Source organism: Homalodisca vitripennis, chromosome 3, assembly GCF_021130785.1.
Source record: "Homalodisca vitripennis isolate AUS2020 chromosome 3, UT_GWSS_2.1, whole genome shotgun sequence".
In the NCBI taxonomy this organism is placed as follows: Eukaryota; Metazoa; Arthropoda; class Insecta; order Hemiptera; family Cicadellidae; genus Homalodisca; species Homalodisca vitripennis.
In genome coordinates, this window is record NC_060209.1 from 183,602,127 (window position 1) to 183,746,305 (window position 144,179).

Consider the following 144,179-nt stretch of genomic DNA (forward strand, 5'->3'; position numbering starts at 1 on the left):
TTATGATTTCGTGTTAGCTTTGGAAATTTCTTGGGCACCCTGGACCTCAAATTTTGCTCATGAAGTCTCCTACGTATGGTTTGTGTTGAAACCAATGTGTGTTGCTTGTCTAAGTTCAGCTTGAAGGATTCTGGCTGTAATTGTTCGCCTTCTTCGAGCCTGGATTCCTAAAAATCGATCTTGGGCTGCTGTAGTTCGACGGCCACCCCCTCCACCATGCCTGTAAGAAACACTACCAGATGTATCACACTAACACTTATATTGAACCGATCTGCAACTGAACACATAGATTCACCAATGTTTAGCATCCCCATGGCTTGATTCAGAGATTCATAATCCAAACGACTCATTTTAAACAAATCTTTGGTCAATACTGGCTGATAGATGTTCATGAGCAAACAAAATGTTGGGCTGTACAGAAGAAAACTAATCATGCCAACTTCTAATGTTGTTATTATCTTAGATAAGAAGCAGCACCAACTGGTTTAGAGTGCAATTACCTGCATCCAGTGATAAGAAAGGGTCCAAAGGTAAACATTTTCCTAACTGTTCTTGTGTTTCCATTCACAAGGTGTTTTGCTACAAGAATTTAACTACCAAGTTAATAAAAGGTTTAATAGATACCAAATAAATAAAATATTTTGTCGAGTTTACTAGTGTTCCACTTCGAGTGTTGAGCAGTGTACATGGTAAATGTGAATAACGCCTTAATTTGCTCATTAAAAAGCAAATGAAAGTAAATATGGTGTTAGCAGCATCTCGTTAAATATATAACATATCTAAACTATACCTGTATATACAGTATAAATTAAATAGTAAATAAATAACAATAAAATAAATTTAATAAAAATAATAAATAACAGGAGATATAACTATTAACAAAATCTTAATTATTACAAAATTAAAGTACTAGTATCAGAGGTTAAGTAGTCATTTAAAGAATAAAATGTGTTATCAACAAGCCAATTACTTACAACATTTTTAAATCTACTAATAGACACATCCCATGCGTTTTCAGGAAGTTTATTAAAAAGTTTAATCCTCATATAGATAAAAGTACCTTTGGTTTTCTCCAATCGAACATTCATCTGTTTAAGCATACATTTTTTTCTAGTACAGTAAGAGTGTATTTCTTGTGTACTAATAAACTGTCTAATTTTTCTTTGATACTAAGTAAAATACAATAAATATACAGAGATGGAAGGGTCATAATTCTAAATATTTTAAAAATTAGCAAACAAGAAACTCCTCTCCTTGATGTAACACAACAATTAAAGAACTGCAACAAAAAATCCTTAACCTTACAGCAGGGGATGATTTGGATCACGATACATAGCTCTCACTAGCAGGTGAGGTAGGTAATGAAATGAAATATGCCTTTATTTTAAGAGGCGGAGTTAGGGCTATTTAGCCCTCTCTACCACTCAACCTCACATAATATACAGATATATGTACATTTAATGATCTTAACTAATAACAAATTTTAAATTAAAATAAATGCTTAAAAATTAACCAAAATATATACATACTACGTAATAATTAAAAATAAAATTTATCAGCTTAATATGTAGAAAAATTCAAACAAAGTTAAATTAAAACTTGTATTAACAGATTACTTTTGAAAGAATTTCTCGTTATTACTTCATTCATTCTCTCAAACACACAGCCTGACCACAAGCACACCACGAGCACCGCCACCCGTCACCCCTACAGACCAGCCAGCAACAAGTCCTTGACCTTTGCCCCAAAACGAGCTCGACCTTCTATAATACGTATATCATCAGGAAGAGAGTTCCAGAGGCGACATGCCTGAACAGTGAATGACTTACTGAAGAAGTTCGATCAATGAACAGGAATTGACAGTAAGGTGGATCCCCTTCTCATAGGTCGCTCACTTATGTCGGAAATAAATTTGAAATGTTCGGACAGGTAAACAGGTGACTTGTTTTTGATAACTGAATGTAGAGTTGAAAGAATGTGAAGTTGGCGAAGTTGTTGAAGTTTCAGAAGCGATAGCTGTTTGAAAAATGGAGTCACATGCTTATAAAGTCTGAGATTGAAAATAAATCTGATACAATAGTTTTGAGCACGTTGAAACCTGTCCGAAAGCTCAACAGTCATATCATTGATCACAGCGTTACAGTAGTTGAAGTGTGGCAGTATGAGAGTTTTAACTAGCATAACCTTGACACTGAACGGTAGATATAAAGCAAAACGCTTTAAACTGTGAATGCCAGCAAATATTCTATTACACGTTACCGTAACCTGGTCATTCCACTTAAGACTTGAGCTCATAGTAAGACCAAGATTTTTCAGTTTGTTTTGAAAATTTAGTACGTGGTTATTGAGTTTAAGTTTTGGTGCAACGTTGAAGTCCAAACGGTCGATCAATCTTGGGTTTCCCAATACCATTGCCTGCGTTTTGTCTTCATTTAATTTCAGCCCATGTTTATTTGCCCAACAAGCAATTGATTCAATGTCTTGATTGAGTAGAACCATAAACGTGTTCAGTTCATCAGGCGAACAGTGTACGTAAATTTGTAAATCATCGGCATAAAGATGAAACTTAGAGTGCCTTATAATAGATGTGACGTTATTAATGTAAAGTGAGAACAATAGGGGTCCAAGAACAGAGCCCTGTGGAACACCCCGTGTTACGGTTTTCCATTCCGATATTGTTTCCCCTTCTTTGACACATTGCTGTCGCCCAGTAAGATACGATTTGACCCAGTTAACACACCCATCGGAGAAACCATACTTCTTCAATTTGATGAGGAGAAGGGGGTAATAAACACAGTCGAAGGCTTTAGAAAAGTCAAAAAGCAGTAAAATGGTGATTAGTCTTTTGTCCATTGATAAATAATAAATCTAATATCAATTAAATAAATAAATCTGATATCATCAGTAATTTTAATAAGGGTTGTGGTGGTGCTGTGATTAGGCCTGAATCCAGACTGGCATTTAGATAAGATGTTATAGGTACTCATATAAGATGAAATTTGTTGATGTACCACTCTTTCAAGGCATTTGGAGAGACAAGGGAGAATACTGATTGGACGTTCGTTCAACGGACGAACTGGAGCATGCTTCCAGGTTAAGGAAAAGACAGAGGAATTTAAAGAATAATTTAAAATGACTACTAAAACAGGAAGGGTGATTGGCAATGTATCTTTTAGAAAGCGCAAAGGTATGTTGTCAGCCCCAACTGCGTTGCTGGTCATCCTCGTAAAAGCAGCAAGCACATCAGCCTCACTCACAGGTGTGAAAGAAAACTGGCGACCAGCAGCTTCCTGAGGAGCAGCCTCCAGCTCAGCAAAATAATCGCTAGCTGCAGATATATTAACAGGGATATTAATAAAGTAATCATTTATAATATTGAGGTCAAATGGAACAAGTGGACTGATATTGGATTTTCCCACACGTGGGTCGGGTCAGAAACAGCCATGATGTCAAGCCACGTGTCGGTTGTAGCAGTGTGATGAGTGGCTTGAAGTGGTAGCAGAGACATGTTACATGACTGAAACATTGTGGTCAAAAAAGTTTTTTCATACGTGGTAGGCCCTAACAAATCGGAGTTAAGATCGCCCATGACAATGACATGACTGTAACGAGCCATAAGATGAGTGTGTGTGTTCAAATTCGGCAAGATGGCCGGTATTGGGGGCCCTGTAACATGCACTGACTAAAACATGCGTCCCATTAACACTGACGTCCAAAAACATAAATTCAGGCCGTCCCTCTCTAGATGTATCAGATAAGAATAAGATGGAAGTAGGAAACTGAGACTTGACATAAACTGCGACTCCACCACCACATTTGTGTAGACGGTCGTTCCTGAAAATGTTGTAGCCAGCTAAATTAACACTCTTGTCGCTTGTTGTTGGTTTTAGCCAAGTCTCAGAGAGCAAGATAATGTTGGTATGTAATGGCTCAAAAATGGAACGAAATTCGTCAATATAACTAAACAGGGATTGTGCGTTAACGTGGGCTGCCTTGAGGAAGTTGTTGTAGGGAGCGAGAGATCGGCAGAGAAGCGCGGGCAGGGAGGGCGGAGAGGCGCGCTCGCTCGGGGCGGGGCTGTCAGAGCCGCGCGCGGCTGCGAGCAGAGGCGCGATACTGCAGGCAGCGAGCGGCCGGCGGTACACGCGACAGTGACATTGCGGTCAGAACATTCACACACACACACACGCATACCATAACAAAGAAAAAATAATACCTTATCATTGAATATAAACTTAAAATTAATTGGAATTATTACTACTCCAATAATAATCATAATACATTTAAACATGCATGCAAGCTTGCAGGCTCTCATTATAACAATAATTTAGTATTATAAATGTAAGTGGGGAAAAAGAAGAAAAAACATAAACAAAAATGTAGTTAATAAACATTAATAAATCTATATTCAGTACAGAAAAAAACAAATAAAATGGTAGTGAATTAAAAACGGGAAAAAATTGTTAGCTAAATTGAAGAACTGAAAATGGTAAAATAAATGCTGTACTTAATCAGTTAGAGGGTTGTAGGTCGGAGAGCCGGGTCGCCACTCCCTTGCTGCCGTCGCTGCCCAGCCACAGCACCCTGCCGTCCTGGGTCCAGGTGTTGCGGACCCCGTGCTGCGCCGTCACCCTCTTCAGCACCTCCAGTCGCCGCGCCGTCAGGTCCTCCCGCACCGTGATGCCCGTGCCCTTCAGCTTCTTCTTCATGTTGGAGATCGTCCGCCGGTCTCGGTAACTGATGAGCGGGCGATAATAGACCGATGCCTCTTCCTGCCGTCGGGCCCGGGCTTGGGCTGGCTGCCGACTCGGTGCGATCTGCAGATGACGGAGGCAGGCAGGTCCACACCGAGTTTGTCCCTGCAGAGCTCCACCACGATGCGGTCGGTGTTCTCCCCCGTCGTCTCTTCCACCCCGAAGATGCGGAGGTTCTGGCGTCGCTGGAACTGCTCCAGCTCATCACAGCGTCCCTGCAGCTGGCCGTCCATCTCCTCTAGCCGCTGGGTCAAGGTTCCCACCTGCTCCCGGAGCCTCGCCACCTCATCGCCGATGGACGCCAGCGCCGTCCGCACAGCCTCCTCGACGACACCCTTCAGCTCGTGGGTGATGCGGGTCACGAGCCGGCCGAAGATGTCGCCAGAAAAAAGGTGCTTCCCGACGAGGTCGGCGATGACAGTCGCGTCAACTCTGGCGGCCTTGTCGGTCCCGGTGGAAGGCATTGTTGGTGTTGTAGAGCGGCCGGGGTCGGACGTCACAGATAAGGAGCGCTCGGACCGTCGCTTATCAGCTCCACCAGATAATGGAACAGGGTCACCTTTAGACCCGGACCTGAGCTGCGGCGGCGATCGGTACATGAAATAATGCACTGATAAGCGAATTACTCACTACACACGTTATAAAACGTTTCAGCTTCCGAAGTTGAACATGTAAAAGAAGGAAATTGTCAAACTCTAACTACAAATACTACTTTAACAATAACGGAGGGAACCAGCCAAACCCTGACCAAAAAACTGATGCAAACAATAATAACAGAGGGAACCAGTCAAACCCTGACTAAAAAACTGACACCTGAAAAATACAAGTAAATATAACCGAAAGAGACAACAGCACTCTGCCTAACAGAGCTGATGAAAGAGATACTAGCAAATGCAAGCAAACATTCATTAAAAATCATCCACAGAACTCTTTCATAAGGTCACATGGGGAAAGTTATGAAGACTTCCTTTTACATCATATAAACTTCTACAAAGACCTCATAAACATGAAGACCAGCTGCTACAATATAGAACACAATACTTCACCTTCATTGGAAAATAACGAAGATAAAAACCAGGATAATGTTTTAGTCAAAGCCAAACAACCCAAAGAAAACACAAAAGTTACATAAATTACAAAACGGTAACATTTTGGAATCAGGACTACAAGAAAATACTTATGAACAAAAACACAAACAAGTTGGGTCAAAAATGAAATACACAACAAATACTGGGAAAAACATTAAACTATTACACCAAAACATAAATTGGCTTTCAAGTAAAATAGACAGATTATCCCATTTTCTAAATTATAATGATCCTGACATATTAATATTAACAGAACATGGCCTTACACAAGAAAACCTAAAATAAACACACATTGGAGGCTTTTCACTCATTGGTGGCTTCACTAGGAAAAGGCACTCCAAAGGAGGTGTGGCAGGATACATAAAGCAGGGCCTTGAAAAACACGTAAAGCTCCTAGGCACAAGTGAAGATAATACAGAACTAATTTGTGCAACTGCCACTTTTGAGATAAAATTCAGGAAGGACATTGTAAAAGTACTTGCTGTGTATAGACCACCAAGTGCAAACCTGGATCATGCCATTAACATACTAACACATGAGTTAGACAAAGTGCTCCAAACAAATGCTCCCATAGTAGTTATGGGAGATATAAATGTTGACAATTTACAACGAAACAACACAAATGACAACCTTAAGCTAGAGGAACTTCTCACTTCATTTGACATCAAAAGGTGCAGCTACCTCCAACAAGAATTACACATGAATCTTCAAAATCAATAGACTGGATATGCACTAATTTGGACTCCCAACTCATACAAACAGCAGTCATTAACGCAGGCCTCTCAGACCACACAGCACAGTCTGCCATAATTAACACCTTTAAAATCAACAAAAGTAACAATAAAGTGGAAAAGAGAATATTTAACAAAAGATCGATAGAACTGTTCAAACAGTCTTTAACTACACAAAGCTGGGATTCTGTTTTGCAGACTGAAGACATCAATCAAGCATACAACAACTTCCAGACCATTACACAATCCACACTAAATAACACTTGTCCCATTAAACTCTCAAAGTTAAAAAAACATACTCACACACAGACATGGAATTTGGAATGCGCTAAACTAAAAAACTTATATGTCCAGGCCCTAGAGAGGGAACAGTGTACTGGTCGAGCTGAAGATAAAGCAGAAACAGCAGCCAGGAAAAAAGAATACGACCAGAAACTCAAAATGCTGAGAAAAGAAAATACAACATCCTACATAGATAGAGCAGACAACAAATCCCGAGCATTCTGGCATGTAATAAACACAGAACAAAAAGCTAGCAATAGTGCAGATAAACAGATACACCTTTATACAAACGGAAAAGAAATTTGTCAGCCACTGGAAGTAGCAAACTGTTTCAACAACTTCTTCTCTACAATCGCACAAAGAACACTCCAAGATAGCCAATAATACAAACCACATCACACAGCAGGATTTGCCATCACCAACAATAAATCATTTTAAATTTCAACCTGTAAATCAGAAAGATATAGAAAAAATCATAGACTCCCTAAAACCAAAGACAACAGCTGGTATAGACGAGATTTCATAAAAATTAGCTAAGACTTGCAAAGCTGAACTATGTGTCCTCCTAGCAGATATCATTAATAAATCGTTCAAACAAGGAATTTTCCTCAACAATTTAAAAATAGCCAAAATCTATCCCAAATACAAGAATCGACCTCATACAGACACAGGCAGTTATCGGCCCATTTCCCTGATCTCTACTTTTACTAAAATTATAGAAATAGCAGTACTTTAAAGACTACTAAAGCACCTTGAAAACAACGATCTGCTAACACATCAGCAACATGGGTTTGTAAAGGGAAGATCCACAGCCAGTGCTCTAATGCAACTGATAGAATATATCATCCACCAGCTAGATGAGGGCCGCAATGTAACCAGCCTTTTTTTTACTTCAGTAAGGCCTTTGATTGCGTAAATCACGGCCATCTGCTTAAAAAATTAAAAAGCTTGGGCATTGAAGGAATTGCAGCTCTCTGGTTCGAGAGCTACCTGAATGACAGGAAGCAGCTAGTTGAAATACACTACTCCAAAAATAACATAGCTCAAAAAGCCCAGTCAAGTCTTGCTCAGGTCCAGATAGGAGTGCCGCAAGGATCGGTTCTGGGTCCAATACTGTTCCTCCTACTTACTAATGATCTTCCCAGCCAACTAGAGGAAACTTGCCATACAGTGATGTATGCAGATGATACAGTCATCACTTTAGCAAACAGAATATCAGAACAACTTGTAAGATATACAAATACAACATTAAACATGACAAAGCAATACTGCGCTTCTTATGACCTGGTCTTGAATGAGAAAACACTGTACAAATAAACTTTTCTTTAAAAAAAACAAATCACTTAACCTGCCATTAACAGACATAACAGCAAAAAGTCAAACAAAGCATCTAGGCATCATAATAGACTCACAATTAATTAACATGGAAACCCCACATTGACCAACTGTGTAAAAAGCTAAGTTCAGGCACCTATGTTATTCGTAGGATAAAGCAGGTGAGTGGCCAGAGCATGGCTAAGGTAGCTTACTTCGCTTTACTTGAATCACACTTGAGATATGGATTAGCTATTTGGGGAGCAGCTGGCAACACCTATAAGGAAAAGGTTTTAATACACCAAAAAAGAGCTCTAAGATGCTTGGCCGGACTTCACTTCCAGGAAAGTTGTCGAGAAACATTTAAACAACTCAAGATCCTCACTGTAGTAGCTCTTTTCATTCGAGAAGTAACAATCCATGCAGTGAACACCGAACAAATTAGACACCAAGACCTACATCAACACAGCACATGTAATGCATCAAATTTTAATCTACCATCCCACAAACTCAGCCTATACAGAAAAAAACCATCTTACATAGGAGCACTCTACTACAATCACCTACCAGAAGACTTAAAAAGAAAACCACCACACCGCTTTAAGAGAAGTCTGACTGAATGGCTATCTACAAAACCATTCTACAATGAAAAAGAACTTTTAGACTCACTTATTTAATGTAAACTTTTAAGTACAGTAACTTTGACGCCATGTACTGATCTCTATGATTATGTCAATAAAGAATATTGTCTATTGTCTCTATTGCCTACATTTTCAATAATTCTAAGTACTTTCTTTTCCTAAATGAAAGCAGTTTTAGCACTAGTACTGTTTCCCCAAAGTGTTATACCATACCTTAGCTGGAAAAGGAAAAAGCATAATATGCTGTGATTAACATTTCGTTACTGATACTATACTTTAGTTTCCTGAAAACTTTTTGAAGGTACTCAACCTAGATGTACAATATAAAACATAATTTCTTTCAATTTTTTTCCATTTAAAATCATTTTATTACACCCTTATTTCTTACGTACTTCTCTAAGTATTCAAGGTTATTATCATTGTGCTGGTCGAAAGTATTAATTATATGAGAAGGTGAATGTGTAAAAAAGTTATTAAAAGTCCTAGAATCAATATAAGTTTCATGATTTTTTCTTCAACTTGTTTCTGAATTAATTATTTCCCAAGCAGCTTTACATTTATTTTTTGAATTCATAATATATTTCTCATTGAATAATGTTTTCTCTTTTTAATTTCAGATCTATACAGATTTTTTGCTCTTGTGTTCACATTTTTACATTGTAGTTCATTTTTTGTAGTCACTGCTGCCTAATTTAATATCTTTAAAAGGACAGCACACATTAAAAGTGCTTGTCAAAACAAAGTTAAAATAAACAAATGCTGCATTTACGTGAGTAAAACGTTGTAGCTGTGACCAGTCTACATGAGTCAAATATTCTCTACAATTTTTAATAGCATATGGCGTTAACGTTCTAATGGTTTTGGTTGAAATACCTTTTTTTATACCTGAGTTTGGAGCAACAATTGTGTGAAAATTTGTACAAACTGCTGCGTGATCTGATATATGAGGTTAAATAATATTAGAAGTTATAGTACCTTTTTTTACATTAGTAACTATATTATCAAGGCATGCCTCATCTTTTTTTGTTTTCTAGATTTAAATAATACATGTTATGGAAACGCAGTAAATTGAAAAAAGAATCTACCTTGACATTACTTTTTTTATATTGATATTAAAATCACCTGATATGATAAACTTCACATTAGAATATTTTTTATTTATATAACCAATTAGTTCATCAAATAACTTATAAAATCATTATTGAGAGAATTTGGTGTTCGATAAATTGTTATAATGATAGCATTCAAACTACTAAAAATATACCTGTAACCTCAAAAATGAAATCTAGACATAAATGTTCTAAGTCAATAGTTTTATATATTATACCTTTTTTAACATATATACCGCAACCCTTTCTTCTAAGGGGAGGCTTTCGGCAATAAACACTACCTACACAAAAACCTGCTGGCACATATAACATATAACAAAGACTCTTTTGGACGAAGCCTGTGTTCATTTATAGTTACAAAATATATATATTTATTAAATATTAAATACAGTAGAGTCCCGTTAATCCGACCTAATTGGGACCGAGCCCTATTCGGATTATGTGATTGTTCGGATTAGCCAGAATTACAGAAAAATGCGGTTTTAAACTTGAGAATGGGTCTATTTTGTTATAGAATTATCAACATTGTTTATTAAAACATGTTTTCTGACTGTTGCATTGTATTTCTTGACAAATAAACGTGTTTGCGAATACTAAGCACATTTACGGTATTTAGTGTGAGGAGGAAGGAAGTGACGACGAGAACCTGGGTGATAAAGGAGAGTTGGTGCCACACGCAGACGGTGCAGAAGCGCTTAACCGTGCACTACGATACTTAGAGCAACAGGCTACTGCTAGACCTGCCGATATAATGTTTATGACGCGATGGCGAAACTACGCGTCATCCAATAGACTCTCTTCAATGCGACAGAAGACAATAACTGAATTTATGTCTTTTAACAATTAATATTGTACTCAATAATAATATCAGTACTGTACGTCCAATTTTTGTTTGATTTCACTTCTTAATACAGTAATTTAACTCATACTTAACCTATAAGTTTCAATTTTGTATTGTATTTAACTTCATTATTTATGTACTGTACCGTACACAATTTGTCTTAATAAAATACTGTATGTCTATTTAATTAAAGTTTTCTTTGTTTATGTACGAAATGATGCACCCATTTTCATTTTTTAAGTAATTAGTTCCTATAACTAATAAGAGGAGGAAAATGCTGTTTGTACGAGTTAAATCAGTAACTTTTCATTATCGTTATAAATAATTCCTCCTGGACCTGTTCGTATTAACCGACATTCGGATTACACGTGTTCGGATTAGCGGGACTCCACTGTATATATATATTTTTATCATATATATATATATATATATATATATATATATGTTTATCACTTAAATATTTAAGTGATAAACAATGAGACATGAGTCCTTAGATTCTTGTGAGCTACCTGTGGAATGTAGTTTTTGCCAATTGGTAAGCAGTTCCCTGACACATCATAAGTACCTGGAGGAGAAGGTTGCAAATCTCTTAGGCCCAGCCTGTGGTCAGGATCCTTCTTGGCAGTTATACTTTTGCTACTACTTCAGCTAACCACTTCTTTCTCCAAAAATTAAATTGGAGACCTTTACGAGTGTGTAAAGCTCTATCTGCTTCACTAGATTTCACGAGTGTGACAGAATACTTCCCACTAGGTTCTTCGAGGCGCTTATTTGTCTCTTCAACTTCTTTGTTGACACAGGACCAACTAGCCAGATCATAACAGTATGAAGGTCTACTAAAATAATGTATATTTGTAGCTCTGTCCAAGTTTTCAGATATTAAATTAAAAGCTTCATTTACTTAATTTTTTGCCACATCATTTGTGCCGCATACCATCACCAAGGAATCGTTTTTATTTAAATTTATATCTTCTATATTTTTATAATTTAAAATTTGTCTTGTACAGAATACAGAAAACTTTATGTATTTTATTAAGGTGCCAAGCTAAATCTCGTCCATAACTATCAGCACAAATGAGCACCTTATTCATGTGTGTCTCACTGTGGCTTTCATCAATACTGAGATCACTAACATTTGAAGTATCATCTTCATCAACCTCATATTGGTTCCTTAATTCAATGGGATTTTGGTATCCATTATACGTCTTAGGTATAGGGTTAGGTATCTTTTTTTACTTTTTACAACCATTGAAAAACTCTCCAGCTTTGTTTTTTCAGGGCTCCATAAACCTTTTTTCAATCCAGTGTTATTATGAAAAGGTGTGGAATTCAAAGGAGATAGACTATGATGTACGCCTGAATTTACTTTCTTGATTGTAGAGATATTCAAATTTTCTCTTTGGTTCAATTTATTACGTAATCTATTTATTTCTTCTTCCATCAGTATAATTGTTTCTTCTCTTTTATTACTAACGTTTCCAGTTGTATATTATGATTATAAAAAGTTAAAATTTCTTTTCTTGCTTGGTTAAGAAAATGTCAATGTCATCGTTAAGTGAATTTATAATTTTTTAATGTTGATTTATTAGTTCTCAAGTTACATCTTGATTAATACCCATAGTTTCTTTGTCATTCCCTAATTGGAAATTAACTGATGTACACAGATGATTTGTCACAGAGCCATTTTCTTGGTAACTGTGCTATGCTTTTATATTCCTCAAGAGTTAGAGAAGTATATTTTCTGTGGAACCTTTTAGAACATGTTCCTGTACAATAGCAAGACAGCCTTTGGTTATATTTTTAAAACATTTACATAAAAAAAAGTAAAGAAAATTTTTTTAAACATAAAAAACCTTGTAAGTACAATAAGCCGATTTTTAGTTTCTGGCTTAAAGGCCTTGACAAGGAAATAAAAAAGATTTTCTTGATCATTGACAATTGCACAATTGTTTGTTCCATTGCGCACCATTGGAATGTAATAAGTATTTCTATTTTACAGTACAGTTTTTTTTACAATATTTTTAAAGAAGTGACCTTGAATAAATTGCCAATAACAATCACTATATGGCTGACTCATTATGCCAGTCAGTCATTATAAGCTGAATTACTTCTGTGGCTAGGTGCAGACAGATCCACGAAGTCTTAACACTGAAGGGTTGATAAAACCTCCAAGAGTTCATTACTAACTTTATATTTTAACAGTCTCCAAAATGTGAGATCACCTTGTAGTACATATTCGTACTGTGAAAAAAAAATTAGAACACGGTTTGAACATATGAGCCCGAACTAGGATTCGAATAGAACCAGAGTCCCCTATACTACTGAAGCTGTATCATTTTAATTATTTCTGAGTTCGAAATTTCCTGTAAAATTATGAAAATACTATTTACCACTTCTTATGCACAGCTTTAATAAACAAAATGTTCAATGTCACAAGCGACACACCCATGTCCAAGAATTTCATTTCTCAGCCCATAAAAATATGGAAATAACCAGCAAAACATCAAATTAGGGATGGTGACATACAGAGAGGAAATATCAAGCCCACACACTCTGCAATAGTGTGAAAAATCATTAGGCATACCCTCTTCAAATACATTCATTAGAAAAACCCAAGCACATAATGGTTGAGTGAGCAACTCAACAATCTTACTGTAATGTGTTAAAGGTTAAATGTGCAGACAATTTAAAATGCTGCTGAGAAATACAGAAGGCTTTATATAATCAAGGTGCACAAGATTGCAAATGTTTCTGGACAAATTTGTTTAATTGTGTTTGTTTGAATTAGTAATACATTCTTAAACAAAATTAATAAATACTTTTTATGCTAAAGCCGTTAAAATACTTGAGGTTATTGCTGGTAGTACGCTCCCACATATGGCTTGCAACTTCCAGTCAAAGGACTCAAACACGTTTAAATTCAGACATGTTCAGAACTGTCATGTTTATGTTGTATCAGACCAGACTGCCGGTACATAGCGTACCATTCCACTAGTTTTCTTTTTTTGATGGGAAAATGAATTTGTAATAAAACACAATTGTAAAACTACAAAATTTAATGATTTAACATGATATAGCACATTTAATATGGAAACTGTTGTAGCTTACAGAAGGATGAACGGACAATATACACTATGTAAAACATGACTTTGTCACTATATCTACTGAACACTTCATAAGTGCATTTCTGCCTTATTTCTAAAACATAAAATATGTTTCATATTGTATTACATGTAAATAAAAAATATGTACAACCATAGCCTGAATAAAATTAAAATACTTTAAAAATAAATTCTGTTAACTACCTAGCATAATGGTTGTATTTTTTAAATTGTACATACACAAGGTAACAGAACAAATAGATATAATGTAGTTGGCAAACCACAAAAAACATCACTGGCACAGTCAGCTCTGTGAACAAAAATAATAAATAATTTGTTTATAGTAGCATTATGACAACATAAAATACCCGTAGTTATATAAAGGTTGAAATAATAACAGGATAGTTTCAGTTTGTTCAAAACTTGCACTTAACAACCATTGTGGGCGTTACTTGATACAGTGACTCTAATTTAAATACTGAAAATAATTTGTACATAAACATTTTTTGTGTTTAAAATTATTAGTAATAATGTTCCTCATATCTTTGAGAACCATTCTTAATGGTTGTGATTATCTATTGGAAACCGTAGTTGAGTCGAATACCAAAGTTAGTTAAATGGAATGTAGAAGTGAGCCAAATTTTTATAAATGGAAGTAACAAATTCATATTTAAACTGTTTTATTTTTATATTTTGATTTAGTTTAAAAACATGCTACTTTAAATATTGTTAAACCTCTGACTGCTACACCATTTTATAAGATATCAAACCCTTGGATGACATTAAAACAAAAAAAACTGAAAATTTGCAGTAATAAATATCATGTATAATTTTACTTGCAAAAATACCCTCATTTTATAAATATGAATCAAACTTTACTTCAACAGTTTTGTAATATCCAAGCAACAAATTCTATAATTATAAATAAAAAGTATTTTATACTTTGTTTTTGTAACATGCTTTGCTCAAATAGTGTGCAATCTAAGAGGTAACCAAATAATTCAAAATTTAATCTAATTTTTCAAGCGACAATACAGAAAACCTATACGGAACTTTTTTGTCTTGAGACAAAATAGGCGGAACTCTTTTAGTTAACAATACCACAATGTGACAGCATTCTACCACTCCTTAAAGTTGTGTATCGCTATATATGCAATTTAATATTCACATTAGATCACGACAGAACAGATTGATGGCAGAATTTGCATAATTGTGGCACAAAACTGCCGAATCCATATTGATTCACTTTAAAATTCCTGAGTAACATTTCTCTGTCTACATTGTGCCATACAATTTTACCTCATTTTGGTCTTCAGATGACAAAGTTTTAGAACCAATCTATTTACTGCTGAATTTTTATGAACGTGAACATCAGTTCCTGATATTTTAAGAGCCTATTCCAGCTCTAAAACAGTTAAAGGCCATGACCAATTTGAATAGATGCAACATGTACATGTTCAAAGGTCCCACTTTCAGAATGTGAAGAATTCTCTGCTGAAATTTGGCCATTTTTTATTTTGTTTGGAACATTTCTAGCAACATGAACTAAACATATTGCAGAGATAATACTGAAACCAACAACTATAGCAGTAATTTGAGAAATTTTGAGTATACTTTTTCCCCTAAGCAGTTAGACAAATTTACTTGTAAAAATCGGCGTTCTGAAATTACAAATCATGTGAAAAGTGCAGAACGAAAAGACTAATTTATTAGCATTAACCTGTTGGCGAGTGCGCATTTGACATGAAAAAAGTCCCAAATGAGGACCTTTGTCATATGACGTATGTTCCCATATGAGGACCATCGTCATATGACGTGTCTAGAGATTACATTAAAATCCATTAGTTTAAAACATTTAAACATCATCTGAATGATGAAATCACGGTATATCCAACTAAATGGTATGTCGCAAGTCCCGCCCCGTGACGTCAATGGTGTGTTGGAGCTGATCATCTGCTACACCCAAATCACAAGCTGGAAGGCTCAGCTGTTTGGCTTGACTGTATCAGCTGACACAAGGATGCGCAATACCGCCGTTTAGTTTTACATACCATGGTTAAAATTATCCGTAACATGCTACAATCTGGTGGTAAATCAAGGAACTAGTTGCGCCACCTGTGACAGATTTCGCGCCTTTTTTATTCTGCCGCTATTCTGCTCCTGACTGATGTGGTTATGTTACTGCTGTGCTACTTTTCTATTGTAATTACTGTTTCTGTTTGAAATTATAGTACAGTGTTATGTAGTGTGAGTGAACACGTTGCGATGGAATGGGAAAATCCCATCTGTGACAATAGCGATGCCATTCGCAGAGAATTGGATATAGAATCTGATGGCAGCTATAACATTGATAACGATGGACATGTATTGGATTCCGATGGAGATTTATTTTAATGTTGAGGACATTTTTGAGGAGAGTATGGATGAAGATTTTGCCAATTGCGAGGAAAACTGCATGGAAACTACTGATGAATCTTTCAACGTGAGTAGCCTAGTCAGTACACCTTTACCTGACCTACATGGACAAACAAATGAAAATGTACACCCAAGTAATGATTTACACACAGATGAGGTATGCTCTACTTGGAAATGGACACACAATGCCAATTTTGAACCTAGGATAGCTAATTTTGAAAGTTCAAGTTCAGGATTGATTGTTACTGATGAATTAGGAGCCAATGAGTGGAAGGAAATTGACACATTTTATAAAATATTTGACTATGATTTTGTTTCCCACATTTCAGCCGAGACAAACAAATACTATTTTGAAAGCACTAAAGGTGTCCTTACTGAGTTTTCCAAACTTCACAAATGGGTGGAAACAAATCCCGATGAAATTTATTGCTTTTTAGCAACCAGCCTTCTGATGTCACATTGCAAAAAAAATACAATAAAACAGTATTGGTCGAGTGATCCACTGATAGAAACTCCTATTTTTTCTAAGATTTTCTCTCAAGACAGATACCTACTTTTGAGGCGCTTGATCCACTTTGATGACAACATAAATTCTAATTCTGGGGATAAGCTATACAAAATTAGGACAGTAATAGAAACATTGAGGAGAAAATATAGATCACTAATTCAGCCATACCAGAATTTAGTTGTTGACGAGAGCCTCATGCTTTGGAAGGGAAGGCTATCTTTTCGCCAATATATTCCCAACAAAAGGAAACGATTTGGTGTCAAAACATTCGTCCTGTGTGACTGTGAAACCGGAGTAGTCTTAGACTTTATAGTTTATACCGGTAAGGGTACAAATATTGACGAAGACAGTTGTAACGATGGCATTTCATCGAAAGTCATCAAAAGTATTTTAAGGCCATATTTGAATAAGAACCACACAGTTTATATGGATAACTGGTATTCCAGTCCAGATCTGTTTTCATGGCTATATGAGAAAAATACAGGAGCATGTGGCACTTTGAATGCTAAACGCAAAAATGTGCCATGTCTCACGAAAAAGTTGAAAAAAGGAGATATTGAGCTGCGGCATAATGATAATATGCTTATAGTTCGATGGTGTGATAAACGTAATGTAACCATGATTACAACTGTAGACAAACATGAAATGGTAAGAGTAAATACAAGAACAGCCAGAAATCAAGTGAAGCCTTTATGTGTTGTTAATTACAACAGAAATATGGGAGCCGTGGACCGAGCCGGGTTTCGTTCAATGACACAACAAGAAAAACTATGAAATGGTATGTCAAGCTGTTCTTGCATTTATTAGACATATCAGTTTTGAATGCCTATCTCATCTACAGAGAAAAAATGAAACAAACAAAACCCTAGTGTAAAGATTCACATCATGGACTACCGCATGAATCTAATTCGACAGTTGTTAGAAGCCCACATAGCGCCGAACAACGACGCAGCTGTTACTGTCTCGCGGCCCGTGGGCGGAGCCAACGACCCGCTCCGACTCTCCGGTCGCCATCTCCCCCGCCCACTACCTGAGAGTTCGAGCCGCAGGAGGAAACTTCAAAGACCCTGCTACATATGTATGCACACAACCAAGGCCCCGTCACGGCGAAAGGACACGTCTTATGAATGTTCTTCATGTGAAGTATCGCTTTGCATTTTTCCTTGTTTTCAAAATTTTCATACGCAAAAATATTTCTAAGAACATATAGTATGCTCAAAAATATAATGTAACATTATAAACAGTGTTTTTACAAGTAATTAAATAGTTTTTTGTACAAAATTCAATTTTTTTACCCTTACTCCTTTGAGGTTAGTTAAGGTAAAACGGCTCACTCCTTTAATAACCATTACACGGGAACGTCATATGACGTGCGCACTCGCCAACAGGTTAATATCACAATTTAAGTGTAGAGGCAGCTACAGTTACCGCTTATTCCAATAATCAAATACATACGTGGTGTGAAAATTACAAAAAAACCTCACTAAACCTGTTTTTATTTTGTGCAATTCAAACAAAATGCTAAGAATATATCTCTTTGTACTTAGTTCTAAAAGGATCTATGCCCTGCTTCTGGAGTGACAGGGGGGTGAGGTTAAGGATAACGGCTGCTTCTTGTTGAGATCCTATTTCACATCCACCATGAGGATGATAGTAAGCACTATATAAATCATGTCATCTTGGAAGAAGGGGATGCTAGTTCTGTTCCAGACTCTCCGTTCCCAAATTTAAACGAAACCTTGATGTAAATTCTTTGGTCAAAACATCCTCTCTCTGCCTATGATGCTAGCTAGTGTAACACTGAACACACACGAGCTTTTATTGAGAAGTAGAACAGTGACAGAATTTAGTGGGAATAATTGGAAGGCTTCAAAATCCCAGCACTTATTTTATTCATATAAAATATGTAGCTGAAGATTAATTTTTTTGACAAACCTTTACATAAATTATATATTTTAAAATTTTAGAAACAAAAGAGTCATTAACCAAACTATTAACATCTGTATGAGGAGTGGTCTACTCATTTTTTGATAGAGCAAAGGGCTTATACTCAGCTAAAGATAGATTAAAAAAAGAAATTTAAGAAAAAGTTAAATCGGATCCTAGACTCAATGGAAACACTCAATCAGTAATAAACAAGTGCAAACTAACCAAAAGAATCATTTCTGAGTCAGTAGAATAGAGATAAATTTGCATTTTTGACAATCCCATATGAGCCGGGATTATCTGAGAAAATTAGAGAAATAAGTAGAAAGTTCAAAATTAGAACCGCGTTTAAAGCACAAAATACTCTTAGATAAAATTTTGTTAACACAAAACCAAAAAATGGCACACAGGATTCCAAAAACTGAATTTACATTATAAAATGTAGAACCAATATGGAATACATAAGCGAGACAAAAAGACAATTAAACGTAAGGATAAAATAACACAAAGAAAATACAAGAAAGGGGCAAACAAAAGTCAAAAACTGCACATCATTGTTGGTCCAAAGACCATTGTATGAATTGGGATGAAGCCAACATAATTCATCGGTTTCCTCATTTCTTTAAAAGGATATTAATCGCGACTTCAAACATCAAATTGGTAGAACAACCATCAGACAAAATTAGGCTGCTTTTCCTGAAATTGTTAGTTAATTTTTTTCTGAAAAATTAACTAACAAAGAAACTAAAGTATCAAACAGATTAAAGATTTGTAATAAACCAATAATAAAAAAGGCCCACTCCCATTTCCTTCCATTTTTGCTGCCATCTTGTTTCTGCTATGATGATTGCCATTTACTACCATCCTCTGGTCAGTTTTCTATATGGTTGGTTGATGAATGCAGATCTATTGTGACCTTTATTGTGTAGTTCAGTTTTAATGATTAGTGCTTTGGTTTTATTAAGTGCATATTTTAGAGTTGTATGTATGGAGCTGACATACAATATGGTTGTTTCCTGACTTATGCATGACACAATGCTTCGGTATGATTTGTTTATTTTAGCCTAAATTGCAGTTAAGTGTTAGGTTAATTATCCACATGAGGAAGAGATCAGATTGCAGATCTCGAAATGTAGTGTTACTGATTATTTTGTATCACTGGGCAATGGCCGGAAAAATCGATGTTATTTATATTATTCTTGGAGAAATACTGCAAAATTAGCTAGTATTTGGCAATTAACAACAGAAGAATTAAATGCAGTAGAGGCATTAAGATGGTTTTTAGTATGGTTAGCTTATTTTTGAAAGGTCAAATTAATATTAAATTGATCATGTGTACCATTGCTTAGTTAACGTTGAATGATCGTTTATTCAAGTGTTAAACTGAGTCTTGACACAGTAATCTTTTAAATTTTGATCTATGACTTTTCTTACAATGTTCAATTAGGCTCTTAGACAGTGTATAAGTAATACGTAACATAAGGAAACAAGTTTCACATAGGCTACACACAGTTGTTCAATTACCCTGCTCTATCGATCTAACAATAATGATATCGACAAAGTCTAAAACATTTATTTTTCTGCGATATTCAGATTATCTACCATAGCACAGTAAAAATCGTAGAGCAGTGAACTCTGGAGCAAGAATGTAATGCAGGGAGATTGTTTGAACCAAGTGTTTTCTACACCCAAAACTCAACCACTCACATGTAAAACAAAATATGACACTTTTGGTTTTATCTCCACTATATGAATTCAAGAATTGAAACAAATCCGTTTAAACCATATTCACAGGTAAGAAAAGTATTGCAAAAAATTCATCATCAGTAACTAACTGTAAAATACCATTATACAAACCACACATTTTCTAAAATTTGATCAAACATTAACTCATTATTTATTAATAGTAATTAAATTTTATAATATTATCATACATTATAAATAAATATCTATTCAGATTTTAAATTTATATTTTCAAATATATATGATAAAACATGTTGCATTCCCTAAGCTGAACAAATCCAGAAGACACACAAATAAGGTAGAACTAGAAGGGTAACACTGGATAAATACACGTTAGCTGATCAAAACACACTTAAAATCATCATATTATGATCAAACAATAGATTAAAGGCGGGTATACTACTAAACAAATCATTTTCTTAGCATACCAAGATTTCTTTCCAAACAAAAATGTAAATACTTTTCTCATAAAATACATAAATAATCATAAATATTACTATAATAGATGTAGAAGTCAAAGAACTTAGTTTCTGCATAATAGTGTTCATGGGTATATAATGACAGTATTGGCAATGAAAAATAACACTAATTGTAATATCTGTTACATAGGGTGGCACAAAAAGGATGGTGGGATTGAAAGTGTATAGAAGTAACATTACAAGTATACTATAATCATACGCTTTCCTTTGGTACATGAAAAGATTAGTGACTATAAATGGCTTACTGTGAGTCAGTAGAATAGCTATTAATTACTCAGAGGAATGTTGAACAATGTTTTATTCTTAAGGAGCAGTTTTTTTTTAGATACACTTTATCTATTCATTCATTTAAGAGCTGGTTGTATGGCCATCTTGATTTCAGTACCATATTTTCAATGTTAAACTTCAAACACTTTACCGAAAAAAATTACGCTTTACGAAAAAGAAATTGAAAAATTGTACAAGCACAACAACAATAAAAATATTAAATTTGTGAAAATGAAGACTAAGAAAACTGTTAGTGTGTTGAAGTGAAAAAGAAGAATGCCTTCTTTATAGAAGTAATTTTCCATACATGGAATTTCCTTTAATATTTTCATAAAGGTTAGGACGTGCACACCTGCACCGTGCCCAACACGTGAATTGAGTGTCATATGGTGAAAGAATTGCAACACAGCATTCAACCCGCAAGTCCATACATGTCCGCACCGACACCGTGCCATCAAAGCCGTGCCGTGTCCACACCATCACCGTAGTTTTAAGTTTAAATTTTGACAGGCACTGTGTGGTCTAAGAGAAACTTATTGAAGAAGTGAGTAAAACTTTCTTACTTTGTAAAATCATAAAATATGTTGTATACTTAGTAATTTTAAAACAACTCAATTAGAATAATGTAAAATATAACTTTTTTATTTAAAAATAACAAGAATTTATTTATTTTGCGCATACTCTATTCATTTTGGATGTATTAAATTACTTAACACAATGTTTTTTGGGTATTTTGTAGAGATTAGATTTTAAATATTTATACAACATTTTATACTTATCTTATTCTTCTCACTACAATAAATTTCAAATTGAATATATTTTATTTCCCGTATTAAGGTTTGAAAATAAGAAAGTATATATTTTACAAAGATTTAGTATGTTTTACCAGTTATTATAAAAGGACTTACAACATGAATAAGTCACTAGTTTTTAACTTGCTGAACATTATTTTTAAGTATATGTCTCTTTAAAATCCAAAAGAAATATCCTCAGTCTAAACCATGAGATTGTTGCACTGCGGACTGCATATGGACATGTGTGGCCTCACGGTAAACGAGCTGAGCCTGCACCAACACTCGGTTAACTCACATCTCAGGTGCGGTGCGGGTATGTGTGTCCCGACCTTAAAACTTAATAAATTACACATCTTATAAATGTAAATAATATAATTTATAATTATTATAATTAATATTAATATTAATTATATATTAATTATATAATTAATATTAATTAATTTTATTTATTTAAAAAGCATACATTCTTTATGCACCACCCTGTATTATATAAAAAATGGCCCAATTTCAATAAATTATTATGTTTACTACTCCTATTAAACTAAGTATGAATGTATTAAAAATAAATCACTGACTGACATGTGATTTGAACAAGTTGTATTGACATGTATGTAGAAGATAAGAGTTTTCCTCCATGCCAAGGCGCTTTGATGTAATACATCTACATACAATAAAATATGACGACTTTATTGTAAACAAATTTATGATAGTATGAAAAACTAATCATATGACAGAACAAACACAGACAATGCAGCCTCCCTAAAGGTTAGAATGAAAGCACCATAAACATCATATTATAGAGAATAACGTGATAGTTGAGGACCACACAACAAAACAGGGAAAATTTATACCACAGATTTCTAATTAATTTGGATAAGATAAAAAAATTATAAATCATTTAGATTGAAAAAATCCCATTTATTTTATCAGGAAGATTAATAGGGTTTCATACAATTGCCATCGTCATATGTAACAAAAATAGAACACTGCGATTGAAATTTACCCACTTGTTCAAGTGGTGTAGTGTGGTGAAGAACTTACCAAACACTGAACTAAAACTGGATTTTTGTTGTCAATATTAGTTTAATGTGTGGCAAGTTCACTGTCACACTTTTAGTTTGCACAAGTTATTTATGCACATGTAGCCTCATGTATTAGGAGGGCTTTGGACACCCGAGGCAGAGGGTAGATTTCAATCCTCGAAATGTATTGTTCTATTTTTGTAACTTATAACAAGGTCAACTGTCCAAAACTATTATTCTTTTAAATCATCCATTGTCAGTAGCAAACTTTAATTAAAGAATTCATTCAGGACCATTTATTACATTCTAATCATAAATTGAAAGAAAAACTGAAAAACAAGTTTACACAAAATAAAATTAACTCAGTGGTGAAACACATTACGTTAAACAAATTAATTGTTTTGGATTCAATCAACCAAACCAGATTGTATTTACTAACAGACGTGACTAGACTTGAATGATGTATCACTTCTCAGCAACACTGGCACCAGAACACAAAGGAAAAAACAGTGGCACCATGCTTTCATGCTTTACATAGAGAAAACAATGAACAATAACAAAATGTATAGTTATAATGAATACTTAACTATTTCAACTATAGATATTTAAGCTTAAAATAAGATAAACAATAAGTACTGAAGTAGTTCTAATCTTAGTAGACTTCATTATGGATAATAGATAATTATGACATTTTTACACAAGGCTGAAGTGATGGTAGGTACAAGCCTTGACCAGTGTTGTGAAGGTGCTTTATGCTGTATCTGATAGTAGCAACATTATTTTATCCACAACTGCACTACACAGACATTCCAAAACTATCAGCATGAATCTATCAATAAATTCAAAATCTTGACTGTTGTCACAAAACCAAAGTTGAATGCAGCGAACAGCAGCTGCTTCTATAGAGCAATTATTGTTCCTTGCTTGTGTTAAAATATTACCTTTGACTTCACATAAGAACAGGCTTCATACACATACTTTGTGTATCAGAAATTATGAGGGGTGAATAGCCAGCTCTGCACACGATAGCGTACATATCAACTATTGTGCTAGATATTTCTAGCGTTAAATCTTCTTTGTACCTTTAACAACACATCAGCGTTTTAACTAATTGAATTGACTTACAATGTTTTTACCATGTTATTAAACGAGTTTACTCATTGAGTACTGATAATTGTATACTTTAACAACACATCAGCGTTTTAATTAATTGAATTGACTTACAATGTTTTTACCATGTTATTAAACGAGTTTACTCATTGAGTACTGATAATTGTATACTGATGAGTAATTTCCAACTACTTTTTATATTGTTTGCTGCTAGACAGCGTGTGAGAACTTTTCAAAGCGGCAACATATTTTAGCATTGGAAAACAACTTATAGAATATTACACAGTCAAAGGTAGTATTTAACATGCAGCTTGAGTACCAATATGGGACATAACAAAGATATGCAGATAAAATATGTATAAAACTATTAAATTAACAAAATTTAAAATCATACCAAACAATATGTAAATAATAGAGATGTAAATAATTTTAGCACATAGTTTCGTAAATATATTAGCTGTTGTCCACATAAATTACATTATCACTGAAAAAGTTGTTTGCGTAAATAAATATTTCAAAATAAGGGCAATTTTCTTTAAGAAACAATACAAGGAAGAAAAAAGAGTTTAAATAGTTATATAATTATAATCTATTTGAATAGTAAAAATTTCACTTTCAGATTAGCTCGTCACCAAACACAATATGACTCAAGACTTTCATCATAAGTTTTACTTCTATTTATTAACTGTCACTCATTATTATATTATGTATGTTTGCACCAGAACCACTCAAATGTTTTAATAACTTTTAAATTTAAGTATAGTATTAATGAAATAGTATAATATACATTTTTGTTTTAACACTGTTTTATTCACTGCTGTCATGTTGTCTTGATGGGGCAAACACTGTGATATTTTGTAATCAATAAATTCAATACTTAATCTAGGTTATCTCCCAGCTTTTTGGAACATGTAAATTTGTTAAAATTCTTTACTCAAAAGCATACAGTCTACATTATATTATGTGAAATAACTGATAAATGTTTATCCAATGACAATGGAATTTTCACCTTCACCTCCAAGAATACACAAGCTATGCTGCTGCACAGCCCAAAACTACCAACTGTGCTGCTCGAGGGCCAGTTTTACAAACATAAAACTATGTGGATTTGTAATAAATATTAAATAGATGAAAATTAACTTACATATGCTTGCAAGCATGTAACTGAATGATAAAGAATATCTTCTTTTATACTGAGACTTTAAATATAACAGACGTTTTACTAACACCAATACTTGGCTGTATGACATAAATGAATATGGCATATGATAGTAAATCAAAAGTTCATTCTATAACCGACTTCTAATTCTGTAATTTGTTTAAAGCTATTGGTCCACAAATTTATACATATTTTTCTTGCAGTTTTTTGCATGTTATTGTATCACTAAATAAATCTTTTAAATTATTATTTTAGAAACGAGTATTAAAATAAATCTGTTTAGAATAGGGAATATACTTTTTACGTCCACTTAATTTATCTGACATTCGCAATATATTTTTTCAATTTCCGTCTTACTCAAAACTTTTTAAAATTCGTTTTTTACTGTATATACAACACAATAAATATTTCCTGTTACAACAATAATTGTTGATTACAGAATATGCTTCTAAAATTTATTGCAGTCTCTAATCACTATTTATTTTAAAATGACATTTGAGATCTTAAAATTAAATATTTATTTGTACACACTTTTTTGTTACAAGACAAATACTATTACTGTGATGGTTTGAGAACGTATTCCAAGCTTCAGGGATATCTTACTACCTTCTTGTTACCACTTTTACTTAGCAAAAGGCTTTTTTGTACAAACCAAAGAGTTAACAATAAACTTACTTATTCTATACACAACAATAAACCATTAACAGAAAAATAAATCTATAAGTTGATGTTAACAATATAAAAATAAAATGTTACAATACACTTCCTCACAATCTACCCAGCAAGTTACAAGTATCTACAATATAAGTAAGGTTTCTTTTTGAAAATAATAAAATACTCAAGTAATAGCCAATTAACCACTTCAGTGCCATCTTCCTCTTTTAAGGACATCAATGAATTTTATGAGAATAGTCCATTTCCATGTATCTAGACATGTAAAAATTATTAAAAACATAAATAATGACTACAGAATTGAAATAAAGATATCTTGAAAGGAATATTCTATCAAGAAGATGTGTTCTATACATTACATTTGAATTGAGCATGACATCTTGTAGAATATTCTAAGGTAATTCAAATTTTCAAAGCCTATTATGGGGCATAAGGAAAGAAATGATAAAAATAACATACAAAATATAATAAACATTATAAATTGAGCCAAATCGCTATCAGCTGGCCAGTCCGGAGATTGGGTGCTTTCCGCCTTTACGGTTACACTATTTTTAATTAATAAATTTTGTAGCCATTTTTAAACGTTTGATAAAATAAATGTTACATTAAGTTCTTTACTTATATCCAGCTATATATATTAACATGGCTTTAGGAATAATGTAATGTAGTGACTACAATTTTATAAAATTTAATGTAAAAGTTTATTTTGATGAATTTCTAAACTTGTTTATGTATATGGACTAAAGTATAGGTATGTGAATAAAAATTCTGTTGGGTCGAGTAATTTTTGTTAAATTTTGCCAAAAATAAAAAATAATAAGGAAATAAAAATACAGTTTTAGTTTTACTATAATGTTTTTAACACAGAAGATTTAATATTAGAATGTTTTCAGGCATAATTTACTTTTGAGTAGTACAAAGATAACGTTACTTTGTACAAAAAGCTACAAAATATCGAATTTGACCTGGTTCTTCTTACACACAATAAAATCAATGTCTGGCACTGAAAGGGTTAATCTGAAACAATATTTTAGATTATATTTATTATTTTAAAAATCAAACATTAATTTAGTATCTGACGCATTTCTTAAAAAAACCATTGTGTTACACATAATATTGATTGATAACTGAACATTAAGGATAGTGGGTTAATCAAAACTTTGAATAATGTCAAACCTTTTGAAGGCCTTGAATAGGTCAGTTTCTAAAACAGATAAATGCTTTCAGGGGTTTTCAAATTGTAAATTTTCAAAGTTTTTTAAATGTATCCCTTATGACTCACAAATTTCACTTACTTTCATAAGCAAAATTTTTCTATTTATAATCTTTTGGTTTTAATGATTTATTTAATTAGTTACAATTTATAAGAACAAGAATGTTATACATAGTACAATTTTTAGTGTTAATTTTTCTGTAAAAACTTCTGTGGTGCACTTTTTGTTTATTTTAATTTATATTACATAAAAATAACAAAATTACATCAGATATTTTGTTTATATTCTTTTTTACCAATACCTCCAAAGAATCCAAAATAAGCATTAGGATAATCTTTAAACAAAGTTTGGAATATCTTAGCAATTGACCACGTTTTTGGTTAGTGTTTTAAGGGTTAATGATCTAATAAAAAATTGATTCATAGAAACTGACCTACACTCAAGAAGAACATGAGCACTGAGAAATTTGGCTCTAACCTATGCAAGTTCAAACCCATCATAATTCAAAATCAAAATATTGAAGATATAAATAAAAAAAATAGATTGATCTTCAAAATAGAGCTTGCTCGTGCAAATTTTACTTCTAATTCTTTAATTCTGTATTTATAGTGAAGCAGTAATGAGCAGTGTGGGTGAGTAATCAGGTGAACCAATAATACAAGAAATGAATGATGGAATAACCTTCATAACAAATTTATCTTGTAAACATTTGAATTTTTGGACTTTGAAACAAAATTCCTTACTGGATAAAAAAGAAGCATAATGAGGAGCATAACTCTTGTGTGTTACTTAAGAGTTTACAAAGTTTTTAAGTTCCACAGTTGTACGTGAATATGAGTAAAATTGCAAACAGTTTTCGATAGCTCAATTCTTTCCGATCCAATGGTGCCTTAATCACGTTGATGGAGTTTATTATAAGAAGTTACTATATGACAGCATGTTTCTTCAACAAAAATAAGTCGGGTTAACACTAGTAGAGTTAAAGTAAATCTGGCCAAGAGAAACCAAACATTTCAAAACACCTTTAGCTGCCATAAAAAAATGAGCAATCATCTGTTCATTTTTGGAGATCATGTGTTGTCTCTGTGAGTGGATGGTATTGCCGTTACTCGTACATCTCCTCTCAATTGCTGTGCTTGTTAACGGTTTCGCCCAGGGAAGCAAAACATGTTCAGACCATAGCATTCTCTCAAAGCCAAATTTTCCAACCGTAAATTTTCTAACACCTTAACGTAATATCATTTTAGACATTACTAAATCGCATATTATGAATTAAAATTACATATTGCTTAAATTACTGCCCTACATTATGTTTACAAAACCTATGTATAAGGTAAGTCCACATTGATCATATATAATTTTAAGATAAACCACCATTATATTAAATATTATGCCAGTGAGTTTCGGATTAAAAAAAAAAATATTGTGGGTAACTTGTACTTTTCAAGTAATTTTTGTGATGTGAAATCAGACATTGTTACCATAAAACACTAAAGCTGTTGTGAAGTAAAACATATATTTCAGTATTTGTATATTTATTAGTATATATGTTTTATTAGTATATTTCATCACTAGGAACAGGTACTAATCGCTCAGGGCCAAATCCGAGTTGGCGGGATGATTGAAACTTCCCATCCAAGAGCTCTTAGGTAAGATTGGCCATATGTGGATGAGCGTTGTCATAGAGAAACAAAACTTTCTTAGTGAGTTTTCCCCGACGCTTTTTTCTGAGTGTTTGGCAATACCTCTCTGAGTTGATAGTATGGTCGCTCGGAAGAAAATCAATGAGAAATCACTCCCTATGCGTCCCAAAATAAAGACCCATCATTTTTCTTGCTGACAGCATTTTGCAAACATTTCCCCAATTTCTTGAGCAAATGCGTGTGTTCCCATTCCATCGATCGCCATTTTATTTTACAACTGACGTGCTTTATCCAAGTCTCTTCGCCAGTTACAATACAATCGATTACTTGGTTTTCACTTTTGTCGTATTCTTCCAAAAATGTCACTGCTGCAGCAAGTGTCTGTTTATTGTATTCTTCCGTTAGAATTTTCGGAACCAACCTGGCACAAAATATGTGGTAACAAAGTTTACCAACCACAATTTCATGAATTAAACTCGGTAAAATTGGGAGGAAATGTTCAGAGATTTCCATAATCGAGAAATAACGATTTTCACGGATTGTTTATAGTTGATTTTTGTCACCAATTCATTACTCACAAGACTAGGCCTACCATTGTGATGTACATATTGAACATGGGTTCCTCCTTTTTAAAATCAATGTACCACTAATTATTCCTTGACTGTACACATCACAAATTTGGTGAATAATTTCAATCGGTTTGTGATTTTTCACCAACAAAAACCTTATCACAGATGGCACTTCACAACTGGTGGGATTTTCAATTGCATCGCTCATTTCAAACACTCCACTGTATACAAAGTACGATAGACATGGTGCACAATCTACCATCACTGGTTGTAGTAAGACTGATGGCAAGATGGTAGCACTAGTCGTGCTAGTAAACGTTTGTTACTTCCTGGACAGCCCTTGTGCATTAAACAAGAAGTATTGCCTTTACTTTGGTTTAATTTCTCTTTGAATAATGTAAGTTCATAAGTGTAAGAAAATAAAATTGTTGGAGGAATCCACAAACACTTGCAAAAAATGTAATCGAGTCCTTATTGTGATTAGATATGGTAACAAATACAGTAAGACCTTGTTTCATCTGGCACAATCAGTAATTTAGCTATCCCCGGATTATAAAATTTGTTGGATTATCAAGTTTTATTAAACATGGTTTTTAAACAAAAAAAAATTAAAATACAGTCCCAATTTTTTTGAAAACACACATGCAGCAATTATTTATTCATTAATTATTCAAGAGACTAGCTGACCAAACGCCACCTCCCTTATAAGTGGTCCGAATCTGTTTCACCGATCATAACTACGCAATATGTTTAGTTCCTTGACAAGTGCTGTGCTCTAAATGTGATACTTGGGAACTATTTCAACCAGTTAATAGATGCAGGACATTTCCTTGTTTTTTTTTTTTTTTATTTTTCTCTTGCTTGTTTACGTTTCTGTTTGTGGTTATTTGCCATTATATTTTAGTATCGTTACGAACATAGCGAGGTTAAAATTGTAACATCAGTTTTGCAACGAAATAAATCTTGAATTAAGACATTCGGCTTCGACATAAGTCAATATCATAAGTATAAATAAATACGCATTGTGGTACTTTGGTCAGTGTTAGTCTTAAAGGCACGTTTTTAAGCTTTAAACACATACTTTTTTAGCTTATAATAAAACTTTTAAATGAAGTAAAAAAATTGACCATTACGTTTTTTGCTGAGTGGCTGGATAAATAGGTCTCACTACGGGTGCATCCGGCACTACTGATTGCTTATGGGAGACGGTTAAAAGTTTCCCTGACATGATGACTTTTAACAGTTGCAGATTTGTAATAAATAAATGTTTACAATTCTTGCTTATGTGTTTTAATGCCATGTCTGGTGGAAAATCCTATATTAAATTTGACCATAACATTGCTTTGTCAGTTGGAATATTATGAATTAATGATGTAAAAATGTTTTATTTTTAGTGCATGTAAAACCTATCTCTTAATTAATTGTCATACTTGTAGGAAATAATTATGTCATTCAATTATAGATTAAACACATTATTGTGTGCTAAAGGACATGTAACTTCTTCAACCCATTGCCCACACTGCTATGAAACATATTTATATATTAATTTATTTATTTTTATATTGACTTTGTGGAGAGTTTAAAGAAACTGGTATTACACTACTGTATTAGATATGCTAATCATACGTGTATTACAAAAATACTTTCAGGAATGGCTAAAATTTTACAATAGAGGCTTTTTAATGTTTTTTCTCTCAGTTTAACAAGATGCTTCCAACAAAAATAGGATCTGTCAAATATGTACACAATGGTCAAAAGAAATAATTTCAAATTACATTTTGTTTTATTACAATTTATAGTTAAACTATTAAATAGTAATTTTTAATCTTGATTAAAAATTTGTATTAAAAATATATATCACAATATAAAATTTTATATCATAATCACTTATTCTGATGTAAAATTAAAGTATTAAAGCTTAAAATAGAATAATCAACGGTATTTCAAATGTATAAATCTATTTCTATACAATCTTATTTTGTACTTTGAACAATCGTACTTTAATTACAGTTATATTTGATTACTCAATAAATAAAATAATATATTTACAGTTATACAGAAATCACATAAAACCTTACGGCAACCTATTTGTGACTATGTGCAATTAATTTGTACAAGATCAACATTACTTTGTACAGTCCATCAAGCTGCTGAAGGATTGTGTTGACAAATGCAGCTGGCACGATGCCGGTATTGTTAACAAAATGGTGATAACAAAAAGAGCTCTTGATGTAACTTGTACCTGATCTAGTCCGGTTCATTGTCGGTCTTTATGGTGGCTGTGAGATCAGCGATGATATCGTTGAGATCTGTTGAGTTGTCTGGGTTTATCAGATTTCTCAGTTGTGAGTCCTGCAACGAAACGAAATGAAAATCTTAACCGATCCAACAAAGTAGTTTTACAAAATGTTGAGTTCTGCTCCTTTTTTATCTTCCACTTGGAGCTGCGTCTGAAATCTGATGCTGTCATAGACTTGACAACTGGAATCTGGAGTCAGTGCCTGTCTGAAAAGATCCAAAACAAGTCGGCAATAAAGAAGCTCAAAACAAAATGTTTACGTTATTTTGACATCAGAGACACCTAGAAAACATAATACAGTGTAATCTAGATGAAGAGGTGTTCTCATTGTCACATCAGGTGCACAACTGAGACGTGCACATAGCTGCAATAAGCGGAACGTGAAAAGGAGGAGAACTCGATCATTCACACGGAATCAGTCCTTCCCCTACGTTGTGTTATAATATGTCACATAATGAAATGTCATATGATTGTAGAGTTACAAGGAGAAGAATGTCAACAGAATAAGATGATTTTACCAATACCAAATTTCAGAGTATCTCTCCAATCCGACTGTATGAACTGTGTTAACCAATGTATATTTTGTTTTGATTTATGTCAAAATAAACTAAATTAAATACGACAGAGCAAAATTTATTTCTCTAGAATAAAAACCTCCAGAATTATATCAATCTTAGCAAACTTTTACCACACTTTGATGTGACCCCTCCCCACAGTTAACACATTGTGCTCGACCTATACTCGGGCTCCGGTATTTAATTTAATACGTTTAGGTATTCGGTAAAAAAATCAGGTTTAGTTGTTTCAGACCATTTCCTATGTTATATTGTTTATATTTATATGTTTTTGCATGACAACTATCAGTTGTGTAGCTGTAAAAATAGTATTTTGAACTATTGCACAGCTGCTTAGTTCCATAACTGACTGACACAGTGACGCGGCCTTGTTGTTGTCTGGAGTGTGTTTGTAAAGAAAGTTCCACTATTATTGAATAAAGTGATGTGGTAAATGTTGGTTTAGTGATGGTTTAGTTTATTTCTGATAGTTTTTGTAGTGATACGAGTTTTTATTGTATATTTTTTCTTGTTCATTGTGTAAGATGAGTGACTATTTAGACAAAGAAACGGTGCGTATGACACATGATATCCTGTCAGATTGGAGGAGGATGATCCCATTGTAATGAAAAGAAAATATGATCTGTGATTCAGTTTGAAAGAATCTTGAACCAAATTTATGATTCTGGATCGGAAGGTGAGTTTCTCGACGACAATTATCCTGACCCAGATTTTGAGGTTAGGCCTAGTGATGAAGACGTGACTCATGCTGAGTATGATTATGATAAGCCTTCCATTAGTAATAAATGATTACTTTCTTTCTTTTATGTTAGTTTTATTTAAAAAACACATTTATAAAATATTAGGCGGTTGAAAAATAAAACGTTTTTTTCTAAAAGTGTGTTTTCTCCTCTTTCATTTGATATAAAATATGTTAGGTTGAAGCAATGTCTTCATAATTTTCAAAATTTTTAAGAATCACAAAAAAACTGCCAGTATACTGAGTAAATCCATTGTTATAGGCCTAAGATGATATGTGTTAACAATACTGTACCATATCTGATAGACGGGAGTCGTCAGAGATGTTCTTGATGTCAGTGTCCATGTTGTTGAGGAAGGAGAATCCACTCAGGGACATGTCCGCCACCTGCACCACAGTGGATTTATCAGTTGACATAAACATGTTATCAAACTTTATAGATAAGTTTTTGTACTAAAGAAAAGACAAACAATACTTAAAACATTACAATTAAAAGATATTTATACTATATAGTTATTGAAATTTCCTTTAGGCAGCCAAATCTCAAATCCCACCTGACTGGTTTTGATCATATGACATGTCATGTCATCTGAAATCTCTATCTGTCTTCACAAAAATTTATAAATGTAGGACTGTTTAAGGTGTATGGTTAGAAAAAAAAAAAAAAACAATTTTATCCATGCTAAGGCGATAGATATTTCTAGATAAATACTCTTATTCTAGAAATGAGCACAAAATTATAAGAGTGACATTTTATAAATATTTGGAGAAATATTTGTTTAGACAAATGCTGTTTATAACAAACATACTGTTGGAGGAATTCTGTATAGAACTAATCTCAAATTCACTGGATCCATTCTAATAATTCACATCACATGAAAGCTCTCCATGTCCAGATTTGAAAAAAATGTAAAATTAGGACTTTAAATATTTAACGTTAAACAAACAAAAAAATTACTCCACATATAAGCTACTGAAATTCAAGTACATTTTGTGGTAATTCAATGTCTGCATTGGAAACTATTATGAAAGCGTATTCTCAAACTTCAAGGATATTCAAGGCTTTTTCCCAGTGTCTAAAAATTCAAATATAGTTCCCGATCTTCCTGATATTCAAGGCTTGTGGACACATTATTTTTTATAAGAAATAAATTGGAAACTACTAAGCACCTCCCTCAGACAGCAATTGAAACTCATTTTTTGCTTGGATTTTGTTGACATAACATAGATTAATGGTAGGAGCCGAAAATGAACTGGTTAGAAACCTAGTCTAAATCACAAGAGTTGTAGGAAAAGGAAGGTGGTTTTTTTGAAGTCTTATAGTGATGAAGATATGTCATTAGTAGTTTGACGATTACTTTAAGCAATGCGCTGGATCAGAATAAACGGAAACACCCAACGATAATATGTGATGCGCCACGGGAAAAAGGGCCTGTTAATTACCATTAAGGAACTCTTTCAGTTCAATAAAATAAAAACCTTTTTACACTGTGTTTTTAACACAAGTGTATTTATATTTTGGTGTAATTATACTTTGAATAGAATATAATATACTGTATTTACACTGTAAACCAGTCATTGGTAATTTGAACATGTTCTAAAAACGTCTGGTTACCTGGGCGAAAGTCAATTACAGTAGAACCCCTCATATCCGGCCACCACGGGACCGAGCCCCTGGCCGGATAACGATTCGGCCGGATAAACCAACCTACAGTACACAGCACTTGACGAAACAAAACAATTGTACTGTACTGTACTAACCGCACTGGAAATAATCAACGAACTGTTTACAGGTTAAACCTATTAGCTCAACTGAGGACAACACAGGAAAATGTAAACAAATAGATACACCAAAATAACGCAAGAGTCGTGGGAGACTAGTGCGTGCAACTGCGCGTCTGCAAGCCGTGGTAAATAAATTTCGATATTGGCTTCCGAGAAGTGGCCGGATAAACCGAGGTGCGGTAAAACCGAGGCCGGATATGAGGGGTTCTACTGTAATATCTTTATGAAGAAGAATAGGAAAAGGTAATCTTCTTTTCCTATCCTACAAAAAGTCATGTTAAAATCATAAAAACCTGAAACATCTATCATGTTAATATGTTGAATTGTTTCACTTCAAAAATATTTGGAATGTGTCATTAGATTTGGAATTCAGAAAAGAAATGTTTTTGTGCGATAGTAAAGTTGTTCCTACCTCTGAACTGATCCACTGGTCCTTGGATAAAGATGAGGACATTACATTCGCCTCATTTCCTAACAAACCTGTAAACAGAAATCAATTGTTTTAATATTTAAATAAAAAATCTGTTAAAATACAATTATTGCTCCAACATACACATGTTTCCTTCATAATGTATTATCCAAAATGTAGAACATTTAGCTACATTCTACCACTAGAATGACTTTATTGCAAGGAATGATTATTGATCGTACTGCAAAATACAGTCTCCTAAAATATCTGGCTTAGCAAATGAGGTATAATTAATTAATTTCTTTGTGAAACAAACTTCAAATCAGTTTTCTATTAATGTAGTTCTTTAAGCTATATGGTTTTAGTTATTTTTCTGTTAATAGTAATAATATTAATGACAGAATTATTTATGATGAGGTAATATATTATTTGCAGATGATAACCCTGCACTCTACTTTTCCCACAAAAAGATTTACATTGCCAGAGCTTTGATTTGTACCTGATACAAAACAAAAACTAATTTCTAGTACACAAATTATGAAGTGTGATCCAATGAAAAAAATTATGTTCTTGAATTACAGAACATCTGACACAAATATAATATAACAAGTTTTTATAAGTTTTTTATTCAATCTGTAAACACATTACCCATATTTTACTTTTGTTGCTGAAGCTATGGTGAAATTAGTTTTATAACAAGTATTTTCTGAATATCTGAAATAATATTTTATGGTTTTGGTAACAAAATGGCTTTAAAAAAAATCTTCTTGTGTATTTTGTAGATACTAGTTTATTATGTAATATGAATTTAATTGTTGGTTTAAAATGTTACAACAAAGTATTTTCATTGAATTTTTAACTAAATATGAAAATATTTTTTACTGAGAAAACAGTTTGATACCAAATCTTGAATACAGTTTGGTACAACATTAAAAAATTTAACAAAAAAATGCAGTTTTATAATTTCAAACCTATCATTTGAAATTATACGGCACAAAAATCAGTTACCCACTTTTTAGAGTGTTTAGGATCGTATCAGAACTGGACGAACCAACTACAGAGACAAATGAATCTACCTCGTTAAATGTGCTTCAGCATTTCAATGAAAATCCCAATCAATCAGTTATATCTACAGTACAATGTCAGGCAATACTTTGTGAATCAGTGCATAAAGATTCTTTTTATGTTGGTTTAAAATCCTACCAAATTATAACTGTTCAAGAACTGAGAGAAAACCATTTTGATTAACACTATGAATTAAAAAAATATATATTTTATTTTCAGAGAAGACCAACTTATGCTAAATTAATGCCAGTGTAACCAGGCATACCTGGTAGTACACTGGATACAAAAGAGTCACAAACAAAGTTCACGAAAAGTAAATATGTAGGAATTGTAAAAAAATAATATTGTACAACCATTTTGCACCAGTGGGAATTTAAATCTCAACTTGCATCAAGCCAAAATGAGATAATTCCTGCACTACAAGCTTGTCGATGGAGCATCATCAGTTTGGTGTCCAATTGAGGCAATACTTTGATAGTTTTCTCACAAAGGTGGGTTGGAAAACAGAGCCATATAATGGTATGCATATTCCGCAGACTTATCTTCGCTTGACTACTTTCCTACGGGATACCTAAAAAACAAGTTTATCAAACTCATCCTACAGATCTGATCCAACTCATACATAACATAAAATAGAAGAAGCTCAAGATATTCCTAGTAAATACTACAAAGTGCATTAGTAAGTCTTTATTGCCGTTTAGCAAGTTCACAGACAACCAGAGGAAAATATTTTGAACACCTGTTTTTGAAAGAATTTTTAAGTACTGTTTTAAACTTGTAATAGGCTAAGTTTCTTTGTTATTTCATCTCTACTATGTAACAAACATTTTCAAAACTTTGAACAGCATTTTTTTCCAACTGGATTCATCAATGCCACTTACACAATGGTCTAATGCACACATATACGGTAGATGTCACTTCTTAGGTTGGATTCCTTTTTTTCACAGCCACCTTGAAATACACAGAAAATAAACCTAAAAAGACTTTAATTGCTGAATTTATTGTGTATCAACAAGATACTATCTGCAGAAAACCATTTTAAATATTAATCATAAACCAAAAAAAGGTGAATGATAAGTTTAGCTCCATTTCTCCTTCACTTCTTGCAGTGTCAGTCATCTGACACTGTCAAAGATTTTCCTCTTAGAATCTTAAGTCCATAACTGAAGAGGTACAAAAAAAGCCTGTGACAAGAAGTTTAAAACAAACTTATTGCATCGTTTGGACATCCTAGACTACAAAAGAGGCCTTTGTTCACCAACAGCCGTCAGTGAACTCCAGATGAGGAGCAGGTGTTCTCATCAGGTGCACAATTTGGTACAGCTTTTTGGAATCTCTTTAAATGAACGGGGACTTCAAATTCCAGGAGTCAAGTCTGTGACAGTGTCAGATTTCTGACAAAGCAAGAAATGGAAGTTAGAATGGAGACAAACTTATCAATCGCTTTGCATCAATTATTCCCACTATAGCTACGTTAGGTGTAGAAAACCAAAAGAAGTTTGTAAGACATACCCTCAAAGGTTGGTACAGGTGTAGAGAGCCGAGAACCACTGACGGACGGGAGGGAAAGGTCGTCTAGCAGGTTACTGAGAGAGGGAGGGGAGGGAACACGCTCAATCCCTTCTACTACTTCACTCACAGATGCCACCTTCACGTCTGGAACCATTACATAATTGATACAGTCAATATGTCTTGAAGTAATCATTGCAGCTTTTAACAATAATTATTATAAATTTAAAGATCTATAGATCGTAGTAAAAATTATATATAAACGTTTTGGTAATGATTTAGATGTATTTGCAGGTGTTTAGTGGTTTTTATGGGTGCACATATTGTTTTGTGTTGTATATAAGTTTATCTATGACAAAGGAAACATGCCAAAATACTCTTATTTGTGTACTTCATGTATGAATATGGAGTATTAACATCAAATAAATACTTTTTGAACTTCAGACATAAAATAATCAATTAAAAAACAAAATTGCAGTTCCAAGACTAAAATATGGATTTCAATTGTAGACTAAAATATAATGTACAATGATAAACTATAATGTAAAAACCATTTTTATACATTAATACTAGTTACATTGGTTTAGTTTTAACACTTTTATTTTAATTTTGTATTAGATGTTTTATTCTAAATACTTACTGTATTTTATGAATAAAATATTGTATGATGAAGGTAATAAATTAGTACAACTCCCAAACCTTACATAAAATTCAGCTGACAATAAATGTCACTATTGTATACACTTACCGATTGTGATTGGAGCAGGCCTGGTCTCGGTAGCAGAGGGTGGTGGGGCAGGAGCTATAGGCTTGAAGCCTTGCCTAGTGACAGCACTGAACAGTCCGCCAGTTGCCAGACTAAGAGTGGGGGGGACTTTGGGCAGCAGGGGCTTGACATCTTGGGCGGACCGCTGTGGTGGGGGTGGTCGGCGAGGTCTGCCTCGGCGGTTACAATACCTTGGCCGCATCTTCTACAATGACAATTACTTGTTTTGTAAATATGTATGTATAATTTAATTAAATATGAAGAAAAAGTATTGTTTATTTTTACATTTCCGTACTCTTAGGACCTTAAACTTATTTACAACATTTGCTCAATAGGAAGATTTTCATAAGAGTGTATGTAAAAATGTAAAATTTCCAAAATATTACATTTATATTTCCAAAATGTTCAAAATTATATGTTTGAAGAAAATTGTAATGTATGGCACATCATTACATTAAATATATATATATATATATATATATACAAAAGGGCCGTTTTTATTTCAACCTCCGATTTCACACAGTGATGGCCAGACACATGGTAGGTCCGCAGTGTGTAGTCGATTATGCACCTTCCCCGCTACAACATTTGTCACCGCCGAGTTCAAAATAGTCAGCTTGTACTGAGCTGCAGTTTCATAAATATGGCCATCTCTATTGATTCTCTCACCAAATTTGAATTTAGAAATGTTGTTTACTTTCCAGCATCATTAAACCTTATGTAACTTGTAGTATTTAAATGGATTTACTTTCAGTTAGATTTTAAAATTAATATAATCGTAAGTACTTACATCCATGAAAAATAAGTAGGAATGTTGAAAATAAGGTAAGTAAAATGATAATTAGCAAAAAATATATTTGCATCTAAGACTGGATTAAAAATTCGTCATCTCATCTGACAGTAGTGAGAGAGATTAACAACTAAAAGAACTGAAAAAAGCTTTAGCTCTGCTAGAAAATAAATTCTGTAAGGCACATGATTATACATATTATACTCACTTCAAAATGTACATTTGAGTTGTCGGAAAGCTTGTGAGAGTTGATGGGAGCGACGATGGGGCGACGAAACACCTCGTCTAGAGGCAGAGGACAAACCTGGAACTTGAGTTGTGTGTCCACTTTCTAAAACAAGAATAGCAACACCGTTGTTGTAAAGAAGCAATTCACCATAGCGTAAAACTATGCTACTATAAAGGATGTTAAAATTGACCCTATAACTGGCTAAACACCAGTAGTGTGGTGAGTACTTTGTACGTCTATTAGCAAGATAATCGTGGTGAGTTTTTTGAGCAACGTTGTTTTAATATCATATTAGCATCTGAATAAAGGTTATGATGTAATCTATTCACCACAGCACTCAGAAAGATATGCTGAGTATTTGTATATAAGATACTTCAGGTACAGGGTCTGTTCAATAAGTATCGAGACTGGTTCGCTGTATCCTCAACGGAGGTGGAGAGGGGTCCAACTGGTCGGCCTCGGTAGAGGGGTCCCCCACCATTCAGGCGCACTTTAATTCGGTTGCCTCCAAGCATGTGTTGAGATAGGAGGTGGATTTTTGTAAACACTTAATGATAGAAGAGGTACAAATAAAATGAACAAAAACAATCAGTTTTCTGTATAATACAGAGTTATAAAATTAAGACATACTAGGACTTTATCAAAATAGAGAATACAAGACAAATCTTGATAAATTTGTTGCATTGGAGAACTTCTGAAATACTGTAAAATGTAATTATAATAAAGGAATAGGTTATTGCAGCAACATTAAACAGATGAGAATCACAGATATGTTTATTGATCGTAGAGCCCTGATGTGAATCAACGTAACAAGCCTTCAAGAGGGCTTACTCTGATCCTTAATTATAATGACAAGTTCGAGGTGAATAACCCAAATAATCAAGTTTGGTTCAAACACAATGACAAACATTTCTGATGTGTACGAAGCACTGTCCTTCTGCTTACCCAATACAAAAATAACAATTTGGAAAATTCCCTTCAGTGCCACATAGCAACAATAATATTCCGTAGACTCACTGCTAACATTTCTCAAAGTATTTTCATTGATTATAATCTCACTTTTCTTGAACAGTCCATTTTTTAGAACTCGCACAGAATAGTTTTTCAGGGAGTTAACGAAATTTGTATTAAATGAGTTAAGGAAAATGGATAATACTTAAAATCTTCAGTTCTTCAATACCTTTTTCATTAAAAAAAAATTGTGGATAAAAATATAACTAGTATTTACCTACAATGTTTATTTACATCCAGTTAACATTTTTTTTATAACACGTTCACAATGACAATTTATTGCAGGACTTTTTTATTTGCCGTTGAATTTTTCATTGATAATGGCAAAAAACTGTAATAGTGTTTTTATGTTAAACGTCTATGTATAACAAGAAATGTATGTAGCCTTTGCAATTTTGAACAAAAACAGTTATTTCAATATTTTTTTAATATTTCCCCTCAAGAGGTACCTAAAAAATTTATTTACCTTAAAAATTAAGCAATTGTGCGCCCTACAGGGTACACGTTGTCTAAGGTATTTATTTAAGCACGAGATCACATTTAACAAACCACTAACAGGGAAACAATGAAAACGCAACAAGGAAATGCTAGCAAAGTGCACTCCATCAGGCGTACAAAGCACTTTAGGAAAGCAAGGTGTGTACCCAATCAGGTACACAACGGCAGTGTGAAAGATCGTGTATACCTGATGGGGTACACATCGTCGTGAACGTGTTAACAAATGCAGCTTACATCATACTGTATATTAAACATTTTTACATTTAACATTTTTTTTTTAACTGTGTACATTTTTTTAACTTTTGTGCACTAGATAGCTTATTTAATGAAATTCAAATGACAAAAAATGTATTGTAAATTTGTTTTAACTGTACACAGAACAAACGACCAATGGCAAATATGAGAAAGAGAAGCCACAAAAAAGTAAATAATTGTAATGATAAAGCAGTGATAACCCAACCCAGTACACTTAATTTGGAACAGTTTACATCTAAATATTTTACCTGAATACCGTCAAGGTGAGTCTTAGGTTTAGAGAGACGAGACTTAGGAGTATTGATCTTTGAATCGGCACCAATGCAGTTGGAAGACGAACCCTAAGAAAGAGGAGGAATAATGTTTAAATATAACCTTGACTCAACATGGTGTTTGATATCCACATGGAATGTTTGAGGAAACAAGAATTTGCGCCTTGCTGTCCACCTCCAACGGTGGTTGAAAAATTAATAATTAAAGGCTAAAACTTTCCTTAGTCTCTGCAGTATAGATACATCACTAACTGTGATAATATATGATGTCTCTTTATTATTAATAATCACCAGGAGAAGGACTAGCAAAGTACACACATATTTTCTTGATTAGAAACACCAATTCCAGTGTGCATTTTTTTCAAAATAGTAAAAAGATTCAGATCTATATACTTAATGCCGTATGAATTTCAAAATTAAGTACTGAGTCTGTACTTTATATGTTTTAAATTTCAACAACCTAACTACAATGGTGACAGATTCCAGTCACCCAAGGCGCAAATTCTTCTTATCTTTAGTGTTATGAAATAAAATACTTCTGATAAGCTTCACATTGTAAATATAGACATTGATTGAGACAGAAATACAAAGAGAATAAGATGGAAATAAAAGAGGAGAGAAATTATGGAGAGAGCAAAGGAGAGGCGTGAAGGAGATGTACAGCTTCTAAACCTTTACTGGTTATCTGGTTCTAAGTAAAAAGAAATTCATATGACTGCCCAGTTAGGGGAAGTCAATAGTTAAATTCTTTTTACATGAGCTTTAAGTATATCAATGTGTCAAATACAATAATAACATACAATTTGTACGTGTTAAAATTTAAAATTATTTCTTAAAACTAAGAATCTTGAATAGAATGTGCCAGGTAGTTGTCTCAGTCCTTGAATTCTTTCAAGGTGTAAATCAGGTGGCTGACCAAGAAACTCCAGACTCTTGAATTCATATCCTTTCCTGAAATGAATGAATCTGTTCTTTGTTGCCTTAATACGTTTCTCAGCTTCCAACAAATGTAAGACGGCTTCATTTCAAAGAGATGGCGTGGCAGTAGCTGGTTGTTTGCCGTGTGTTATAGGTATGTATCTCTTTGCCTGTCATAAGACATAGTTTTTCATAACTTCTTGTACAGTGAAGCCTTGATATATCGAAACTCAATAGATAATATATTGAATTCCTTGATAAATCGAAGTATTGTAATTCCCCTTGAATACGTTGTTTACTTTAATACTAATTTTATATCTTTATACATCAAAAGTTTAATGTAGATAACCTCAATGAATCGAATCTTTGTCCTTAATTTTGCCTACTGTTAACCTCCATATATCGAAGTTTCATTTTATCAACACAACAAAGGCAAGCACACTACCATATTTTTTATCTCGAGACTTGAAACTTCCACCACCTTTGTTTTCTGTTGTCACAATGGTGAATCACAACTCTATCCTAGTTTGATTTGCATGTTACCATGATTCAAGCAAATTTAAGTTAGCTCAGTGAAATATGTACATTCGATTTTCCATTAGGACAGTATTTCGTGTAAAAGTGCAATAGCAAAATGAAAAACTTCTTATCAAGAAAAAGTTAAACTTATAGAGACTGTGGACGCTGGGAATAGGAAAACAAGAGGCATACCAGCGAATACTTTCTCGACCACATTGAAAAGAGAGAAAGATGTATACATTAAGGAATTCTGTGCAAGAATAAAAGGACCTGAATTCAAGGACGTAGATGAAAGTATCTTTCAGTGGTTAAAACAGTGCCATGATAAAATTCTTCCTCTAAATGGCCTAATTTAAAATAAGTGACTGGCGAACTTATGCCGACATAAAGGAAATTATTTTAAACCCTTTTTCAAAGAAACAATGTTATTAATTTGGACAGGAAGAGAACTGTAAGTTTTATATTCATATATTGTGGTGATCTTTTAAATAAAATTAAGACATATCTAGGCTATTTGACATTTTGCTTGATTGTGTAAAATAGGTATATTGAAGTTGATTATTACAAAAAATAAACATTGTCCTTTACACAGGCATAAATGTAAATATAAAAATGCAAGGCAATGTTAGTATTTTAAAATTCAAAACAATATTATGTTATTTCTAAGTTATTTTAATATGAAGTCTCCAACTTGAATTGTTAACCAACTACACTATCTATATAATAATTGGCAAAGAAGAGAAACTGATCAAAATCGTAAGACCAACCTTGGATTTGAACATCTGAAGCTTGGCGACAGAGAGCAGTTTCTGCAGTGCTAGGGCAAGGTTGGCAGAGGTGGTTCCCGCCACTTCACTAGTAGTGACTGCGGAGCTGTCAGTAGGAGGGCACCTCTCCCACCAGTAGTCCAGCTGGATCTTCGAGTCCACACCAAACTGTCAAACCGATCAATCTATAAATATCATCTATGAGAACCAACATTGTTTTTTCTCTTTCTGACAGTACTAAAAATCTTTATTTAATCATAAAAAGGTCTATGTTAAAAGTGCAATAAATTCATTCAAGGAAAATTCATAACTTTAGTAATATTAATCATAACGTTAAGATTTTTTGTATTTAAAATATTTTAAAACAAACTTTGAGCTTTAAATTTTTTAATGAACAACTTTTTTATCAACAACAATTTTATCTTTGTTAGATTAAAATATGATAAAAACAATGTTCTTTGGCTTATGAGCTAACCTCTTGGTGTTAAGAACTGGGCTATATCTATCACTGTCACAGGAATTAGAGTGATAACAACTCCTGTACAGATATGTTGCCCCTTTTTTAGAAAATCCTCTTTTAGATGTTGAGGATATACATATTGATATCCCCCAATAGATACATGACAATAAACAAGTGTCAACTAGATAGTACCACTCTACATCCTCAAAGTGCATTGACAGTCTGTTTTGAGGTTAACAAAGTCAACCATCACAATCTAGCAATACATAGTTTTGTTTGTCTTGTAAAATATTTTTAGATATTTGTATGTATTTTTTTCTGTTTAACCCATATTTTTAAACAACCAATGATTCCTAAACTGGTTGAATGATAAAAAAACAACCAGGAATGGCTTTTTAAGAACATATGTGTTTTTTTTTTGTTCTCTTAGGACAAGAAGCTTAGAAAATTGCTATAATCTATAAGGACCTTTGCGCTGCTTCCGAAGGGACAGGATATTTTGGAATGGTAAGGTTGGGAGTAGGGACCGCTTCCTGTCAAAATTCACGAGGAAAAGTTTAGGGCACTAATTTCAAGTCATGTCCTCTCTTAGGAAGAAGGAGAAGCAAGTTCTGAATCAGCCTCTCCAGACAAAGCAGGCAGCGGGTGGCACACCCTTATGTCTAGGCTGGCAAGAACCTTTGACTCTTGGAACACAAACCCCACTAACTCCAATAGTCATCTCCCGCAGTAGACTAGACTTATCGAATTACACTTGCGCCCCAGAATCTCAACATTTGCGGTTAGTGATGGACACCCATAAGGTTGCCCAGATTTGAGTGACACATCGGTTTTTGTTGTACCCACTGTGGGTTCAACTGGAAGGTATAACCAGCCAGAAGTGAACCCTCCTGGGGATAACATATGTGTTGATAAAGAACATAAGCTATTCGGAATGGTTCTGTCACTGAACGACTGAAAATGAATGATAATTTTAGAAAATCAAAAACCAGTATTCATACTGGTGGTGGTGGTTTTTGTGGTGTTTCAACACCACAAAAATACAGATTATTAAGGTAAGTTAGAATAGAATAATTTATTGGCCACAAGATATTTCACACAAATACATAGGCAGGTCAGTATAATTTATAATTGTACTTCACTAGTTAAAGAAGTCATCGTCAGTCCATTGACTCAATAAAAACTCACTTATTGAATAAAATTCATTATTTAACAAGAAATTATATAATTTTGATTTAAAAGAACAGTCTTTTAATTTTTTCATTTTCATAGGCAATTTATTCATAAATCTAACAGAGGGTTTTTTTTCACTTATGCTAAGTCTGTGTGGAGGTAAATTTATTAAATGGCTATTTCTTGTATTGTATGAGTGGATTTCATTTCTGAGCATAAATCTGTCTTCATTTTTTCTAAGGTACAACAAGCATTGCATTATATACAGACAAGGTAGAGTGAGAATCCTGAGCTGTACAAAAATATCCCAACAGTGATCAAGCCTACCAACTCCAGCAATGATACGGATAGCTTTTTTCTGTAATATAAGTACCTCTTCGGCATGGGAGGCTCCACCCCATACAACAAGACCATAGGTAATATGTGATTGAAAAATACCAAAATAGGCAGTGCGGATCCCGTTCTGGTCCAATTCACCACATAAGCGTTTTAAGGCATAAATGCTTCTGCTAAGTTTAATTTTGAGACCAATTATGTGTTGATGCCAACATAGTGTTGGATCAAGGGTTAGGCCCAAAAAAGTTGGATTTTCTGTGTGTTGTTCTGGTTTTTCTTTAAGGCCAAAAAAGGTTGTCACTGTTTTATTTGTATTTAATACCAATTCATTAGCAGTCAACCAATTTTGAATGCGATTTTGATTTGATTTAGCTTGTGTCAGTGCTAGACTGCTACTAGGTTGTTTATTTATGATTGTAGTGTCATCAGCATAGAGGACGACATCCGCAGGTACACATCATTTATGCATAAAAATTATGGGAAAAAAATTTAGGGAAGAAAATATCTTGGTACTGCACCACTTTAGTTAACTGCTTCTCTGCTTGATTCTAAAATGCAGAGAAATGTTCCTGATCCCTTGCAGTTGTTTGACACCATTTGTGAATATGTGTAGTATAGGAGTGAAGGAAACAGGATTTTTCTGGACATTTGTCACCGTTCAGTGATACAAAAATATCAGTAACACTACATTTTGAGATCTGCAATCTGAACTCTTCTTCAGGTAAATAACTAACCTAACACATAATTCCAAACTAGGTTAAACTAAACAAATCATAAGTATAGGAGTTTTGGATGTGATAAAAGCTGATAGTGCTGAAGATCTACAGGGATAAGAAGAGCTTCCTACTAGGAAGTTTCTTCAGGAGGGAAATTGTTAAAAAGACAATACAATTAAATCTTTATTTTAATGAAGGAAGTTAAGAGGAACGAGTGACATTATTTAAAAACAGTTTTTAATTTAATGTAACACACACAAAAGTAGAGGGATATAGAAGACTACAAGAAGAGATAGAATAAGGAACGAAATAACCAGAGAAAGATTGAAGGTAGTTTCACTGCAAGAGACAATGGAAGGAAGGAAGAAGAATACAGTGGATGGGGCATGTGAAGAGGATGGGAGATAATAGAATGCCTAGAATAGCACTGGAGAAGGAGGAAGGAGGAAGAAGACCAAGAGGAAGACCGAGAGGAAGATGGGAGGACCAAGTGTGGAAAGACATAGAGAGAAGGGGACTACAGAAAATACAGGTGGAGGAAGAGGAGACCTGGAATGATAGACAAAAGTGGAGGAGGCTGTGTACGACGACCCGTGATAACGGAAACGTCTGATGATGATGATGATGATGAATGATGACACACAAAAGTAGTCTGAGTTTTTATTTGTAAATCATTTTGGTAATCTTATATATATATATATATATATATATATATATATATTTCTTGTGTGCGTATGTATTTTACTGAACTCCTCCTAAACGACTGGACCGATTTTGACGAAATTTTTGTGTGTGTTGAAGGGGATTCGAGAATGGTTTAGATTTACAACCCTGTCCAATTTAACTTGTTTATTTAATTCATGTTTTATTTATAAATTGTTATTTTTTTTATTTTGGAATGTTTTACCTTCGATCCGGTAGACTGTGCTACGACATGTAATACAAAGTGAACTGATACTTAACAGCTGTTAATACGAGGCATGTTTTTAAAGTAAGTACCGTTTTGATATAAAAAAATCAACAAGTAAATTTTTCAAACAAAACTTTATTTACCTGAAAGAGCATTCTTTCCTCAACTTCTCTACATAATTTCCATTATTATTAAGGCACTTGTCGTATCTTGGGACCAGCTTTTGTATGCCGTTGTCAAAGAAGCTTGCCACCAGACTAGACAACCACTGTTGCGCAGACGTTTTTGCTTCTTCATCATTGGAATGACGCTTCCCCGCCAAATGCGTCTTCAAGTGCAGAAACAAATGGTAGTCGCTAGGCGCTATATCATGACTGTATGGAGGATGGTCCAATTGTTCCCAGCCAAATGAAGTGATGAGCTCTTGCGTTCGATTTGCTGAATGTGGACAAGCATTATCGTGGAGCAAAACGACACCTGCACTCAGCATGCCACGCCTTTTGTTTTGAATTTTGTTTAAAGTTTCACCGCGAGACAGAAAAATGACCAACACACCCTGTCAGTCCCAAAAGACAGTGCACATGATTTTCTGGGCAGAAATTGTTTGCTTGAATTTGACTTTCCTAGGAGATGTTGAATGCTGCCATTCCATTGACTGTTGTTTTGATTCTGGTGTAACGTAGGCTACCCACGTTTCATCACCTGTAACGATATGGCTTAAAATATCATCGCCCTTGTTACTGTAACGCTCGAGAAAGCTCATTGCACTGCCCAATCGTTTAGTTTTGTGCTCATCATTCAACATTTTCGGTACCCACCGTGAACACAGTTTCCGATAATTCAAACGTTCGGACACAATTTCGTAGAGAACACTTCTTGATACAGCAGGAAGTTTTTCAGCTAAGGACGAAATTGTGAACCGTCTGTTCTCTTTCATTTTACAGTCCACTTTTTGAATGAGATCATCGGTAATGACTAAAGGTCGCCCACTTCGTTCCTCATCATGAACTTTGTGCGGCCATCTTTGAAGGCCCTACCTAACCCATTTCCGCACCATTCCTTCACTCATAATGTTTTCACCATAAACTTCACTGATTTGACGATGAATGATAAGCTTTTAGCACAGAGAAAACGAATCACAGCACGCACTTCACAGTCGGCGGGATTCTTGATAGTCGGCGGCATTTTAAAATCACGTAAACACACGAAGACTCGATCAAATGACGTCGTAATGGCGTATGTGGCTTCCCAACTGATGTAGCTACACTATGCGCAAGCGCTAAACGGCAACTGCAGCGCTGCAGCTGCGTAATTTAAAAACGGTACTTACTTTAAAAACATGCCTCATACTTTCAGCTGAAGTTCATCAAAGAGGCAGAGACATTTGTTTACATTTTAAAATTTAGAAAATTATTATTGTAAAATGCTTGATCAGTAGTGTAAGGCAGCACAGAAGAAGTTATTGCCTAATTTTAAATTTACATTGCACCAATGATCAATAAACTAACTAATGCAATGAAAATACTATTAAACACTGTTATAAAAAACACCTCATTATATACAAAGTCGTGAATGTCTGCACATTAGGTAATTGAATTTGATAAATCGAATGTAATTTAAAAGAGCCAAAAGAAGATGTTTTATGATCAAAATTGGTTTTCGTTGATACATTTTCTTGATCGAAGCACAAGGCAAACTCCACAATAATACTGGAAATATCTTAGACAGAAAAGTCATTTTACAGACTGAATTTGATTCTTTATAACCTAATTAGTTTATCGAGATTCATCCATATAAATTAATTGTACTGAATAACTTATCAACACCTAGCAAAAACCGTGAAACATAGAGGCAGGAAATATGGTACATGCCTTCATAATGCGCCCAAGAGGCTCATGAAGGAACGACTATTTATCAACTATGTCAGGAATGTTTAGAATGGGATAGAAAAAGAATACGTGAATATAGTGTACTGTTTTTCAACAGGAAATTGTGTGCGAAGCCACAGGCAACTGCTAGTGTTTCTATATATTATAAGTTTTTGAGAATTTTGCACGGCTATCTAGACCTACCATCATGTAGATGTCTCCTATCCGAACAGCTCCCGCAGTGTCCTGGGTCCAGCCGCTGTGGGCCTGCTCCAGACAGACACCTTCGCTTACTTTCTCTGGACTCACTAGCTGTAGCTCTCCATTCACGTGAGGACTGAGCAGAGCCTCTGTCTGGGCATTGTCTGAAACACAGATTGGAGTAAAGTGGAACTTTAAATCCGGAGTTAATAATATCAATGTAAAAAAGACATGCTTATGGCATATGTGTTGAAGACAAGACAAAGAGACATATTTTAAAGTAATGCAAGTACCCGAGGCAAATAAAGATTGAAAATCTACAATTTGGGAAACAGTATTTAATGATCAATTAATAACTTATGGTTTTATATAAACACATACATTCATTAAGTTTGTATAAATAAAACATGACCGATATAATAGGACCGTTACCACATTCAGGAAGAGGAGGAGTGAGGTTTATTCTACCGGTGCAGGATGTTTTCATGAAATAGGCGGAATTGTGTCCATTAAAATCACTGACTGCGACAAACGCATTTCAGAACTTTCCAAGTGCTTTTGGCACACCAGAGGTCACCATCACTGATAATGGATCCTAGTTCATTTCCAAGTCTTGGCATTTTATATATATATATATATATTAATTTATAGATGAATTTATACATGCGATACTCACTTTAGTTTAAAATATATTATTGTGTTAAACAAATATTTCCTTTAAATTTGGTTTTAAATTATCTAAAATTTAAAAAAAATAAGACCAGATGGCAAACTACAGTACTCACTGATATAGTAGACACCACCAACACTGATTTAGTCAGTTTCAAATTTCTTTCCTGAAGAAGGCTCTTAATAATAAGGACGAAATAGCCCAAGATTTTAATTGTATTCAAAGAAATTCGGACTTGGTGTCATTTGGAAAACTAAAAGATAGTGTTATGACAAAAGGTTATGTAATTTATTGTGTTAACAATTCTTTTAACGCAGTTTATACCGGAAAACAGAAGAAAGTTGTGATTCTATTTAACTAATTACAGATAAAATATGACTTTGTCAATAGTACATTGTATTCACATTGTACATGAAGTGTTCAAATGAAGACAAATGAATAAACCATTACCTGTGATGCAGTTGAGGGTGAGGAGTTGGTTCTCATGGGCGGACTCCATACAGTCGAGTCCCGGTGTCCTGGTCGCTTCCCGCCCCCCTACTAGCTCTCCACCACCACCATCTTCCCCCTCTCTCATCCCTACTTTGTCTGACAAACTGTCTGTCCTTGGCCGCTTTACTCCCCGCCCCTTGCTGCGATGGATCACTGGCAACTACACAAACAGTATCATTCTTACAATCATTCTGAATTGTATTATTGAATTAACATTATTTTATAAATACAGTAGAGTCCCGGTAATCTGAGGTGAATGGGACTAGAATGTACCTCGAATTGTGAAGAACTCGAATTATACGGAACACTTTGAGAAAAATTGGGTTATAATTAGAACTGAAGGCAAACAAAAGAAATATGCTTTTATTACAAATACCAGCATTAAGAAATTACTTACAGAGGTCCAAAGATGCAATGTTTACTTTAAAAAACTATCTAGAGTTTTTTGTTTTACCACACTGCAGCGTTTGCGGGCAGCCATGTCTCTCCACCGCCGAAGCAATAACGTGTCTGCCGCTGTCGCCTCTGCTTGCTGCTCTACGTAGCACAGGGCAGCATCCAGTGCCGCATAGCCGTCGCTGTGAGTCATTGCAGGGTCTGTCTCCTGCACACTTTCTTCTTCCTCACTCCCGTCAGCTGTCATGTCTGTGACCATCTCAACTATGGTGTCGTCTGTTGTCTCTAACTGTTCGTCCCTACTCATCCACTCTCCAATATCAGTTTGATTTGTCCCATTGCAACCAGGAAGTCTGTTTATTAAATTTATTAACGGTAGATCGTCATCTTCACCATCATTTTCAATTTTACACACTCCGATTTTCTTCCATGATTTCTGGATTGTTTCTGTTTTAATTTCGCTCCAAGCTTCAGCGATCCAATAAATCACATCCTTGATTGTGACTTTTTTCAGGAAATCTTTTACGGTTGCCTCTCCTTCAATTGTTTGAAACATTGATTGCAACAAACGGCGTCTGTACTTTTTTCAAAGTTTCAAGTACGCCTTGGTCCATAGGCTGAATGGGGCTGGTCACGTTCGGTGGCAAAAACATCGTGCGTATGCCATCGCATTGCAGTTCCCCTTCATCTGGGTGTGATCCTGCGTTATCAAGTGTTAAGATGGCTTTAGAGGGTAGGTTGCTTTTCTTCAAAAACTTTTTGGTTTCAGGAACAAATTTACTAAAAAACCAGTTTTTAAAAATTTGTTTGTCCATCCATGCGGTTTTTTGGTTTGTATAAGTATAAGCGTTGAAATAGACATGTTTTTAAATGCACGAGGCTTAGCAGACTTGCCAATGACAGTTAGTTTTAATTTATGGCTTCTCGACGCGTTTGAAGCGGCTAGCACAGTCAGTCTCTCTTTGCTTTTTTTGTGACCCGGAGCAGCTTTTTCCTCCCGTGAAGCTAGAGTTTTTGATGGCAAAGTTTTAAAATTCAAACCTGTTTTATCACAGTTTTAAATCTGATCAGGTGTTAAATTTTCACTTTTAATAAGATTTTTTAACTTTTCACAGAACTGAACAACTGCCTCGGAATCCGCCGAAAGTTTCTCCCCACAAATTTCTAACTACCTCACGCCATAACGTTTTTTCCAACTTGTGCCGTAAAATCTTCCTCACCTTTTCCTGTAAAATAGGTCCGGAAAAAGGACAACCTTTGTTTCTTTGTTGACAAAACCATAAAAATAGGGCCTCGCTAGTTTTTTCATACTCTGCTTTCTTCATAGACTTCCGCTCATTAGTACACTTTTCCGAGCACTTTTCTGATGCAAACTTTTCAATTTTATCGTGATTCCTTCGCCCGTCACCAACTGTCACTTCACCATCTCCGTACTCGGCAGCTAATTTTTTTAACGTTTCACCTTTATCAAGTCTTTTAAGAGCTTCTAGTTTTGTTTTTATCGGTACAAACTTTCTTTTACTTTTTGAACTCATAGTTCACTGTACAATGAACACATAAACACTTCAGAAAATATTTTTTTACTAAAACTTAATATTTAGACAAGTACTGTACGTTGTAAATAACAGACGGGTAAGCGCACTGCGATCGTAATCTAGAACAACCGTACTGCAGTCGAACGTGATGAGCAACGGACTGATTTATTTTTAGACAATACGGGGCGCGATGTTCCATGGCCTTGACAATAGGGTGGGGGTGGGGCGGTGCAAATGAAGTGGCACTGATGAGTCAGGCTACCGGCTTCTCCAAGTAGCCTAGCACTCAGTTTACAGACATACGCTCGAGTGTGTTGTACAAATATGTCATATCACATTTTATTTTTTTTACGTGTGTTGGCTCGGATTTAACGGAACCTCGGACTATTGAGACTCGAACTATCGGGACTCTACTGTAATATGTACTAGTTTTTAATTCAACATATGAATGGAATGGGATTGATTGATTAAAACTATATAGCCGACTCAAATGACCAAGTAAGCAAGCAGTGTCAATGATTTTGAAAGGAATATCCCTTGAAATATGGAGAAAAATGAAAATACAGAACCTACAAATTGTAAGATGGATATAGGCTTGCCATCTAAAAATATGTTTACTAGAGTACGCCAGATTGGAGATTCTATCAGAAAACCTAGTATGAATATAGAACTCCATCAGCATACCTATCTTAGATGCAGATCTTTTTAGCATACCTAGTCTAAATGCATATCATATCTGAGTCTTTATTATTTTTTTTTTCGAGTTGTGTGTTTACATTTTATGGTTATATTATTCTTTATTCTGTTTATTTTTTTTATCTTATATATTTATACTGTTATGCTTCCTGAAGATGTGGGTTTACAATCCCACAAAATATATAGTAGGAGGAGCCTGGGATGCTAAATTTGCAGTTACTAAAGCGTCATGGGGACCTATTGGATTGTGAAGATTAAAATCTAAAACAAAAAAAGTTTGCCATTAATTATAGTGGGGAGGTGAGCGTGTGCAAATTTTCAAAAATGTAAAAATAAAGTAACATGAAAATATTTGAGTGCGTTAAACATTCATAGTGTCTACACGCTAAATCTTTCTGATAACTGAGAGATATTAATCTAATAATAATAAGAATGATACAAAAATGCCCTTTGCAATACAGTAACTATGTTGAATGTTCTACGATAAGTAGAAATTAAAAATGCCAAGTTTCAACTTGATATCTTAAACCATTTTATAGGTACAAATTATTTTCTAATAAACACATACAGCCAGACAGACATATAAACTAATTACGGGACCCTGTATATGAAAGGAAATATACAGTAGGCACAGACCTACTAAACATTTTCTTATTGTAATTAAACCAGGATAAGACTTGCTTACAATCATTTGAAGGGTATACCATGACTAATAAACAGCTAAATTTAACCCTTTGGGCACCACAGCAACATTTTACCTTCACAGGAAAACCTTCTCAAAACTGCCAAGGTGACGATCCGCCATTGAAGAATGTTATCATAAATTTAATGAATCATTTTTATTTATCATATTGTTTGTAATTTCTTAACTATCCTATAATAAAAACATATGTAATTAGCATAACACTTTATATTCATTTTGATATAAAAAACATAGAACAAAAGCTGGCGTCTAAAACTTGTGGTTGGCACTAAAACAACTCACTGTGTATAGTAATCTGTTTGGTCACATTGTTAAATAAATCTCATTTTAGAGGTTAGGATTTGTTAAGTGCTATTTCTGGTAACTGTTTCTTTGTTAAGAACAATACACAGGCATATATTAATTGTGATCATTTAACCGTAAGAGAAGTTGACAGACAATTGAAGGGTTGAGTGGAAGAAGAGGGTAAGTAACATTTTTTTTTCGAAATTGAGTTAGATGTATGGATGAAGGGAGTAAGTGATCCTGTATTTGGTACACTGGGTCCCATTGTCCTAACTGCAGTAACAGCTGAGATATTATTTTGAATTTAGGGGGTAAGTGCAGAAACTAAACTCGAAGTTTGTGGATGAAGGAGGTAAGTGCTTCACTTGCCCCCTTTTTCCACTTAAAATTGCACTTACCCCCTTCATCCACTTACTCTTTGCGCACTTGCCCCTTTTTTCCATTACTCTATGCGCACTTACCCCTTTTATCCAGTACTCTATATGTACTTGCCTCCTTTATCCACTAAGAACAGATGATTATTGTTGGTTTGTCATCATCTGTGGTTGAGGTTAGATGTGAATGTAAACACCAATTTTTGTAAAGCAGTGAAGTATTTTAGCTGAAATGTCACGCAGGGCGGATATCATACTTGCATTAGCTACTAATGCTCTAAAATCTAGTGCATCCAAAGATTCTGAAACCCAGGATGAAGTATGTCACAGTAATAATGATGATTCTAACCTAAGAAGTGCAGAAGATGGTGTAGAAAACAACAAAGTAGATAGATTATTTGAGCCATTAGAAGGTAAGCAATGTTACTAAAACAATATAATTTTTTAAATTTTCTACCATAATACTTAATTTAAGTTATTAGGTCTTTTCCAGAAGCAGTTTAGGTTAACAGCAATTTAGACCTAGGCCTAAGTAACACTCCTAAATCTAGAATAGCATTGCCGTTCTGAAAAGTAAAGTTATGGAGTAATCCCATTATAGTGTTTGATAAAACTATTTAGTAAAATGTATTGATTGTTCGTTACAGGTAGCGTTTGGCTTAATCTTTACGATCCTAAACTGAACTATGCCAACAATTTCTTGTATGCTTTTCAGATTACTCTGAAATTTTATTCTCGAAGTAGGCTAAGCTGTCATCTATATTCATGATCTGTTAATCACTTAGGCTAGACTACAACATTTGTTGTGTGTGGCCAGGTAAATTAATATTACTAGTACACTCTAAACTGTAGTCAATACAAACTTTAGGCTATATGTATTCTCGGAATAAAAACTTGTTTCTATGCTTATTCTTTTCTTTGCAAATTTGTTTTGTTTGATTTCAGAGGAGGAGTACATAGAATCTGGCAGTGATAGATCATTATTCAGCAGTGATGGACAGGAAGAGTATCAACCTGACTTAAACGATCTGTCATCCAGTGATGAAGATGAAAGTTTCACACGGAAAGTCAAGATGGAGAATAAAGAAAAAACGAGAAAACGTAAATGTGCTTTTCAACATAACAGTGACGAAGATATCATTCCAGGTACAGATAGTGATAGTGATAGGCCTAGTTATCTTTTCCAAAAAAAGGCAAGAAAAAATAATACATCTACATGCCTTAATCTTAGCATTGAAATTGCCGAACAATGTGACAAAAGTAACCGGGATACTCAATCCGAGGTTATTGACAATCAATGTGAAGAACACGTCATTGAACCACACAAGAAGAGAACTAAAATATTTAATCTGCCACAAAAACAATCTAGAAAGAGACTTCCTATGCCTGAAACTTGGAAAAGAAATAAGGCTAAACTTGCTAGGGAATGTGGAAAAAGCTATGTAACCCATAAAGGATTGGTTATAAAAGAAAAGATAGTTAATGAAGGTATCTTATGCAATGAGAAGTGTAGGTTTAAGTGTAATGACAACTTTTCCATTGAAGACAGAAAAGAGATCCTCGCTAGTTTTTATAAGCTAGATACTAATTCAAAAAATAATTTGTTGTTCAAATCTATCGTACCTGTGCCTGTAGATAGGTCCAAGCAAAACGTTTCTAAAAAGAAAAGTCGGTCTTACCAATTTTATGTCCGTAAGAACAATGAAGATAAAAGAGTTTGCAAGAAAGCCTTATGTTGCCTTTTTCAAATAGGAAAAAAGAAAATTGAATTACTACAAGAAAAAATGAAAGATGGAATCAGTGCAGCTCCCCCAGACAAAAGAGGTTTTCATATGTCCCGACCTCACAAAGTACCTATTTATTGTAAGATACATTCAAGAGCACATAAAATCATTTCCTTCAGAGTCCTCGCACTATTCTCGAAATGTTAATGCCTACAAAAAGTATCTTTCTCCATTGCTTAATATTCCTAACATGCATAAGTTATATATAGATTTATGTGAACTTGAAAACAAACCCGAATGTTTCAGAGTAAAAGTCAGTTTCTACCGAAGAATATTCGACAGAGATTTTAATTTGTCGTTTGGTATCCACGAAGTGACACCTGTTCTACATGTGATGCAGGAGAAAATACAGAAGAACATCAAGAAAACTATAAAGAGGCATTTGCACTTCACGAAGTGACACCTGGGAAAAAGTGATGCAAAAGGAGAAAATACAGAAGAACATCAAGAAAACTATAAAGAGGCATTTGCACTTCAGAAAAAGGACAGGGAAAAAAGCAAAAGTGACTGAAAAAGTGTGTTACATGACTGTTGACTTGCAGCAAACCATGCCACTACCAAAATTAACAACGTCAAAAGCATTTTACTTGAGACAGCTTTGGTTTTATAACCTAGGAGTACATATTATTACTAAAGAGACAGAAAAAACTGACTTTTGCACTTGGACAGAAGATGTTGTGAATCGGGGCAGTAATGAAGTGGCAAGCTCCTTGCTCACCTTATTCGAACTAGATACAACCTTAATATATTGTGACCACTTAATTATATGGTCGGATTCTTGCACAGGACAAAATAAAAACTTCTTACTGATCTTACTTTATCAGTACATGGTGGCCAAAAAAATGTTCAAAATAATCGATCATAAATTTCCGGAAGTTGGCCATAGCTATCTGGATTCAGACCGTGATTTTGGTCGCATCGAAAAAGAACTCAGAAAACACGAAAATGTATATGTGCCAAATCAGTACCGAGAAATCATATCTAAATCAGTTAAGAAAAACTTTGTTGTAGACATGTCATCTCATTTTAGACATTTTGAAGGATTTGCTGACAAACTGGGCCTAAAACAAAGTAAAAAGGATCTTCTGGAAGAGAATGTCAGATTCCGTGACGGAATAAAGTGGATAAGGGTTGACGAATTCGGTTGTTACTTATACAAAGAGACCTATGATGAAAACACACCATTTAAAAAGGTGTCCCTGATAAAGCAGGAAAGAAAAGGCACAAAAGCTAATAATAAGAAGGGGAATGATCATCGAACATTGTCTGAAAATGTTTTTAAGAATGTTTACATTGAAAGTAAGGAAAAACGGTATGGGACTGTAACCAAAGAGAAACTCAACAATTTTAAAACACAACTTAAATATGGTAAAGGAGAATATAAGTGGTTTTATCAGAGAGTAATCGAAGAACAAGAAAACAGGTACCGGGAGAAAGAATCTGAAGAAAATGAAGAAGGGCAGATAAACAAAGAGTGACCAGTGAAAGAAACAGAGTAAAGAAAAGTGACAAAGAGTTTTACATTGAACCAATGAGAAAAACTGATTAATTAATAAAATAGACTAATATCTCTTAACCTATTTCAAGCCTTTAAAATAATAATAAGATTGTAATTTTTTATAAGTAGACTTTAGTTATTGTTTTTAAAATAGCTTACAAGAGAAGGCATAAATACTTAGATGTTGTATTTAACAACAGTATTTTTTACTGTGTAAAGTTTATCGCTGAGGAAAGACGACTTAAAATACACTGTTCTCTTTTTAACTTCTTTCAAGCATTAAACAATAATAGTAATGTGCCTTTTTGAATGAGACTAGGTTTTAGTTATTTTAGTTACCGTTTTATACCAAAAGAAAGACTTAGATATTACCAAGTTTTATCATTGAGATAAGGGTGTTCTCCATTTAAGTTCATTTAAGCTTTTAAATAGTAATAATATTGAGCCTTTTTGTATTTTAAAACTAGATTTTAGTTACAATTTTTATTACCAACACGAAAAGACTGATAAGTTACCTTTTCATAAGAGTATTTACACTGTTAAGAGTTTGTTGTTGTGCAACAATCTTATCTAAAGGTATTCCATAAGGTAACATTTCAAATAAAGTTCTGTCTTTTACATAATATATCTTTGTATTATTTTACAGTACTTAACCCCTTCTTCCATTCCCAAGTACCCCCTTTTTAAGTGGAAAAAGGGGGTAAGTGATAGAAAAGTTGAAAATTTAGTAGGAAGGAGTATTTGAATTTTTACCAGGAGTTGCCACAAAAAATGTATGTATCTTTCCCTCCCAATGCCGTTTTCAGGGCTGAATTAAATAAAAAAATACAAAAGTTATAACTTAAAAACTTTAGGTCCATTTTTCTCAAAAGTGGCAAAATGTGACTTACCCCTTTCTTCCACCCAACCCTTCAATTACTAAGTGATGTGCCAGGTAGTGAGAGTAATAGTTAAACCCTGATTAACTAACGGAAACCCAGTTTATCGCAAATGGCTGTAGAAGTATTAAAAACAGTTTGAGTGTCCATGAATCAAGAACAGACAAAACAAATCATTTTGGCACTTGGCAATCCCACTATAATATTGACAGCACTCAAAATATTTACTGACAGTGCAAACACAGCACATTCCACGCCTGACCTATATTGACAGAGTTGCACTGCTCGCAACTGAAATTAACTCAGTTAACTGATCGCAGTGAAAACTATGTATAATGCTTACATCAAGGCAAGGATTTTAAATTGATAAACCATCATACCTTGACTTAAGCAGCCTGCCAAAGCTTTAATAAAAAACAGTATTTTAATTTATTGGACTACAAAATACTTTAAAAACTGTCCAACCTACTCATAAATTTTTATAATAAGATCCAGTCAAGCCTGTTCCTAAACAGTCCTAACATTTTTATACCAGGATTTGAAAACAATGACATCAATAGGACTGAAGATCGGGGACAAAGTCTTTGGCAAACTGAGAGGTTACCCACATTGGCCAGGCATTATTGAAAGTATTATTGACAATGACAACTCAAGTAAAACCCCATGTTATCAAGTCAGATTCTTTGGAAGTTATGACCATGCCATAATCAAACAGTCTGACATCTGCCTTTACGAAGACAACAAACAAAAATATGGGTTGCCGAAAATTAATAACTATAGAAATAAAAGATTTAATTCAGCTTTAAGGGAAGCAGAGCTAAGTAAGTCAATCATACAATACCAAGAAACGCAGCCAAGTCCTAAAATCAAAGAAATCGGAGTGAAGATTGACAGTTGTGGAGATGTGGATGACCTTGACTTAGAGAACTCTTGCCGCCGAGGCTGGCAATGCACTTCTGCTAGAGAACTCACAATTGAAAGAGCAACTAAATAATCTGAAACTGGAGAACTCCACACTAAAAAAAGAGTTAGAAATGTATAAAACCGCTTCTGAGAATATTTTGGAAATTCAAGCCACCATAAAAAATAATGAGGATTACATTCAAAGCCTCACTGATAAAAATAGCGAGCTCCTTCAAGAAATGTCCTTCATTAAGAAAAAAGCTGAAAAGGAACATTTATTAAATGAAGAACTGATATAGCAAGCTGATCTAGAAAATAGTAACTATAACATCAAAATTAACCAGCTCAAAGAAGAATTGCTCAAGAAATCTAGGTTAGCAGAGAGTGATGAATCTACCCTTAATACAAGGATTGATATACTTTTGGCAAATGAGGAAAAATTAAGGAAATTAATTAATGATCATACCCTGACCAAAGTAACCATGGAAAGTGACCTTATGTCTCTTCCTCAGAAGCTTAAGGATCATGAAGACATAACATAACTAGGCTGTATATTTCGTCCTTCCTTAGAAAATTCAACGGACAAGATACAAGTGTTTCTATAACACAGGAAATTCAGCCCCTCTCCTTTCATTGCCACTCCCCAACCCCCTTAATACGCCCTTATACCTCACTACAGCAAGAACTGTCCGATCAACTTAAACACCAGACTTTAAATATAACATCTGACTTAAGAGAAAGACTCAGCATTGGGATGACAGCAGGAAGCCAAACCTGCAATAAAGAACTGAGAAACCATTTAACCCCAGATATGACACATAAAAAACAATCAATGACAGGAAGCAGCACTATAAAAACCAAAAAAAAACTGACATCTAACAAATTGCTTTTAATGAAGGACAAAAACGATAAATCCCAGAGGAAGAGAACAAACTGCTTTAGCATCTCTTTACAAGTAGCAAAAAGTAAAGCTCTTAATTTGAAAGACATTGTTATGGGTAACTGTGAGAAAACTACATCATCCGGGCCTCCTACAACAGCAAAAAAACTTGGTCCGAATGAAACTTATGAAGACTTCTACAATAACAATATTGAAGAAGCCATACGCTTACGACAAAACCCTTCACCAAGCAATTTTTAGAGAGTCCTCAACAAACTATGTCCCAGGGGTAGTATACACAGACTCGACTAAGCAAACTTCAAAAACTCAACAGTTTAAAATATTACATCAAAATGTTGACAGGCTCAGCAATAAAATCGATAGGGTAATACATCTATTACAATACATGAGCCTGATTTCCTTATTCTGACTGAGCATGGTTTAGCAAAAGACCACTTCCATACCACTAACCTTGTTGGTTACAATTTAATCACAGACTTCAGTCGGAATTACCACAAGAAGGGAGGAGTAGGCATTTCTTGTAAAGAATCACTTGTATCTACAACACAATCTATTTCTACCGAAGGGGTAAGCGTGGAATTAGTCTGTGAGGTTGCTATGGTACAAATAAAACTGAAACACCATAACATGTACATAGTTGGCACCTACAGAAACAAGGGCAATTTGGAAGAATCCCTCGAAATCCTTTCACAAGCATTGGAAATTGCACCAACATAGAGTTGCCCAATAATTATGATGGGAGATATAAATATTAACTGCTTAGCTGTGAATCGTGACAATGTGAAATTGGAGGAAATGCTGATATCCCACAATATGAGTAGGATGCCACTTCCTCCTACACATATAACTCCAGTATCACAAAGTTCAATTGACTGTGTTTGTTCAAACCTGGAGGATGCTAAGATCTCTGTGCAAGTATTAGATGAGGGGATATCAGACCATACAGCTCAGCTTTGCTGTGTCAATGTTCAACTTAATGATGCACCATTTCCAGTTATTAAAAGAAGAATTTTTTTCAGGTAGAAATAAGGCCATTATTAAAGATAGTCTAAGCCAAGAAACATGGATAGAGTTGCAAACTGCTCCTGACATAGACACTGCATATAATTATTTCAGTAATACAATAGGTATGATAATTAACTTTGCTTGTCCTCTAAAAACAGCTAGAAGAAAAAAGAAGAAAATAAACAGAAAATCAGATCCCCCAAGCTGGGATTTGGATATTCTACGAGCACATTCTAGATACAACACCTCAGGCCTTTTATTACATAAGCAAGATATGGCTTATAAAAAGAAAGAATATGACTTTAAGGCTTAAGGAATTGCGACGTCAAGAGATCTCCAGTAAAATTTTTTCATCAGAAAATAAATCAAAAGCTCTTTGGGCAGTAATAAATAGTGAAAGGAACCATAAAACACATACATTTCCTAAAGAGTTAATGGCACCAGGTAATGAAATGATTACTGATCCTAAACTAATTGCTGGCTTTCTTAATTCAGTGTTTGTTACGGCAGCTGACAATGCTCTAGCAGCTAACCCAAGACCACCTTCTGTACCTGTAATAACTCATTTTAATGTTCCACCTTTCACACTGCAACCTACTACAACTGAAGAGGTAAGCCATGTAATAGCTCAATTTCGTACAAAAACATCATCTGGAATTGACAAAGTTTCTTCAGAATTACTTAAATTTTGTAGTGAAGAGTTAGTTCAACCATTAACACTCCTAATAAACAAGTCGTTTGTAGAAGGAAAATTCCCATCCCGACTGAAATTTGCCACAGTAATACCCCTTTTCAAGCAGGGTAGCACCTCTAATGCAAACACTATCGCCCGATAGCATTGATACCCACAATTTCAAAGGTTTTTGAAAAAGTGGCCTTAAATAGACTTGTTGATCATCTTGTACAGTACAATCTGCTTACTGATTGACAACATGGTTTTATAAAGGGTAAATCTACAATAACTGCTATTGTAAGTCTACTAGAGTATATCATAGACCATCTTGAAGAAGGAGATATCACTACATCCTTTTTACTCGACTTCAGTAAGGCATTTGAATGTCTTAACCATGAACAACTTCTAAATAAATTGGAGGCTTTTGGTGTATCAGGTACTTCTTTGGAATGGTTCAGTAGTTACTTGACAAATAGACAACAAACAGGTGGTTGATTTAAATATACAGACAAGGGTGTAACTCGCTTAGTACGATCTAGTCCGCTAATAACCTCCAAAGGAGTTCCTCAAGGGTCTGTCCTCGGTCCTGTCTTATTTATACTGTTTACAAGCAATCTTCCCACATACCTGGAAGAATATGCATCCACTATTATGTATGCGGATGATACTGTTCTACTGTTTAGTGATAAACATCCAGAATCACTTGAAGTTTCTTCATATGTTGCAATGAACATGGCTACTCAGTACTGCCACATTAATAACCTGGTGCTTAACGAAACTAAAACAAAACAACTAGTCATGGGGAGTAGAAAACATGAAGTAGGACTTTTACCAAATATCGACGCAGCTGAAGAAGCTACGTATTTGGGAGTTACAATTGACATAGGCCTCACATGGAACTTGCACATTGACAACCTCTGTAAGAAATTGAGTTCAGGACTTTACCTGATTCGAAGAGTGAAATCAATAAGTGACGTCAGCACTGCAACTATTGCGTATTTTGCCCTTTTTGAGACTCATCTTCGCTATGGAATCTTGGTCTGGGGTAATTCCAGTGCAGCAAACATTCATAGATTGTTAGTCTTACAGAAAGAATGTGTCAAGAGTTCTAGCAGAGTTGCAGCCAAGGGAGAGTTGCAGAGCAGCTTTTGCAAGACTTTTAATCCTGACTGTGGTGTCATTATACATCTTTGAGACAATAATGTTTGCACATAAGAAGAACTTGTTAAAATGTCATGATTTACACCAATACAACACACGACATGCTGCTGACTTCGCACTACCAGAACATCGTACAGCCCATTACAAAGAGAAACCATCCTACATGGGGGCGAAGCTGTTTAACTATCTACCTGCTGATATTAAAACACAAGAGAACCTCAAGACCAAGCTGAAAAAATGGCTTTTTAAACATTCTTTTTATGCTATTGACGAATTTTTGAACTGGAGAACTTTGAACCATCATTATAACTAATTTGAACTTACCTGATGAGACCATGTTTTAAAACTGTAATTACGCTATTACAACATTTTTTATTGACGCTTTTGTAATTCTCTATGAATTGTACAAATAAAGTATATTGTCTATTGTCTGAAGAGGCTGTCAATGAAGGACAATAATATTTTTTTTATCTAGTAATTTTTGTAGTGTATAAATGTGTCATTATTACAAAAATATACTTATATTTTTTTTATCCTAAAATATTTTATCATGGCTAAGCATGGTTTGAAATGTTTGTCTGGCCACTCTCTTACTGGCCAAATTGGATTTAATGATAACAAAACTAAACCATCTCATGGAAATGTACTGCATGCATCATACAACTAACAATGCTGCTGTTTACCTGCTGGAGAAGGCTGGGGACTTGTTTCGCCATAGGATGAAAGCGCTCTTCATACGCGAGCAAACTCAACTTGGAGCTTGTGGCTGTCTCACTGAGCCGTACACTGGGCTCGGTGACGTGTGTGCCAGGCTTGGGTCCTACATGTAACCTCCAGTTCTCCCTCTCCTGGGGCTCCCCCTCCTCCGCCTCCACCGTACTCAGCAGCTGCTCCATCTGGTACTGTCAAGGAGCCTAACTCACCTTTGACTCCTCCCAAAATGTTCAGTTTTTCAAATATTTTTATGTTGTAAATATTTTCAGATTTTCTACAAGGTTACATTACTTATTAAAATTAATTCATTTCTGAACATTCTTGTGATAAAACAGTTTTCTATATTCTAAAAACACTTGCTAATAGTCTATGCAGTTTTAGAGCAGGTCCCAAAATGGTGGTGTGCAATTACAAAACATAGTAGATTTTTGGTCCTGGTACAAAAAGTGTTAAATTACCAAAATTACATTCCAATAAAATTGGAGAAAAAAAAATGTTGGTACATATGCTTAGAGCAATTTCTGGCACGAATACAGTTCCACCACTGTAAGGGTTAAAATTTAACTTCATTTACTGATTTCCTGGCTTATTTCTCATTGTATATTTGTTATTGGCTGAGCTTTAGCGAAAATTGAGGCTGTAAAAATTGTGATTTATGTCTGTCTGTCTGCACCATATTTTCAAACTGAACTGACCTATATATGAAATTCTCTATGAAGCTTTATTTCTGTAAGAGGGAACACTGAGTTCAATAATGATGTCTATCACTCCATGGGATTTGGCTGAGCATAAGCGTATACTTTTACATTGGTCTTATGACTAACCATGACGGCAATAAGAAAATACCAGAATAAATAAATTTGTAAACAAACCCAGTACATCCATAAGAAATTTAAACATGTAATATAGTAATACATAGCCTAATTATCCCAACACATACATAATTTTATGATGACTTGGTGTGTAGATTTTTATTATTTAAACACTGATATAAAACCCAATTTAAGGAACAAAAATCTCAATGCATCAGTGGTAAGATATGTCTAGAAAGATTTCTTACGTTGAGTTCAAATTTTGCATGTAACTTCATTTGTGTTATTTTCGTATCAACTTTTTTTGTATGATTGTCTTTCTGTTTATCTGTCTGTAGGATATCTCGAGAATGAAATGAGCTGGATTTGAAATTTTACTTGCAATCTCAGTGAAGCCTGTTTTGACATGTGGTGTTGGCGTACTTCTACCTTGTTTAGGTAGTACACATCAGAAATAAGACCAAGTTTTTCAAAAATATTTCAATTGAAATTTATAGAAAACTTAGGTTAGTAGTCAAATGTCTTAATCGGAGAGAGCAAAGTTAATTAAACCATGTAATGTTGTAAATATTTTCTTTAAATAAATATCATAGAAAATAGAAAGATTGTAACCCACTTCTACCAAGAAAGTCCACGAGGATCTTCAATTCATACATTAAGGGTCTGGTTAAACTGTATGTACTCTACTGTAACAGTTAGTAAAGGATACAAGTCTGTGGTCACTAGTCTGCCAGCGCTGTTGCAGATACACCAGGAGGGACTCAAGCCGCCGATGTAGCGGCTGCACTGATCTCACCCTAGGATTCTGGGCCAGGGCCTGCACACGGCACCAGTCCTCGCTGTAGCGGGGTCTCAGCTCCACCGTCACACATGACGGCAACCGCAGTTCCTCCGAACTCTCTGTCAGACCAACACATAGTTACTAACAGTGAGCAACAAGCACCAGTCCTCGCTGTAGCGGGGTCTCAGCTCCACCATCACACATGACGGCAACCGCAGTTCCTCCGAACTCTCTGTCAGACAAGTTATCACATAGTTACTAACAGTGAGCAACAAACACCAGACCTCGCTGTAGCGGGGTCTCAGCTCCACCGTCACACATGACGGCAACCGCAGTTCCTCCGAACTCTCTGTCAGACAAGTTATCACATAGTTACTAACAGTGAGCAACAAGCACAGACCTCGCTGTAGCGGGGTCTCAGCTCCACCGTCACACATGATGGCAACCGCAGTTCCTCCGAACTCTCTGTCAGACAAGTCATCACATAGTTACTAACAGTGAGCAACAAGCACCAGACCTCGCTGTAGCGGGGTCTCAGCTCCACCATCAAATATTACGGTAACCACAGATCCTCCTTGGGAGGAACTTTTAGATACTGAATATACATTTCTTGTGTCACGAGACTACTTTGTACGTTTTCCGCAGTAAACCTGTTAAACTACTGTACATTAACTGTTGAGCTATAATACATGTAGTTAACACCTTCACTACAGCTCTATACCAAGTGTTCTTGTCTTGTGTCATGACGCTACTTGGCACTGATGAGTCTGCTGCAGCGAACGTGTTAAAATAATAAAAACGCAAATGTGTTCTCCTCTGGCAGAGGCAGCTGAATTAATTTACTCCAAAAATGCCAAAAGCGTTTAGTGGTAATTCAGTTTATTTATTTTTCTGCTTCCTTAAATAATTATCAAACAATAATGGATTACTAGCATAATACATATTTAAGTATTCTAAAATTTTACTTAGTCATAATCAATTTTAGAAATAAGTACAATTTTGTAATATACCAAATACTATAATTGTTTAAACTGAGATTATGCAATTACCAATCATTACACCAATTTAATTAATTATAGTAAAGAGGTGTGGCAACAATTGAATAATATGGCTAATTGTAAAACATTTGTTAGGATTTAATCTTTGTGAGACAGTTGTGTGAAAAATATTGTATAATTTACTTACTACTAACATTGTTACCAACTTGAGTGCAAGCAACACTTACCTTTAACAAGATTATTTAAAAAAATAATGAGTTAATCTATTCAAAAGACATCAAATTACTAGATCTTCACTACCTGTCAATTATTATCAATCCAAACTCAAGAAAGAAAATATTCATAAGTGAACTGACAACTATGAAGATTTTTAGACCTTCCATAATACTAAGAGAAAAAAAAGGATTATGAAATATTCTGTAACCTATGGCTCACTACTGATTTTTTCAAGCTACCTTACTGTGAGTTTTTCCAATTCAATAAAAAACACCCATATTTCTAAAATGTAGTTTTATAAAATTACTAAGAGCACTAGAATGTCTAGGTCCCCAATTTCTTGCAAAGTTACGCAACTGTAGATAAGAAATATCTAGCATATAAATTGTTTTGTTATGGATATCATTTTTATTTATCATTGTTTAGCTTGTAAAATATTACACGACAATTGCCATTGTACTTGACTGACAAACTAATAAACCATAAAGAAATATTAGTTACGCCAATGTACGTTATTGCACAGCAGTTAAATTTATTAGTTACAAAGGCTATGAACTAAATAAAACTTTTGCAATGACACGTACCTTCAATTTGGTTGATTTTTCTAAGGGCTTTACACAGAGGCGTCCTCAGTTTTCTCACTTTTCCTCGAAACTTGAGCTGAGTGGAACCACTGTAGATCATCTCACTCAGTTTCTCGTAGTGTTTCTTGTGTGACAGACTGATCTTCTTGCGAAGCTCACCAAAGTTGATCAATGCATAAAGTTCCTGTGTTTGTTTCTTTAAGTCTGCAATAACAAGATTTTTATAATTGATAACAAAGCAGAGCCCAGAGACACAGGCTCAGATATTTAACAGGAACATATTATGTTGTACACACCAATTAAGATATAATTACTATTATGTAGTTGTGAAATTTTTTTATGGTTTACATTTTCCCCTAATTGGGCAGTGTTTTGAGCTAACAATGGAGAAGTCTTTTTTATTTGAGTTTTGTAGAATGCACATTTTGTCAACCGTACAAGAATTTAGCCCTGAAGTGTTTACTAATTGCAGATCCATTGAAATTGATAAGATAACTAAAAAAGAACGTTAACTTATCTATTGTTTGTCAGTGAATTCCTCTAGTTATACAATGTAGACTAAAAGCGGATTCAATGTCAAGGCATTGGGACTAAAAACCTTACGTAAAAAGTGGAATTAATTGATGAAATGATGGTGAACTAACCTTCATGTACAATGAATGAACCATTTAAGAACCCATGTAGTATTTGAGGTTTAAAAGAAATAAAGATTAAATTATTAACATTATTTTTGATAATTAAGAACTGCTATAGGAATGGTAATAAACTTCAAGATAGATTACAAATTCACTATTCTGTACAACTGTATAAATACTGCTCTTTAAAGTTAAACAAAAAAGTATCTTTTACTGTAACTAGATAATGTTAAATAAAGTGTTATTTTTACAAACTTATTTATTCATTTTAGTTTAATGGTAGACCTAGGCTACATAATTATTATACTTACAGGAGGGAAAAGTGATGTGTTTTGACAGAATAGACCACATTCTGTAATAGAAGAATCTCACTTGGTCTTTTGTTTTTGTTTCTTGACCACCCCTCCGTTTTGCTTTCTGAATTATATAGTTGTGAATGGCATCAATGTCCTTGCCATATTCATTCAGAGCCTCAAAGAAAGCACACTTGTCCTCTGTAGACCAGTCCACTCGTTTGGCTCGAGGCTTCCCTTCGTTGCCCACGGGTACTTCAATTTTCCTCTCCTCCTCATGATTAAGTTCTGGAAGTTAACGGTGATGTTATAATATAGTCCAAACTTTAACTTCATTTGCAGTAACACAGTTGAAAATAATGGATACAAGAACAGAAAGGAATGATGGGATTGGTGCCAATAATCATAATACTGATATCCTTTATTCATCTAACCCAACACATACTGAATGGTCAATTTACTGACACAAAGCAGCACCTGTAGCTCTAGTGGCAGTCATTTTTCATCTCTAGTTGAGTTATATATAATAATTAACAGAATAAAAGAGACAATGGCTAAGAAGAAAAAAAACCTGACATTTGACTATTACTCTTTGATTTGTAACCATGAATATTATAAATTCAAGACCCAGTCCGTTACACTGTTAGATAATTTCTAATTGAAAATATTAGTGATATTGATTATTTTTAGATTTGTACTATACTATTATATCGATGGCCAGTCTGTTAAAACATAACATGTTCAATTTTGAATCTGGTCTTGAAATCAATATTTCATGTATTGATCGTTTGTTTTTATTAGTTGCCATCTGCAATGGTGTCGCGGCAGATCACATTCTGTCTTCTAAGAGTTTTAGTAACTTAGTGGATAACACATTCAATGAAAGTGAAAATGAAATGAGTGATGGTAATGTTGATGATGACATTTTGAGTAAAAGTGACGAAGAAATTCAAGAAAATGATGTGACAATGCCTAACCTTCAAATTTGGGAATAAGCAAGGCACAAAACGACCTAGTAATTGACATTTATATTTAAGAAAATGCACATATTGTTGTAAATAAATTGAAATGTGTACGTAAACTTGAAACATGAGGTAATAAAATACAATGTTAACATGTTATACAGTAGTTTAACATTTTTAACTGACCATAAACACCCACACGATTTCCATTGAGAAATTAAATTTATAATTTGGTACTGAGAGTAAAAAATTGTAATTGTAATTTTAATTGGTAGTAAACAGGTTAATACATAAACGACCTAGTGGAGAATCGTAGAAATACATTCATGTAGTTTCGATTGTGCCTAGTGCAGTGGGTTGTTTTTTCATTTTATAAGTTATAATTTCATGCTGATTCACTGAGGCTAGTCATCTGTTTCAGTTCAGCAAATATGCATTAGATGATATATTGGAACACCAAAATTGTTAAGGAAATCTGCTAATTCTATTTCATATTTGTTCACATTTGTTGCTACATTTGTCTTATTCATTGAGCTCATATTTATGTAGTTGGTGGACGTGATATTTATGGATTGCAGGTGACGATTAGGAAGCAAACATTTCTGCAACTAGCGATATTGTATGGAATGTCCCATGAAAAACATTCAGATTAATTTTTGTGGAAATTTGTATGAATGAAGAAAGTAACTGTTATGATAAAAACAACTGGATGTTGCACTCTGTATCCATACTGCTTCAGAGTCTTTCAGATCACTAAAATCTTCTAAAGATACATGTGAACACTTGATTAAACTGGTAATGGTCATCTTGTTTTGTACGTCAACATATGTATATATTATATGTATACATATGTAAATATTAACAAAAATTTATTTTCCTTTATATTTTAAAATTTGTATGGATATTTAAAAAATATTTGTTTAGTTCCAAAAAAGCATAAATTTTGTGTACTAATTATGTTTTTTTTTTTTTTTTGCTTTAGTACACTTAATATAGCAAAATACAACACAAAAACTCACTTTTCAGACATGATTATTATGAAAAACTGTCTATTCAAAGTGTTAAAGGAGTAATCCAGAACATTAATGAAAGAGAATGTTGAAGTGATGATTGTGCACTAGGGAAAAGAGAAAATATAATGAAATGATAGATAGTTTTGAATTCAAACTATTGTTTTGACATCAACTATTACAAAAACCACAAATATCTTCTAAGATATGCTTATACAGGTTCTCTAAATATGTGAGAATGAGATAAAAACTCTTTAAGAACACATTGTTTTAAGATGACTAAATTCCACGAAAAGTGAACAGTCATTTGATTTATTATAAAAGTTTATGACAACAGTTTAAAATAGTGTGTGACAAAAGTTTAAAATAGTATATGACAAAAGTAATGACTGTGAATAATGCCTACAAATTCAAATAATCCGTCTGAATAATTTTATGAGCTCACCTTTTTTATCAGTCGAAATCTGAGCCAAAGAATCAAGTTTCAGTTTCTTTGATACTCGTGCGCTAGTTCTTAGTTGAATGCCTCCCTCAGAGTCTGGCTGCTGAGTGACGGATCCCAGCGGCTCGTTGCCATTCAGCACAGGACAGTTGCTCGAAGATAAAGAATTGTCTTCAGACTTACATTCTACTTCCATACTTCAAAACACAGATCATGAATTATGGCGCTCAACTGAAGACCTCAGCTCTGAAATAAATATGATTTGGTTTACACTCCTGTACACTATAAAGCAGTAATATAATTTTACCTCAGTAATTAGCGTTATTTTCAAACTTAGAATACTGAAAAGATTTATCCTATGTTAAGGTGTACTTCCAATTAAAATATCAAAATAACGTCATATACAGTTAATTTACTTCAATATTTAACAATGAAGTACATAATTTCAATTAGGATAAAAACAGGTTTGCTAATTTTTATTTATATTGCATTATATTGTTGATGAAACTATGACCGTTTGCTATGAACTTGTTCAATACCTATATGTTGAGTAGGTGGACACAAATTTATAACACACTTTGTGTATTACGTTTATCCCATAAACTTTAGGAACTAGTGTTATTTAAACAGAAAAAAACTACACCCTTCATGAGCATGAGCTTATTTTGGTTGGTCAAGGTCACACAGTATAATACAGAATTGTTATTCATCACATACTGAAGTGACTACAACAGCAACATTTCTTTATCATCCTCAAAACAGTAGTAATGACCTCTTGGCCAACTAAGTAATGTATCTTTAACGGTTAGCTCAGTGAATAAGATCAATCTTTGCTTAGTAGGCTCCAAATTAACATAGGGTACCCAATGCTCATCAGAAATTCCAAATCTATTCAGTAGATCATCTATTTCCATATCATTACAACATATCAGATTTATGAGAAACAATCATTTGTTACCCTTCGTGATTCTCAGTAAGAATACAGTGGAGTCCCGCTAATCCGAACACGTGTAATCCGAACGTCGGTTAATCCGAACAGGTCCAGGAGGAATTATTTATAACGATAATGAACAGTTATAGGAACTAATTACTTAAAAAATGAAAATGGGTGCATCATTTCGTACATAAACAAAGGAAACTTTAATTAAATAGACATACAGTATTTTATTAAGACAAATTGTGTACGGTACAGTACTTAAATAATGAAGTTAAATACAGTACCAAATTGAAACTTATAGGTTAATAGTATGAGTTAAATTACTGTATTAAGAAGTGAAATCAAACAAAAATTGGACGTACAATACTGATATTATTATTGAGTACAATATTAATTGTTAAAAGACATAAATTCAGTTATTGTCTTCTGTCGCATTGAAGAGAGTCTATTGGATGACGCGTAGTTTCACCATCGTGTCATATAAACATGATATCGGCAGGTGTAGCAGTAGCCTGTTGCTCTAAGTATCGTAGTGCAAGGTTAAGCGCTGCTGCACCGTCTGCGTGTGGCACCAACTCTCCTTTATCACCCAGGTTCTCGTCGTCCCGTAGCGCATGGACCCGTACAATATCCAGTACGCTCACATTGCTTAACAATAGAACTCTCACACTAAATACGGTAAATGTGCTTAGTATTTGCAAACACATTTATTTGTCAATAAATACAATGCAACAGTCAGAAAAACATGTTTTAATAAACAATGTTGATAATTCTATAACAAAATAGACCCATTCTCAAGTTTAAAACCGTATTTTTTTCTGTAATTCTGGCTAATCCGAACAATCACATAATCCGAATAGGGCTCGGTCCCAATTAGGTCGGATTAACGGGACTCTACTGTACTTGGAAACCAAAGAGCACAAAACTAGTGGTAGCCTAACATTTTAGTCATGACATCGTGCAACAATCCTAGAAATCTACAGAACACTTTCAAAGAGTTCAAATAACTTTAAACATCTTACTTAATTTTAGTACGATTTTCAATTTTATTGTTCATTTTGAATGATTACGGTAAACTAACAGCAACTATTGTGTCTTTTCCACTTTTTCACCTTAAGATATAACTGTATGCATCAATACATCAATAGAGTGACTACTTGGTTCCACTACCCCTCATCTCAGACTTACTTTTCCAAAGCCCTTGTACTTTATATCGAGACCTTTGAACACAAGGAGAGTGAGATTGTCACCACTCAGATTAAATCTTCAGTCTATAGACAATAAAAAGAAACTGGGCAAACATAAAGCCTTTCTTAGCAGGTCATCTTTAGAACATTCCACGAAAGCTCAACTTTCAGTGTATTAGTTCCTACGGTTAAAGAGATTAAATGTGGTTAATACTAATAATGATAAAAACCATACTTGAAAATATTCAAACAATACAATAGGTTTTCCACAAATTTGTTAGAACTCTTTCCCTGACTTAACATCATTTATGGTGGGATGGTGTCTATCTTTTATGGTTGAGTCATATTCATATTTTGATAATCAATGTTAACGTAGTAAAAGAAACATCTGTTTGTTATTTTAACATTTTTTTTCACTTAATGACAATTGATACTTCAGTTATCGACTAACACATTGGATAAACTTAGGGATTATTATCCTGTTGACTAACTGGCACATCACTCGAGAGCGTGTCTTGTACCACCAGCGGTACCTCCGATCTCTATGCAAGATCTGCCATCCGTCGTTAAACTATATTTATCGTTTGAAGAGTTATAGTTGTTTGCCTGAACACGCATGTGATCTAGCAGAGAATGGTAGAAACAATTTCAAGTGGTTTCTATTGTGTATAGGCTTCTTTTAATCATTTCTTTTCAATTATGATTACTGGTTCATTCATTATAGCTAGTTTTCTATTTCAGAATATAAAATTGCAAAAGCTATCACCTGATACTACCAGTTACAAAAAAAAAAATCTGACACAGCTACGATACAGGTTTGCTAATTTTTATTTATATTGCAATAACCTACTAACCAATGAGCTATATTAAGATGATGTTCGTAGTAAGGTACATCATTTGAAAAAATTGTTGTTCCATTTTGTCTTATTTAGCAAACGTAAAATACTTTTTTCATAGTCGAAGGAAATGATATTTATAATTGTATGTGATTGGAAATAAACATTTACAGTATATGATATGCAATTTTACAAAATTATGAAAATGAACTGTTGGATGAATTTTTGTAGGAATTTTTTTTTTTATAACGTAGACAGTGACTATTGTGAAGATGATACAATTAGTGATGAAAACTGATAAACACTGTATCAGCTAGCGGTAGCACCGAAACATGCCATGGATGTGAGTGTAAGCTTGCGCTGTGTATCTCAGAATACTTCCAAATTTTTCCAATACTACAAATTTCTAAAAGTGCATGGATACACTTTATAAAACTGTCAATCAATCTTGTGCCTTACCTCATATTTATATATAAAAAAGAACCATCAAATATTGATTTATATTTTTAATCATGTAAAAATGAAAAAAAAAATTATTTGATAAAGAGTTAGTTTTTTCTTGCCAGTGAAGATTACCAGCTAAGTTATAAATTGGAACTGGATAATTATTAATAATAATGGTTCTACAAATAGAATGTGACTTTTATGAAGAATCTACCTCACAAGGTATCAGCTGCTGCAGGTTTAATAGATTGGCTAGTAAAATTCAGAGGCTATGTGTATGGTTACACATCTCAATTTTCTGAGGCCTTAGTGTGACTTCAGCCACTGCAACAACTCATTACAGTACAGTAAACTTAGAGCTGACAATGTATTGCAAGGCATTATACAGTTTTTGTGTTGGAACTGTTTTCAAAATAGTTTCACTCAGGCTACATATAACCTAATAATAAATAGTAGATAGGGACAGTGGCCTCCTCGCCGGCATAGTTTCCTTTTCATAAGCAGAAAACAAGAACCGATCGTCGTAATGACATGTAATTTTCACAGTAAGTCAAATAAACTCTTTTCTTTGTAATAATGAAGTTTTTAGGTCGCCGATAAGAAAACCTCTTCCAAAACTAGTGGCCTCCGGATATGTTTGTGTCCAGAGTGAGTCCTGAAATATCCGAAAATGACTTTAAGTTGTTTCTAAATGACACCCGTAAATGTGATAATGTAGTGGTAAAGAAACTTGAATCTAAATATCCATCAGAATATTCTTCTTTTAAGGTCGGTACATCAGAATCAGACTGTGACAAGGCCTTTCAGCCAGACTTGTGGCCTAAAGGAGCTTTTGTTGACTATTTTAGGCATAATTTAAACTCCAAAGCCGTAGGCAAGAAGGTGAAAGAATGACACAAGTAAGTGGTAAGCGCGCAAGTTTAAATAAATTGGATATCTCACAACCAGATTTTAGCAATAATAAACACTTAATCAAGATGCGTTTTTGTAATACTCAGTGTTTGAATAACAAAGTCCAGGAATTGGAGATTGTAGCAAGTTAGGATACCTTTGATACATTGGCTCTCTCGGAACACTGGCTGGGAATATCAGAAGTTGGCCTAATTAGTATTATATAAAAGGCTCGCAGTACTTTACAACATGGCGGGGTTGCTCTTTTCTTGTCGGATAAGTTTCAGTGTATTTACGAAGCTATTGATGTTTCCTATTACTGTTCAGAATTGCATAATGAATTTGCTGCTGTAAGACTCTGTACATTTCAGATCATTGTAATAGTTATCTATCGATCACCTAGTGGTAACCTGGATCTGTTTATGTCTAACATCGAAAGAACAATTCTGTCTTTGGAAAAACATAAATGTAACTTTCTTAAAGGTGGAGAATTTAATGTAAATATCGCCAAGCGTGATACTAATACAGTTAGACTGGAAAATCATTTTAAAGCATTAAATATGTAGGTATTTTATGGATTACAATTCAACAAGAGGACTGTTGTGTTTGGATAGTATAATAACCGACCTAGCGACTGAATCGATGGGACTCGTAAGTAATTGATTATGGTTTGGGTGACCATGACTCAGTTTGTGCCAATGTTTGGATGACGAATCCAAATATACCTGTCAATGAGAATAATCAAACTGTTAGTGCCATTACACTTGATAAATTATGCAACTTTATTAACCATCTCCAAATGATTAACTGGGAGTTTGTGGTAAATTCTGTCAAGGACGCTGAAACAAGGTTTAATGACTTCTTTCAAGTTTTTATAAATGGATTTCATTTTTGTTTTCCGGAAATGATTTAGGACTCGGAACAATAGGCCTACTAGACCTAAATGGTTTACTCCTAAACTAAAAGTGACGCGGGAGAGACTAATGTCTTGGGACTTTGCCAAGGTAACAGGAAGCTTGGAGGCTAAGCAAGTCTATAGCGCTGATAGAAAAATGTATCAATGTGAAACAAGACAAGCTAAACTGAAGACAAATGCTGCTTTTATTGAAGGTGCAGTGAACAAGTGTTCTGCTGCCTGGAAGGTAATTATGCAAGAAAAGGTCGGGTGCAAATACATGACAGTTTCGGTTACAACAGATAAATTTAATTAATATTTCCTAAGTGTTGCAGAAGAGGCCATCAAGAATGTTCAGGCTGCTCCCTTCAATCCGATAGACATTGTCAGAAGAGCTAATGCTCCAGTGGAAGACATGAAGTGGACATCTATAACAGTCGACCAGATTCTGCACACGGTTGGGCGGATGAAGGACAGTAAAATTAAGAACATTTATTCTTTATCAAATAGCCTTATAAAATCAGTAGTTGGGTATATTTTGTTATCCTTGAAAGCCTGCTTCAATGCATGTCTGAATGAAGGTGTCTTTCCCAATAAGTTAAAGGTTGCTCGGGTCACTCCAACTTTTAAGAAGGGAGATAGATCACTGCCCGAGAGCTACAGGCCTGTTTCTAATATTTCCATTTTTGGGAAGGTTTTTCAATCTCTTATTAAGATTCAACTCCAAAGGTCTCTCGAGATTGGTGGTTTGGTCTCGGATGCCCAGTACGGCTTTAGGAAAGGTCTTTCTGCAGTGTGCAGTCTATCACCTGGTTAGTGGCGTACTAGATGGTTATGAGCATAGACTAAATATGGGAGTAACATTCTGTAACCTCAGTAAGGCCTTTAATTGTGTATCACATGGTATATTGCTTGAAAAATTAAGCACTATGGTGTAAATCACACTAATTTGGAATTGTTCAGGTATCATTTGGGTGGCCGAGACCAGATTGTCACAGTAAATGGTCATAGCTCATGGGTAGGTGCTGTTGTGCACGGAGTTCCACTGAGATCCGTTCTTGGACCAATACTCTTTCTTGTCATGGTAAACAACATACCTTGTAACACTGACTCTAAAGTAATTTGTAATGCTGATGACATCACTCTGATTGATGTTAATGCTGATATACACGACTTGGTCATATCTATGCAGGACTCATTTGACTCTGTCTCAATTTGGTTCAGAGTCAACCTTTATATGCTTAACATGAATAAAATACAGAAAGTAATATTTAGCTTGAGTAATGTAAATATTTTTAAAGATAGTGTTAACCTACTAGGCATAACCCTAGATAGTAAGTTTGTTTGGCATCAGCATGTACATATTTTAAGCAGTAAGTTATCTAGAGTAATAAATCTCTTGAGAAAACTAAGGGACTCCTATTGAATATGTTAAGACAGCAAATTTTGCATTTTTTCAAAGCCGAACCCAGTATGGGCTCAGTCTATAGGGAGGCAGTTGTGGTGTGAATAGTGTTTTAATACTTCAAAAAAAAGCTCTTAGAATCACATGTAAAGTTAACTGAAGAACTAGCTGTAGACCATTGTTTGTAACCCAGAATATTATGACTCTTGTTAATCTATAAATTTGTAATGGCATTATGACTACTAAGGAAAATTATGAGAACTTAATATTAAGAAGTGATGTCCATAGATACAATACTAGGAATAGAAGTCTTATTGATATTCCATACAACAGGCTCACCAAATTTAAATCTAATCTTCATCACCAAGGTATTATATATTTTAATAAACGTCCAGGCTCATCTCCTTAACACTAAAACTAAATATCCAAAATGTTTTCATTTCAGAATATAAGAAACACCTTTAACTGAAATCCTAACTCATCAAACACTGTCCATATAAAAACATTGAACAACAAACTTAAAAGATGAATTAACTTTAACTTACTCATAGCACCAGTTGATTTAGGATAGGGGAGTTAGTCAAAAACACACAATAACTCAGATTTAAGTTTACACATGTAACTTTTGTCCTTCATTGACTGAATATTTGGTTGTTGAACATGATTGACTATCCTCATTAAAGTAGGCTATTGGTCGGCTTCCCATTGATTTGTTTCTTTGTACTAATTCTCTATGACGTTACATGTAATGTAGATGATCACTTACGAATATTGGTATATTTCACTAAGAACTCCTACAAATCAATTACAGTGTAATAGTTGTTGCTTTGAACATAAAAACAACTATAAGAATGGCATTGTTTTGTGCTGTTGTTATGTTAAGATAAGACCAAACATTTATACTAATATAGTGACATAAAATAATTCTTTTATTCCTACTACTGGTTTTTGTCCAAACCACTAAGCCCTAATTATCATATTCACAAGGGTTTATTCTTTAAAATAACATAAAATACACTTACAACACAATATATTTTTAATAAATTACAAAGAATAATACGTCAAAATAAAACCTACAAAAAATGTCAAAGTATGTACTTCAGTCCAAAGTTTGTAAAAATCCAAAATTTCAAAACTATTTTACTTTAGAACACTTAGGCTATATAAGTTTTCCTCCTAGACAATATTAGTTTAACATAAAAATATATAATTCACTATGTCACACTTAATCGTAACAATGCAATAAAGAATGAGCGACAGTGCATCTCGATCCAGACTGAAGCAGCTGACCATAAATGAATCTCGATAAAGACATGTAGCGGCTCTAGGATTAAGAGCCTAATACAAATATTAACATTGTTACAGCAGTTACCACTAGGTGGTGAGTACATCATTGAAGACAATATGGTTACATTATACCATACTATAAGTGGAGCAGTAACTAACTTGACATTTTATTTACATTAGTAATGTATAAGGCTATATATATATATATATATCAGTTATGAAGCTAAGGGATACAGATGTCTAATAATACTCATAACTCTGGGTTTTGTAATTAGGCTATTCAACAATTATATGCATTAAACAAAAATGATTAAACTGATCAATGTTGAAGAAACTTCAGTTATTAAATTTAGGTGTTACTTACTGAACTCATGAACAAAACAACCAATTCTAAAATAACTTGGCCTGAAATGACCAATCTGTACCAACCAAGTTGGAACCCCCACAATGTTATTGTTTTCCTAACCTCACAAAACTTAAACATAACCTTTTAACCAAAACATTAATTAAAAACAATCACACAATTTCAACTATTATTTATTTCAGTTGTAAATTGACAATAAAACTAGTTATTATTGCTTTCATTGTAAAAATAAGTCACTTATTTCATGGATTAAAATGAACAGTAATTGGTAAATGGTAAAATGTAGGTAGTATACTTTATGGGATTTCTTGAAAATGGTAAAAGAAATTTAATATAAATATGATCTAATACGATATATTACGGAAAACACAACACAACACGAAAACTATACATAAAACCAATGTTCACCATTTGATCTGAGTTCACTTCTGGATTACCTTACCTCAAGTTCACCATGAAAGATAGTCTACTACTAATATGTCAAATGAACTGTTTATTACATTTTAATTTAGAGTTTTCAATTTGGGTGAATAATTTAACATTTGGAACAATGATTACACAATTCATAACTATAATTAACAAGATATTTAACATTTTATTAAAAGAATGTATTATCTGTTGGTGTTCCTTACAAATGGCGGTTCTCGCTTAGGGATTGTTGTTTACGTGTCTTTTAAAGAAAATTATACTGTATTTGACCACTTACTTCACATAAAACTAGTAGAAACTGTCCTTGTGCAACATATAAAACATCGAAATATCAATTGTCGAAAAATCTACAGAAAATAACGGTAGTTTGTTGGTTTCCCTCCTCGACACAAACATCTCGACATTGCTCAATCTCGAACTGCAAGCTTTGCTAAACCTTCATAAAACTGCTATTTTATTAAATTATTTAAGGTATTATTATCATTGTGGCATTTAAGATTTTCAGTGAACAATTGCATTCAAAACTCTAAATTTTATCCCGCCACGTCATAATTGATGAATTGTTCTTTTATAATTTTACTATTAACTTTCTGAAAACGGGTAAATAACAAAGAATGTCTGGTTACATTGAAGCATTGAATCCTATTAGAATCCAAAAATATAGAACAAAACAACAAATGGGTGAATAAAAATGGCAACATAACGCTGAAAAATAATATTTTAAACATGTTAATGCTTATTTTAAAGCACAATCTTCAAGTCGCACAACATTTAAGTCAAAATATAGCAGTTTTGTAACGTGTTTCAAAACTCGCGCTATTTTTATTCATGTTTACTTCCTAAGCCATTGTGATTCCGAACAAATATTATTTAATAATATATCGTGTACAGAATTGAATTAGATTAAATATCTTCTTTACAATATATATGTTTCATCAACATTGAATACAATTTTGGTAATTGAAAACAGTTATTTTATTTACATTGATATGTTTATATCTAATATACATAACAAAGTATTGTCTAAACGTATTTTTAAGACTGTGATAAAGAGCTAGAAGTTTTGCATCAACCACTTGTATGGTAGGTATTATTTTGACGTGTTTCTCTCAATTTTTTGTAAATCACAACAAACTGATATTCCAGAAAGACTGTGTTTTGTTCTTTGGATATACATTCTGTGTAAATCGGTAATTTTTTCGCTAGAAGTGCTGCTGCAATAAATTTTATGGAACGGTATTAATAGACACAACAATCTGTCTACTCTCCTATTTGTTTGGTTTGTCTACTTAGTACCGTACTCTGTACGGGTAAAACTAATTACAACGGCTATTGGATAATCCTTTTCACGCTGGAGTTATTGTTATAGTACCCATCTATGACATATGTTGTATTCTTATTGAAGGTTTATAAGGATAAATAGTGCAAGATGTAAGAAGATAGAGTTTAAACATTGTACAATAGCAGCAGGCTGTCAAGGTCATAGGAGTTTCCAATCAAATACGGATAGAGCGTTTCTATAAATTTTGACTTTGTGGAATTAATTTCTGTATTTACTATACATGAGTCGCCAAATGCCAAAACAGGCTAAATCCAAAATTTAAAAAAGTTGAGATATTGATGACATTGAGTTCTGTATTACCTAGGGCTACAGATTTGTCACTTCAAAATGTTCCAAAACCAGTTTAAAAACTGTTTTAAAATTAATATTTAAAAGTGAAGGTTGTTCCAAATCAGTTATATCCTATAGCCATTCGGTTCCAAAAACAGTCATATCTGCACAGATGACAATGTTCCAAACCAGCTATATCAAACTACAATAACTTACAATGTTTCATGTTTCTGTGTCAAAATTAAGTTAAATCCCAAAAGACTTTTCCTATAGGGAACTGCTGATCATTTTCCTTCTGAATTAATTGTTTATTTTGTTGGCTAATTTTAAATTTCAAAGGCTAAAATAGTGTTATAAGAAGCAATAGCACTCAATTATTTAAACATTATTTTAAAAGCTCCTGATTTGTTGTGTGTCATAAACATGGAGGACTGAACATACAGGAGGTATTTTAGAAGGGTAGTGAAGGCGTTGGTATTGATATTATAAATGCTGAAGTTGTAATTGTTCAACAAGAAAATGTCAATATAATGGACATAACAGTGGAAAACTCACAAAATGTGGAACAAGTAGAGTTGGTAGAAGAGATGCCTGGCCCTTTGGCAAAGAAAAGGAAGAAAAAACGAGAAAGAGCATGGAAGAAAACTGTTGCAAAAGTTGCTAGGTAAGTTAACAACATTTGGTAAAGAAAAACTAAACTAGCCTAATCTTAACACTCATTTGAACTAAAAAAACCTAACCTCAACTAAGCTAACCTAACCTCAACTAAACTAACCTATAACCGCAACTAAACTACTTAATCTCAACCAGCCTAAAGTAATTCAGCTTAGGCCCTAACTTAACTACAACAGTTTTTGACAACGTTTTGCGATCTATAATTTGTTTTTATTACAGGTTAGTATTTTTTTAAAGGTATAGGAGAACTAATAATCCCTATTTTGTTTTAGACACCGCCCGAAGGGATTTCCACAGATGCCTAGTTGTTAAAACATTCGGCCAAAAGTAAGTACCGCTGCGCAGAACTTTCCCTGCAGGATGTTAGAAAGATACATCAGCAATACTATAAAGACGCTGACCTTCAATCAAAGAAGAATTTTATTCTTCAGCACGTCATTGTTTCCTCAGCAAAAAGGACTCGTCTTCCAGAAGGTATCAAATCAAAAAGAAATGTAAGTACTGACTTTTTCTTACCTAAAATGAGGAACAACAAAACTGAGAATGTTAAAGTATGTCGGGCAGCACTACTTACAATTTTGCAAGAGAGTAAAAACCGAGTGCAATTGATTTGCAAAAAGTACCTGGAAACAGGCGTCGTAACCTTTGGAGACTCGTGGAGGAGCACGCCAAGTTGATAAATATAATATAAAGAAAGACAGCATCAAATCTTTTATTTAAAACATTTATTCCAGTACAAAAACACTATTGCAGAGCGAAAAACAAGCATAGGCAATACCTTCCAAGTGAGCTTAACATTACAAAAATGTGGAAAATGTATATTGAGCAGCATCCAACTGAAGAATTAAAGTGTGAGTATGACTTTTTCAGGCTGGTTTTTTCTGAGAACTTTAACATTGGTTTTGACGCTCCGTACACTGATAAGTGTTCAACCTGCACAAGGCTTGAGTGTGAACTAGCCACAGAAAAAGATGCAGGCAAGCGTGAAACACTAAAGCTAAACCTAAAAGCCCACAAAGTCCGTGCAGACAAATTCTACAAACTTTTGCAAGAAAATAATGATAAAGAGCTTATTCTGAGCTATGATTGTCAGAAAAATCTTGTTCCTTCCTAAAATACCGGACCAAGCCGCCATACTATAAGCGCCAGCTATATCTATATAATTTTGTGATTTTGTGAGGGACCATTCTAAAGTCCTCTTGAATTCAGAAAACACCTTTTCTTACCTCTGGACTGAAAACCAGTATGCAAAAGGGTCCAGTCAAATTGCATCTGCTGTTTACCACAGGTTAACAAGCGCTAACATGGAAAATGTCACCACAGTCCAACTTTTCTCTGACGGCTGTGGTGGCCAAAACAAGAACACAACTGTTGTCGGTATGATTGCTCATTGGCTCCTGAAAGATGCACCTAAACATGTTACTAAAGTTGTACTACTCTTTCCGGTAGTCGGCCATTCTTTCATTCCCCCTGATAGAGTGTTTGGAGTACTTGAAAGGAAAATTTCAAGATCTGAGTGTAATCAACAATCCCAATGAGTACACTGAAATAATTGAAAAGCACTGTACTGTTGTGAAACTTGGGACGGATTGCCCTGTGAGTGATTGGAAAAACTCTAACCGATGCTGTTCTAAAAAAACCAGGACAATGGCATTTTCAATTTTCAAAAGGCCAAGAAATTTATCTTTTCAAGAAGTAAAAGTAATCCAAACTCCATCCTGGTACAAGGAGAAGCAAACTATGTATTTGAAATCGGCGAGAGTAAGTCAGTAATGAAAAGGGGGAAAAATTTTGACAATGCAGTTTTGAGAGTGATACAAGAAGGACACCCAGTGAAACAAGTAAAAAATCAATGATGTGAAATGCTTGCTAAATCTCCACTATGGAAATGACTGGCAACGGGAGCCAAAGTTGAAGTTTTTCAAGGACTTATTCCAGCTACCTACCACCAATCAAGGCGAAAGAAGATGATGATGATGATTTTGAAATAAATGAAGAGGATGAGCCTATGATTGAGTGAAAAATATTTTTAATAAACGACACATTTATTTTATAAACTCTGTAGATAAATAAATTCATGGTTTTGTATTGAAAATGAATACGATTGTGTTCATTAATTCCTAACCTAACTTTACCTAACAATATAGGCTACAATGTTTTGAGAAAAAAGGATTTAATAATATAAGGTTCTGTTTTTAACTTATTTTGGAATGGTAAACGCAATTTAACTGGTTTTGGAACCAAAGTTAAAAAGCAAATGGCGGAGAGTAAGTTTCCAAAAGCAGCTAAATCATAGTTACTGTTCCAAAAACAAGCTATGGCCATATATTTAATCGGCTGCAGTAATTATAACTTTTGTACCATTTTTTAGCAATTTTAAAACAATATAACTAATTTTTTTAACCTTTTTTTTTTAAACAAAAATCATAAAAATGTAATGGATGTGAGAAAAGCAATCAGTTTTTGGCATTTATCTAAAAAACTTGCAGAGTGGATTTAGCTTGTTTTGGCATTTGGCGACTCACATACCTAATTTTATGTAGTGTTGTATTTATGGGTTTTCAGCTGTTCCTAAAGTAGAATGAATGTGTTTCGGCACACATGGCTGTAGGAATGTGTCAAGGTGGACAATTTCACCGAGTGATGAGCAAACGGTATTAAAGCTTACAGATAATACTTTTAATCAGTTGCTGTTAACCTCCGACTGACTGGGTTAAAAACTGCTTGGTGTCAGGCAGACTTTTCTCAGAACGCAAGTATATTATAAACTTGTTACACAATTTTGACCAATAAATTAAACGAAATTATAGTATAGTTTTTAGAGATTTCAACTTTCAAAGTACCCAATGAAACGTTCAACATTACAAAAGAGGGCACGCACGTACTCATAGCAGCCAATTGAAAACACCGGAAGCAGAGAGAAAGAACTGCCGAAAATTGAAGTATATAAATCAACAGGTGTTCATTCTTAAACACAAATATGCAGATTCCTGAAAACACAGCCTACGGAAAAAACGCATATTACTGCAGATAACGGATGAAGAATTGTGTTGCGTAATTAGGACTTAGCTATAGAGGGGATGAATCTGATTAAAGAGCAAACCACACCAGGGGTTTAGAATAAGTCTAAATTGAAATAAAACACTGAATGCACGTTCTGGTAGGTAGTAGACAAAGCAGACACGGCCGAAAATTGGGTTTTATAAATCAGCAGCTCCTTATTCTCAAACACAAATATGCAGATTGCCTTAACACGTTCTCTGCGGAAAAACATATATTAATGTTCGTTAATGGATGCAGACATTTTTGAAGCATTAGGTTTAGTGATACACAGTGGCGTAACTAGGACTTGGCTCTAAGGGGGATGAATCTGACTAAAGAGCACACCAGAACATTGATATGGAATAAATGCAAGTTTAAATCAATTCAATAGGCCTAATTTAAAGTAAAGCATTTAACATCTATATTTCAATCAAATTGGATTGCTGCAAAATGTATAAATTTCATGGTAGCTAAGAGTGACAATAGCTGTGTACAATTATGAGGGGGGGGTGAATAAATGATAGCTTCATGTCGGCTATATGGCTAAAAAACCCATTTGGGGTGCTCTACCATGACACGTTGTCCATGAGTTTAATGACAGAAGGTCCCATGTCTAGAGTTATGTGTCATTAAGCTAATTTGTTTGTGTATATATATATATATATTATATATATATATATATATACATTCTTTACACGTATTCACATGTCTTTAGGAATCAATCCTTAAATAAAATTATACTCTCATTTTTCAAATGTATGAGTAAAAAATGACAAGTATTTCTGCCACCTAATTCATTACGATGTATTCTTTTTTTCCATGTAGAGCCGCGAAAACTGACAAATTTTAAACTGAATGGAGTGACTACGATTTTGAAACACAAATTTTAGTTATTTTTATGAACCGGGATCTGGTTGCTTACATCAGTTTTAAGTTGAGCACTCCTTATAATAAGGCAATTTCAAGAAATCATGGTGCATTGCCAATACACATGCAGTTAATAATAAGAATATTAAGCAATCATTGCCTCTTTTGTTTCTTAGTAAATTCATGCATCGGAGCATTAATTTAATAACGTAAAAAGTAAACAATTTATTGCTACAATATAGAGGATTAGTATTAATTTTGACATGTTATGTTTAGTACGAATTTGGTGATGTATGTTTGTGTAAATATAAATATTAAGAGGCCAACAGGGTAAATTTAGAAGTCCACCCCTACTTTTTACCAAATTTCTTCATATTTTGACTCCGACCACCGCCGGATCATTGTTGAGTAGCAAATACTTCATTTTGATTGTTATATTTTCAGTTGTCACCGATTGGGTAAAAATATTAAATCTAAACGTGGTGTTAATGATTTAAATACTTTTTGCAGAGAACATGGTACAGCAATCTTTTTTCAATACTTGTTTGGTTTTTCATTCTTAAAATATAGACACTTTTAGGAATGTAATAACTCATTTCTGGCCTGCGTTTGTGCTAAGTGATTGCTGATTATATACATAAAATAATTATAACTTATTAACAGCTCACCTCTGGGTAAGTAACTTACAGCGTCTTGACAGTATATCCTGTCCACAAACAACTGCCTTACATTTCCAAGTTGTTCTGAAATTATTTGATGATGCACACAAAGTATTCAATGATCTACCAAATCTTGAATTAGTGACTTATTAACAACTGATTTCAATTGTCTCCATAAACAAGGTGTAATGGAGTCATGTCTGTGGATCTGCCAGGCCATTCGCCTTTCAAACCACAACATGAACATTTTTTGCATGTTCTACATCTCAGTGATAATGTGGTGGGGCACATCTTACTAAAATCTGGTCATTACGATAACATTCTTCATCATGAATTGCCGTCAGATTTCTAATGAAGAAATTAATGGTATCTTGTAGCACTTGAAAATACAATAGGACTATTATGATTTTCTATGAAAAATTACAGCCGAACAATGTGGTCTCTTAATATCTCACCCCACATATTTACTTTTACTGGATATTGTGTGGATGACTCACAGAGAACCTGAGGGTTTTTCTTTGTTTAAAGTTGGTTTTTAGTCAGTGTCTTTTGTATAACTTCGGTACACTTTAAATAAAAAGTAAAATCAGCCAACGTTTCAAGGCCATCAATTCCACTGGCAGTGTTGCACTGTTGCTAAAAATAAACCGGTAATCTAGCTGCACTGTAGCATCAGAATAAGGCATGACATCTTCCAGTTCTTCATTATCAGACTCGTATTCAATGTCCTCTGTTGCCATTGAAGAACAAGTGGCTGATACTATTTCTATGTTGGTTATCACACCAATTATATTGTCAGTCTGAAGCTAATCACTTACACTTTTCAAATTTACAATAAATTATTAACCTGTAGTAGACCTACTACAGCATCATAAATTAGGTATTATATTGTATGCATTATTCTGAAATCCAAACATGCGTTAAAAGAAAGACAAATTACTCTGAAAATGCAACAAAAATTGTTGTCTTCAAAAAATTTGACTGTAAAAATTGACTGGCTAAACTGGAGATCCGGATATGTTAGGTTTGGTTAAACGATTCGAAGTTCAAAGGTAGTAAATAAGCATTAAAAAACATAACTAGTAGTACTGGTACTCAAATTGAATCAACTCTGAAGACCACTCATATTCTGGCCTTACACACTTTCTTTCAATTCTATAAACGTGGAACTCCTTTTTATTTCATTATAATTTATCAGAATTTTTAACTATAAAGTTGAATAAAATACAGCCTCTTATACTTAGGTGGTATTGACGTTTTTGAAACAGCAGAAATATTGGAAACAGTCTTGAAACATCCAACTCTATTATTTTAAAAATTGGGTCATAAATAACTTCATAAAATAATCACATTATGTTATAATTTTCTCAACTTTACAAATCTGTCTTTTTCACAAAAGTCTTTAACAGTTTTCACAAAAGTTATGTTTAACTGTGGACAATCTGCAACCCACTTCTGGATGAGTTTTGGGTGAGAAGTGTCCACCTCCAGGAAGATGAGACCACCTGGACGCAGTATTGATTGAGCAAGCAGCAACAGAGATTTGATGACACGTAGACCGTCACGGCCTGCCTCCAGTGCCCGCAGATCCTCATATCTGCAAATGATTTTGTTTAATGTTCAGGTGACAAGTGTCCACCTCCAGGAAGATGAGACCACCTGGACGCAGTATTGACTAAGTAAGCAGCAACAGAGATTTGATGACACGTAGACCGTCACGGCCTGCCTCCAGTGCCCGCAGATCCTCATATCTGCAAATGATTTTGTTTAATGTTCAGGTGACAAGTGTCCACCTCCAGGAAGATGAGACCACCTGGACGCAGTATTGACTAATTAAGCAGCAACAGAGATTTGATGACACGTAGACCGTCACGGCCTGCCTCTAGTGCCCGCAGATCCTCATATCTGCAAATGATTTTGTTTAATGTTCAGGTGACAAGTGTCCACCTCCAGGACGATGAGACCACCTGGACGCAGTATTGACTAAGTAAGCAGCAACAGAGATTTGATGACACGTAGACCGTCACGACCTGCCTCCAGTGCCCGCAGATCCTCATATCTGCAAATGATTTTGTTTAATGTTCAGGTGACAAGTGTCCATCTCCAGGAAGATGAGACCACCTGGACGCAGTATTGACTAAGTAAGCAGCAACAGAGATTTGATGACACGTAGACCGTCACGGCCTGCCTCCAGTGCCCGCAGATCCTCATATCTGCAAATGATTTTGTTTAATGTTCAGGTGACAAGTGTCCATCTCCAGGAACATTAGATAATTTGCAATTACCTCAGGAGACTATTCTGTTCTGTACAAATAAATAATTAAAAAGTCCTGCTTTCAAAATTTTACATAAATTTATTAATTAAAATTTGCCAAGTGGAATTTAAGATTTAGTTATCTAAAGAAATCCATCAATATACTTACTATGGACAATTTTTGTATTGTTATCATAAATCTTAAAACTTCTAATTTTATCATTTTATGTACTCTACCATGTGAGAGTAATTTTACTCTGTTTACTCTAATTTTACTTTAAATGCAAAATTTTAATGACACTATTTACCTTTGCTTACTCATAATTACTCACAATTTTATTTCGGGCTGCAAGTCCACAAGCTGAGAAGCGGGCACATATGGAGGGTTGCTCACCAGGACATCCACCTGATTCACCTCCTGGGGAAGTGGTTCACTAAGAGTGCCATCCTCTTTCAACTTGCTACGCACCACCTAGAACATATACGCAAGTGCACAGTGCAACAATGGCACAGTGTAGCGGGTACGGCGGTTATCGCAAGATAACCAGATCAAGCAACGCCGAGCGTGGCCGCTGTTTGGATAGTTGACCGCTGAGCGATCCTGTCCTTGCAAGCGGCCCGCCTGCCCGGCCATTGGTGGTGATTCGGAAGTCACCTTTAAGCCGTTGGTCCCCAGGTTAAGTGTTAGAGAGGGCTTCTTAGCCCTAACTTCGCCTGGTAAAATAAGACATTCTTTACTTTTTTTTTTTTAACATATACAACTGTCAAGCTACCAATATCAATCCAGACTCAGTGAACAAAATACAAGTTGAGAATGTGCACATGTGATAGAGAATTGCAGATCAGGATATTCAACTCCTTCACATCCTTGGTGTAATTCTTTCATGTTGCCAATGTCTTATTTCTTGCTGTGTACCACCTGGAATACACAACTATCATGTCGTTAATTTGATCTCATTTTGTAGAACTAACTCATTGGGGAGATCACATATTGCTGGCTAATAATATATGATGCAGATCTTTCATGATGTTCTGCTTACCTTGAGAACAGACTGTAGGTTGTTGTCACAGGAGAATTCACTGTAAATAAAAATTTGACGTACAGTATTATCAATTAACCATTGTGTGTGAATCACCATTGGATCCTCCACTGTTAATTTTTTTATTTTTTGTATTCTCAATAATCTACAAGTCATTTGAAATGTTTACTGCTTGATAATACACATTGATGATTCTATCTCTTAACTTCCAATAACCCAGTGGAAAATCTAGAATTGTAATCTCATATATTAGCTATAACCCTTATTGTAAACTACTGCATAAACAATTACCTAGATTTTAATGAATCAAAACAAAACAAATTTTGTTCAGAAAAAGAAGGATAGAATTTCAGATCTACCAAGTTTCTAGTCTCTTATCTTAATGAATTTTTTAACAATTATTATTATCAACAACTGTTTTTGTTAGTCTCATTTTTAGCACTCTATGACTAGAGCAAAAATAGATCCACAATAACAGTCTATCTTGCTCTATTTGGAAGTTATCTGAGGCATGTTAAATTAGTCTGGGGTGAATTGACTGAAACAAATCTTCAGCAGATTTTCATTTTTTATGCTCTTTTTATGGTGTGGATTATAAGGAGGTGTAAATGAATTTGGGGCGATTTACCACATTTTGTAAAAATATATTATTAATTATAAATACAGGATATTTGAAAAAGTTCTAAACTTTCAGAAATAGTTAAAAAAAGTGTTATTACCATGAAACAATTATTAGTTCTAATCAAGAGCGTAGCCAGAAAGAGGGTTCTAAAGGGTCCGGACCTCCTCACAAAATTTTTATTCTTTTCAATTACCTTTTTAGCAAACGATTATTGTTATTTATAAATAATTCAGTATTACTGACATGTACAGCTGAAAGATCGTTCTCAACATTAAAATGGGTCAAGAACCTTTCAAGGAACAAAATGAGGAAAGAGCGGTTGACTGCACTTGCCTTACTTTCTGTCCAAAACAGGAAAATATCAGTCATCTTGTGCCCCCCAAAATTTTTTCTTAGCTACATTCTTGGTACTAATAAACATTTTTCAGCCATCATATGTTCTCATCACCAACTTATAAAGTACATGAAGCTGTTTCATAATCTACTATTTTACGATGGATAACACGGAAGTCCTATACATAAAGCAGCTATGGTGGGAAGGGCTGATTCGATGTGAATGTTGAATTTAGCTCCAGTTCACCTTCCCCTTAAGTGCAGCATCTGAAATCTGATTCTGTTGCATACTTGTAAATACTACATTCACATTGAATCAGCCCTTTCCACCATTGCTGCTTTATGTGTAGAAGACTCAGTTGCTCCACTGTGCTTTGGGATCGTGTCTGACTACATCGTAGTGTGCTCACTAGAGCACCTGATGAGACAATGAGAATACCTCTTCACCTAGATTGCACTACTCTTTGTAGTCTGATGACAAAACGATATGGGGGGGTTCATTTTAAGCTTCTTTGTTCTTCGTCACCGACTATTTTTGGATCCCTTCAGATGAAGATGACTCCAGATTTCAGGAGTCAAGTCTACAACAGCATAAGATTCCAGATGCTGCACGTAAGAGGTACGAGAACTGGAGCTAAATTTGACATTCACACGGAATCCTACATGGAATACCTCCAAATCGGGTTCTAGCTGCGATGAAAATCCCTAAGCTTAACAAGGCAATGGAATATGCATGATTATATAGCTGTTGTTTAATTTCATTTCTAGGGATATCTATCTGTAATGTATATAAATACATTTTTAATAAAAGGTGAAAAGTTTCTAACCAACTAATTAATTAAATGTAAGAGACAAAATTATGATAACCCTGATAGAGGTTGTTTCACAACTAAACGCGGGAGCCCACCTGCCACACTTCATCCGTAGTGCTGATAGAACAACAAGAGCTTCGTTTTTGCGTTTTTAGTGTCGGACGAAAGTAGACAATGAAAATGTATCACCCCAAAAAATATATATATGCTATATAAATATATATATGCTTTTCATTTGAGTTATTATATCTAATACAGAATTTGGTAAAAAGCTAAGGTTAAGAGTAGAATTATACACTAGTCAAAGGATTGTACTACTTTTCTCAGATGGTACCTCTAAACTGCTAGTTCTACATCAAGATTAAATTCTCTAGCACACTTCCAAGTGAACTAAAGAGCATTGAATGTAGAAATCAACGTTTTGAGAAGACGAAATTTGCTGGGTGATGAAAATCCTCCGATGGGTGACTCAATAAGTGTGAGTATGAAATCTATGGTGATTAACATTCAAAGAATTTAATTCATTTCATTCCACAAACTTCTAAACTGAATTGATTATTTAAACCATTTATATGGTTTAATCAATATGATTCACTACTTATGACAATAAAAATAATAGTGTCCCCTTTTTAAAGTGATAGAGGTGTGAGAATGTACTATAATTTAAAACCTAGCTTAAAGGAAATGGTTTGGAGACTATATTTTAAGAAAAGCTTAAATTGGAAAGCAAACATATGTGCTAGTACAGTAATTTCTGTAGTTGTTGCACTGTCTCAATTATAAAACACGAATTATTGTGGAACTTGGAACTGGTTTGATTTTTACCTGCAAGTTGGAAGTTAGGTCGTTCCGTAATGCATTGTCAGAAGTAAGCTGGCAGGCCATCTTGCTCTGATCCACAGCTACCACTCTAGCCTGTGTCACATACAAAGTGTGTTGAGTAATTACAATGGAATACACATATCCGACTCTTGAGTTATACTGTCGCATATAATTTATCTCTATAAAAAAGAAAAAGCTACTTCACCATAGAAAAAATATTAACCTTTGGAAGAGCTTTAAGTAGAGAGAGGCAAATAGCACCTGAGCCACAGCCAATCTCCAGGAATAGTCCATCAGGTGGAGCTGCTTCCAGTACCAGGTCAACTAACTGTTCTGTCTCCGGCCGCGGAATAAACACAGGTGGACTCATGGTCAGCTGTAGATCTCGGAAGTCCCACTCTTTGATTATATATTGAACTGGCATCCTATTAGAGTACATACATATCAGAAGAACACAGGTTGAATTCATATTCAGCTGCAATTCTAGGAAGTTCACTCCTTGATTATGTACTGAACTGGCATCCTATTAGAATACATTAGTATTAGATTAGCACAGGTGAATTTATATATTCAATGGTTCCACTCCTTGATTGTACGAGGGCTGTTCAGAAAGTAACCTCCGGTCGATTGAAAAAAATACACCAAGTTAAGTAAAAATATTTTAATATATACATCTTACAACTACATCTTTGCACTATTTTTCGACATAGTCTCCATCACGATTGAGGCACTTATCGTATCTCTTCACAAGCTTTGAAATTCCTTCTGCATAAAAATCACCCGCCTGTGCCTTGAGCCAGCCTGTGACCGCATCTTTGAGCTCTTCGTCGTCATCAAACCGCTGGGACCCGAGCCATTTTTTCATATGCATGAAGAGGTGATAGTCGCTTGGCGCCAGATCTGGGCTGTAAGGTGGATGGTTGAAAACGTCCCACTTGAAGGACTTAAGAAGGGCTGTTGTTCTGCAAGCAGAGTGAGGACGGGCGTTATCGTGCAAAAAAACGATACCGGAAGTCAGCATACCACGGCGTTTGTTCTGTATAGCCCGTCGTAATGTTTTTAGTGTTTCACAGTACACGTCTTGATTAATGGTCGTCGTCCCACGTTCCATGAATTCAACCAACAACACCCCTTTGGCATCCCAAAACACCGTTGCCATCAGTTTTCTGGCAGAAAAATCTTGCCGGGCTTTTTTTGGTTTGGTAGGCGAATCTGAATGTGCCCACATCTTTGATTGTTCTTTTGTCTCAGGGTTTACGTACTTAATCCAGGTTTCGTCACCGGTCACGATTCTGTTTAACAATGGTTCTCCTTCGTCCGCATAACGTGACAGAAAGTCTAATGCAGAGGCCATTCTTTGAGTTTTGTGGTGGTCGGTAAGAATTTTGGGCACCCATCGTGCACATAACTTACGGTAACCCAATCTTGCTGTCACTATCTCGTACAAAAGAGTCTTAGAAATCTGTGGAAAATCAGTAGACAACTCCGCCATTGTGAAACGTCGATTTTCACGAACTTTTGCATCAACTGTCTGAACGAGTTCGTCAGTCACCAAGGATGGTCTACCACTCCTCTCTTCATCATGAACGTTTTCTCGTCCACTTTTAAATAAACGTACCCATTCACGGACAACTCCTTCACTCATAACTTGTGGTCCGTACACGGCACAAAGCTCACGATGAATAGCTGCTGCAGAGTATCCTTTGGCTGTAAAAAACCGTATAACAGCACGCACTTCACATTTGGCGGTATTTTCTATTGCAGCACACATTTCAAACTGCCACAAAAACTAAACTAGCGCAGGTACGATGTTCACTCGACTACAGCTTGATGCCGACTGACCTGCTTAGTGCGTGAATGCACAGATGGCGCGCTACTCCCCTCCACTACCCGCACTGTGACCAACCGGAGGTTACTTTCTGAACAGCCCTCGTATATTGCAATTACATTACGTTATATAAGTATTGGATGAACACGTGTGAATTCATGGTCACATGTAGCTTACAAAATTCCCACACATGATTATATATATATATATATATATATATATATATATATATATATATATATGTCAATTAAAATTATTTTTTAATTGACATAAAAATATTCTTTTTATATTTAAAACTATGTGTAATTTTTTACAGTGTTCATTTAAAAACTTTCAGTTTATTTTAAAGAGCAGTTTGTAAGGAACAATTTAAAAATAAATCATATGATATCTTCTATTATTACAGAAAAAAAAACGTTTTTAAGTGTTGAAAAGCACCATTTTTCAGGAATTGCATTTAAAAATGAAACCTGGGTATGGTGAGTACTGAACTGTTTAAAAAAATGCTGTACATCAATTTGCTTATAAGCTTGTAAAACAAAAAAATACTCATCAGATATTAATAATTTTGGTCTTATTTTGTAATTTTTATAATTTAAAACTGGATACTTACTTACAGTGTTAAAATTTGATGCATTTTTATGTTTTGTGTATACACAAAATTATAACATTATAACATCATTAACGACCCTGCAGAGGAGATAAATCATGAATATCTTTTTAAAATCTGACTGATGATAATGTTTCAACATCAAAACAAGTCTTGGGGATATAACACACAAGGATTGTTAAGGTTAGTTACCTTTGTACCAGTTTATTTAAACAATTAGTGCAGTCATTGAAGCGAAAAATACGGTCTTACCTCCGAATTTTTTTACTGTGAACCGATTTGCACGAAATTTTGGAATTAGGCTCATCTTACCCTTAACTTCAAAAGTGAAAATTATCTGAACTCCGCCTATTATTTTTAAGGGGTGTAAACAACCCCTTCATGGAAAAATTGGACATTGAGCCATTTTATCGGTAGAAAACATGTCTAATAGTAAGTAGTGAAATTGTAAAGTGTTTTCTAACACAATTACCTCATACTAAAAACCATTTTAAACCCCTTGAAAATCTTACAACCCTTGCAAACAACCCCTAAATTGAAAAAATCACAAAAAAATACTTTGGTACGACATAAAAAGATGTAAGTATAGAGTAAGTAATATTTTATATTCTCTATAATAATTATAAAATTTTTAACCCCCTTTCAACCCTTGAAAACTACCCCTTGATAAAAAATTGTTAAACATTTTTTTTAATAAAATGAAAAGGATTTAAATATTATTCCACACTCTCGAAAAATGATTATTATATTCTTATGCGTTTATACCCTTAAAAACTACCCCTAAATTAAAACAGTAAATATATATGATTACATATTTAAAAATAATTTAATTTAGAGTAAAAAATTGCTATTTATTGAATAAAATATTTACAAAATTATATAAAATTCACTCAAATGTGTTATATATATACATACAAGAACGTTGGTATGTATTCATGCCTACGTTTCCAAAATATATGAGCCATATTACGTTTATATATACACATTACAATAGTTTTGGGTCTCTATTATACTGCGTACTTTCACATTGCTCTAAATATTCACACTCCGAAATTTTCAGTTGCTAAGTAGAAAAAAATATGGTAAGTGTTTGGATCATAACTCCTTTAATTTTCATGCTATCGCAAGTTATAGAAAAAGATTGTAAAGGTAATTAAGAGAGCTACAACATCCTTCATTGCAATATATAGTAAAAAATCTTTTTCTCAAACGGTGAAGGGTTAATGGGCTTAAGAGGAGGTTGTGATTGCGCTGCCACGCGCTCTTTAAACAATCATATCTCCGTCAATTTTTGTTTGACAGAAAAAACAAAAAAAAAGAAATTATTTTTCAGAAAATACCTAAAATTTTTCATCCCTACACTTTTATACGTATCTGTCGTCAGATTTGAGATATTATGAAAAAAAGGTGGTTTTTTAAATTTGAATTTTTTTTTCAATTGTGACTTTTTTAAAAAAATATGTGTTCTGAAGCAGCCAAAACTGATACAATCTATCAAACCCTTCATAATAAAGTTAATTCTAGGCGGAATACGATTCATTTTAATTTTGGTGGAAATGGCACTTATGAAACCCATTGATTTAAAAGACACAAAACATTAGATGCTCCTCTTATTTGCAATACAGCTCACTTATTTTACGTGCAAAAGACTTTTAATTGTGCTCATTTTAAAGCTTATTTCAAGCACTACGAAACCCTTTTTTTATTAAAATGCCTAAAATGCATCTGCTTGCCGCTAGATGGCAATTGACCACATCGATTAAATTTCAGACAAAATAAAAAAACGGCTTTGATCTTTAACACGTTCAATGCGGTTGCGGTAGATCTACTGCACGGCTGCCTCGCGCCAGGCGCGCATGACGTAGATCTACTGCACAGCGCCATTGTTTAGAAACCCAGTCAGTGTGCTCTCAGCACTCGTCGTGTATGGTTGTCCGTTTTGCAGCAGCGAACGTGTTAATATCTAGCTTAATATTGCACTTAGAATACTTTATAAAAAAACCAAATTGTTAATTTATTTACCTGCTACAAGTTTGTTCTTTATAAAGTTTTCGATAAAACGTATATTTTTGGAAATATTTGCAAAAAAACCGATGAAAAACGTGAAAAAATTGCGAATTTTCAATTGCCAATAACTTGAAAAGTATTGGATTTTTCGAAAACTTTTATAGATGATTTTTTGCTTAAAATTAGGCCTTCTATCGAATATTCGAGGTTATTTTGAAAAACAAAAAATCACCTCCGAGAAGGGGTGGCAACCACCCCCAGGGTGGTTGCGGGGGTACAAATCATTTTTCACTTTTGAAATTAAGGATAAGATGAACCTAATTCCAAAATTGTATGCAATTCGGTTCACAGTAAAAAAATTCGGGAGCAATAATGCTTCAATGACTGCACTAAATCCAGAAGCTAATAAACATGAACAAAATTTACAATGTGACGTTCAATCAAATGAGGTTAACGAGTGTTTTACCAACTATGTTGAAGAATGCGAAACAAATTGAGAACTAAATGATGATCGGAGTGTAACTGGTGTTTTTCCAGTTGATTAAGAAACCACAAACTAATTAATATCCTGATGATGCACAACCACTTATGTACATACAGAATCAAGAAGCTTTTGATGTTAATTTTCCAAGTTATAAAACAAAACTCAATTTCTACGCCTATAGCTATTTTGTGGACCCAAAATATCATGGTACAAATTGCATACACTCATGAATTGAATGTTTTATATCGGTAGCGCTCTACTAAACATAGTCAAAATAAAAATATCTTCATTAGATATTTTTTTATTAGAAAGATAGGATTCAATCCATTTTAGATGAATATTATTGTTTCCTATTTTTTTTGTTTTTGTTTTTTTTTGAGTAAATTATTGTGAGATATACTATCAAAAGCTTTTTATAGATCCATTCATATTTCTAGTACACATTCCTTTTTGTCTACAGACTTTATTAAAGATTCAGTAAACTCTACCAATATTGATTTATTTGTTCTAAATACACGTTGTTCCCTGTCATAAAGATTATTTATCTCTAGATATTTGACTAATCTATGATGCACAGTTCTTTCAATGATTTTGGAAACTGATAGTAAAATTGAAACAGGACGATAATTTTGTTTATATGTTACTGAGCCTTTTTTGAAGACTGGGACAGCCTTTGAAATGTTTTATTTATCGGGAATTACGCCTGTAACAAGAGAATAATTACCAGCCTTACTACTAAAACAATTGGTTAGTGTTAATGTAATGGGTCTGAGTTTATGCTTTGAATTCCTTAAAATTTACACATATTTTATAATTAATATCTTTTGAGACAAAGTTCTCTAAGAATATGTTATTAAAGCTTAAGCAATAACTTTCTTAGTCTATTGTTTATCTCTGGATTGATTCTTAGTTATTAATCAGCCATATAAATAATAATAATAAATGCATAAGCTTGCTACCTTATTCACCTTGCCAATCTGCATTCACACAAAGTCCTGATCTGTTTTTCTTGGTCTTCTGTGAGCTCTCTGTTTTGCTCTAAATCATATTGATAGGGCTGCAACAAAGAGTACTTAAGACATTCCAAGTTTGAGCATTACTATTCCACATTAATAAAACTTGAACTTTATTTCTAATCTATTTAAATTATAAAATATATAGCTAAATCCAATTAAATTTTTATGAATACAAAATACATAATGGAAATGGAATTATAGCAAATAATACTGAATAGTTTGCTGAGTAACTGAAGAACATAAAGTAAATACTACAGTACTGCTTGACAAACTCAAATTGTATGTCAACTTAAGCATGCCATGGCTAAAGCAATAGAATTACATGAATAAACAGTATAACTAAAACAAATAGTTTTTAAGATGCACAACTCAAAGTTGTCCAAATATCAGATCTATTTTTGAAATCAATCCATTTTATCCATCCTGCCCCTCAGGGATCAATTCTTAGTCCATCACTACTGCATGAAAGAGTAGTGCAATATGCTGATGATACAAAGTAAAATCAAAATCTATCTGGGAATAACAGACTCCTGTAGTTGATCTCAACAATTGTATTCAATATTTCAAGAGCATCAATCTCAAAGCAAACTTTACCTTGCGATAGGCTCGGAGTCTGGTCCTCCCGTTATGTTGGCAGGCTCCATACTTAAAGTTGACAGTTCAAAATTCTTTGAAATAGATCTTGTTCAAGGGCTGAACAAGAACATGTTTGCATATTATTATCCTTAGGCATTTATGTTTTGAGGTTGTTAGTCCAATATTGCCCTAATCAGATTCTGATAATGGCTTATTATGGACTAAATATCTCCACCTTTCCTAAAGAGTTATATTGTGCCTTTGCAAATGATGAGAGTGTTCAAATTACAAAAAAAGAGTAATTTGTACAACTGATCATTTGAATTTCAACAATTACAGTTTTTTACCCTGCTGGGTCTCTACATATTGTACACAACTCTGTATTGTATGATGAGCTGAAATATACATTCGTGCCTAGAGGCAGAGTAAATTACTCAACTGGGAGGCACAGAACAGTGGTTTATGAACGCTTGCCTTCACAGCCAGATGAACATTTCTTTAACAAATTGTCAAAATAGATAAAAAAATGCCACAATGCTCAAGGCACTTAAAACTTGTCTAACATGCTTTTTAGTATCACAAGATGAATGAATTTTTGTCACATCTGGGAGAGTAGCAAATGAATGAAGGTATGCTATATCATATCTTTAACTGTTGGTTTTGATGTGGTGCTAATGGAAAAAATTTAAATTATAGAACTCTTGCTATCCATGTTCACCATTTCATTTTAAAGAGCTTGACTACTGAGAATTGACTATAGTAAATGAAAAGAGAAATTCTGGGCATAACTTAGTTCAAGTCATTAATATTCAAGTACTCCTTTTCAAACAATTGGATAAAAGTAGTTACAAATGGTATGTAGACCATAAGGAGTATATATGGTTATGGAGGTACTAATAGTGTAAATGAAAGAGGAGTAAAGTAGAAGATAATAAAACTAAAACTACGAAACATCATAATTTTATGATGTGATAGGATTTATAGAATGTTACATTTTAATAAATATATATGTCTACCTGAATTTGTTTTCATTTAATTTCAGAAAAGGTGGACCTTGCAAACAGTATTGTTGATATACATTTTCGTTCACTAGATAGGACATAAAGGAGCCATTACACAGTACAATGATTCAAATATAGAATATGTTTGATGACTTACAATCATATCTGCTGTGAACATGATAAGTTTACGAGGTGAAGTTAGTAAATCAAAAGCCAAAAGTAATCCAGAAAAGGTTTGTTTAGCCTGCAGTTGTATTACTTTTACATTGCTGAGTTGTTGATATGGCACAAATTTTCCACACAATTTTGGATAAGTAAGCGTTTGTAAGTTCTTAGAAATATATTGGATTATTTGGAAATGTAATACTCAACAATAAAGAGATTAAACCTACTAACTAATTTTCATAAGATTCTTGTTCAAACCCATATGGGATACACCTTAACTTAAAAGACCTCAGGTATTTTATTGCAATTTTTATTGAAAAATTACCTCTCAAGTAACAGGTACACCACGGTATTCTTATATTCTCCTTCAAATTTGATGGGAAAACAACAATTCTACCACAGTACCAGAGCAGAAAGAGTAAAATAAAAAGCAGTAAGCAGTCTGCAACATAGGCCTACTGTTACTAGATGCTTTTCATTTTTGGCCAACTTTACGACTTGTATAAAACAGAATACAACCTTCTCATTGGTAAACCCCTAACTTTATGGAAAATATTATCACCTACAACTACCAGAACTCATTACAAGAGTGGCTTCTTTTAAGGATCTTGGAGTGGTGATCAATGTGTCCCTCAGCCCTGACGATCATATATCCCACATCTCAAAAAAGACTAGGTTATTTTATCAAACCACTAAATACTTTGACTCCTGAAACATTACTAACTCTCTACAAAACTCTTCTTTGTCCAGATTACAGATCCATAATAAGAAGTCCGTATTTTAAAACTAATTTGGCTGAACAGAATAAAGAAAAGAGTTACCAGGATTGCTGGTCTTCAGGTGGGACTACAATGAGCTTTCTGCAAGTAAACTTCACAAGCTGTTCAACATCCCACATCTGAGTACACATAGAGCTTACTTTAACCTACTTTTCTTTTTAAAGATCATTAGTGACCTAACTGACTGCCCTCAGATCCTCCAGTCTATCCACTTTAAAGTTCCCAGCGCAACTCGATCCAAACATGTCATTGGAAAGCATTTCTTCCTCATCCTCTTCAGTTACAAAACTGAAGTACACCACGGCTATTGCGAGAAGAAAACAACTACCTGAGAACATTTATTGAAAACTATTGCTGCAAGTGGGAACCTGTAGTGGTAAGCCACGAACACCTCATGGCTAAGCTTAGTGTGATAGGTGTAACAGGGACTGCCTATAACTGGTTTCACAGTTACCTGACAGGGAGGTGCCAAATGGTTGAACTTATGCATAATAGCAAGGGGATTATGCAACAAATCAAATCGGAACCAAAAAGCATCACATGGGGAGTTCCTCAAGGGTCTGTACTGGGTCCAGTACTTTTCATTTTATTTACCAATGACTTTCCAAGATATCTAAAAGACTTGCAGATCTATAATGTATGCAGATGACACTGTATTGCTATTGGGCAACAATAATCCAAAACATCTTGAAGTGACCTCTTATATTGCTCTTAACATGGCAATTCAGTATTGCCATAGGAATGACCTTGTTGTAAATGAGACAAAAACTAAGCAACTTATTTTAGGCAAGCACAGAGAGGCTGTAGGCAAGTTACCTGACCTTGAAGAAGTTACTGTTGCCAAATACTTGGGAGTAACAATTGATGAAAGCCTCTCCTGGACCCCCCACATCGATCTCCTGTGCAACAAGCTAAGTGTAAGGCTGTTTGTAATTCGCAGGATTAAGAACATCTGTGACATGGATACAGCCAAGATCGCCTATTACAGTCTGTTCGAGACCCATTTACGCTATGATATTGAAGTATGGGGAGCGACTACAAGGGGTAATCTAGAACGAGTGCTCTTGCTACAAAAACGTGCTATAAGAATACTTGGAGATCTCCAGTCAAGAGAAACTTGCAGAAGCAAATATAAAGACCTAAAAATCCTGACTGTAGTAAATCTGTATATCTTGGAAGTTGTAACATACTCACATCTGAAATCATTAAGCCCCATAAGAACCGCAGCTCAGATTCATGACTACAGCACAAGACATTCAGCCAATTACAGCCTTCCTACACACCACCGCACAATGACTGAGAAGAAACCCAGCTATGCAGGTGCCAGAATGTGGAATGTCCTTCCTCCAGAGCTGAAGACTGCAAGCATTCAACAGTTTCGTCACTTGCTGAAGAACTGGCTTCTTGACCACCCATTTTACTCCATAACTGAGTTTTACGGATGGCGACAATCACAGGAATTTGGATCCTCTAGAAGAAACATTTTTCACCATTCTATTTACTATTGTTATTGATAGTATATGTTGTTTTTTATTAATTAATGACGCAAATTCTGTACTTAAAGTTCATGAATAAAGCATGCTGACTTCTGTAAGTAGAACCTGCTGGTGGCACTGTACCTCGACCATCTTTGTCAGTGTGTAGTATGTAACGAAAATTCGGATGTCCTTGCTGTAACTGTGGGTTACATCCCAAGTGATATTACTTGCAGAAGAAACACTTTTAAAGACCTAAGAGGGGTGGAAAAAAACAATTAGAGAACAGTGGTAGTTCTCCTTACTGAGAATAGCACTTTTATCTGGGTTTAGGTTTATAGAAGTTAAACATATATATAAATAATTGACTTTGAAACATTTATAATTTCTCAAAATAAATTAAATTAGGCCTATGGCTATTTTGGACTATTGTAATTTTAAACATGAATTTTACTTTTTGCTTGGCCACGGGTGTCTCTTTGCTCACCTTTTAAGCGGTGAGAGTTTGCGCTTTGAGATAAAATCTAACATTTATACTCGTTTAGAAGAATTTTTTTAAATTTTAGATCTGACGACCCAGATCTAATAATTATGCTTTCTATGGTATATTTAACAAGATTTCTATAAACGTGGAAAACAGTGATGTATTTTGTGAGGGGCTAGGAAGTCAGGTGGGTTTTAAAATGTTAGTTTGCACCTTACAGCGTGACCTACTGTATGAGTGCAGGCTTAGGAGCAATGTACCGCATAACTATATGAATAGTTCGTATGTGTAATTAATTTTAGTTTTTATTTGTGTTTGTGAGTGAATATTAAGTCTTCTTAAATAGTTCATTCCATAATAAACAAGGACCAGAACACTCCTTAGAACTTGGAAGATGGTTCTAGTGAATGTTACTCTGAGCATCATGAAGAAGACACAAACGTGGAGAAGCTACGAACAAACACATTTAAATAGCCTTATTTAATTTCAATAAACATTGAATCACAAAAAGAACTTGCTCCGCCGGGAGTCGAACCCGGATCTCTCACTTGCCGGGTGAATGTGCTACCATTACACCACAGAGCGCTTACTTTTTCCGATTCAATTATGTAATGGTAGCACATTCACCCGGCAAGTGAGAGATCCGGGTTCGACTCCCGGCGGAGCAAGTACTTTTTGTGATTCAATGTTTATTGAAATTAAATAAGGCTATTGCCATTTATACAATTTAATGTATATATATATATATATATATATATATATATATATATATATATATATATGTGTGTGTGTGTGTGTGTGTGTGATAACCTAACCTCACTTACTTATAAAGCCTAATAAGAAAGAGTAGACAGGGACAGAGCAGCCTCCTTATCGCTTCCTTTTAAGAGGCAGAAAACAAAACCCGATCGTCATAATGACATGTAATTTTCACTGTTAAAGTCTACTCTTTCTAATAATGTAGTCTTTTGGTTCCTGGTAATAAACTTCTAAAATTAGTGGCTTCCGATAATACCAAATACCACTTCGAATTTACCCACTGATACGGTAATGTGGTTTTTATTATTAGACTAAGATAAATAATAAACATACCTCTTTTATTTTTAATACATGCTCTATAATGTACTTCACTGAAGATTCGGGTTCTGGTATTTTATTTGTTTCAAAACATAATGACCATTCCTTTTGAAGATCTGACACTTTGGAAGGTTTAGTTTTACAAGAGGAATAATTTTGTTTGGGTATTCCCATTTTGTAGTTAATGATAATACTGAGAGTATTATTTTTATTCGCGCTAGATAATACACAAGGGATTGATAATGATGCACACTTCCATGCTAGAACAAGCAGGTTATGTTTATAGAGTATATTACACATCATCCTTAATAATGTTATATCAGTCTGCAAAGTGTGGTTAGAAGTCAATGATTGGCTATTTTAATAACACTAAGAAGTGGGAGTGAAATTCAAAATGACATCTTATCTTCATACTATCAGAAACATCTCTACGTCTAAGAGGCGTGAGCTTGATATAAGTACACAACAACGAACGACTAACCGAGCTGCGAGCTCCTCAATCATGGATCACCGGATCACCTGTACGGAGTGATCGCAAGCTGCAGAAAAAGTCGGGGCAGAGCCGAGCAGTACCGATAAATCCCGACAATTCGACTGGTCAGAGCCAAACAGTTTCGACAAACTCTGAACATGCGGCTAATAGCGACCTCAGTTCAGAACGGTTGTGATTTCTATTATCAATTACGTATTAATGAATCGTTTTATATCCGAACATATTTGCAAAACCTAGAAATTATATAGAACGTATATTTTATTGGAAAGCTATTCAAATTAAAAGGGCAAAAGCAACATATTATAATGTGGAGTCCTCAATTGGTTGTAAAGAAATTAATAATTACGCTAAAAATGCTGTAATAAGAGTTATGTAATAGCTGTAATAAACTAAGGGGATTAAAAAGCAACTTGTGAGTAAAGATTCAACCAAAAACGTAATTATAAAAATATAACAAAATTAATGACTATTCTAACATAGCACGTGACATCATTAATAAATACAACATTTTCCTAATTATATTATAGTAATGTAACCTACAAATTATATTTAGTGATTAAGGCAGTTGGAAAATGCAATGAACCAAACACGTATAATGTTACAAAACAATTTTATTAGTTTAAATTTTAATACAAAATATTCAATTAAAAAACTCAACTTAAATGGTTGGTTTTTGTATTTTGGAGACCCTGAAGATCATTATTTAACTACTATGCTAAGAACACAAATCTCAAAATTTGTTGAAAAGTTTAAATGTTTGCATGCATGAATGCTTACAATCATATTTGAGTAACTAAGTGAATTAAAAGAGTACAATTACCTTGATAACTCACTTGTAAACAAACAAATTTCTAAACTTTGCGAGTAGGGGTCTTTTTGACCTCCCGGATGTTTAATACACCCTCGAATGTTTTCTACCTACATTACACTTCCATTAGACTTCCATACATCTTGTTGGGCCTTTGTTACTCCGTTATATTGGTTTATTTGTATGTGGACAAGATCAATTGCCTGTCATTAATTACGTTGTAAAATCAAGGTTTAATTAAATCAATTTAATTGTGCTGCATCCTGCAACATTCAGCTTGAAAGAGTAATTTAAATATATGTATACTGTACCTAACTACTGAAAGGGATTTAACTCAGAGCATAAGCTGAAAATACAGTGATACATTTTAATAGGTTTGTCAGGTAATGAACTAAATGATATCCAGAGGAGTGGGGAGCGAGAACGCGCGGACTGCTCATTCCACTATTCCAATGCACGGGCTATCAAGTAGTTGGCAGGAGGGGCCCCTCCATCCCCACTCTTTCTCTCCGAGGTGTATGATCATCCCACCCTGGTGGCCTACGAGGAACTCGTTACACACGTCAGGCAGTCACTCATCAGTAGCCTTGATTATAGATCCTTGATCTATAATCAAGGTCAGTAGTTAGTTGTTCCTTTTTTATTGGCTTAGGACCTGGCTGGGAGCGATCCTGTGTAACTCGTAGTTCTCTCTTGGTTAAACTTCTGCCATAAAATGAGATAAATAATTGTAATCGATGTTTTAAAAGGTTTATGTAACGTAATGTTAGTATAATAGTGTTTAAATACCTATATTTGAATAGTTGTAAGAGGGGTTTGTTAGGATTAGATAGTAAAAGTGTGCTATGTGATGATTGTTGTCACACCTCGTATCACATTGAGTGTGTGAGTGTATCTGATGAAGATTTTGAGCTTACGCAAGAATTAAGTTTAAAATCCAAATGGGTTTGTGATGCTTGCAACTCTTGTATGAAATCAGCGAGGGAAACCTGTAAACGGGATAATCTTATAAATGTGACTCTGGCTTTTGACAAACTTTTTGGACTGTTGCAAAATTTGATTGCTCATAACAACCTAGTAAAGGATTTTTTCTTAAATCAAATAAGTCAGAAAGTAAAAAACCAAGAAACAACTCTAAAACTAATCTAGTTGTATCTCAATTGAAAGATAAGCATAGGTTAGGGCTAAAATTCCAACCATCGAGTTCAGAGAACTTAGACTGCGACAAACAAGTTCTCCTTGTTTAAGAGAATGATACCTATGCTGAAAAAGTGATGAGAGGTCAAGATCCTAACAGTGATGGCTGAACCATGTTGGAAATAAAGGAAACCAATTTTATTAGGAATACAGCTATTTTCAAAACAAAACCAATAGTGATTAGTTCCAATGTTAAACAGAGTGGATTAAGACTCTCGGTGAGGCCTAAGCGCGGATTTTTATCTAGGTGTTATTCAGATACTACTACAAATGAAATTCAAGATTATATGAGCAGAACGTTGTTGGTGATATCAAGTATGAGAAATTTCAAACTAGTTATTCGGCCTACTCCAGTTTTAAAGTAAGTGTTGCTGAAAATCGCATTGATACTGTTCTAAAAGCTGATCTCTGGTGCTTATTTCAAGGAATATATATAACTACGTTAGGGTAGTGCAGGGTCAGGTACTGATGATGGACAGTTTGTAAGGTCTCAAACTTTTTAGGAGCAAATCAGATTGGTCAAAGTCACCCGAAATAAGCCCCGACACTGGTAACAGTGGTAGGTCCTGCAAGGAAACTGTTAGGTTATGTACAGTTAATGTGCAAAGTTTTAGAGGTACGACAACAGAGCTTGAAGTGCTTTGTGAAATAAATGAACTTGATATCCTGTGAGTATTTGAACATTTTGATGACCAGGTATGAACTGGACTATTATTCAGTCTTTCTGATCTAGACTTATTTGCCTACTTCTATCGCCAAACCCCTAGGGGTGGTGCAGCAGGATATGTTAGAAATTCTCTTAAATGTACACCACTGGACCTTGAACGCTACAGTGAAGTGCAGCAAGCCCAATTTGCAGGTACTATTGTAAATGAAGTCTCGCTCGTGTGTTTAGCCATGTATCGTTCACCCCTTGGAAAGGTTGCAAGGTTCCTTTACTTGTTTGAGTTGTGTCTTGGTCATACTTGGCAGTAGTTATTAGGTGTGGCCACAAAATTAATTGATGTCTTAACTCGGATGACGCTGAAGACTTTTTAAATCTGCTACGTAGTTTTAATTTTTATAGTAGTGTTTTCGAGCCTACACGAGATGCTGCCTCTCTGGACTCATTTTTAAATAATATTGATAAGTTGAACTATGATATAGTGATAAGTGAATCTCGGAACGCTGACCACAAACATATGTTTTTCGCCCTCAAGCATTGGAGGCCATATGTCATAGACTTAGCAAGCAGTCCGGTGATTCAGACTGTAACAGTTAGATCCTTCAGTGTACATATTCCAGTGGTTTATGTAATCTGTGGCAGTCCATGTTTTAGTCATATCATGACTGTTTTGAATTCTTACATGTAGTCTTTTATAAAATGTAGCCTAGTTTTAGTTTTAATCTTCATGTTTATGCCTAGTTTTATTTATACTTGTATTAGTTCAAGGCATGTTATATATTAGTTAATTAGTGCAGGGATGTGAACAAATGCACACTGTTTGTAATTCTTAGTCAAATCTTTATTTTCTAAGATGAGGTCATTTTTCAAAATTTTGGTTAGTGTTTAGTTTTAATACCTGCATGAATGCTTAGTTTTATTCATATTTTAGTACATGACCTTATGGACATCTAATGGTGCATGGAATGGTACATGCGAATACGTTTTTTAGTTGAATTTTGTGAAATCATCCACGCCTTTATGAAATATACGCTTCTCAGGTAATATTTTATTCTTGAAGTGGCAGTACAATACAAACTGTCTAGAATTATGTTATATATCTTAAACCCCGATTATTGTACTAACGTCGAAGAAATAAGGTACTTTCGGGTCAAAATATTGTAACATGCACATTGTAGGAAAATCTGAGTTATGATTATAACAATACATTTAAGTTACACTTTCCTTTGAGTTTGTTTTATCCTAGAGTAAGAATGCACCCCAATAATTTAATAATTTGAAATTTTGCGGCATTTAGCAGCCTTCCCCCTCTGGCAAGTCAGAGCCTCTCACATGTCCTGGGCATTAAGAGTTGCTGTTCATTGAAAATCTCCAGTCTTTGAGGACTCTCGACCTCTCGTAATTCGCGGCATCTAGTAGCTCCATACTTTGGAAGCTCCCAGCCTCTGGCAGGTACCAACCAGCTCGTAGCATCTCCTGGCCTCTGGATCTCATTCACAAAAGTGTATAAATACAAACCTAGGATAAAATATCACATTATATGGCCATTCCAATTTCGTTTCAAATCTCCCAAGCCGCAAGATTCTGTAAAAATGCGTGTAAAAATGCTGTGAGGACTCAGCCCCCTTGGGTCCGATTGACCGCAATAACGACCAGGTCTTGCTATCCACTTGTATAAAGTCTCTATAAAGTTTCATCAAGATTATTATTAATCTAATAATTATAATAGGATTGAGTTGCCTTCTTCAAAATTCTATGATTTCAAAGGACGACGATCTTGAATTTATGACAATAAAGACTCAGGGTAAGAAATCATACAAGAAAGACACAATTTAATACAAAAGATGAACATGAAATAGGAGGTCTAATCTGCCACTAATGTGTGGAAATTTTTAGGCATAGAGCTAAGTTCTAGAAGGCTCCTAAGAAGAATAAAAAATTTTCAGATTGTACATTAGAGCTGTAATCATGATGATACATTATACGTTGTTAGAGAGTTGTTAACATTTACACATAGTAATAGGTAGATTATAAATCTATATAAAAAGTGTTCTAATAAAGTCTGCTAGTATAAATTACAACTACACTGATATATAAAGGTTTTATTGAATTTTGTCAATGTAAGGATTTTTGAAATGTTAAATTTGACTTAATGCTAGTTCTACAAGTAGAGTTATAATTATCCTTGTAAGAGGATTTGATATTTTTACTTATTGGAGGGGACTTCGACGTGTCTGGATATGCCTCTGGTTGGTTGTCGTATTGGAATAATAACCAGTCTATTTCTCACTTCATTCTATTTAACCAGATCGCAAGGGCATCGAATAATGGTGTGATCGTACCTGACAATGAAGGTTTATATTTAAGAGACCAGATGGGAACAACTTTTAATCAGTCCTATTCACCAACAGGAAGTTTACATTATTACAAAATGGGGCTCAACACCCAACAAAGCGTATTCAAAACTAGGTAATAGCATTTCTTTAAAATTTGCGAATCGTTGGGCCAAGAAACTTTGAGTGTAAATTATGAATAAACATTGGCGTTTACTTAAGAAAAATAATTTAGGTTCGATTTTCTTTTTTTTAATAAAGCTGTCAAACTGCATAGGTACCTGATCGTTTACCAAACGACCCAATTTTTAAAACTAGATTTTAATATTTAGGGCGTCCGATTGATGAAGTACAGTACTCGAAACAGACCCAATCTCCTATCCTAGCTAGACCTATGTAGAGATTTCATATTAACCAAATAAGTACGATCGCACTCACACCGTGTAATAAAAGTCGCAGCTCTCTTTTGTCTCTAGTGAGTCTTAGGTTCGAATCTAGAGAGGATGTCTCCAAAATTTAGTGTTAGAAAAACACGCTGTATGACAAAATTATCATAGCTTAAAAATAGGTTTAAATGAGAACTAAAAAATTAGATACCCTTTTATAGAGGAAGTGGAATATATAGTTATTGGACCTTTATTTCGTCACAATTACATATATTACTGATCTTAGCATTTGACTTTCAGATGAAACAAGCTGTGAACTAATAGCGCCATGTTGTGAGAAGTGAAGTGAGATTTAGTGAGAATCACGGAAGAATATTCGGGTAAAAACGAAAACATTGATCTTATTCGAGACTTTTCTTTAAATATTGAAGTTGTTCAGTTAATTAGTTTAGGTCAACAAACTATTGCTAGGTATTGTTTGGGTTCTAGATCTAATCAAACATCGTTTTCATGTTTCGTGTGAATTCTTTGATACTGAATGAACAGTTCATCTCATAGATTTGCAGCCGAAACAACTACGTTTATTTTCTAATAGGAGTGAGTTGGCTTCTTCAAAATTCTATGACCTCAAAGGACGACGATCTTGAATTCAGTGACGGTGAAGACTCAGGGTAAGAAATCACACAAGAAAAACAATTTAAAATAAAGACTAATGAACATAAAATAGGCGGCCTAATCTGTCACTAATGTGTTGAATTTTATAGGCTTAGAGCCAAGTTCTAGAAGGTTCCTAAGAAGAATTTAAAATTATTCAGATTCTGCATCTAAATCCTTTTTATGCCTAGGAACATGCTATATCATGTAAAATTTGAAGTAGGAAGTAGGCCTAGGCTTTAAAATATGAATAGGCTAATATTTGTATTGTTTTTTATCAATCTGTGTGTTGTGTGTTGAGCACCACATAGCCTATGGTTTAACTCTTGACTCTTTTAATCCTAACATCTGCATGTGTAGACCTCAAAAATATCTGGGCTGCAGTAGAATAAGCGGCCACCACTACAACCGAATCGTTGATGTTCATGATTATATATACTGCCGAAAGCAAAATTTCGAACCGAATTTGAGGGGTTGAGGAGATAGAGTACGATAAGTGGACCCGGTTTTTTATATCAAACTATATTTAATTATTATACCTATCGATATAACCAACCAATAGTAATTAATTTGAACAATAACTAAATCGACCACTAACTATACAAGTATTTTTATATTTTAAATACAGTTTGTTCAATAAGTAACTTCTTTGGGTAGGGTACGATAAGCGGACCCGGTTTTTTATATAGAAAAATACAGTCATCGATACCTGATACTCGCATCTCAAATCCTAGACTATCAATCGATATAAAAGTACATATAGTCCTCAATAACAATCATATGTTTTAAATTAAAATATGAATTTAATATTTACAGTGATCAAACAAATTATTATAACCAAAATTAGGAAAACTGAAGACAACCATATTTACTCCTCTCACAGTTACAGTCGTTTCTTTCCCACAAATTTCACATAATGGGTTTTTCGGTACGAGCCCAATATGTTGAAGCCACAAAATAGCAACGTCGTATAGTTTTCTAAAATAAAACTGCCATTTTTAATAATCAGAATTACTTATGTAAAATTGAAATATTATCCTACGTGTATTATTTTAGAATGTTTACAGCTGTTGATTTAGATTATTTAAGTTCAAAATAAGTAATCAGTATCGATTGATTATATCGATGGTTATGATTAAGTAATATCGTTTGCCAGTTTCGATATAAAAAAACCAGGTCCGCTTATCGTACCCTACCCACTTCTTTTTAATAAAACAAGGTAGTTAACTTTATAAAACTGTACAAAAAACACTGAATGATTATTTAATGTGTTTTTATCGGTTCCAAGATTTTTTTAACATTCAAACCCATCCCATGCTGTAGACGGAGGTAATTCTAAGCAATATATGGGTCAACCTCGATTTTTCTCATATTACAATATAATGTTCCAATAGTCAATTAGAAAAGGAAATGACTAGAATTTCTTGCCGGAAAGCAGTTATAGGGAGCAGGCAACTCATATTACAATATAATGTTCCAATGGTCAATTAGAAAAGGAAATGACTAGAATTTCTTGCTGGAAAGCAGTTATAGGGAGCAGGCAACCGCGAGGATTACGTATTAGTGATCAGGGGCACTGACGTGATCTGGGCTTCAAATTTGGAACTACTCGAGTTAATTTTTTTTCTAAAAGAGCAAGCAGCGCGAAGCGCTGCGCAGCGGGCAAGCATCGTGCGTGATCTTCGTATATACTGAATTGATTCAGGCCAAAAGGAATGACACAGATTCCTTTACCAGATTTTTACGGAGATTTTGTATTGGGCGGATTATATTGGTTTACTTTGCTTTCCAGCATGTAATTATGTGTTTAAAATTGTTTTACATACATTACCTACATTATATTACATTGTAATATGTAATAACAATTTATTAGAAATTTTTAATAAAAAAAGGATCAGCACGATGCCTGCCCTGCTGCGCAGCGCTTCGCGCTGCTTGCTCTTTTAGAAAAAAAATTAACTCGAGTAGTTCCAAATTTTAAGCCCAGATCACGTCAGTGCCCCTGATCACTAATAGGTAACTCTAAGCAATATATGACCGTCTGGCGGTTGCCTGCTCCCTATAACTGCTTTCCGGCAAGAAATTCTAGTCATTTCCTTTTCTAATTGACTATTGGAACATTATATAGTAATATGAGAAAAATCGAGGTTGACCCATATATTGCTTAGAATTACCTAGACGGATATATTAGAATGTCAGACTTTGACCAAAATGCCAAAATACAGTTATATCCAATATTATAGATATTGTCTCTGAGAGTTTTTTTTAGTTCATAAAAGGTCTTTGAAATGCCTGGTGCACACTTCGTGCTTATCGTGGTTGCCGAGGAAGTATTCATAAATGACCTTCACTCAGTGGCAGGGGGATGGAAGTGCTCTTAGTATAACTCCGACCACCTGCTCGTCAGTTCTGCTTCTCCTACAGAGCCGTAACCAAATATATCCGTGGTGTGTATTACCGCTTTCTCGGTTGTCACAAGCACGTGCTTGTGGGTGCTTCTACTACGTATCTCGTTATTATTCTGCATCGTGTGGTAGTGTTGTGATTAGTTTGGGTACTTGGGGATTATACCGATCACACCCAGAAATGAATCGTTATTTGACATTTTGCTTCTACTGATTACTAGATTAGCGTAAAACAATATTTCGTCAATATAAAACAGGAATTGTCTTATCGCAAACCCCTCCCCATCCTCAGACAGAGGTCAAAGTCGAGCGGTCTAGTAGATAACGTGATTGCAGTGTCTCGCCGCACGTTCAGCTGGTGCGTCGCTTTGTGTGTACTTCCGTGTTTTACCTCTACATTTCTCCAAACACAAAAATTAAAAAAAAAAACAAATATACCACAAAAACTAAACTCTTTATTGAAAAAAAACACAAAACTTGTTTTTATTCTTATCACACTCCCCCCCCCCAAAATGCGAGTGCCTCCGGCCATCAGCGCGGGGCACCTTCGGTGCTGCCCCGCACTGATGTCAATGAAAGGAAAACATCCCTCGATATAGTACCTATCAGTAAAATATCAAATTCTAGAGGAGCTGATCAGAAATATAAATTGAATTGTAGCCTAATGAAATCAGCTGGTGCGCCGCATTTTTGTACTGTTGTGCCGCAGTGTCTGTCGCTCACTTCGCTTTGTTGCACTTCCGTCTTTTACTGTGTGTGTAATAGATGGGTGACACTATGAGAATTTGGGATTTACCTGGGAGCGAAGAGGGGCCATTAGTTTTTTACAAGATCATAACTTGTTGCCTAAATCTAAAATATGCCTGAATGGACATGACATGACACTTTATTTGTTTGATAAGGCTCCGTTTTGGAAATGTACGACTCGGCCGTGCCTGAAAAAAAGTTGGTTTGCGCGTTGACACATGGTTTTCTAACAGTAGAATACCATTTGTTACTGCGGTTCGTTTCCTCTACTGCTGGGTTTACGAACTGACATCTGTGGCGTGGTGTGAACGAGAGTTGGAGATTACCAGTAAAACAATTGTTGATTGGAATAACTATCTCCGTGAGGTGTGTGCGTTCTCTGTGGAACAAAAAAAACAATGGTAGGATTGGAGGAGTTGGCCGTATTGTCGAAATAGACGAAAGTTTGTTTACCAAACGGAAAAATAATGCGGGACGTGTCTTGCCACAAAAGTGGATATTTGGGGGTTTATGCCGGGAAACCGGAGGCAGATTTTTGGTTCAAGTTACGAATCGTGGAGCTAAAACCTTGATGGAACAAATTCAACTCCACGTTGAACCAGGAAGTACTATTGTTTCGGATTGTTGGAGAGGTTACAAAACGGCCGAATTAGAAGCAGCAGGTTTTGAACATTTCACCGTTAACCATCGCTACAATTTTGTCGACCCGGAAACTGGTGCCAATACTCAAAAGGTTGAGCGAATGTGGGGTTCAGTTAAATGGCGTAATAAAAAACAACGAGGAACAGCACGACACCATCTTGACTCATACTGTGGCGTACTGAATAGATGTGGCGGTCGGCAGTTGCGGCTGAAGGCAGAAATCCACTACACGCACTCCTCCTTGATATTGCTGCATTTTGGGCGTCACAGGAAACCCATTAATAATTGATAATCGTTTTAAGTTTGTAATTTTGTAATTAAAGAGTTTATTTTTTCGTTCTATAATGTTTGTTCTATAAATTTATATTTTTTCGTTCCCTCATACTGGTGTGGTGGGTATAATCCCAAAGTACCTTAGTTTGAAATATTTATCTTGTGTTATAGTTATAAAATGAAAATTAAAACGTATTGGAAGTAAACAGTTTTTGTAAATAGTTTTTTTTTTTATTTTAACAATTTCATATGCTAATTTTAAGTAAAATGCCCTGTTTTATAATTTTTTTGCTTTTATGTTTTATAATTTAGCTAAAATAAAAATTAGCTTTGAACTTAAAGAAACAAATTTAGGGGCTTTTTGCGCACCCCGGAAACACACCATGAGGCCCACCAGTCTACAACTTCAGCAGTTCAACAACCGCCGAAAACAACCTATCAAGTCCTCTTGGGAAAATTCACCACCCCTGTCCAAACTACCAAAGATGGCATACCGCTCTCTTGCTATTGCAGGGCAATAAAAGAGCAGGTGCTCAGCAGTCTCCTCTTGCTCATTACACCTTCCACAGAGCGGATCCTCCTGAAGGATGCCAACTCTGTGAAGATGCTTCCTCAGGTGACCATGCCCCGTAATGAGACCAATGACCTTAGAAGACATTGATCTGTTTAATGAGAGAAGGTCCGAAGCCACCTTGGAGGAAGATGACTGTAATACCATTCTACTCACTCTCAAACCCTGATGCAACTTCCACCTTCTCCCATGGTCCGCGCAAATCCATTTCGAGACAACCCTAGAGGATTCGGTAATTCTAAGCAATATATGGGTCAACCTCGATTTTTCTCATATTACAATATAATGTTCCAATAGTCAATTAGAAAAGGAAATGACTAGAATTTCTTGCCGGAAAGCAGTTATAGGGAGCAGGCAACTCATATTACAATATAATGTTCCAATAGTCAATTAGAAAAGGAAATGACTAGAATTTCTTGCTGGAAAGCAGTTATAGGGAGCAGGCAACCGCGAGAATTACCTATTAGTGATCAGGGGCACTGACGTGATCTGGGCTTCAAATTTGGAACTACTCGAGTTAATTTTTTTTCTAAAAGAGCAAGCAGCGCGAAGCGCTGCGCAGCGGGCAAGCATCGTGCGTGATCTTCGTATATACTGAATTGATTCAGGCCAAAGGAATGACACAGATTCCTTTACCAGATTTTTACGGAGATTTTGTATTAGGCGGATTATATTGGTTTACTTTGCTTTCCAGCATGTAATTATGTGTTTAAAATTGTTTTACATACATTACCTACATTATATTGTAATATGTAATAACAATTTATCAGAAATTTTTAATAAAAAAAGGATCACGCACGATGCCTGCCCGCTGCGCAGCGCTTCGCGCTGCTTGCTCTTTTAGAAAAAAAATTAACTCGAGTAGTTCCAAATTTGAAGCCCAGATCACGTCAGTGCCCCTGATCACTAATAGGTAACTCTAAGCAATATATGACCGTCTGGCGGTTGCCTGCTCCCTATAACTGCTTCCCGGCAAGAAATTCTTGTCATTTCCTTTTCTAATTGACTATTGGAACATTATATTGTAATATGAGAAAAATCGAGGTTGACCCATATATTGCTTAGAATTACCGAGGATTCACACATCTTGGAACACCGCAGAAACGGTTGAGGGCCTGTCATAATTTAGTCATTTTTCCTAATACCAGTTTTAATTTTAATGGTTATGGTTCCTTTATTATTTATGACATTACATGATTGTTTAACACATTCACTGCGGATGACAAAATTACTGGCAACAGAAAATGTGGGAATTTTTTTTGTTTTTTTACTTACCCAAAGCGGAGTCAGGATAGCCAAAAGGGTTGTTCAAGGTATCCTGGAAGCTTCGTTGGCCGGAACGGGTGATGTCATGTCCGTGCCGAGTCTGCTCATCATCCGCACCGGGTGCCGGTCCCCGTGTTGTATGTGCTCACAGCGCACTAGGTTTCGGCACAAACACTCGTGAATTACACGTATATAGTACATCAATTACACGTATATATTACATATTAGTTTCAAAAATATACAACATCAAAAACAGTTAACACTCCCCCCTCCCTGAGTAAAAATTAGAAAAAACTATATACATCCCCATCCACCGCCAAAGACTAAAAACTATTTATTTGTCCTCGTGTCAAAGCAACTGAGTTCACACAGACCTGGTTTGTCAGGGCACACTGCACAATGGTACACTGTGTTGCCTTCTTGGTAGCAAACGCGGCACCTCCGGGTAACTGACTTGCTGTTTCCTTTACGCTTCGTTTGGAGAGACGATGCATGCTGTCGCGCGTCGGTGTGATGAGCAGTGGGGCTTCCTTTGGAGGTAGCAGGTCTTCAAGAACACGAACTCGGAAGTCATACAGGGACAGTCTATCTGAGTTGTACATGTTGTACAGGTAAAAAGAATTTACTACAACAACCTGGAGAAAGTGCATTTAATTGCAACTCATTGTCTTCATCAGATGAAAAATTATCGTCAGTAACATTATCGTCTTCCTCCATTATGAGTACATACACTTACACAGTCAACAGACACTATAATCCACTCACACAATATCACAGAGCATACACAACAAACAAAATGGCGAACCGGCGACGAATCGCACCAACTGACTCACCGAAACAGGCACACCACTCTATGAGTGTTACAGCCTTCCCGGGCAACTGCTCAGCTCACACTGAGGCAATATGAAAGCGGCTGCCGTATGCCGAGTTCGCTCGTCCACCGCCCGGCGCGTTATTTTTGCACAACGAGCATGCTCGTCACCTGCAGTGAATGTGTTACTATTTTTATTGACTTGAAACATGTGACTTGAACTTAGTATTATAGATAGGTTGATAGTTCTGTTACTCGATAAATAAAGTAGTACTTATTTTGACAGAAGTGCAGGGGTCACCACCGAAGCCCACACTAATGATCAGGGGCATTTCTGATCGTTACTTTCCTGATATCAGATTACGTCCTTGATCATCCAACTTTTCAGACGTCAGATCATTTTGGACTATGTAGGACGTGATCTGAGATCGGAAAAGTACCAATCGGAAAATGCTCCCAGTCATCAGTGTGGGCTTCCCGTCACCATCCCGCACTTGTCTCATAAAAGCAAAGACATCCCCCGAAATATTACCCAAATTAAGTTCAGATCACGTGAGCACTTGGAAAGGTTTTTTTTAACTTTAGTAATATTAATAACATATTTACAATGACAATCTAAACCTACTTATATCGCGTAATACTTTTCCATAGTGTAATATTCCATTCTTAGCATAATTTTTTTGTACAAAATGGCCTCGGCTTTTACCAAGTAACCTATACCAGAAAGCCATTGTGAGAACACGAAATCATTCAGCCCAGCTGTTACTGAAATAACAGTAACAGGTAATAGGTTACCACTAACTTACCTGTTACTTACACTAATACTGCCCATTTGTAATGGAAGGAAGTACAATGGTTATGTACGTTTTATTTGTGTCACAAGATATCAGATACATTTATCCTTTAAAATAGAAAAAAGTAAGTAAATGTTACGGCAATTTATTTTTGTAAACCCAAATAAAAACTATAATTTTTATTTAACTCAATTAAACAGATTTTGTTCATTTGCCGAGGCTGGCGCCTGCTCGGGACGTGCGAACCATCAGACTGTCGAGGGAAATTTTACAATGATCATGCCCAGTCCGCTCGCACCCTTGAGTGCAAGAGGAAGCTGTTGGGAATTATATATTGTTTTAATATAACAAAACAATATTTTTTTTTATGTAAACATTTAACTAGTATAGTAATAAGATTATGGAAATTTAATAATAAATTTGCACGCATGTAAATATTTTTGGAAATAAACGAAAGACCATGCTTGTTGCTTTAACATTGGTTCAGATACTGATACTACAGCGCCGTAGCTGACACAAACAAAAATGCACATTTTACATCTCTAAACGTCTTGTCTTGGCGTCAGTAACTAGTACTGGAGATTTAAGATTATGTTGTTATAGTCCGATTCTATTTTGAAATGTCAGACATTCGTGAAAAATTAAGCATAACCAATCTAAGGAATTTTTTAATGATGTCTTTTGAAGGTACTAAAAGAGAGGTCTATTTCAATGAGGATTAAACATTGGAGTTTACAAAACAAAGAAGGCTTCAGATTGAATGATGTTGGTAGGGCCTAATTAGTTTTTTAACCCTTTCAGTGCCAGGGTCTTTATTTTTTGCCATGCATAGAGTGCCAGGGTATTTTTTCATATGTGTATGTTAGAAGTGCCCGGGCCTAATTATCATATTTTGTAGCGTTTTAGTCAAATAATGATATTTTAGTTATTTCTTGACCAAATCACTCCAAATTTGGTTTATATTGTTGACGATAATATACTGTTTCATAAAATATAATATTAGGCTAGATAAAAAACTAAAAATAATAACTTTTGAAAAAACTCACCTTTAGAAATTTTTTTTTTTTCGAATTTTCCAACTTTGGTCTGAAAAACTCCTCACAAAAAAAAATCTCAGAACAGTTGTAAATCACTTTATATCAAAGTCTATCTATTTGTGAACAATTAAAAAAAAACACACACTCAATTTGATTCGTAAACATAGAAATTATAATTATTTTTTTAAAAGTCTCCGTTTCATAAGTTTTTTTGGTTTTCACAATCACTGAGCCACTATGTAAACAATTTTTTTTCTGTAGCAACCAAAAATATTTTTTTTAGCTGGTTGTGATATTTATTGTTACTTTAGAGAAGAATAATATCTAATATATATATTTTCAGGTCTATGTACAGTATATACAAAAGTTTCAAAACTGCAAAGCTTTAGCAGGAGTGCAACGGGTAGCACAAAGGGTGCACCCCCTTTTTACATTTTTTTACAAATAAAAGTACTTTTTTTCCTTTTGCCACCAACTTGCGTACTGGCTTTACTGCATATACAACAGTTTTTTTCTTTTTTTTGAGGTAGTTTTTCAAAAAAAGACTCTGGGGTCAGTGTGCTTGCGTCACCACCACCACCACCTTGGGCCGTTCTTGGAGTTTCAGGAGGTGTGAAATTTCTCCCTTCCTTCTGTAGAAGCCAATCTTTCGATAACTCTTCAACTAATTTTACAGTAAATAAAATTCTGGTCAATGGTTTATCGGTATTCAACTTTGTATAAAATATATGCATTTAAAATAATACGGTTGAAAATACTGAAGGTAACTTTTTTCCAGTACTTTATTGACTTACGGTCATCCATATAGGAACATAACATTTGGTCATTGCCATCTACACCTCCCATGAATGCATTGTAGTTCCTGATTATGTTTGGTTTATTGCTAATAACTAATGTTGTGCCGCGCCTCTTGGTTTTTTGAGTTTATCCTGCTTTGTCATCTGTAGACAATAGAATCACTTGTTTTTTTTGCGACTGCTTTTCTCTAAAACCCAACCATCAGCATATGATCTTTCCTCTTATATTTAGTTTTTCCTACTTCAAATTTTAGCAGTAAATCTTTTGGTATTCCTTTTCGGTTGGAACGAACAGTTCCTGTTAGGGCTGTACATTTTGTATATAAATACTTTGCAAGTTTGAGTGAGGTGAAAAAATTGTCTATAAATATGTGATAGCCCTTGTTCAAATAAATTTCCCATTTCCAACAATTTCACCACAACATATATAACCTAAACCTTTCTCCATAAATAGTGTCTTTGTCACTTCCTTTCGATCCTCTGTAAACAAAAAAATTGTAGCAATAGTGTGTCATTGCGTCACAAAGCATCCAAAGTTTAATACCCCATCTGTGGTGTTTTTTCGGCATGTATTGTCTAAAGTTGTGTGTGAGCCTTAGAAGCAATGATGCTTTCATCAATAGAAAATATTTTTATCAGGGGTAAAATAAATGTTTGAATAAACGGTTTACATGGTCAACTAAGGGGTCGAATCTAGCACAAGGATTGTAATTTGGTTGGCCAGGTTTAGCGAGATTAGTTGTGTCAACCATATGGAAAAACTGTAAAATTGCCTGAAATCTGTTTCGTTTGAACATCCTTGAAAAATATGGTATGTATTGCGAAGAGCTTGTCCACCAGTAACTATAAATTGTTGGTTGTTTCTTTAGGCCCATATTTATCAAAACAGCAATTGAAAGCCTGAATTTCCAATAAGCTAACGGGGTTTTCCAGTTTTTGGCACGACTGTGGGGTTTTAGGGACTGTTGATGGTAGGCTAAAAAATTTTTTGCATATTGATTTGTGGTATTTTACAAAAATATCTAACAATCCTACAGTGAAAAAATAATTGCCAGTATGTCATGGGAGAAGAGTTTCTTGGGGGTGCATGTTTGATCCCAGGAACCTCTCCGAAGGCAAATGGCTTTTGGAATCCTTGGTCATTTATTTCATCGACATCTACCCACCCAGAACCATCCTCTGAGTCACTTTCAGAACTGGATTGATCAGTTGGTACATTCCTAGGTCTTTTCCTAGGTCTTCCCCTAGGCCTAGATTGTGGTGGAGTAGGACTAGGCCTAGGATCAGCCTCATCAATCGCTAGATGACGACACAGGGGGTCGGGTAAAGCGGCTAAGTGTTAGTCTAGGATTACCTAATACGGTGTGGGAAGGGCCGGGTTGATCAAATGAATCTTCAGGGACATAGTCCGGGTCAACATCAGTGTCATCAGCAAAAATATCACTGCTGTTATCGTCACTCTCAATGTTTTCAACATCAGACACGAAATCATCACTTATATAATCCTCTTCAAGAAGTTGCCTAACTGTCCCCTTCACTTACTGGCGATTTCGGTGTTTCTCTGTTCATTTTCAAATGAAAAAATAAACAATTACAAACAAATTAACTAATGAAAACACGTCTAAGTAAAATAAACGCAAACTGACAACAAACATAACCATGAAAAACCAACTGAGGTATTAGACGCACCAGTGCTGTCAGCTGTCTGCTTCTCTTCACAGCACAGACGTTCAGATGTAATTACCGATATAACATTCGATATATCGAATAAAATCGATATGTCCTCATTGTAAAACAGATGTTCCGCTTTACAACAAGGAAAAGTATAACCTGATTGGTTGATACACAAGGCAAGAAAAAAACCTAAAACGAGACGTCCGTATATACGGACGTTGGCACTTTATGCACAAACGGCCGGCGTCCGTATATACGGACGTTGGCACTCTATGCACAAATTGCTGACGTCCGTATATACGGACGTTGGCACTTAAAGGGTTTAAAGATACACTGATGATAAAAGTAACTTTAATCACACTATTTAGTTTTGTTTTGTATTTTAAAACTGGGAAAAGACTTTATTTTTTTGTATATTTGTACAATGTATTAAACATTTTATTTTCTAACTATACTGCTTTTAATAAAACCCTCTCAACAAAAATCGTTTAATTATTGACGTTATAAATATTGTAACAACTGTACATTCATTAATGTAAATTTTTGTTCTAGAGGCTAAAGTATTATAGAACTGCAGACTGTTTTTCTATAAATATTATTATAATCTTCGCCGAATACCAATACTATTATGAGACAAACATTTTCCCTAAAAAGTCTGAAGAGCTTGTAGCATTTTTGCTATGAAAATTTCCATCTCAGCTTAAAACTTTGACTGAAAGTGACAAGACTACCCTCAGATAAAAAGTGACAAAAAATCCATGTAAAAACAATTACAGACCTACCTAACTTATTTTAACTTTATCTAAAAGTTAGTGAAAAAATGCTTTTAAAGAGATGGCTGGATCACTGTGCCAAAAATAACCTGCCTTAATGCTGTCCCAGCATGGCCTCACCACTAAAAAACCAAAAACTACAATGATCAAGTTAACACCAAAACAATCATTGATAACTTGTAAACATAGTGTATAAATAAATTTTAAAGTATAGCTGTTTAAATCGATTTACACTTTAAGATTAGTTTTTTGGCCTGTCTGTATGTGTAGATTATTGGATTCTATATCAGTTAAATTCTAGTATATAATTTAACTGTGGAATGAAAACAGAGACAATTAAACATACTAAACAATATAATTTATTATACATTTCATAAGTGAGGAGTTTATCCTAAAGTGAAATTTTTGTAACAGGAATTAAAATGTTAAATGTACCAATAAACAGAATTACTATTGATTTTTACTATTACAGTATGGTTTTGTATAGTGTTATATTTATTACAGTGTTCTTTGTTACTCAGTATTAAAAATGCAAGTAGTTTTAGGATGTTTTTCCATCAAAAACATTTAGTGTGATCAGTTTAAACGCTATTGACATTGTAAGAACTTCTAAAAAGTATTAGTTACATTTACCATCACTACATCCTGGATAAATTGGCTTTTTAAATAAATTAACAAATAAATCAAACTCTAAATTTATTTAACATCTGAGGTGCTTGTTTTACACACCAGTCCAATACACAATAATTAATATAGTTTCTAATAAAGTTAATTGTCCTTCCACAATAATTCTTCAATTTTCCTCATTAATAAGAATGTTTTTATTTAAAACAATTCAATATGCCGAAGATTCTAACAGTTTGATCTGATTGATGCAGTGGTGGCTCATCGTCCGTAAACATCCAGGCACAAGATCTGACCACTGCAGCGTGGGCAGACAACATGAAACGAGGCTGCGGCGAAGAAGCTTATCGAACGATACTTCTACCAGCTCACAGATGGCTGTGGGAACAGATCCTGCAGCAATGAGCATTGTGCCTCCAGTGGAAAGTATAAAAACGCTAATCAGGATTACAATGAAGTAGAATAAAATAATTTGGCAGCATGTGATTTTATTTGAGATTCTAACCTATAACAGTCAAAGCGGGCAGGATCCCACATCCCAACAGTCCATTCCTCTGTAATAAACCTGCCTTATCGATTGAGTTATCCTTTCCCCCCCCCACCCCCCCCCCCCCCCACCCCCCCCCCCCCCCACCCCCCCCCCCCCCCACCCCCCCCCCCCCCCACCCCCCCCCCCCCCCACCCCAAACCCCAAAGTTGAATAAAATTTGGCCGGTTTTGGAGAAACTTAGGGCAATATTCAAACATAGCGTTACACCTGAAAGATATGTCACAGTTGATGAGAGTTTATTGTTGTTCAAAGGTCGTTTGTCCTGGAAACAGTTCATACCACTAAAGCGAGCTCGCTTTGGTATAAAGAGTTATATGCTATGTGAAGCAAAAAGTGGATATGTGTGTGACCTTTAATTTACACTGGTAAGGGGCATGAGGGCTGCCATGCACAGGTACCAGGAGGTATGACAGCTGCTGACTTCAAGAAACTACCAAAATCTATACAAGTAGTTTTAACCTTGTGCAATGACTTGTTGGGGAAAGGTTACTGTTTGACAACAGATAACTTTACACTTCGCCTCAACTAGCGGACATTCTTATTAGTAATAAGACTGATACCTACGGTACAATAAAACTGTCAAGAAAAGATGTCCCTAAGCAAATGAAGAAAAAGGAGCTGAAGAAGAAAAAACTGAAAAAAGGAGATGTAGTATCTTACCAAAAAGGGAAATTAAATATCCTTGCTTGGCAAGACAAGAAGATTGTTGCCCTTCTTTCCACCATTCACTCAGCAAATATGGTGGATGTGGTGAAAAGGGGGGTTACAACCAAAAGGCCTAACATTGTGGTAGCCTATAATGACACAATGGGTGGAGTGGATCGTGTAGACCAGCACATATCCACCTACGCTTCCACTAGGAAAAGAGGAAAAAAGTACTATAAAAAAGTGTTTTTTCATCTTATTGACCTGTGTATGTGGAACGCGTATGTTCTGTACAAAAAGTGTGAGGGCCAGCTTAGTCCCCTTGTGTTCAGATTGGAAGTCATCAAAAGAACAATGGAAATCTACTTGAGTGAAGACATGAAGGCGAAACAGGGACAACCAAGTCACTCTCTCAACCCAGTAAGGCTGATTGAACGTCATTTCCCTGAATACATTCCAGCCACGGCAGGGAAGGACCACCCAACTCGTCAGTGTGTGATTTGCAGCAGAGTGCGGGACGCACACGGTAAGAAGATCCGCAAGGAATCCAGATACCATTGCCCAGACTGCAACATTGCCTTGTGTGTAACTCCATGTTTTCGGGTATACCATACCGTCGTTGACATATAACTTTTTCATTGCTACCTGTTATAGACTAAGTTTTTGACTTTTTCATGTTTGTGAAGTAGCCGTGTCAATGATTTCATTTTTCTGCGTTTTCTCAATATATAATCCATTGTTTACCTAAATTTGTTTTTTTTTCTCCCAGTATTGTTTTCACAAAAATAATTTATCAATTATGCACAATAGTATAAATGTTTAGTATATACATAATATAGCATACGAAATATAAATTTACTTTATATTTATATGTGTGTTAGAATTGCTTTATTTATGTGCAAGCTTTTACATTTACAGATATTGTTTTAGTATATATATATATATATATATATATATATATATATATATATATATATATATATATACATATACGTATATATGTATATAAAAAGAATATTTTTTATATATATATATACATATACATATACGTATATATATGTATATAAAAAGAATATTTATATATATATATATTCAATCTATGTATACTCAAATAATGTAGTCTGTAAAAGTAAAAGCTTATGAGTTGAAAGTAATTTATAGTAAAATATATTGATGTATATGAAATTATATATATATATATATATATATATATATATATATATATATATATATATATATTCTAATATATAATTTAAACTTGGCTTTTATAATATATATTATTGATTGCTATCACAAGAATCGAATACCCAATTATATGAGCTAAAATTACTTATGTATATACGTTTACTACCATTTCCGAGATATCTCGGATTAATCCTTATAGGGGTTTTAAAAAATCCAAAAACACATGTTAGACATAAAAAAATTGCTTTTTCTAAACAAAGTGATTAGGCATAAAGTAATGTACTTATTTCATCAATAAAAAAAAAAACATGACCAAAATGGAACGTTTTTCGCAAAATAACGAGACCGTCAAGTGGTTAATATTTATATCTCCCATCATAATTATTGGGCAACTCCATGTTAGTGCAATTTCCAATACTTGTGAAAGAATTCGAGGGGATTCTTCCAAATTGCCCTTGTTTCTGTAGGTGCCAACTATGTACAAGTTATGGTGTTTTAATTTTATTTGTACCATAGCAACCTCACAGACTAATTCCACGCTTACCCCTTCGGTAGAAATAGATTGTGTTGTAGATACAAGTGATTCTTTACAAAAAAATGCCTACACCTCCCTTTTTGTGGTAATTCCGACTGAAGTCTGTGATTAAATTGTAACCAACAAGGTTAGTGTTATGGAGGTGGTCTTTGCAATGCTCTAACAGCAGATAATATATTTCAAGCAGATTTTGTTTTTGATGAAGAAGTAATCATTGAAAATCTTATTGAAAATGGGCCAGATGAAAAGAAGAAAAATTCAAGAAAAAGAGTAAGAAATGAATCTTCATGGGCAAAAAATGTAAAAAAATCTAAATTAAACAAAGGAGAAAGCTATACTACTATATCTGGTAGAGTTATAGAAAAAAAGTCACTGAAAGATGGGTGTGTGGTGATAAATGCAGGGTGAAATGTACATCAAAAGTTAGTTTGGAAGATAGACAAACTCTTTTAAATGAATTTTTAAATTTAAATGATGTAAAGCGCAAGAGAGACTTCATAACAAAATTAATAGACAAGATTAACCCTAAATATGTATATAAGAAAGAAAACTCAACAAGAACAAAGAATTATGCTTATCATTTCATAATGAATGGAAAGAGAATCAGAGTGTGCAAGAGAATGTTCACAGATACATATAGAATAAGTTCTACGTACTTGACCACAGTCAAAGAGAAAACTACACCTACTGGTCTCGTTACTGAAGACCTCAGAGGAAAACATTTGAATCAACGAAAAGTAGATCCCCTAATAGTAAAAAGCATATACGATCACATAAATTCTTTTGCGAGGATCGAAGCCCATTATTGCAGATCGACGCATTATTGCCCATTATTGCAACAAGAGAGTTCATTGACGGAGATTTGACTATCTCAGAAATGTATAGATTGTATAAGACATATTGTACAGAAAAAGGTATTTTTGACTATGCAAAAAAACACAAGTACGAAGACATTTTTAACCACAAGTTCAATATTGGTTTCTTTGTACCAAAAAAAGATCAGTGCTCTTTTTGTGTCAAGTACAACAACAGTTCGGAGGATGAAAGAGTTAATCTTCAACAAGAAAAAGATGCCCATGACAAAGAAAAAGATTTATCCAGAAAAGAAAAAGAAACTGATAAACAAAGAAGTCAAACCAAAAATTCAAATCTAATTGTTGCATTTTTTGATTTACAAGCTGTAATCCAGTTACCTAAAGGAGAAATTTCTACATTCTATTACAAAAGAAAGTTGAATACCTTCAACTTTACTATATTTGACACCATCAATAAACAAGGATATTGCTACATTTGGCACAAAGCATGCACAAAACGAGGGGCATTAAAATTGCCTCGTTTATTTATGACTTTTTGCAGAATCATTGCCAAGGAAAATCTGTCATATTCTACTCTGACAACTGTGGGGGGCAGAACAAAAACCATGTTTTGTTATCAATGTATTCATTTGCAGTGAACACTTTAGACATTGCCTCGATCACCCACAAATACCTTATAGTTGGCCATACTAAAAATGAGGGTGATACCATGCATTCAGCAATAGAAAGGCAGATAAAAAGAGCAACAAAGAAAACACCTTTGTACGTACCCAATCAGTTAGTTGCAGTGGTGCAAGTAGCTAATAAAGAAAAGAATCAGTTCCAAGTCAAAGAAATGGATACGCAAGACATATATGACTGGCAGATAGTCGAAAATGCCATAGGTAAAAACTTCCAGTATACGCCTAAGTGCTCTTTCACACGATCCGGCGCGCGCCGTGCGGCGCGAGCCTGATGCGACGTTGGGCTATGGGAGTAGATGAGTCTTTCCACACGACATCAGGCGCTCGCCGCACGGCGCAGACGCCGCGCGGCGCACAAATTCCCGCCGGACTCCCCTACGCCTGACACGCGGCGTCCACGCCGGACTACTCTGCGAAGGGCTATTGTATCATATTGGGGGTTTCACACGGTCCGGCGCGCGCCGCACGGCCCAACCTCTAGTCTTGGGTTTGCCACTGGAGAGTGAAGACGTACGTATACTTCGGTATTGTTTTTGTTCAAGTGTTTTGTTTTTTTTTTTTTAAGTAAAAAATGAGTGAATCATAAGAGGTAGTGGCAGTCGAGACTGATGAAGATATTGACATGGAAAAAGTCATAAAGTTCATCAAATGATTTGATTGACATACGAAAGTAAGAAAAGAATCTTTCCTCACTGTTCCACAATGAATTGAATAAAACTTTGAAGGACCCAGAAGTATGTCGATTTTGAAGCAATGGGTGAATCCAATACCGCTTATTTCTTCTTCTTCGCCGTCTCCACAGTAAGTACATGGCTAGCACTTTATTCTTCCGCGGTGTTAACATTTCAATAGTTGAGCATGTACTGAACAGTCAAAACATGGGAGCGCCGCACGGCACGCGCCGGACGAAACCGACCTCGTGTGAAAACATTCAGCTTCCCAGGCGAGCGCCGCGCGGCGGACGCCGCACGGCGTGCGCCGGATCGTGTGAAAGAGCACTAAAGCGGAAAGAGTGGTGTGGGCCGATGTAAAATTGTTCAAAGTTAACAAAGAGGCACCACAGAAGGTTTTGTATAAAACCTCATATGAAAACAAAAACTTCGAGACATTTAATATCGATGATAAAATAATAAAAAGAAAAGATGGATTCATAGAAGTTGTAAGGAAAGACACTACTTCGACAATGAGGACATCAACAAGAAAGTCTAGGGGCAAATCCACAATTTCACATGAGACTTCTGCTACCCTGAAGCCGGCTTACAACACTCCACCCGGCGTTTCAATTTCGAAGAAAAATGATTTATTAAACTTATGCGAAATGAAACTCATTCCTACCCCATATCATAATTTTTTTAACAGTTTAAATACATCTGTTACTGCTGATGACTAATAAATTATTAAGGTTTAGTATAAAATATTCAGTTGTACAAACATTATTACTTTATTAAGTTTAATTTTGTGTAACCAACAAAAACAATGTAATTTTACAAAACTAAAAAAGTGTTTTTATAGTTCCCTAACCTAAAAAATGTATTGAAATAAAAATATAACAAATCAGTGACTGTTATTAATAGTTTAGTAATGAATTTTTTTGCCATGCAATACAGTAACATTCCAAAATCAATGTAACATCTGAAAATTAAAAGTAAAAAAATTATTTCAACAGTGTAACAACTCAAAGTAATACTATTAAAATAATTATTTCTCAGTTACCATAACAACAAATTAATAATGAGCATTTTTCTACTTTGTTATGATGAATTATTGATACATATAACAACATTTTTATCATTCATAATTTTATAAAGCATTCATATAAATAGGTTTTTTGTAATGCTAAAAACTTCTAACTCGATTATCTCAGAAGTGTCTGTTTTTGAGATATTACAGTGTTGAACTGAGACAGCGATTTATAGTATCGCAGAGATTTATTTAACACTAACTTGAAGAACTTTTGTGATTTTTCTAAAACAATTTAGGTTAAGAAGTGCCTAAAGTAATTATAAGTTAAAAATAGCTGGGACTGCAACACTGCAAATCTGTAAAAAGCATAATGTTAAAACACAAACGAGTTCCCGCATGCGCTCGTTTTAGTGGTGCATGGGATGTATCTTGTAAAACTTGCATGTTTACTGAATAAAGATTTTTTGTAAACTTTGTTAGCTTTATATTGCCCTAACCCTTGTGTACCTTTTTGTGGGTGCTTGGGTGTAGGAAACATTGTAAGCTTTGTACATTTGTTGAATAAAAGATTTTTGGCTTTGACTTTGACTTTAAGGCAACATATTATGTGACCATTGGTTTCGTTATGGTTTCGTACATCCAATATATCATTTTAGGTTTAAGTCCCCATTTAAATCCAAAAAGTCTCTTACAGGCCCCAAGGGCCATTGTTACTTTGGATATGTTTTCAATATGGGAGTTCCAAGTGAGCTTTTCATCCAGGATTAAGCCCAGGTATTTCACTTCTTTTGTTTGGTTGATGCTGATTCCCTCCAGAACAGGTTGTGTTAGCTCGAACTCTCTTTTCCTGGTAAAGGTAATCATATTTGTTTTAGATGGGTTGAACCGTAGACCTTTCCCATGACACCAGTTGCTTATGAGGTTTAGTTCTTTTTGTGTTAGGTGTTCCAGCATGCCTTTGTTTTTTCCTTTGATCATGAGCACTAGGTTGTCCGCAAAACATAGTAGCCTAGTTCCCCTCTTCTCTGCTTTGCTTAGGAGATCATCCACTACCATCGCCCACAGGAGAGGAGACAAAACTCCCCCCTGGGGGTAGTCTTTCTGGGCCGTGATTGCGGCAGATTCGTTTCCATACTTTGCTTTTACTTGTCTGCTTTTTAGGAGGGCTACTACTATCCATTTGACTACATCTGGGGAAACTCCAAAACGTTCCATCGCAGTCTCCATGGATTGATATGCTACTCAGTCGAAAGCTCCTTCAATGTCCATAAAGACGCTGACTAGGGCTTCCTTTTTTTCGAAGGTGTTCTCCACCTCTCCCATTAAGCTGTGGAGAGCGGTGGTGGTTGATTTACCTTCTATGTAAGCGTGTTGTGTGGGAAGAAGGGCCCTCTTGAAGAAGAGCTGGGAAAACTCCATCTGCCCCAGCAGATTTAAATGGCTTAAACGATCTTATAGCCCATTTAATTCTTTCATGTGTAAATAGTCTGTTAGATCGCTGTCTGGCTTTAGCAACCTCCCGGCTGGATCCCCCCCCCCCCCGATTAGAGAATAAGTATCCTCATTTCGAGTCAGGTGACCCCCCGGGAAATGCGTCTCCAGAAGCAGTTCTAAGGTCTCCTTCCTGTTCACTGTTAGGTCACCATTGTCCTTTACTAGGGTCCACATAGGGTTAGTGTGCTCAGTTTGGAGAGATTTTAAGCCTGGTTGCCTCAGGAAGGCAGTTAATGTTTTTACAAAAGTTTCTCCAGGTTCTTCTTTTATTCATTCTAAGTTCTTTTTTATATTAATTTTGGGCATGTAGATAAGGGAGCCAATCGTCTGTTCTTTTTGCCCATTTTAATAGTTTCCTAATTTTATTTCTTAATGTCTCCAACCTCACAGTCCATCACGGCACGTCTTTCTTCAGCCTGTTTTGCCTGGGAGGGCAGTTTTTCTCGTAGGCCTTTATTATAGCTTGTTCTACTATTTGTGCAGACCTTTCTAAGTCAAATTCATTTTTCTGGAAGGGTTCTATTTCTTCCAACTCTTCTACTAGGGACACTCGGTATCTCTTCCAGTTGGTAGATTTAGGAACCCTGTGTGTCACATACTTTTCCACTATCTCCTCTATGTCGAACCTATAGGGCAGTGGTCCGATAGTGAGGCCTCCTTTGAGGACGTGCCACCTTACAATGTTTATGTTTTTGAGTCCTGCGGATAGGGTTATGTCTAGGACTTCTTTCCTAGTTCTAGTAATAAAGGTTGGACATGACCCTCTATTTTCTAATACTAAATCATTGCTAAACATAAACTGTAGAAGTTCCTCACCTCTTTGGTTTATGTTTATGCTTCCCCAGTAGGTATGATGAGCATTGCAGTCGCAACTGAGAATGAGGGCAGAACCTCTATCTCTGCAGCTCTGCAATAGTCTTTCTATCTATTTTGGTGGGCAGCTTGTTGACGGGTTGGGGAAGTAGGCTGAGGCTATAGTAACCTCTCTCACCCCTTGCAGTGATGCCACTTTCACTGTAGCCGCCACTAGATCTCTTGTTATAAGATCTGTAATAGGAAAGGCTGTTATTTGTTTTGAAATTAGAATACATGTTCTGGGATTTTCAATTGATCGATCATATATGAGATTACCTACCTGAGTCGTCAATCCTCTGATGCAACCTCTATTGATCCAAGGTTCCTAGATTAGGGCGATATCCAGGCCTGTTGAGATAAACCTCCTTCCCAAGATGACGGTTGCGCCCTTAGCATGGTGAAGGTTTATCTGTATTAGGCGCATACTTACACCTTTTTTCCACCTCCCCCTGGTGGTCCATCCCCGCCCCTTCTTTTGGATTGTTTGGAGACGCTGTTCCCTTTTCTTCCTCGGGCTGAGACGGATGGTCCTTTTAGAGAGGGACCCCTCTTCAAGAACAGGGAACAAGTTGGTTTTGCACTTTCGACCGCTGCACTGGCTTGTGGAGTAGACCTTTCCGGTAAGGTATGTACAGATTGCTCTGACACCTTCGTGGTCTCCTCCACTTCCATCTCTTCAGCAGTGCTTTTTTCAGTGGTGACCATCTCAGATTTCTCTGAAGTCTCCTCTACCTTTGTAGGTTTTTCCGTGTTACCTTGCTGTTTCTTTTTCAGTCTGAGCTGAATTATCCCAAACTTGTAGCCGATCCATGGACCCTCCTTCTCAAGTTTGTATGCTGTGGCGCAGTCAACTACCAGGGTAAGTAGTACTGACTTTCCCTCGTCGCTTCTACGCAGAACGTTACATTTTCCGACAGAGAGTTCTTTGTTTTGTACTTTCAAGAACTTCATAATCTTGGCGTGGTTTCATGTATACTATCAGGAAGATAGACAGTTGCAATTCTTGCATGTGGAATTTCTTCCTCTGGTACAATCCTCAGACTGGTCCCTTCCCAAGGCTTAAGGGAATCTTGCTTTCCCTTAAGCCATTCAGCGGTATTGGTTTTTTTCACAGGTGAAGATCAGAACCCCTTGTCTCCTGTTGATACCCTAGAATCTTGGAGAGTAGGGACCCTCCTGTTCCTCCACGATAGCTTTCAGGATGAAGCTCTGGATCACTTCCATCTGTTCAGTCGTGAGTAGGGTCTCGGGAAAATTGGAGTGTAGAAAACCCCACCCTTATACCTTCTACTGCTTGTTTATATGAAGGTTTCTGGGGTTATGGAGATTGCTCCTTATGTTCCCCCTGCCTTCCTTCGTTTTTTGTTTTCTTTCTCCAATGAGCTTCTGGTGTGGATCCATCAGAGTGAGGTCTTTTTGATTTTTTTCCTCCTTTTGCTTGTTCAGATGTTTATTTTTTTCTTCTGGAATTGGTTTTAAGGCAAATTCCCTGGCTTCTTCCTGAGAATAACCTCTTTTCCGAAACCAGATCATACGTTTCCTGGCGGCTCCACATAGTTTAGGCAGTACTGGGAGCAGCCTCTCTGCTTTTGCTCCCTCTTTCTTCTGGTGATCGCCCTCCAGTATTGCGTCTTCTTCATCCATTTCGAACTCTAGTCGAGTCGGAGGTTTGAGGACTTCTACCAGGAAGTCCGCCTGTTTTTTTGGGTTTGTTCAGGATTGCTAGGGTCGGAACCCATTGTCAATCCCTCTATGTTTTGTGAATTTTCATTCACTTTTTGAGTGCTACAAGAGCTCTCTGGTTTGATTTCATTGTTTTTTGTTTGTTTACTCATTTTGTTCCCACGAGTAGCGGAGATCTAGAGGTCACCCCAAGCATTGTCCCGCTCTACTTGGGGAAGGCTAAGTTTAGACTAGAGGTCGCCAGGTATCCAGAGTTCGCATATTAACGACTAAGCACTCCCTTGATCACGCAGTCCTCGGCATATGCTGTTCCACCTTCGCTTGGATACAGAAAGAAATTTAGATTTAGAATAGTTATAGATAGATTTTTGGGAAGATTACCCGACAGGTGAGAGTAGTAAGAAAAGAAAAATGAATGTTGTGGGGATAGTTTAAAGAAGCCCGCCAGATCAGCTCAGCCTGATCGAATTAATCAAAGAAGACAAGGTTTGGATCAGGCAGTTCCCAGAAAAGTACAGCACGTTAGAAGAGAGAAGATGGCTGTGCATGTGCTTCGTGGACGCTCTGGCTTGGCACACGTGTTGGGGTATGAAGACCCCGCCACTTCTGCACCCAGCTCCCCTTGTAGAGATTACGCCCAATCCACTGACTCACTGGCAAAAATACGAGGAAACAATGAAAATTATGGCACAAACGGCCAAAAAGTACTTTTGCGTACCAGCTACATCAGTGCCGTCAGAAAGAGTTTTTCCAAAGCGGGACAAGTGTGCACCGAAAAACAAAATAGATTGATAAAATGGTATTCTTAAACGCCAATGAAAAATTTTAAATAGTTTGTAACCATGTTATTCATAACAGTGTAATGTAATTTGTGTGTGTGTGTGTGTGTGTGTGTGTGTGTGTGTGTGTGCGCGTGCGTGTGTGTGTTTTATATGTTTTAATTAGTCATTGTTACTTCATGTAAATACCAAATGTTATTTATTTTTTTTTTTCGTTAAGCGTTTCGTTCTTGTATGGTTCTATATAAAATATTATAAGATGTAAAACATAGCGCACTGTGTTTTGCAACATTCTAGCATTATTTCAATTGTCAATTTGTCTGTATGTTTATTTTCTAATCCAACTATTGTTTCATCTTGAAGTACTAAGTAATTTTTCTTTCAATAATGATACATTAATCTTTTTTATTATGTTTTAACATAAATAATGAAACATAACTTACTTATTTTATTTATTACTTGTATATTATATTAAGATTTTCTTTATAACTTACCAATTTAGTTTTCTTGTAATGTACTCTTAGCTGTGAATTTATTTGCAAATGTTAAAATGTCATGAAATAAATGTTAAAAACAATAATTGAAGACCAGTTTTAATTTTTATTTATTTATGCTTTATTGCAAACATTACCTACTTAACTCCAATCGAAGATCTTCTTTTATCAAACATCAAATGTATGACTACATAAATAAAATAATGATGTAGGTGTTATGGTTAAGGTGTTTCGTGAATAATAGTGTTTTGTTTAAATACAAAAATTAAATGCGTTATATTGAGAGTAAGTTAAGCAGAGCATTAGGCTAATTGTTTAGGTGTAATTGTTATCTATAAATAAACTCTGAAATTGTGTACTAAAATGTGGATTGAATTATAGTAGAGACCACGAAAGAGTGCAGTTGGTGGCGGCCAATACAATGAAACAGGCCGTACGACGTTGCCAAACAACGCGTTAACTGCCACCAAACACGGCGCTTCTGTTACAGCGGGGAGCAAGTTAGGCAACGTCGCTCAGTCCTCATTGACTCCTCCAAGGTCAAGCGCCAAATAGGCTCCTCCCTCAACTGCACTCTCTAGTGGTCCCTACTGTAAAAAGGTAATCGGTTATTCATTAGACTAAAATAACCGATTAACGAGAAAAAATAACTGACTGGTTAGTCGCTTATAAAATCCGTTCGGTTATCCCATCACTAGGCTCAAATGACTTGGCTAAAAATAAAGGCCAAAAAGTGTTAAATGATATCAAAGAAACTCCGTGTCAAGCATGCAATAACGAAGTTCTGATAGTTGATATACCAAACAGATGGCATTGCAAGTTGTTCTTGTGTAAATAAAAGAAATATGGCCCTTGCAAAGCTGAGTAAGGAATACTCAAATGTGTCGCTGGTTGCGGCAGGTCATGCTGAGAGACATCTACACACCGCCACGGCATGCACCTGAATCACTGTGGTAAGAGATGGCTTGCTGAGAAGATGTACAGAGAAGTGAGTCGTTTGAGCTCAGGTGGATCATCTGGTCTGTGTGATTCGCTTGATGACATTATACCAGCCCCGTCAGTCCACCATCCCCGGAAAGTAGGTCTACAATCGACGTAGCAAGAGTAGAGGCAGTGTTACTCTGATCCTTGACAAATCTTCCAGGAATTGTGAGCTCCAGACTTTATTTGCATCTGATTTCGACCCACAGGCCGATATCTTGATACACAGGTGTCCACTTCTCAGACTTCAATGGATGAATACCCACCACTACCTCTTACATCAACAAGCTCTGTAAACAAGTTAGCTTTTAAGGAAATAAGTTGAACCCACCAGTAGCCTTGATCCGGCAGTGCCCCCTTCCCGACTTCAATGGACGAATACCCGCCTCTTGCATAAACAAGCTCTGTAAATAAGTTAGATTTTAAGGAAATAAGTAATGTAAAAGTTCTAAATAATAATAATAGATTTTTAGAATAAGTATAGATTGTGCTAATTAACCCTTTGGCTGTTTGCCATTTTTTTAAATCTTGACATACTACTGTGAGGTTTTTAGCATGGGTCATACCCAGAACTGTTCAGCCCAAAATGGACTTTTTGCAGAGATTATCTTAAAAATATGTAACTTCTTTAAAAATCAATATATTTGCTTGAAACTTTTTGTGTTCTGTAGAACATAAGGCCGAGCTTTCGAAAAGAATACCCCATGTCAATTAAATTCAATAAATTGTTTAAAATATGTAGTATTTTTTATTTTTTTTTGTTATTTTATTTTATTTTTTTAGTTTGGAACTATAAAACATATATTTGTTTTAAGGAGGGTGAATTGACAGTATAATATCCTAAAAGTACATTTAATTATGAATAGACCATGAAAATTGTAAGTAATTTGGATAAAAACTGTTCAAGTTGTAGTAAAAACAAGTAAATAGTTACTTACGTGAGTTTGATTCAATTTTCACCAGCTACTTATAAAGTCTCTTTGTCAATAATAAATAAAGTACATTACTGCAAGTGTACAAAAGCTCATTATATTTATAGAAAGCAAATTTTTAAAAGGACAAACAAATGTTTCACACTATTTACATTATTTACACTTTTTTACTTCTTAGTAAAAAAGTAAGGCGGCCTTGGCTTGGTTTATTTAGTGAGCAATTTATCAAAAAATTTATAAGTTGTTATAATCTGGGATTCGATAGATTATTTAAATATACATATTTTTCTTTTAATATTTAAATTTCTCCTGTGTTGCATTCAAAATTTTCTTCCAGAGAAAGTTTTTTTATATCTGTCCTTATCTTAGTATAACAATTTTTCTTATGTACTAAGATTACTAATTAAAAAAATTAATATTTAAAAATATCTTTTTAGACTGAAAATCTCAATTTTATTATGTAGTTTAACATTGTGCAAAGTAATAAATCACGGAATGGGTTGAAATGATCAGTACTTCACTTCAAAACTTTTTATATAAACAAAGTTTTCAGTATATCTCGTTTTTTATTCATCTCCATAAATTCAAATTGGACTATTTCAAAGTGCATTGATAACCCAAGTGTTTTGCCAAAAATGGTTATTTAATACTAGTGGCTTGGAATTCTATAGTAGTTCAGAAAGGTAAATAGACTTTTGTATTTTTCCAGTATTTAAGTAATGTTCATAAGAAATTAAACTTCATCGGTTTAATAATTCATGCGTAATGGAAAGACAACAGTTCCATGCACATGTTTATTCTTCTATCAAAACTGCATGTTTATAATACTAGTATGAAAATCAATTTGGGCAGTACCAATATTCGAGTATCGATAAAACAGCCTAATCAAAGTTAGCATTGATTAATTATAATAAATTTACATATAGTAAAATTGCATTACAATCGATGACAATATAAACTAGATACTGTCACATTTTTTCACGTCAGGGTGACGACATATAACACTGAGTATAGGATAAACAAGATTAGTTTCGGATCACAAAGCTTAGATACCCTAGTTTGAACACTATACACAAACTAACTATTAGAGCTAAAATTGCGGAAGTTACATTACAACTTAGCCTGTTAATTTTTGTGTTTGGATATATAGAACACATTATTTACAAACAATATTTTGGTGGTAAGAATGAAGAATGATACCGATTTATAGCGCTTTTCAACGAAACTGCTATTTTAACTTTGAAAATCCATAACTCGGAATATTATGATCCTATTCAGACCAAGTTTTTGTACAAGATATGTTCAAGTGTACTGTTTTTGAATATCCAATATTAACATATTTTTTTTATAATCACTATTTTAACTTTAATTCTTGACTGGGAGGTTGATAATTTTGAACCACATGTGGCACATGAGGATGGGCAGATAAGGCTAAAAAGAGGATCAGCCTCTCCTTAATAAAAACTATTTAGCACCTGAAATTGTATGATTGGTCATAGTTTGTTGGAAACATGTGACTACACTATATATAATATACAATATCTGTTAATTTTGTGTTATGTGAAGAAAAAAGGGTCAGGCATACATGATGCCATGTAGACTTCATTAAGTAACATTGATTTGAAGCAACAAAAATATTAAGAACATAAACACAAACATTACTCGTTTCGGTCAATCATTGGCTTTACTTTTTTTGGGCATAAAAAAATCTGTAAAGGACTTATGTATTATAGGATTCTGTAGTCTAATCTGTAAACCACATTTTTCTAAAAAACTGTTTGGGTTATATAAATCAGGGCCGGGGAGAGCTAGAAAGGGCTCATTCACTCTTTTGATGTTTGGCAGATACCGACGCGCCAGGGAGTGGAGGGGTCGATGGCCGCGTGACGTCAACTGGTTGCCACCCTCCCACGCTTTCATCACATGTTTCTTTGCAATCGTTGCGCTAAGCAGTTCAGTTCGAGAGTTAGCTGTGGTGACAAGTGTTTTAAGTCAAGTAACATGTGCCGGATTATACAGTGCGTTTATGATTTTCACGTTTTTCCTGCGGAACTATCGCTCGTATAATGAAATGTGATTTAGGACTATATGTTAGTATTATTATTTATTATCTATATTAAACATGAGTTGTGCTGTTCCTGGGTGTAATAACAGACACCGAAATACGAAGGACTGTAAGGTAGGTGTTCTCTACCATCGTTTTCCAAATGACAGTGACATTTTAAAACAATGGATCGCCAAATGTTACAGAAAAGACGAAATTAACTCAAAAAATGCTCGTATTTGTAGTGAGCATTTCTTGCCCCATGATTATGAGGATGACATGAAAAATAGGCTTTTGGGTCTTCCGTTAAAAAAAATACTAAGAAAATCTGCGGTTCCTTCCCAAAAGCTGCCAAATAATGCACATGTAGTTTCTCAAAACTCTGAATTTAGAGCAGGCAGGAACAAAGCCAGATCAGTTAGAGCATCAGCGTTAGAAAGGTTGAAACAATTAAGTCCAAGGAAAAAGCAAGCTAGGCCTGGACAAGATCCCGGAGAATGTGGCACTGGTACAGAGATGAATCGCGATGGAACACCCGACATGATCAATTGCAAAAACTGTGAAAGTAAAACGAAAATAACTGAAAAACTACAAACTGAAGTAGTAATCTTAAAATCGCACCTGAAAACAACAAGGTGTAAAAGTAAAATTTTAGCTAGGAGAAATTTAAGACTATCTTGTAGCAATAAAAAGCTAAAGAGCACAATAAAATCTTTACAAAGTGAACTATGTGTTTTGAAGAAAAATTGTAAAAAACAAGAAGCTCTAACTAAGTGGGCTGAGAAAAATATGACTCCTATGCAAATAAAAAGTATACAGGGTGAAAAGCAAGTGCGATGGACAAGCAATGATATATCTCGTTGTGTAATAATAAGGGCTCTGTCTCCAAAATCCTACGATTTTTGGAGGGAAAAATTGACATTCCCTCTCCCATCAGCTTCAACCCTTAAAAGATGGTGCGCTAAGTTTACTTGCTTCCCAGGTATTCTGCGGAATGTACTTTGCCTACTTAAAAAAAGGTTTGAGGAGCTATCAGATTTTGACAGATTATGTGTTATTAATTTTGATGAAATGCACATTGATAGTAGCGTGGTTTATGACTCAGGGATGGACAGAATACTCGGTCCTTCGTCTAAAGTACAGGTATTAATCGTGAGAGGGCTAATATCTAACTGGAAACAACCTGTCTACTTCGAGTTTGACACTATAATGGACAAATCGTTGCTGATGACAATAATAGAAGCTGTAGAGTCATCTGGATTGTTGGTGACCTCCATTGTGTCGGATATGGGAGGGAGCAATTTTCTTTCTTTGTGGACTTCCTTGAATATTTCTGTTGAAAAAACTTCTTTTGCCAATCCAAACGACTCGCAGAGGCAGGTTTTTGTTTTTGCTGATATGCCACATTATTTCAAACTGCTCCGAAACCATTTTCTAGACAGCGGCATAGTTTTGGGAAATGGCACTGAATTAGATTCCTCCATTTTAAGGGAAGTGCTAGAGAAGGACAGTGGCGAGATTAAGTTGTGCCATAGATTGAATCCAGCTTATCTTTCTTTAAAAGGCAATGCTAGACAGAAAGTTGGACCTGCAAAAGCAGTGTTTTCAAGAACGACAGCTAAAGCAATCGCCTTATTGACAAAAAACCACCAAGCTGCAAATTTTTTTGAGCTAATGGATTATTTTTATGACATAATGAATTCAAGCAGCCCACAGTTAAATTCAGCGCACCCGCTTAAGATTGCTTTTGGTGTGACTGAACACGCAGAGGAGCAGAATCTTATACTTAATCAAGTTGAGTATGTAGTGAAAAGAATGAGAGTTAAAGGCAAACCTAAATTGCTTCCCTTTCAGAAAGGCATTTTAGTGTCGATTACATCTTTGAGGGACATGTTTACGCAGCTCTAAGCGCAGTATGGAATTAAATACATACTTACTACCCGTCTCACTCAAGACGCTCTTGAAAGTTTGTTTGGTCAGCTTCGTGGGTTGGGGCGTTTCCACGATCATCCTAGCCCTTCAGATGTAATATCACGCCTAAGAACACCGATGATTTCAAACAAAATGCCTATTCCATCAAGGAAGACTAACATAGTATCGTCTAAGGAGGAATGTCCTGAAATTCCAGCTTACCTAACATCGGACTTGTTGCAAATGGCATTTACAACAGAAGAAATAGGATCCATGGAGTCAAGTTCAGACGTTGACATGTTGCAGGAGAACAATACATTGTCAGGTAATCTTCATAAAATATACTTCTAACATAGTATAAATAAATAAAATAGTATAACTAGTAAATAAATAACAAACTCAATTTTTTGTCGACAATTACATGAGTGGAAATGTACTTGTGTGAGTAACTCAAAGGAAATATTATAATCATGAAATGAGACAGGTATAGAAGGGCTGTGTTTTCATTTTAATTTAAAAACCAGATAAGTCTAAAGACAAGTTAGGCTTAAAAAATATAAATGTCAAGAATTGTTGTGTTTTAAAAGTGTAGAAAGTTTTCTTCCTTTTTTAATTACTGTTCCTTAAAATTGTAACTTTTATTTGTATTACAATGATTTTTGTCATGACGATTATGTAGAAACAAGATGACTAGTATATTTTAATCTTAAAAAAACTCAGCTCGAAACATACGGGTTTTTTTCAAAACTCGACTCGATTCGACTTCAAAAACCAATACTCACACACCCCTAATAATTTTGAAAAACTAATATACTATAGCCAAGGTGTTTAATGATAAAAGAATAATACAGGAATTTTTATCGGGTTGAATGGTTTAACGTTATAATCGTATGCATTTTTCATTGATTTAGCATTGAAAAAAAATGAACTTCAATCTTTTTCCAAAGGCGTATTTTTTTAGAGTCAACTACATAAATGGTGTTTTAAAAATTAATAGGCTACAAATTATCAAAATTAGATTATAAATACGTTTTATATAGATCTTACATCCCCAACAAGTCAATACTCTTTTTCAATATTTTGTTTTTATTTCAGACGAACTCAACGATGAAAGTGAAACTACGTGGGCTGAGGAAGAGGCAGTAAAGTACATAGCTGGCTACGTCGCTTTCCGAGTGCACAATATAGACCCTAGTCTTGGAAAAATTGTGGAAAACGTTTCTGTTCCTGAGGAGGGGCAGCCCTCATGGATTAGAACTCTATCTCACGGCTCCCTTACAGAACCTAGTGAACAGTGGCTTTCTTTTGTTAAAGAATTTGAAAAGGTATTTATAGAGTTGCATGGTCCCCTGTTTAAGTTTAGTACTGAATTCGGAGTGGTTAAAGTTTTAAAAGAGAGACTGAGTGCACAATTCCCTAATGTGTTTAAGGAAGCTGTTCACGTTTATTCAAGAATCAGGACATTTATTAGAGTTAGAGAGGTAAACAGGCAGCACAGCAACAGTAAGAGGAAACAAACGAAAAAAGCTACAAAATGGACAAAGTCCAACAAGTAAGAAAATACGCTGTCCATTATATTAATAGCATTATGACAATGTATTTATGTTTTACATACTGATAATACACATTTTATATAACTAATGTATTTTGCGTAGTTTTTTTTTATCCTTGTCCACAACATTGGAGTTAATATATAGCATAGGGTTTTGTGGAATAATATGTAAGGGCCGTAAAAGGGTCGATGCGCGCTGCCGAGGATTGCTTTGTCATACTACGGAACAGGCGCGGCTGGCAACCACGTGACGTCACAGGGCCAAGCGGCGGGGTGAAGTTACACCGGCTGAGTGGTCTAGTCCTTACTAGCTCTCCCCGGCTCTGATATAAATAGAGTTTGCATTCCGTATTTTATTGGGTTGATCAAGGTTTCTGCTACTTTCATAATTTATTTTTCTAATCACTGGACATTCTGCCATTTTAGGGAAGTTTATTAATGATCACCGAAATTGTTTCAACTCTTATACTAATCATTCAAATTCAAGAACGATAAGGCGCATTGCACTGTTCAGCAGATTCAATTACACTGACCTACTGATCACTGCCTACAAGTAAACGCGTTAGACCCTTGGCAGCTGTACCGTCAAGTAGTACAAAAAAGAAATAACTCCTCCCCCCAAAATATGCACATAATTTAAATTTTGGAAAAAATATTAAAGGGATAGAAACTTCTTGACATACAAGACTCTTTCCTGGATTATATTAATACTAATCATAGTTACAAAACATTCAAAAAATTACACCAAGGCACTTACAGTTACAAGTATATAAAACTTTATTCTAAATCATGTGAATATAACATTTTAGAATAGAATAGAAAGAATATAGAATGTACAATCTAGGTTAGAATAAAAAAAACATACAATAGTATTGTAACACACAAAAGTTAGAATCACGTTGTGTCAACTCTATTGACACTAACTCTAAATCAGCACTTAATAAGGGGACGGCTCGATTACACCACCAGGTGTTGGCCCAACGACCCACGCCGCTATATTAGCTCATTTTCAGCGGCCAGAGGTTCGATTAGTCCACTACTTCATTCTCCTTCTCCTTATAAGTCCCCTTGCAAGGCAATGTTTTACTTTTTTAAGCACTCCCAGTTAAGATATAGTTTTAGTGCTGTTCTCGAGATACTAATGTATGTAGTGAAAATATTGTCATAAACTGATAAAGTAACCACATAATATTAAATACTAAAAATCAAATATATACATATATAGTTTTTTTTTTTTTTTTTTTTTTTTTTTTTTTTTTTTTTTTTTTTTTTTTACGTAGGGGGAATGCATTTGCGCACGGAGTGTGGGACTCCCTTGCGGACTACCCACCAAAACCCCCTACGGGCCACGGAGAGCCCAGGCCGGAACCCTTTCGGGATGACATCTTGCCTGGTCCGTGTGTCCTTATGTCTCAACCAGGACAAAACTTCAAAACTACTTGTTTCGGAAGCTAGGGGTCAGCCAGGCTTCCGTCTTCACGCTTCTGATGAAGGATCGCATGTACGTGAGTGGTGAACTGCATTCCAGGCGTCCTCATTCTGATGCAGGCATCATCTCCACAATGGTCTCTGCCGTAACATCACCAACTGTGGTGGCGAGCGTTTGCCTGGCCTCGGTGAAGCGCCCGCAAGCGAAGAAGGTGTGATGAACATCATCATCTTCCTCCGGGGCAGTAAGCACACCGAGGCGACCTGACTTTTCCCATCCTGTTAGAGGGTACTTCCTAAAGTAAACCGTGCCCCGTCAGGAACTGACACAGGTAGAAATCTATCTCCCCGTGCCCACGATCTATCCAGGATTGAAGCTCTCGAATGAGACGGAAGGTCCAGCGGGAGCCCGTCCAATCCTTCCGTCCACCTCCGCTGCTGCCAAACCTGCAGAGTCTCCGCCCTGGCAGCAGCCAAGGCATCCTTTCTACCCCGCTCGGCAGCCTCCCGGAAGACGGTCGGGTCTCTCGATGGCCAGCAAGGTCAATAGGAATCACCCCAGCCACGACCGCCACAGCTGAACCGGAAACGGTGCGATAGGCGCAGGCGACCCTAAGTGCCGCTCTTCTCTGTACCGATAACAGCTTTTGACTGTATCGCCTTATCCTCATGACACCCGCCCAAAACCTCTGCGCATACAGAAGGGTTGAGTTTACAGTAGACATGAGGAGGCGTCTCTTACTTGACCTAGGGCTTCCTACGTTAGCCATCAGCCTGCCGAGCCGAGAGAATAACCATCTTAGAGGCTTTGTCACAACACCGCCTGAATGTGCTCCCAATACCGAAGACGGCAGTCGAGTAACACACCCAGGTACTTCGTAGCCGCAGTCCTTGTCCGAACCTCGACACCCCCCACATTTCATTAGAGATTCAGAGTGGGGATTCTCCGTCGATTGAGCATAACGATCTTTCGGTCTTGGAGACCGCCAGCTCAAGTCCATGGCTCGTCATCCAGGCATTGACCGCGAATCATTAACCTGATTAAGGCGTAACTGTGCCAAGTCCGGCGTCCTCGCCGTGATGACTGCAGCCAACGTCATCAGCATAACCACGAGGTAGACGTCGTGGGGCATCTCGAGGCGAAGCAAATATACATATTAGTAGGAGTATGTACTATTATATTAGTATTAGTACCCACAAATGCTATTATGCG

At 35.0% G+C, this 144,179-nt stretch overlaps 2 protein-coding genes across 8 annotated transcripts; both read right to left on the minus strand.

Annotated features, from left to right (window-relative positions):
* Positions 1-13,801: 13,801 nt before the first annotated feature.
* LOC124357837 (protein cramped) lies at positions 13,802-80,148 on the minus strand. 3 transcript variants are annotated; one of them, XM_046809905.1, is made up of 17 exons: positions 79,806-80,148; positions 70,857-71,099; positions 68,458-68,727; positions 67,512-67,715; positions 65,642-65,832; positions 64,090-64,302; positions 50,573-50,774; positions 49,456-49,616; positions 43,789-43,956; positions 41,561-41,653; positions 39,528-39,650; positions 38,512-38,734; positions 37,767-37,910; positions 35,193-35,260; positions 33,290-33,382; positions 31,625-31,734; positions 13,802-14,171 (listed from the first exon to the last, which is right to left on the minus strand). In XM_046809905.1, exons 2-16 carry the CDS (start codon positions 71,047-71,049, stop codon positions 31,630-31,632), a joined length of 2,451 nt encoding a protein of 816 aa, XP_046665861.1. In that variant the 5' UTR covers positions 71,050-71,099; positions 79,806-80,148; the 3' UTR covers positions 13,802-14,171; positions 31,625-31,629. The 3 variants fall into 3 exon arrangements, with proteins under 3 accessions (XP_046665861.1, XP_046665860.1, XP_046665862.1); XM_046809904.1 differs by lacking the exon at positions 13,802-14,171 and having other exon boundaries at positions 31,324-31,734; XM_046809906.1 differs by lacking the exons at positions 13,802-14,171; positions 79,806-80,148 and adding an exon at positions 79,542-79,782 and having other exon boundaries at positions 31,324-31,734.
* Positions 80,149-87,726: 7,578 nt separating this feature from the next.
* Positions 87,727-104,268, minus strand: LOC124357839 (MTRF1L release factor glutamine methyltransferase). 5 transcript variants are annotated; one of them, XM_046809910.1, is made up of 6 exons: positions 104,250-104,268; positions 98,164-98,252; positions 92,490-92,691; positions 92,270-92,359; positions 88,970-89,109; positions 87,727-87,980 (listed from the first exon to the last, which is right to left on the minus strand). In XM_046809910.1, exons 3-6 carry the CDS (start codon positions 92,688-92,690, stop codon positions 87,740-87,742), a joined length of 672 nt encoding a protein of 223 aa, XP_046665866.1. In that variant the 5' UTR covers position 92,691; positions 98,164-98,252; positions 104,250-104,268; the 3' UTR covers positions 87,727-87,739. The 5 variants fall into 5 exon arrangements, with proteins under 5 accessions (XP_046665866.1, XP_046665868.1, XP_046665863.1 ...); XM_046809912.1 differs by having other exon boundaries at positions 98,155-98,252; XM_046809907.1 differs by lacking the exon at positions 104,250-104,268 and adding an exon at positions 103,784-104,243.
* Between the last annotated feature and the right edge of the window lie 39,911 nt (positions 104,269-144,179).

Excerpts from the sequence above, each read along its gene's own strand:
- LOC124357837 (XM_046809905.1), bottom strand. The coding sequence starts at position 71,049 with ATGGAAGTAGAATGTAAGTCTGAAGACAATTCTTTATCTTCGAGCAAC. Across the intron at positions 68,728-70,856 it reads GATTTCGACTGATAAAAAAG|AACTTAATCATGAGGAGGAG; the intron begins GTGAGCTCATAA and ends GTTAACTTCCAG. Across the intron at positions 39,651-41,560 it reads CTCACCTTGACGGTATTCAG|AAAGTGGACACACAACTCAA; the intron begins GTAAAATATTTA and ends TTCTTGTTTTAG.
- LOC124357839 (XM_046809907.1), bottom strand. The coding sequence starts at position 104,071 with ATGATGTGTAATATACTCTATAAACATAACCTGCTTGTTCTAGCATGG. Across the intron at positions 92,692-98,163 it reads TGTGAATGCAGATTGGCAAG|GATGCCAGTTCAATATATAA; the intron begins GTGAATAAGGTA and ends GTACTCTAATAG. Across the intron at positions 89,110-92,269 it reads ACCTAACTTCCAACTTGCAG|GTGGTGCGTAGCAAGTTGAA; the intron begins GTAAAAATCAAA and ends TATATGTTCTAG.